This window comes from Bombus terrestris, unplaced genomic scaffold (assembly GCF_910591885.1).
Source record: "Bombus terrestris unplaced genomic scaffold, iyBomTerr1.2, whole genome shotgun sequence".
Lineage (NCBI taxonomy): Eukaryota > Metazoa > Arthropoda > Insecta > Hymenoptera > Apidae > Bombus > Bombus terrestris.
In genome coordinates, this window is record NW_025963548.1 from 6891560 (window position 1) to 7035738 (window position 144179).

Sequence of the window (144179 nt, forward strand, 5' to 3'; positions counted from 1 at the left end):
ATGCGTTACAACGTAATAGTTCATAACGTTGTACGTCATATAGTGATGCAATATACCGTTATACATTATAGCGCAATAGTATATGACGCTATACGTCCTATAGTGATGCAATATAACGTTATACGTTATAACGTAATAGTATATAACGTTATACGTCATATAGTGATGCAATATAATGTTATACGTTATATCGTAATAGTGTATAACGTTATACTTCATATACTGAGGCAATATAATGTTATACGTCCTATAGTGATGCAATATAACGTTATACGTTATAATGTAATAGTTCATAACGTTATACGTCATATACTGATGCAATTAAAGTTATTCGTTATTACGTAGTGGTTCAAAACGCTAAACATCATATAGTGAAGCAATATAACGTTATTCGTTATTACGTAATAGTACGAAACGTTATACGTCATATAGTGATGCAATATGACGTTATACGTCCTATAGTGATGCAATATAACGTTAGGTGTTATAACGTCATAGATCATAACGTTATACGTCATATGGTGAGGCAATATAACGTTATGCGTTATAACGTAATAGTTCATAACGTTAAACGTCATATAGTAATGCAATATAACGTTATACGTTATAACGTATAGCATACTACGTTATACGTCATATAGTGATGCAATATGACGTTTTACGTCCTATTGTGATGCAATATATCGTTATACGTCACATGGTGATGCAATATAACGTTATACGTTATAATGTAATATTTCATAACGGTATACTTCATATAGTGGTGCAATATAACGATATACGTCCTATCGTGATGCAATATAACGTTATGCGTTATAACGTAATAGTTCATAACGTTAAACGTCACATAGTAATGCAATATAACGTTATACGTTATAACGTAATAGCACATAACGTTATACGTCCTATAGTAATGCAATATAACGTTATACTAATTTAGTGATGCAATATAACGTTATGCGTTAGAACGTAATAGTTCATAACGGTATACATCATATAGTGATGCAATGTAACGCTATACGTTATTACGTATTAGTTCAAAACGTTATACGTCACATGGTGATGCAATATAACGTTATACATTATAATGTAATATTTCAAAACGGTATAATTCATATTGTGATGCAATATAACGTTATACGTCATAGAGTGATGCAATATAACGTTATACGTCATAGAGTGATGCAATATAACGTTATACGTCATAGAGTGATGCAATATAACGTTGTACGTTATTGCGTATTTGTTCAAAACGTTATACGTCACATGGTGATGCAATATAGCGTTATACGTCATATAGTGATGCAATATAACTTTATACGTTATTACGTATTAGTACAAATCGTTATACGTCACATGGTGATGCAATATAGCGTTATACGTCATAACGTAATAGTATATAACGTTATACGTCCTATAGTGATGCAACATAATGTTATACGTTATAACGTAATAGTTCATAACGGTATACTTCATATAGTGATGCAATGTAACGCTATACGTTATTACGTATTAGTTCAAAACGTTATACGTCCTATAGTGATGCAATATAACGTTATACGTCCTATAGTGATGCAATAAAACGTTATACGTCCTATGCATGATGCAATATACCGTTATGCGTTATAACGTAACAGTTCATAACGTTATACGTCATATAGTGATGCAATATACCTTTATACATTATAACGCAATAGTATTAGACGCTATACGTCCTATAGTGATGCAATATAACGTTACACGTCCTATAGTGATGCAATATAACGTCATGCGTTACAACGTAATAGTTCATAACGTTGTACGTCATATTGTGATGCAATATACCGTTATACATTATAGCGCAATAGTATATGACGCTATACGTCCTATAGTGATGCAATATAACGTTATACGTAATATAGTGATGCAATATAACGTTATGCGTTTTAACGTAATAGTTCATAACGTTATACGTCACATAGTAATGCAATATAACGTTATACGTCCTATAGTGATGCAATATAACGTTATGCGTTATAACGTAATAGTTCATAACGTTATACGTCATATAGTAATGCAATATAACGTTATACGTTATAACGTATAGCATATAACGTTATACGTCATATAGTGATGCAATATAACGTTATACGTCCTATAGTGATGCAATATAACGTTATATGTTATTGCGTATTAGTTCAAAACGTTATACGTCACATGGTGACGCAATATAGCGTTATACGTCATAACGTAATAGTATATAACGTTATACGTCCTATAGTGATGCAACATAATGTTATACGTTATAACGTAATAGTTCATAACGGTATACTTCATATAGTGATGCAATGTAACGCTATACGTTATTACGTATTAGTTCAAAACGTTATACGTCACATGGTGATGCAATATAACGTTATACGTTATAATGTAATATTTCAAAACGGTATAATTCATATAGTGATGCAATATAACGTTCTACGTCATAGAGTGATGCAATATAACGTTATACGTCATAGAGTGATGCAATATAACGTTATACGTCATAGAGTGATGCAATATAACGTTATGCGCTATAACGTAGTAGCATATAACGTTATACGTCATATAGTGATGCAATATAACGTTATACGTCCTATAGTGATGCGTTATAACGTTATGCGTTATAACGTAGTAGTTCATAACGTCATAGTCATATAGTAATGCAATTTAACGTTATACTCCTTTAGTGATGCAATATAGCGTTATACGTCATAACGTAATATTATATAACGTTATACGTCATATGGTGAGGCAATATAACGTTATGCGTTATAACGTAATAATTCATAACGATATGCGTCATATAGTGATGCAATATACCGTTATACACTATAACGCAATAGTATTAGACGCTATACGTCCTATAGTGATGCAATATAACGATATACGTCCTATAGTGATGCAATATAACGTTATACCTTATTACGTAATAGTACAAAACGTTATACGTCATATAGTGATGCAATATAACGTTATGCGTTTTAACGTAATAGTTCATAACGTTATACGTCATATAGTAATGCAATATAACGTTATACGTTATAACGTATAGCATATAACGTTATACGTCATATAGTTATGCAATATAACGTTATACGTCCTATAGTGGTGCAATATAACGTTATACGTTACGATGTAATAGTACAAAACGTTATACGTCACATGGTGATGCAATATAACGTTATACGGTTTACTGTAATAGTTCATAACGGTATACTTCATGTAGTGATGCAATATAGCGTTATACGTCCTATAGCGATGCAATATTTCGTTATACGATATTACGTAATAGTACAAAACTTTGTACGTCACATGGTGATGCAATATAACGTTATACGTTATAATGTAGTAGCTTATAACGGTATACTTGATATAGTGATGCAATATAACATTATACGTCCTATAGTGATGCAATGTAACGCTATACGTTATTACGTAATAGTACAAAACGTTATACGTCAAATAGTGATGCAATATAACATTACACGTCCTATAGTGATGCAATATAACGTTATACGTCCTATGGTGATGCAATATAACGTTATACGTCCTATAGTGGTGCAATATAACGATATACGTCCTATGCATGATGCAATATACCGTTATGCGTTATAACGTAATAGTTCATAACGTTATACGTCATATAGTAATGCAATATAACATTATGCGTTACAACGTAATAGTTCATAACGTTATACGTCATATAGTGGTGCAATATACCGTTATACATTATAACACAATAGTTTATAACGTCATACGTCATATAGTAATGCAATATAACGTTATACGTCCTATAGTGATGCAATATAACGTTATGCGTTGTAACGTAATGGTTCATAACGTTGTACGTCATATAGTGATGCATTATAAAGTTATTCCTTCATAGCGCAATAATATATAACGTTATACGTCATAAAGTGATGCAATATGACGTTATATGTCCTATAGTGATGCAATATAACGTTAGGTGTTATAACGTCATAGATCATAACGTTATACGTGATATGGTGAGGCAATATAACGTTATGCGTTATAACGTAATAGTTCATAACGTTATACGTCATATAGTAATGCAATATATCGTTATACGTTATAACGTATAGCATATAACGTTATACGTCATATAGTGATGCAATATGACGTTATACGTCCTATTGTGATGCAATATAACGTTATACGTTACTATGTAATAGTACAAAACGTTATACGTCACATGGTGATGCAATAAAACGTTATACGGTATAATGTAATAGTTCATAACGGTATACTTCATGTAGTGATGCAATATAACGTTATACGTCCTATAGTGATGCAATATAACGTTATACGTCCTATAGTGATGCAATGTAACGTTATACGTCCTATGTGTGATGCAATATACCGTTATGCGTTATAACGTAATAGTTCATAACGTTATACGTCATATAGTGATGCAATATACAGTTATACATTATAACGCAATAGTATTAGACGCTATACGTCCTATAGTGCTGCAATATAACGTTATACGTCCTATAGTGATGCAATATAACGTTATGCGTTACAACGTAATAGTTCATAACGTTGTACGCCATATAGTGATGCAATATACCGTTATACATTATAGCGCAATAGTGTATGACGCTATACGTCCTATAGTGATGCAATATAACGTTATACGTCCTATAGTGATGCAATATAACGTTAAACGTCCTATAGTGATGCAATGTAACGTTATACGTCATATAGTAATGCAATATAACGTTATGCGTTACAACGTAATAGTTCATAACGTTATACGTCATATAGTGGTGCAATATACCGTTATACATTATAACACAATAGTTTATAACGTTATACGTGATATAGTAATGCAATATAACGTTATACGTCCTATAGTGATGCAATATAACGTTATGCGTTATAACGTAATGGTTCATAACGTTATGCGTCATATAGTGATGGAATATACCGTTATACATTATAACGCAATAGAATATGACGCTATACGTCCTATAGTGTTGCAACATAACGTTATGCGTTATAACGTAATAGTTCATAACGTTATACGTCATATAGTGATGCAATATAATGTTATACGTCCTATAGTGATGCAATATAACGTTATAGGTTATAATGTAATAGTTCATAACGTTATACGTCATATACTGATGCAATTAAAGTTCAAAACGCTAAACGTCATATAGTGAAGCAATATAACGTTATTCGTTTTTACGTAATAGTACAAAACGTTATACGTCATATAGTGAGGCAATATACCGTTATACATCATATAGTGGTGCAATATACCGTTATACATTATAACACAATAGTTTATAACGTTTACGTCCTATAGTAATGTAATATAACGTTATGCATCATATAGTAATGCAATATAAAGTTATTCCTTCATAGCGCAATAATATATAACGTTATACGTCATAAAGTGATGCAATATGACGTTATACGTCCTATAGTGATGCAATATAACGTTAGGTGTTATAACGTCATAGATCATAACGTTATACGTCATATGGTGAGGCAATATAACGTTATGCGTTATAAGGTAATAGTTCATAACGTTATACGTCATATAGTAATGCAATATAACGTTATACGTTATAACGTATAGCATATAACGTTATACGTCATATAGTGATGCAATATGACGTTATACGTCCTATTGTGATGCAATATAACGTTATACGTTACTATGTAATAGTACAAAACGTTATACGTCACATGGTGATGCAATATAACGTTATACGGTTTACTGTAATAGTTCATAACGGTATACTTCATGTAGTGATGCAATATAACGTTATACGTCCTATAGCGATGCAATATTTCGTTATACGATATTACGTAATAGTACAAAACGTTATACGTCATATAGTGATGCAATATAACGTTATGCGTTTTAACGTAATAGTTCATAACGTTATACGTCATATAGTAATGCAATATAACGTTATACGTCCTATAGTGATGCAATATAACGTTATACCTTATTACGTAATAGTACAAAACGTTATACGTCATATAGTGATGCAATATAACGTTATGCGTTTTAACGTAATAGTTCATAACGTTATACGTCATATAGTAATGCAATATAACGTTATACGTCCTATAGTGGTGCAATATAACGTTATACGTTACGATGTAATAGTACAAAACGTTATACGTCACATGGTGATGCAATATAACGTTATACGGTTTACTGTAATAGTTCATAACGGTATACTTCATGTAGTGATGCAATATAACGTTATACGTCCTATAGCGATGCAATATTTCGTTATACGATATTACGTAATAGTACAAAACTTTATACGTCACATGGTGATGCAATATAACGTTATACGTTATAATGTAGTAGCTTATAACGGTATACTTGATATAGTGATGCAATATAACATTATACGTCCTATAGTGATGCAACGTAACGCTATACGTTATTACGTAATAGTACAAAACGTTATACGTCAAATAGTGATGCAATATAACATTACACGTCCTATAGTGATGCAATATAACGTTATACGTCCTATAGTGATGCAATATAACGTTATACGTCCTATAGTGGTGCAATATAACGATATACGTCCTATGCATGATGCAATATACCGTTATGCGTTATAACGTAATAGTTCTTAACGTTATACGTCATATAGTGATGCAATATACCTTTATACATTATAACGCAATAGTATTAGACGCTATACGTCCTATAGTGATGCAATATAACGTTACACGTCCTATAGTGATGCAATATAACGTCATGCGTTACAACGTAATAGTTCATAACGTTGTACGTCATATAGTGATGCAATATACCGTTATACATTATAGCGCAATAGTATATGACGCTATACGTCCTATAGTGATGCAATATAACGTTATACGTTATAACGTAATAGCATATAACGTTATACGTCCTATAGTGATGCAATATAATGTTATACGTTATATCGTAATAGTGTATAACGTTATACTTCATATACTGAGGCAATATAATGTTATACGTCCTATAGTGATGCAATATAACGTTATACGTTATAATGTAATAGTTCATAACGTTATACGTCATATACTGATGCAATTAAAGTTATTCGTTATTACGTAGTGGTTCAAAACGCTAAACATCATATAGTGAAGCAATATAACGTTATTCGTTATTACGTAATAGTACGAAACGTTATACGTCATATAGTGATGCAATATGACGTTATACGTCCTATAGTGATGCAATATAACGTTAGGTGTTATAACGTCATAGATCATAACGTTATACGTCATATGGTGAGGCAATATAACGTTATGCGTTATAACGTAATAGTTCATAACGTTAAACGTCATATAGTAATGCAATATAACGTTATACGTTATAACGTATAGCATACTACGTTATACGTCATATAGTGATGCAATATGACGTTTTACGTCCTATTGTGATGCAATATATCGTTATACGTCACATGGTGATGCAATATAACGTTATACGTTATAATGTAATATTTCATAACGGTATACTTCATATAGTGGTGCAATATAACGATATACGTCCTATCGTGATGCAATATAACGTTATGCGTTATAACGTAATAGTTCATAACGTTAAACGTCACATAGTAATGCAATATAACGTTATACGTTATAACGTAATAGCACATAACGTTATACGTCCTATAGTAATGCAATATAACGTTATACTAATTTAGTGATGCAATATAACGTTATGCGTTAGAACGTAATAGTTCATAACGGTATACATCATATAGTGATGCAATATAACGCTATACGTTATTACGTATTAGTTCAAAACGTTATACGTCACATGGTGATGCAATATAACGTTATACATTATAATGTAATATTTCAAAACGGTATAATTCATATTGTGATGCAATATAACGTTATACGTCATAGAGTGATGCAATATAACGTTATACGTCATAGAGTGATGCAATATAACGTTATACGTCATAGAGTGATGCAATATAACGTTGTACGTTATTGCGTATTTGTTCAAAACGTTATACGTCACATGGTGATGCAATATAGCGTTATACGTCATATAGTGATGCAATATAACTTTATACGTTATTACGTATTAGTACAAATCGTTATACGTCACATGGTGATGCAATATAGCGTTATACGTCATAACGTAATAGTATATAACGTTATACGTCCTATAGTGATGCAACATAATGTTATACGTTATAACGTAATAGTTCATAACGGTATACTTCATATAGTGATGCAATGTAACGCTATACGTTATTACGTATTAGTTCAAAACGTTATACGTCCTATAGTGATGCAATATAACGTTATACGTCCTATAGTGATGCAATAAAACGTTATACGTCCTATGCATGATGCAATATACCGTTATGCGTTATAACGTAACAGTTCATAACGTTATACGTCATATAGTGATGCAATATACCTTTATACATTATAACGCAATAGTATTAGACGCTATACGTCCTATAGTGATGCAATATAACGTTACACGTCCTATAGTGATGCAATATAACGTCATGCGTTACAACGTAATAGTTCATAACGTTGTACGTCATATTGTGATGCAATATACCGTTATACATTATAGCGCAATAGTATATGACGCTATACGTCCTATAGTGATGCAATATAACGTTATACGTAATATAGTGATGCAATATAACGTTATGCGTTTTAACGTAATAGTTCATAACGTTATGCGTCACATAGTAATGCAATATAACGTTATACGTCCTATAGTGATGCAATATAACGTTATGCGTTATAACGTAATAGTTCATAACGTTATACGTCATATAGTAATGCAATATAACGTTATACGTTATAACGTATAGCATATAACGTTATACGTCATATAGTGATGCAATATAACGTTATACGTCCTATAGTGATGCAATATAACGTTATATGTTATTGCGTATTAGTTCAAAACGTTATACGTCACATGGTGACGCAATATAGCGTTATACGTCATAACGTAATAGTATATAACGTTATACGTCCTATAGTGATGCAACATAATGTTATACGTTATAACGTAATAGTTCATAACGGTATACTTCATATAGTGATGCAATGTAACGCTATACGTTATTACGTATTAGTTCAAAACGTTATACGTCACATGGTGATGCAATATAACGTTATACGTTATAATGTAATATTTCAAAACGGTATAATTCATATAGTGATGCAATATAACGTTATACGTCATAGAGTGATGCAATATAACGTTATACGTCATAGAGTGATGCAATATAACGTTATACGTCATAGAGTGATGCAATATAACGTTATGCGCTATAACGTAGTAGCATATAACGTTATACGTCATATAGTGATGCAATATAACGTTATACGTCCTATAGTGATGCGTTATAACGTTATGCGTTATAACGTAGTAGTTCATAACGTCATAGTCATATAGTAATGCAATTTAACGTTATACTCCTTTAGTGATGCAATATAGCGTTATACGTCATAACGTAATATTATATAACGTTATACGTCATATGGTGAGGCAATATAACGTTATGCGTTATAACGTAATAGTTCATAACGTTATACGTCATATAGTGGTGCAATATACCGTTATACATTATAACACAATAGTTTATAACGTCATACGTCATATAGTAATGCAATATAACGTTATACGTCCTATAGTGATGCAATATAACGTTATGCGTTGTAACGTAATGGTTCATAACGTTGTACGTCATATAGTGATGCATTATAAAGTTATTCCTTCATAGCGCAATAATATATAACGTTATACGTCATAAAGTGATGCAATATGACGTTATATGTCCTATAGTGATGCAATATAACGTTAGGTGTTATAACGTCATAGATCATAACGTTATACGTCATATGGTGAGGCAATATAACGTTATGCGTTATAACGTAATAGTTCATAACGTTATACGTCATATAGTAATGCAATATATCGTTATACGTTATAACGTATAGCATATAACGTTATACGTCATATAGTGATGCAATATGACGTTATACGTCCTATTGTGATGCAATATAACGTTATACGTTACTATGTAATAGTACAAAACGTTATACGTCACATGGTGATGCAATAAAACGTTATACGGTATAATGTAATAGTTCATAACGGTATACTTCATGTAGTGATGCAATATAACGTTATACGTCCTATAGTGATGCAATATAACGTTATACGTCCTATAGTGATGCAATGTAACGTTATACGTCCTATGTGTGATGCAATATACCGTTATGCGTTATAACGTAATAGTTCATAACGTTATACGTCATATAGTGATGCAATATACAGTTATACATTATAACGCAATAGTATTAGACGCTATACGTCCTATAGTGCTGCAATATAACGTTATACGTCCTATAGTGATGCAATATAACGTTATGCGTTACAACGTAATAGTTCATAACGTTGTACGCCATATAGTGATGCAATATACCGTTATACATTATAGCGCAATAGTGTATGACGCTATACGTCCTATAGTGATGCAATATAACGTTATACGTCCTATAGTGATGCAATATAACGTTAAACGTCCTATAGTGATGCAATGTAACGTTATACGTCATATAGTAATGCAATATAACGTTATGCGTTACAACGTAATAGTTCATAACGTTATACGTCATATAGTGGTGCAATATACCGTTATACATTATAACACAATAGTTTATAACGTTATACGTGATATAGTAATGCAATATAACGTTATACGTCCTATAGTGATGCAATATAACGTTATGCGTTATAACGTAATGGTTCATAACGTTATGCGTCATATAGTGATGGAATATACCGTTATACATTATAACGCAATAGAATATGACGCTATACGTCCTATAGTGTTGCAACATAACGTTATGCGTTATAACGTAATAGTTCATAACGTTATACGTCATATAGTGATGCAATATAATGTTATACGTCCTATAGTGATGCAATATAACGTTATAGGTTATAATGTAATAGTTCATAACGTTATACGTCATATACTGATGCAATTAAAGTTCAAAACGCTAAACGTCATATAGTGAAGCAATATAACGTTATTCGTTTTTACGTAATAGTACAAAACGTTATACGTCATATAGTGAGGCAATATACCGTTATACATCATATAGTGGTGCAATATACCGTTATACATTATAACACAATAGTTTATAACGTTTACGTCCTATAGTAATGTAATATAACGTTATGCATCATATAGTAATGCAATATAAAGTTATTCCTTCATAGCGCAATAATATATAACGTTATACGTCATAAAGTGATGCAATATGACGTTATACGTCCTATAGTGATGCAATATAACGTTAGGTGTTATAACGTCATAGATCATAACGTTATACGTCATATGGTGAGGCAATATAACGTTATGCGTTATAAGGTAATAGTTCATAACGTTATACGTCATATAGTAATGCAATATAACGTTATACGTTATAACGTATAGCATATAACGTTATACGTCATATAGTGATGCAATATGACGTTATACGTCCTATTGTGATGCAATATAACGTTATACGTTACTATGTAATAGTACAAAACGTTATACGTCACATGGTGATGCAATATAACGTTATACGTCCTATAGTGATGCAATATAACCTTAAACGTCCTATAGTGATGCAATGTAACGTTATACGTCCTATGCGTGATGCAATATAACGTTGTGCGCTATAACGTAATAGTTCATAACGTTATGCGTCATATAGTGATGGAATATACCGTTATACATTATAACACAATAGTTTATAACGTTATACGTCATATAGTACAGCAATATAACGTTATACGTCCTATAGTGATGCAATATAACGTTATGCGTTATAACGTAATGGTTCATAACGTTATGCGTCATATAGTGATGGAATATACCGTTATACATTATAACGCAATAGTATATGACGCTATACGTCCTTTAGTGTTGCAATATAACGTTATGCGTTATAACGTAATAGTTCATAACGTTATACGTCATATAGTAATGCAATATAACGTTATGCGTTACAACGTAATCGTTCATAACGTTGTACGTCATATAGTGGTGCAATATACCGTTATACATTATAACACAATAGTTTATAACGTTATACGTAATATAGTATTGCATTATAACGTTATACGTCCTATAGTGATGCAATATAACGTTATGCGTTATAACGTAATGGTTCATAACGTTATGCGTCATATAGTGATGGAATATACCGTTATACATTATAACGCAATAGTATATGACGCTATACGTCCTTTAGTGTTGCAATATAACGTTATGCGTTATAACGTAATAGTTCATAACGTTATACGTCATATAGTAATGCAATATAACGTTATGCGTTACAACGTAATAGTTCATAACGTTGTACGTGATATAGTGGTGCAATATACCGTTATACATTATAACACAATAGCTTATAACGTTATACGTCATATAGTAATGCAATATAACGTTATACGTCCTATAGTGATGCAATATAACGTTATGCGTTATAACGTAATGGTTCATAACGTTATGCGTCATATAGTGATGGAATATACCGTTATACATTATAACGCAATAGAATATGACGCTATACGTCCTATAGTGTTGCAACATAACGTTATGCGTTATAACGTAATAGTTCATAACGGTATACGTCATATAGTGATGCAATATAACGTTATACGTCCTATAGTGATGCAATGTAACGCTATACGTTATTACGTAATAGTACAAAACGTTATACGTCAAATAGTGATGCAATATAACATTACACGTCCTATAGTGATGCAATATAACGTTATACGTCCTATAGTGATGCAATATAACGTTATACGTCCTATAGTGATGCAATGTAACGTTATACGTCCTGTGCGTGATGCAATATACCGTTATGCGTTATAACGTAATAGTTCATAACGTCATACGTCATATAGTGATGCAATATACAGTTATACATTATAACGCAATAGTATTAGACGCTATACGTCCTATAGTGATGCAATATAACGTTATACATCCTATAGTGATGCAATATAACGTTATGCGTTACAACGTAATAGTTCATAACGTTGTACGTCATATAGTGATGCAATATACCGTTATACATTATAGCGCAATAGTGTATGACGCTATACGTCCTATAGTGTTGCAACATAACGTTATGCGTTATAACGTAATATTTCATAACGTTATACGTCATATAGTAATGCAATATAACGTTATGCGTTACAACTTAATCGTTCATAACGTTGTACGTCATATAGTGGTGCAATATACCGTTATACATTATAACACAATAGTTTATAACGTTATACGTGATATAGTAATGCAATATAACGTTATACGTCCTATAGTGATGCAATATAACGTTATGCGTTATAACGTAATGGTTCATAACGTTATGCGTCATATAGTGATGGAATATACCGTTATACATTATAACGCAACAGAATATGACGCTATACGTCCTATAGTGTTGCAACATAACGTTATACGTTATAACGTAATAGTTCATAACGGTATACTTCATATAGTGATGCAATGTAACGCTATACGTTATTACGTATTAGTTCAAAACGTTATACGTCACATGGTGATCCAATATAACGTTATACGTTATAATGTAATATTTAAAACGGTATAATTCATATAGTGATGCAATATAACGTTATACGTCATAGAGTGATGCAATATAACGTTATACGTCATATAGTGATGCAATATAACGTTGTACGTCCTATAGTGATGCAATATAACGTTATACGTCACATGGTGATGCAATATAACGTTAGGTGTTATAATGTCATAGATCATAACGTTATACGTCATATAGTAATGCAATATAGCGTTATACGTTGTAACGTAGTAGCATATAACGTTATACGTCATATAGTGATGCAATATAACGTTATACGTCCTATAGTGATGCAATATAACGTTATACGTTACTATGTAATAGTACAAAACGTTATACGTCACATGGTGATGCAACATAACGTTATACGGTATAATGTTATAGTTCATAACGGTATACTTCATGTAGTGATGCAATATAACGTTATACGTCCTATAGTGATGCAATATAACGTTATACGATATTACGTAATAGTACATAACTTTATACGTCACATGGTGATGCAATATAACGTTATACGTTATAATGTAGTAGTTCATAACGGTATACATCATATAGTGATGCAATATAACGTTATACGTCCTATAGTGATGCAATGTAACGCTATACGTTATTACGTAATAGTTCAAAACGTTATACGTCAAATAGTGATGCAATATAACATTACACGTCCTATAGTGATGCTATATAACGTTATACGTCCTATAGTGATGCAATATAACGTTATACGTCCTATAGTGATGCAATATAACGTTATACGTCCTATGCGTGATGCAATATACCGTTATGCGCTATAACGTAATAGTTCATAACGTTATACGTCATATAGTGATGCAATATAACGTTGTACGTCCTATAGTGATGCAATATAACGTTATACGTCACATGGTGATGCAATATAACGTTAGGTGTTATAACGTCATAGATCATAACGTTATACGTCATATAGTAATGCAATATAGCGTTATACGATGTAACGTAGTAGCATATAACGTTATACGTCATATAGTGATGCAATATAACGTTATACGTCCTATAGTGATGCAATATAACGTTATACGTTACTATGTAATAGTACAAAACGTTATACGTCACATGGTGATGCAACATAACGTTATACGGTATAATGTAATAGTTCATAACGGTATACTTCATGTAGTGAAGCAATATAACGTTATACGTCCTATAGTGATGCAATATAACGTTATACGATATTACGTAATAGTACATAACTTTATACGTCACATGGTGATGCAATATAACGTTATACGTTATAATGTAGTAGTTCATAACGGTATACATCATATAGTGATGCAATATAACGTTATACGTCCTATAGTGATGCAATGTAACGCTATACGTTATTACGTAATAGTTCAAAACGTTATACGTCAAATAGTGATGCAATATAACATTACACGTCCTATAGTGATGCTATATAACGTTATACGTCCTATAGTGAAGCAATATAACGTTATACGTCCTATAGTGATGCAATATAACGTTATACGTCCTATGCGTGATGCAATATACCGTTATGCGCTATAACGTAATAGTTCATAACGTTATACGTCATATAGTGATGCAATATACCGTTATACATTATAACGCAATAGTATTAGACGCTATACGTCCTATAGTGATGCAATATAACGTTATACGTCCTATAGTGATGCAATAAAACGTTAAACGTCCTATAATGATGCAATGTAACGTTATACGTCCTATGCGTGATGCCATATACCGTTATGCGTTATAACGTAATAGTTCATAACGTTATACGCCATATAGTAATGCAATATAACGTTATACGTTATAACGTATAGCATATAACGTTATACGTCATATAGTGATGCAATATAACGTTATACGTCCTATAGTGATGCAATATAACGTCATGCGTTACAACGTAATAGTTCATAACGTTGTACGTCATATAGTGATGCAATATACCGTTATACATTATAACGCAATAGTATATGACGCTATACGTCCTTTAGTGTTGCCATATAACGTTATGCGTTATAACGTAATAGTTCATAACGTTATACGTCATATAGTAATGCAATATAACATTATGCGTTACAACGTAATAGTTCATAACGTTATACGTCATATAGTGGTGCAATATACCGTTATACATTATAACACAATAGTTTATAACGTCATACGTCATATAGTAATGCAATATAACGTTATACGTCCTATAGTGATGCAATATAACGTTATGCGTTGTAACGTAATGGTTCATAACGTTGTACGTCATATAGTGATGCATTATAAAGTTATTCCTTCATAGCGCAATAATATATAACGTTATACGTCATAAAGTGATGCAATATGACGTTATACGTCCTATAGTGATGCAATATAACGTTAGGTGTTATAACGTCATAGATCATAACGTTATACGTCATATGGTGAGGCAATATAACGTTATGCGTTATAACGTAATAGTTCATAACGTTATACGTCATATAGTAATGCAATATAACGTTATACGTTATAACGTATAGCATATAACGTTATACGTCATATAGTGATGCAATATGACGTTATACGTCCTATTGTGATGCAATATAACGTTATACGTTACTATGTAATAGTACAAAACGTTATACGTCACATGGTGATGCAATAAAACGTTATACGGTACAGTGTAATAGTTCATAACGGTATACTTCATGTAGTGATGCAATATAACGTTATACGTCCTATAGTGATGCAATATAACGTTATACGATATTACGTAATAGTACAAAACTTTATACGTCACATGGTGATGCAATATAACGTTATACGTTATAATGTAATAGTTCATAACGGTATACTTCATATAGTGATGCAATATAACGTTATACGTCCTATAGTGATGCAATGTAACGCTATACGTTATTACGTATTAGTACAAAACGTTATACTTCAAATAGTGATGCAATATAACATTACACGTCCTATAGTGAGGCAATATAACGTTATACGTCCTATAGTGATGCAATATAACGTTATACGTCCTATAGTGATGCAATGTAACGTTATACGTCCTATGCGTGATGCAATATACCGTTATGCGTTATAACGTAATAGTTCATAACGTTATACGTCATATAGTGATGCAATATACAGTTATACATTATAACGCAATAGTATTAGACGCTATTCGTCCTATAGTGATGCAATATAACGTTATACGTCCTATAGTGATGCAATATAACGTTATGCGTTACAACGTAATAGTTCATAACGTTGTACGTCATATAGTGATGCAATATACCGTTATACATTATAGCGCAATAGTGTATGACGCTATACGTCCTATAGTGATGCAATATAACGTTATACGTCCTATAGTGATGCAATATAACGTTAAACGTCCTATAGTGATGCAATGTAACGTTATACGTCATATAGTAATGCAATATAACGTTATGCGTTACAACGTAATAGTTCATAACGTTATACGTCATATAGTGGTGCAATATACCGTTATACATTATAACACAATAGTTTATAACGTTATACGTGATATAGTAATGCAATATAACGTTATACGTCCTATAGTGATGCAATATAACGTTATGCGTTATAACGTAATGGTTCATAACGTTATGCGTCATATAGTGATGGAATATACCGTTATACATTATAACGCAATAGAATATGACGCTATACGTCCTATAGTGTTGCAACATAACGTTATGCGTTATAACGTAATAGTTCATAACGTTATACGTCATATAGTGATGCAATATAATGTTATACGTCCTATAGTGATGCAATATAACGTTATAGGTTATAATGTAATAGTTCATAACGTTATACGTCATATACTGATGCAATTAAAGTTCAAAACGCTAAACATCATATAGTGAAGCAATATAACGTTATTCGTTTTTACGTAATAGTACAAAACGTTATACGTCATATAGTGACGCAATATACCGTTATACATCATATAGTGGTGCAATATACCGTTATACATTATAACACAATAGTTTATAACGTTTACGTCCTATAGTAATGTAATATAACGTTATGCATCATATAGTAATGCAATATAAAGTTATTCCTTCATAGCGCAATAATATATAACGTTATACGTCATAAAGTGATGCAATATGACGTTATACGTCCTATAGTGATGCAATATAACGTTAGGTGTTATAACGTCATAGATCATAACGTTATACGTCATATGGTGAGGCAATATAACGTTATGCGTTATAACGTAATAGTTCATAACGTTATACGTCATATAGTAATGCAATATAACGTTATACGTTATAACGTATAGCATATAACGTTATACGTCATATAGTGATGCAATATGACGTTATACGTCCTATTGTGATGCAATATAACGTTATACGTTACTATGTAATAGTACAAAACGTTATACGTCACATGGTGATGCAATATAACGTTATACGTCCTATAGTGATGCAATATAACGTTAAACGTCCTATAGTGATGCAATGTAACGTTATACGTCCTATGCGTGATGCAATATAACGTTGTGCGCTATAACGTAATAGTTCATAACGTTATGCGTCATATAGTGATGGAATATACCGTTATACATTATAACACAATAGTTTATAACGTTATACGTCATATAGTATAGCAATATAACGTTATACGTCCTATAGTGATGCAATATAACGTTATGCGTTATAACGTAATGGTACATAACGTTATGCGTCATATAGTGATGGAATATACCGTTATACATTATAACGCAATAGTATATGACGCTATACGTCCTTTAGTGTTGCAATATAACGTTATGCGTTATAACGTAATAGTTCATAACGTTATACGTCATATAGTAATGCAATATAACGTTATGCGTTACAACGTAATAGTTCATAACGTGGTACGTCATATAGTGGTGCAATATACCGTTATACATTATAACACAATAGTTTATAACGTTATACGTAATATTGTATTGCATTATAACGTTATACGTCCTATAGTGATGCAATATAACGTTATGCGTTATAACGTAATGGTTCATAACGTTATGCGTCATATAGTGATGGAATATACCGTTATACATTATAACGCAATAGTATATGACGCTATACGTCCTTTAGTGTTGCAATATAACGTTATGCGTTATAACGTAATAGTTCATAACGTTATACGTCATATAGTAATGCAATATAACGTTATGCGTTACAACGTAATAGTTCATAACGTTGTACGTGATATAGTGGTGCAATATACCGTTATACATTATAACACAATAGCTTATAACGTTATACGTCATATAGTAATGCAATATAACGTTATACGTCCTATAGTGATGCAATATAACGTTATGCGTTATAACGTAATGGTTCATAACGTTATGCGTCATATAGTGATGGAATATACCGTTATACATTATAACGCAATAGTATATGACGCTATACGTCCTTTAGTGTTGCAATATAACGTTATGCGTTATAACGTAATAGTTCATAACGTTATACGTCATATAGTAATGCAATATAACGTTATGCGTTACAACGTAATAGTTCATAACGTTGTACGTCATATAGTGGTGCAATATACCGTTATACATTATAACACAATAGTTTATAACGTTATACGTCATATAGTAATGCAATATAACGTTATACGTCCTATAGTGATGCAATATAACGTTATGCGTTATAACGTAATGGTTCATAACGTTATGCGTCATATAGTGATGGAATATACCGTTATACATTATAACGCAATAGAATATGACGCTATACGTCCTATAGTGTTGCAACATAACGTTATGCGTTATAACGTAATAGTTCATAACGGTATACGTCATATAGTGATGCAATATAACGTTATACGTCCTATAGTGATGCAATGTAACGCTATACGTTATTACGTAATAGTACAAAACGTTATACGTCAAATAGTGATGCAATATAACATTACACGTCCTATAGTGATGCAATATAACGTTATACGTCCTATAGTGATGCAATATAACGTTATACGTCCTATAGTGATGCAATATAACGTTATACTTCCTATGCCTGATGCAATATACCGTTATGCGCTATAACGTAATATTTCATAACGTTATGCGTCATATGGTGATGGAATATACCGTTATACGTTATAACGCAATAGAATATGACGCTATACGTCCTATAGTGTTGCAACATAACGTTATGCGTTATAACGTAATATTTCATAACGTTATACGTCATATAGTAATGCAATATAACGTTATGCGTTACAACGTAATAGTTCATAACGTCGTACGTCATATAGTGGTGCAATATACCGTTATACATTATAACACAATAGTTTATAACGTTATACATCATATAGTATTGCAATATAACGTTATACGTCCTATGGTGATGCAATATAACGTTATGCGTTATAACGTAATGGTTCATAACGTTATGCGTCATATAGTGATGGAATATACCGTTATACATTATAACGCAATAGAATATGACGCTATACGTCCTATAGTGTTGCAACATAACGTTATGCGTTATAACGTAATAGTTCATAACGGTATACGTCATATAGTGATGCAATATAACGTTATACGTCCTATAGTGATGCAATGTAACGCTATACGTTATTACGTAATAGTACGAAACGTTATACGTCAAATAGTGATGCAATATAACATTACACGTCCTATAGTGATGCAATATAACGTTATACGTCCTATAGTGATGCAATATAACGTTATACGTCCTATAGTGATGCAATATAACGTTATACTTCCTATGCGTGATGCAATATACCGTTATGCGCTATAACGTAATATTTCATAACGTTATGCGTCATATGGTGATGGAATATACCGTTATACGTTATAACGCAATAGAATATGACGCTATACGTCCTATAGTGTTGCAACATAACGTTATGCGTTATAACGTAATATTTCATAACGTTATACGTCATATAGTAATGCAATATAACGTTATGCGTTACAACGTAATAGTTCATAACGTTGTACGTCATATAGTGGTGCAATATACCGTTATACATTATAACACAATAGTTTATAACGTTATACATCATATAGTATTGCAATATAACGTTATACGTCCTATGGTGATGCAATATAACGTTATGCGTTATAACGTAATGGTTCATAACGTTATGCGTCATATAGTGATGGAATATACCGTTATACATTATAACGCAATAGTATATGACGCTATACGTCCTTTAGTGTTGCAATATAACGTTATGCGTTATAACGTAATAGTTCATAACGTTATACGTCATATAGTAATGCAATATAACGTTATGCGTTACAACGTAATAGTTCATAACGTTGTACGTCATATAGTGGTGCAATATACCATTATACATTATAACACAATAGTTTATAACGTTATACGTCATATAGTAATGCAATATAACGTTATATGTCCTATAGTGATGCAATATAACGTTATGCGTTATAACGTAATGGTTCATAACGTTATGCGTCATATAGTGATGGAATATACCGTTATACATTATAACGCAATAGAATATGACGCTATACGTCCTATAGTGTTGCAACATAACGTTATGCGTTATAACGTAATAGTTCATAACGTTATACGTCATATAGTGATGCAATATAATGTTATACGTCCTATAGTGATGCAATATAACGTTATAGGTTATAATGTAATAGTTCATAACGTTATACGTCATATACTGATGCAATTAAAGTTCAAAACGCTAAACATCATATAGTGAAGCAATATAACGTTATTCGTTATTACGTAATAGTACAAAACGTTATACGTCATATAGTGACGCAATGTACCGTTATACATCATATAGTGGTGCAATATACCGTTATACATTATAACACAAAATTTTATAACGTTTACGTCCTATAGTAATGTAGTATAACGTTATGCATCATATAGTGATGCAATATAAAGTTATTCCTTCATAGCGCAATAATATATAACGTTATACGTCATAAAGTGATGCAATATGACGTTATACGTCCTATAGTGATGCAATATAACGTTAGGTGTTATAACGTCATAGATCATAACGTTATACGTCATATGGTGAGGCAATATAACGTTATGCGTTATAACGTAATAGTTCATAACGTTATACGTCATATAGTGATGCAATATACCGTTATACATTATAGCGCAATAGTATATGACGCTATACGTCCTATAGTGATGCAATATAACGTTATACGTCCTATAGTGATGCAATATAACGTTAAACGTCCTATAGTGATGCAATGTAACGTTATACGTCCTATGCGTGATGCAATATAACGTTATGCGCTATAACGTAATAGTTCATAACGTTATGCGTCATATAGTGATGGAATATACCGTTATACATTATAACGAAATAGAATATGACGCTATACGTCCTATAGTGTTGCAACATAACGTTATGAGTTATAACGTAATAGTTCATAACGTTATACGTCATATAGTAATGCAATATAACGTTATGCGTTACAACGTAATAGTTCATAACGTTGTACGTGATATAGTGGTGCAATATACCGTTATACATTATAACACAATAGCTTATAACGTTATACGTCATATAGTAATGCAATATAACGTTATACGTCCTATAGTGATGCAATATAACGTTATGCGTTATAACGTAATGGTTCATAACGTTATGCGTCATATAGTGATGGAATATACCGTTATACATTATAACGCAATAGAATATGACGCTATACGTCCTATAGTGTTGCAACATAACGTTATGCGTTATAACGTAATAGTTCATAACGGTATACGTCATATAGTGATGCAATATAACGTTATACGTCCTATAGTGATGCAATGTAACGCTATACGTTATTACGTAATAGTACAAAACGTTATACGTCAAATAGTGATGCAATATAACATTACACGTCCTATAGTGATGCAATATAACGTTATACGTCCTATAGTGATGCAATATAACGTTATACGTCCTATAGTGATGCAATGTAACGTTATACGTCCTATGCGTGATGCGATATACCGTTATGCGTTATAACGGAATAGTTCATAACGTCATACGTCATATAGTGATGCAATATACAGTTATACATTATAACGCAATAGTATTAGACGCTATACGTCCTATAGTGATGCAATATAACGTTATACATCCTATAGTGATGCAATATAACGTTATGCGTTACAACGTAATAGTTCATAACGTTGTACGTCATATAGTGATGCAATATACCGTTATACATTATAGCGCAATAGTGTATGACGCTATACGTCCTATAGTGATGCAATATAACGTTATACGTCCTATAGTGATGCAATATAACGTTAAACGTCCTATAGTGATGCAATGTAACGTTATACGTCCTATGCGTGATGCAATATAACGTTGTGCGCTATAACGTAATAGTTCATAGCGTTATGCGTCATATAGTGATGGAATATACCGTTATACATTATAACACAATAGTTTATAACGTTATACATCATATAGTATTGCAATATAACGTTATACGTCCTATGGTGATGCAATATAACGTTATGCGTTATAACGTAATGGTTCATAACGTTATGCGTCATATAGTGATGGAATATACCGTTATACATTATAACGCAATAGTATATGACGCTATACGTCCTTTAGTGTTGCAATATAACGTTATGCGTTATAACGTAATAGTTCATAACGTTATATGTCATATAGTAATGCAATATAACGTTATGCGTTACAACGTAATAGTTCATAACGTTGTACGTCATATAGTGGTGCAATATACCGTTATACATTATAACACAATAGTTTATAACGTTATACGTCATATAGTAATGCAATATAACGTTATACGTCCTATAGTGATGCAATATAACGTTATGCGTTGTAACGTAATGGTTCATAACGTTATGCGTCATATAGTGATGGAATATACCGTTATACATTATAACGCAATAGAATATGACGCTATACGTCTTATAGTGTTGCAACATAACGTTATGCGTTATAACGTAATAGTTCATAACGGTATACGTCATATAGTGATGCAATATAACGTTATACGTCCTATAGTGATGCAATGTAACGCTATACGTTATTACGTAATAGTACAAAACGTTATACGTCAAATAGTGATGCAATATAACATTACACGTCCTATAGTGATGCAATATAACGTTATACGTCCTATAGTGATGCAATATAACGTTATACGTCCTATAGTGATGCAATATAACGTTATACGTCCTATAGTGATGCAATATAACGTTATACTTCCTATGCGTGATGCAATATACCGTTATGCGTTATAACGTAATAGTTCATAACGTTATACGTCATATAGTGATGCAATATACCGTTATACATTATAACGCAATAGTATTAGACGCTATACGTCCTATAGTGATGCAATATAACGTTATACGTCCTATAGTGATGCAATATAACGTTAAGCGTTACAACGTAATAGTTCATAACGTTGTACGTCATATAGTGATGCAATATACCGTTATACATTATAGCGCAATAGTATATGACGCTATACGTCCTATAGTGATGCAATATAACGTTATACGTCCTATAGTGATGCAATATAACGTTAATCGCCTTATAATGATGCAATGTAACGTTATACGTCCTATGCGTGATGCAATATACCGTTATGCGTTATAACGTAAGTGTTCATAACGTTATGCGTCATATAGTGATGCAATATACCGTTATACATTATAACGCAATAGAATATGACGCTATACGTCCTATAGTGTTGCAACATAACGTTATGCGTTATAACGTAATAGTTCATAACGTTATACGTCATATAGTAATGCAATATAACGTTGTACGTCCTATAGTGATGCATATAACGCTATGCGTTATAATTGTAATAGTTCATAACGGAATACTTCATATAGTGATGCAATATACCGTTATACATTATAACGCAATAGAATATGACGCTATACGTCCTATAGTGTTGCAACATAACGTTATGCGTTATAACGTAATAGTTCATAACGTTATACGTCATATAGTAATGCAATATGACGTTATACGTCCTATAGTGATGCAATATAACGTTAAGCGTTATAACGTAATAGTTCATAACGTTATACGTCATATAGTAATGCAATATGACGTTATACGTCCTATAGTGATGCAATATAACGTTAAGCGTTATAACGTAATAGTTCATAACGTTATACGTCATATAGTAATGCAATATAACGTTGTACGTCCTATAGTGATGCAATATAACGTTATAGGTTATAATGTAATAGTTCATAACGTTATACGTCATATACTGATGCAATTAAAGTTCAAAACGCTAAACATCATATAGTGAAGCAATATAACGTTATTCGTTATTACGTAATAGTACAAAACGTTATACGTCATATAGTGACGCAATATACCGTTATACATCATATAGTGGTGCAATATACCGTTATACATTATAACACAATAGTTTATAACGTTTACGTCCTATAGTAATGTAATATAACGTTATGCATCATATAGTGATGCAATATAAAGTTATTCCTTCATAGCGCAATAATATATAACGTTATACGTCATAAAGTGATGCAATATGACGTTATACGTCCTATAGTGATGCAATATAACGTTAGGTGTTATAACGTCATAGATCATAACGTTATACGTCATATGGTGAGGCAATATAACGTTATGCGTTATAACGTAATAGTTCACAACGTTATACGTCATATAGTAATGCAATATAACGTTATACGTTATAACGTATAGCATATAACGTTATACGTCATATAGTGATGCAATATGACGTTATACGTCCTATTGTGATGCAATATAACGTTATACGTTACTATGTAATAGTACAAAACGTTATACGTCACATGGTGATGCAATAAAACGTTATACGGTATAATGTAATAGTTCATAACGGTATACTTCATGTAGTGATGCAATATAACGTTATACGTCATATAGTGATGCAATATACCGTTATACATTATAGCGCAATAGTGTATGACGCTATACGTCCTATAGTGATGCAATATAACGTTAAACGTCCTATAGTGATGCAATGTAACGTTATACGTCCTATGCGTGATGCAATATAACGTTATGCGCTATAACGTAATAGTTCATAACGTTATGCGTCATATAGTGATGGAATATACCGTTATACATTATAAGACAATAGTTTATAACGTTATACGTCATATAGTATTGCAATATAACGTTATACGTCCTATAGTGATGCAATATAACGTTATGCGTTATAACTTAATGGTTCATAACGTTATGCGTCATATAGTGATGGAATATACCGTTATACATTATAACGCAATAGTATATGACGCTATACGTCCTTTAGTGTTGCAGTATAACGTTATGCGTTATAACGTAATAGTTCATAACGTTATACGTCATATAGTAATGCAATATAACGTTATGCGTTACAACGTAATAGTTCATAACGTTGTACGTCATATAGTGGTGCAATATACCGCTATACATTATAACACAATAGTTTATAACGTTATACGTCATATAGTATTGCAATATAACGTTATGCGTCATATAGTGATGGAATATACCGTTATACATTATAACGCAATAGTATATGGCGCTATACGTCCTTTAGTGTTGCAGTATAACGTTATGCGTTATAACGGAATAGTTCATAACGTTATACGTCATATAGTAATGCAATATAACGTTATGCGTTACAACGTAATAGTTCATAACGTTGTACGTCATATAGTGGTGCAATATACCGTTATACATTATAACACAATAGTTTATAACATTATACGTCATATAGTAATGCAATATAACGTTATACGTCCTATAGTGATGCAATATAACGTTATGCGTTACAACGTAATAGTTCATAACGTTATACGTCATATAGTAATGCAATATAACGTTATGCGTTACAACGTAATAGTTCATAACGTTATACGTCATATAGTAATGCAATATAACGTTATGCGTTACAACGTAATAGTTCATAACGTTGTACGTCATATAGTGGTGCAATATACCGTTATACATTATAACACAATAGTTTATAACGTTATACGTCATATAGTAATGCAATATAACGTTATACGTCCTATAGTGATGCAATATAACGTTATGCGTTATAACGTAATGGTTCATAACGTTATGCGTCATATAGTGATGGAATATACCGTTATACGTCCTACAGTGACGCAATATAACGTTATGCGTTATAACGTAATAGTTCATAACGTTATACGTCATATAGTAATGCAATATAACGTTATGCGTTACAACGTAATAGTTCATAACGTTATACGTCATATAGTAATGCAATATAACGTTATGCGTTACAACGTAATAGTTCATAACGTTGTACGTCATATAGTGGTGCAATATACCGTTATACATTATAACACAATAGTTTATAACGTTATACGTCATATAGTATTGCAATATAACGTTATACGTCCTATAGTGATGCAATATAACGTTATGCGCTATAACGTTATGGTTCATAACGTTATGCGTCATATAGTGATGGAATATACCGTTATACATTATAACGCAATAGTATATGACGCTATACGTCCTTTAGTGTTGCAATATAACGTTATGCGTTATAACGTAATAGTTCATAACGTTATACGTCATATAGTAATGCAATATAACATTATGCGTTACAACGTAATAGTTCATAACGTTATACGTCATATAGTGGTGCAATATACCGTTATACATTATAACACAATAGTTTATAACGTTATACGTCATATAGTAATGCAATATAACGTTATACGTCCTATAGTGATGCAATATAACGTTATGCGTAATAACGTAATGGTTCATAACGTTATGCGTCATATAGTGATGGAATATACCGTTATACATTATAACGCAATAGAATATGACGCTATACGTCCTATAGTGTTGCAACATAACGTTATGCGTTATAACGTAATAGTTCATAACGTTATACGTCATATAGTGATGCAATATAATGTTATACGTCCTATAGTGATGCAATATAACGTTATAGGTTATAATGTAATAGTTCATAACGTTATACGTCATATACTGATGCAATTAAAGTTCAAAACGCTAAACATCATATAGTGAAGCAATATAACGTTATTCGTTATTACGTAATAGTACAAAACGTTATACGTCATATAGTGACGCAATATACCGTTATACATCATATAGTGGTGCAATATACCGTTATACATTATAACACAATAGTTTATAACGTTTACGTCCTATAGTAATGTAATATAACGTTATGCATCATATAGTGATGCAATATAAAGTTATTCCTTCATAGCGCAATAATATATAACGTTATACGTCATAAAGTGATGCAATATGACGTTATACGTCCTATAGTGATGCAATATAACGTTAGGTGTTATAACGTCATAGATCATAACGTTATACGTCATATGGTGAGGAAATATAACGTTATGCGTTATAACGTAATAGTTTATAACGTTATACGTCATATAGTAATGCAATATAACGTTATACGTTATAACGTATAGCATATAACGATATACGTCATATAGTGATGCAATATGACGTTATACGTCCTATTGTGATGCAATATAACGTTATACGTTACTATGTAATAGTACAAAACGTTATACGTCACATGGTGATGCAATAAAACGTTATACGGTATAATGTAATAGTTCATAACGGTATACTTCATGTAGTGATGCAATATAACGTTATACGTCCTATAGTGATGCAATATAACGTTATACGATATTACGTAATAGTACAAAACTTTATACGTCACATGGTGATGCAATATAACGTTATACGTTATAATGTAATAGTTCATAACGGTATACTTCATATAGTGATGCAATATAACGTTATACGTCCTATAGTGATGCAATGTAACGCTATACGTTATTACGTAATAGTACAAAACGTTATACGTCAAATAGTGATGCAATATGACGTTATACGTCATATAGTGATGCAATATAACGTTATACGTCATAACGTAATAGTTCATAACGTTATACGTCATAAAGAGAAGCTATATAACGTTATACGTCATTTAGTAATGCAATATATCGTTATACGTCATATAGTGATGCAATATACAGTTATACATTATAACGCAATAGTACTAGACGCTATACGTCCTATAGTGATGCAATATAACGTTATACGTCCTATAGTGATGCAATATAATGTTATGCGTTACAACGTAATAGTTCATAACGTTGTACGTCATATAGTGATGCAATATACCGTTATACATTATAGCGCAGTAGTGTATGACGCTATACGTCCTATAGTGATGCAATATAACGTTATAGGTTATAATGTAATAGTTCATAACGTTATACGTCATATACTGATGCAATTAAAGTTCAAAACGCTAAACATCATATAGTGAAGCAATATAACGTTATTCGTTATTACGTAATAGTACAAAACGTTATACGTCATATAGTGACGCAATATACCGTTATACATTATAACACAATAGTTTATAACGTTATACGTCATATAGTATAGCAATATAACGTTATACGTCCTATAGTGATGCAATATACCGTTATGCGTTATAACGTAATAGTTCATAACGTTATACGTCATATAGTGATGCAATATACAGTTATACATTATAACGCAATAGTATTAGACGCTATACGTCCTATAGTGATGCAATATAACGTTATACGTCCTATAGTGATGCAATATAACGTTATGCGTTACAACGTAATAGTTCATAACGTTGTACGTCATATAGTGATGCAATATACCGTTATACGTTATAGCGCAATAGTGTATGACGCTATACGTCCTATAGTGATGCAATATAACGTTATACGTCCTATAGTGATGCAATATAACGTTAAACGTGCTATAGTGATGCAATGTAACGTTATACGTCCTATGCGTGATGCAATATAACGTTGTGCGCTATAACGTAATAGTTCATAACGTTATGCGTCATATAGTGATGGAATATACCGTTATACATTATAACACAATAGTTTATAACGTTATACGTCATATAGTATAGCAATATAACGTTATACGTCCTATAGTGATGCAATATAACGTTATGCGTTATAACGTAATGGTTCATAACGTTATGCGTCATATAGTGATGGAATATACCGTTATACATTATAACGCAATAGTATATGACGCTATACGTCCTTTAGTGTTGCAATATAACGTTATGCGTTATAACGTAATAGTTCATAACGTTATACGTCATATAGTGATGCAATATAATGTTATACGTCCTATAGTGATGCAATATAACGTTATAGGTTATAATGTAATAGTTCATAACGTTATACGTCATATACTGATGCAATTAAAGTTCAAAACGCTAAACATCATATAGTGAAGCAATATCTTTTATTCGTTATTACGTAATAGTACAAAACGTTATACGTCATATAGTGACGCAATATACCGTTATACATCATATAGTGGTGCAATATACCGTTATACATTATAACACAATAGTTTATAACGTTATACGTCATATAGTATTGCAATATAACGTTATACGTCCTATAGTGATGCAATATAACGTTATGCGTTATAACGTAATGGTTCATAACGTTATGCGTCATATAGTGATGAAATATACCGTTATACATTATAACGCAATAGTATATGACGCTATACGTCCTTTAGTGTTGCAATATAACGTTATGCGTTATAACGTAATAGTTCATAACGTTATACGTCATATAGTGATGCAATATAATGTTATACGTCCTATAGTGATGCAATATAACGTTATAGGTTATAATGTAATAGTTCATAACGTTATACGTCATATACTGATGCAATTAAAGTTCAAAACGCTAAACATCATATAGTGAAGCAATATAACGTTATTCGTTACTACGTAATAGTACAAAACGTTATACGTCATATAGTGACGCAATATACCGTTATACATCATATAGTGGTGCAATATACCGTTATACATTATAACACAATAGTTTATAACGTTTACGTCCTATAGTAATGTAATATAACGTTAGGTGTTATAACGTCATAGATCATAACGTTATACGTCATATGGTGAGGCAATATAACGTTATGCGTTATAACGTAATAGTTCACAACGTTATACGTCATATAGTAATGCAATATAACGTTATACGTTATAACGTATAGCATATAACGTTATACGTCATATAGTGATGCAATATGACGTTATACGTCCTATTGTGATGCAATATAACGTTATACGTTACTATGTAATAGTACAAAACGTTATACGTCACATGGTGATGCAATAAAACGTTATACGGTATAATGTAATAGTTCATAACGGTATACTTCATGTAGTGATGCAATATAACGTTATACGTCATATAGTGATGCAATATACCGTTATACATTATAGCGCAATAGTGTATGACGGTATACGACCTATAGTGATGCAATATAACGTTAAACGTCCTATAGTGATGCAATGTAACGTTATACGTCCTATGCGTGATGCAATATAACGTTATGCGCTATAACGTAATAGTTCATAACGTTATGCGTCATATAGTGATGGAATATACCGTTATACATTATAACACAATAGTTTATAACGTTATTCGTCATATAGTATTGCAATATAACGTTATACGTCCTATAGTGATGCAATATAACGTTATGCGTTATAACTTAATGGTTCATAACGTTATGCGTCATATAGTGATGGAATATACCGTTATACATTATAACGCAATAGTATATGACGCTATACGTCCTTTAGTGTTGCAGTATAACGTTATGCGTTATAACGTAATAGTTCATAACGTTATACGTCATATAGTAATTCAATATAACGTTATGCGTTACAACGTAATAGTTCATAACGTTGTACGTCATATAGTGGTGCAATATACCGCTATACATTATAACACAATAGTTTATAACGATATACGTCATATAGTATTGCAATATAACGTTATGCGTCATATAGTGATGGAATATACCGTTATACATTATAACGCAATAGTATATGGCGCTATACGTCCTTTAGTGTTGCAGTATAACGTTATGCGTTATAACGGAATAGTTCATAACGTTATACGTCATATAGTAATGCAATATAACGTTATGCGTTACAACGTAATAGCTCATAACGTTGTACGTCATATAGTGGTGCAATATACCGTTATACATTATAACACAATAGTTTATAACGTTATACGTCATATAGTAATGCAATATAACGTTATACGTCCTATAGTGATGCAATATAACGTTATGCGTTATAACGTAATGGTTCATAACGTTATGCGTCATATAGTGATGGAATATACCGTTATACGTCCTATAGTGACGCAATATAACGTTATGCGTTATAACGTAATAGTTCATAACGTTATACGTCATATAGTAATGCAATATAACGTTATGCGTTACAACGTAATAGTTCATAACGTTATACGTCATATAGTAATGCAATATAACGTTATGCGTTACAACGTAATAGTTCATAACGTTGTACGTCATATAGTGGTGCAATATACCGTTATACATTATAACACAATAGTTTATAACGTTATACGACATATAGTATTGCAATATAACGTTATACGTCCTATAGTGATGCAATATAACGTTATGCGTTATAACGTTATGGTTCATAACGTTATGCGTCATATAGTGATGGAATATACCGTTATACATTATAACGCAATAGAATATGACGCTATACGTCCTATAGTGTTGCAACATAACGTTATGCGTTATAACGTAATAGTTCATAACGTTATACGTCATATAGTAATGCAATATGACGTTATACGTCCTATAGTGATGCAATATAACGTTAAGCGTTATAACGTAATAGTTCATAACGTTATACGTCATATAGTAATGCAATATGACGTTATACGTCCTATAGTGATGCAATATAACGTTAAGCGTTATAACGTAATAGTTCATAACGTTATACGTCATATAGTAATGCAATATAACGTTGTACGTCCTATAGTGATGCAATATAACGTTATAGGTTATAATGTAATAGTTCATAACGTTATACGTCATATACTGATGCAATTAAAGTTCAAAACGCTAAACATCATATAGTGAAGCAATATAACGTTATTCGTTATTACGTAATAGTACAAAACGTTATACGTCATATAGTGACGCAATATACCGTTATACATCATATAGTGGTGCAATATACCGTTATACATTATAACACAATAGTTTATAACGTTTACGTCCTATAGTAATGTAATATAACGTTATGCATCATATAGTGGTGCAATATAAAGTTATTCCTTCATAGCGCAATAATATATAACGTTATACGTCATAAAGTGATGCAATATGACGTTATACGTCCTATAGTGATGCAATATAACGTTAGGTGTTATAACGTCATAGATCATAACGTTATACGTCATATGGTGAGGCAATATAACGTTATGCGTTATAACGTAATAGTTCACAACGTTATACGTCATATAGTAATGCAATATAACGTTATACGTTATAACGTATAGCATATAACGTTATACGTCATATAGTGATGCAATATGACGTTATACGTCCTATTGTGATGCAATATAACGTTATACGTTACTATGTAATAGTACAAAACGTTATACGTCACATGGTGATGCAATAAAACGTTATACGGTATAATGTAATAGTTCATAACGGTATACTTCATGTAGTGATGCAATATAACGTTATACGTCATATAGTGATGCAATATACCGTTATACATTATAGCGCAATAGTGTATGACGCTATACGTCCTATAGTGATGCAATATAACGTTAAACGTCCTATAGTGATGCAATGTAACGTTATACGTCCTATGCGTGATGCAATATAACGTTATGCGCTATAACGTAATAGTTCATAACGTTATGCGTCATATAGTGATGGAATATACCGTTATACATTATAAGACAATAGTTTATAACGTTATACGTCATATAGTATTGCAATATAACGTTATACGTCCTATAGTGATGCAATATAACGTTATGCGTTATAACTTAATGGTTCATAACGTTATGCGTCATATAGTGATGGAATATACCGTTATACATTATAACGCAATAGTATATGACGCTATACGTCCTTTAGTGTTGCAGTATAACGTTATGCGTTATAACGTAATAGTTCATAACGTTATACGTCATATAGTAATGCAATATAACGTTATGCGTTACAACGTAATAGTTCATAACGTTGTACGTCATATAGTGGTGCAATATACCGCTATACATTATAACACAATAGTTTATAACGTTATACGTCATATAGTATTGCAATATAACGTTATGCGTCATATAGTGATGGAATATACCGTTATACATTATAACGCAATAGTATATGGCGCTATACGTCCTTTAGTGTTGCAGTATAACGTTATGCGTTATAACGGAATAGTTCATAACGTTATACGTCATATAGTAATGCAATATAACGTTATGCGTTACAACGTAATAGTTCATAACGTTGTACGTCATATAGTGGTGCAATATACCGTTATACATTATAACACAATAGTTTATAACGTTATACGTCATATAGTAATGCAATATAACGTTATACGTCCTATAGTGATGCAATATAACGTTATGCGTTATAACGTAATGGTTCATAACGTTATGCGTCATATAGTGATGGAATATACCGTTATACGTCCTACAGTGACGCAATATAACGTTATGCGTTATAACGTAATAGTTCATAACGTTATACGTCATATAGTAATGCAATATAACGTTATGCGTTACAACGTAATAGTTCATAACGTTATACGTCATATAGTAATGCAATATAACGTTATGCGTTACAACGTAATAGTTCATAACGTTGTACGTCATATAGTGGTGCAATATACCGTTATACATTATAACACAATAGTTTATAACGTTATACGTCATATAGTATTGCAATATAACGTTATACGTCCTATAGTGATGCAATATAACGTTATGCGCTATAACGTTATGGTTCATAACGTTATGCGTCATATAGTGATGGAATATACCGTTATACATTATAACGCAATAGTATATGACGCTATACGTCCTTTAGTGTTGCAATATAACGTTATGCGTTATAACGTAATAGTTCATAACGTTATACGTCATATAGTAATGCAATATAACATTATGCGTTACAACGTAATAGTTCATAACGTTATACGTCATATAGTGGTGCAATATACCGTTATACATTATAACACAATAGTTTATAACGTTATACGTCATATAGTAATGCAATATAACGTTATACGTCCTATAGTGATGCAATATAACGTTATGCGTTATAACGTAATGGTTCATAACGTTATGCGTCATATAGTGATGGAATATACCGTTATACATTATAACGCAATAGAATATGACGCTATACGTCCTATAGTGTTGCAACATAACGTTATGCGTTATAACGTAATAGTTCATAACGTTATACGTCATATAGTGATGCAATATAATGTTATACGTCCTATAGTGATGCAATATAACGTTATAGGTTATAATGTAATAGTTCATAACGTTATACGTCATATACTGATGCAATTAAAGTTCAAAACGCTAAACATCATATAGTGAAGCAATATAACGTTATTCGTTATTACGTAATAGTACAAAACGTTATACGTCATATAGTGACGCAATATACCGTTATACATCATATAGTGGTGCAATATACCGTTATACATTATAACACAATAGTTTATAACGTTTACGTCCTATAGTAATGTAATATAACGTTATGCATCATATAGTGATGCAATATAAAGTTATTCCTTCATAGCGCAATAATATATAACGTTATACGTCATAAAGTGATGCAATATGACGTTATACGTCCTATAGTGATGCAATATAACGTTAGGTGTTATAACGTCATAGATCATAACGTTATACGTCATATGGTGAGGAAATATAACGTTATGCGTTATAACGTAATAGTTTATAACGTTATACGTCATATAGTAATGCAATATAACGTTATACGTTATAACGTATAGCATATAACGTTATACGTCATATAGTGATGCAATATGACGTTATACGTCCTATTGTGATGCAATATAACGTTATACGTTACTATGTAATAGTACAAAACGTTATACGTCACATGGTGATGCAATAAAACGTTATACGGTATAATGTAATAGTTCATAACGGTATACTTCATGTAGTGATGCAATATAACGTTATACGTCATATAGTGATGCAATATACCGTTATACATTATAGCGCAATAGTGTATGACGCTATACGTCCTATAGTGATGCAATATAACGTTAAACGTCCTATAGTGATGCAATGTAACGTTATACGTCCTATGCGTGATGCAATATAACGTTATGCGCTATAACGTAATAGTTCATAACGTTATGCGTCATATAGTGATGGAATATACCGTTATACATTATAACACAATAGTTTATAACGTTATTCGTCATATAGTATTGCAATATAACGTTATACGTCCTATAGTGATGCAATATAACGTTATGCGTTATAACTTAATGGTTCATAACGTTATGCGTCATATAGTGATGGAATATACCGTTATACATTATAACGCAATAGTATATGACGCTATACGTCCTTTAGTGTTGCAGTATAACGTTATGCGTTATAACGTAATAGTTCATAACGTTATACGTCATATAGTAATGCAATATAACGTTATGCGTTACAACGTAATAGTTCATAACGTTGTACGTCATATAGTGGTGCAATATACCGCTATACATTATAACACAATAGTTTATAACGATATACGTCATATAGTATTGCAATATAACGTTATGCGTCATATAGTGATGGAATATACCGTTATACATTATAACGCAATAGTATATGGCGCTATACGTCCTTTAGTGTTGCAGTATAACGTTATGCGTTATAACGGAATAGTTCATAACGTTATACGTCATATAGTAATGCAATATAACGTTATGCGTTACAACGTAATAGCTCATAACGTTGTACGTCATATAGTGGTGCAATATACCGTTATACATTATAACACAATAGTTTATAACGTTATACGTCATATAGTAATGCAATATAACGTTATACGTCCTATAGTGATGCAATATAACGTTATGCGTTATAACGTAATGGTTCATAACGTTATGCGTCATATAGTGATGGAATATACCGTTATACGTCCTATAGTGACGCAATATAACGTTATGCGTTATAACGTAATAGTTCATAACGTTATACGTCATATAGTAATGCAATATAACGTTATGCGTTACAACGTTATAGTTCATAACGTTATACGTCATATAGTAATGCAATATAACGTTATGCGTTACAACGTAATAGTTCATAACGTTGTACGTCATATAGTGGTGCAATATACCGTTATACATTATAACACAATAGTTTATAACGTTATACGACATATAGTATTGCAATATAACGTTATACGTCCTATAGTGATGCAATATAACGTTATGCGTTATAACGTTATGGTTCATAACGTTATGCGTCATATAGTGATGGAATATACCGTTATACATTATAACGCAATAGAATATGACGCTATACGTCCTATAGTGTTGCAACATAACGTTATGCGTTATAACGTAATAGTTCATAACGTTATACGTCATATAGTGATGCAATATAATGTTATACGTCCTATAGTGATGCAATATAACGTTATAGGTTATAATGTAATAGTTCATAACGTTATACGTCATATACTGATGCAATTAAAGTTCAAAACGCTAAACATCATATAGTGAAGCAATATAACGTTATTCGTTATTACGTAATAGTACAAAACGTTATACGTCATATAGTGACGCAATATACCGTTATACATCATATAGTGGTGCAATATACCGTTATACATTATAACACAATAGTTTATAACGTTTACGTCCTATAGTAATGTAATATAACGTTATGCATCATATAGTGATGCAATATAAAGTTATTCCTTCATAGCGCAATAATATATAACGTTATACGTCATAAAGTGATGCAATATGACGTTATACGTCCTATAGTGATGCAATATAACGTTAGGTGTTATAACGTCATAGATCATAACGTTATACGTCATATGGTGAGGAAATATAACGTTATGCGTTATAACGTAATAGTTTATAACGTTATACGTCATATAGTAATGCAATATAACGTTATACGTTATAACGTATAGCATATAACGTTATACGTCATATAGTGATGCAATATGACGTTATACGTCCTATTGTGATGCAATATAACGTTATACGTTACAATGTAATAGTACAAAACGTTATACGTCACATGGTGATGCAATAAAACGTTATACGGTATAATGTAATAGTTCATAACGGTATACTTCATGTAGTGATGCAATATAACGTTATACGTCCTATAGTGATGCAATATAACGTTATACGATATTACGTAATAGTACAAAACTTTATACGTCACATGGTGATGCAATATAACGTTATACGTTATAATGTAATAGTTCATAACGGTATACTTCATATAGTGATGCAATATAACGTTATACGTCCTATAGTGATGCAATGTAACGCTATACGTTATTACGTAATAGTACAAAACGTTATACGTCAAATAGTGATGCAATATAACATTACACGTCCTATAGTGAGGCAATATAACGTTATACGTCCTATAGTGATGCAATATAACGTTATACGTCCTATAGTGATGCAATGTAACGTTATACGTCCTATGCGTGATGCAATATACCGTTATGCGTTATAACGTAATAGTTCATAACGTTATACGTCATATAGTGATGCAATATACAGTTATACATTATAACGCAATAGTACTAGACGCTATACGTCCTATAGTGATGGAATATAACGTTATACGTCCTATAGTGATGCAATATAATGTTATGCGTTACAACGTAATAGTTCATAACGTTGTACGTCATATAGTGATGCAATATACCGTTATACATTATAGCGCAATAGTGTATGACGCTATACGTCCTATAGTGATGCAATATAACGTTATAGGTTATAATGTAATAGTTCATAACGTTATACGTCATATACTGATGCAATTAAAGTTCAAAACGCTAAACATCATATAGTGAAGCAATATAACGTTATTCGTTATTACGTAATAGTACAAAACGTTATACGTCATATAGTGACGCAATATACCGTTATACATTATAACACAATAGTTTATAACGTTATACGTCATATAGTATAGCAATATAACGTTATACGTCCTATAGTGATGCAATATACCGTTATGCGTTATAACGTAATAGTTCATAACGTTATACGTCATATAGTGATGCAATATACAGTTATACATTATAACGCAATAGTATTAGACGCTATACGTCCTATAGTGATGCAAAATAACGTTATACGTCCTATAGTGATGCAATATAACGTTATGCGTTACAACGTAATAGTTCATAACGTTGTACGTCATATAGTGATGCAATATACCATTATACGTTATAGCGCAATAGTGTATGACGCTATACGTCCTATAGTGATGCAATATAACGTTATACGTCCTATAGTGATGCAATATAACGTTAAACGTGCTATAGTGATGCAATGTAACGTTATACGTCCTATGCGTGATGCAATATAACGTTGTGCGCTATAACGTAATAGTTCATAACGTTATGCGTCATATAGTGATGGAATATACCGTTATACATTATAACACAATAGTTTATAACGTTATACGTCATATAGTATAGCAATATAACGTTATACGTCCTATAGTGATGCAATATAACGTTATGCGTTATAACGTAATGGTTCATAACGTTATGCGTCATATAGTGATGGAATATACCGTTATACATTATAACGCAATAGTATATGACGCTATACGTCCTATAGTGATGCAATATAACGTTATACCTTATTACGTAATGGTACAAAACGTTATACGTCACATGGTGATACAATATAACGTTATACGTAATAATGTAGTAGTTCATAACGGTATACCTGATATAGTGATGCAATATAACGTTATACGTCCTATAGTGATGCCATATAGCGTTATACGATATCACGTAATAGTACAAAACTTTATATGTCACATGGTGATGCAATATAACGTTATACGTTATAATGTAGTAGTTCATAACGCTATACGTCATATAGTATAGCAATATAACGTTATACGTCCTATAGTGATGCAATATAACGTTATGCGTTATAACGTAATAGTTCATAACGTTATACGTCATATAGTAATGCAATATAATGTTATGCGTTACAACGTAATAGTTCATAACGTTGTACGTCATATAGTGGTGCAATATACTGTTATACATTATAACACAATAGTTTATAACGTTATACGTCATATAGTATTGCAATATAACGTTATACGTCCTATAGTGATGCAATATAACGTTATGCGTTATAACGTAATGGTTCATAACGTTATGCGTCATATAGTGATGGAATATTCCGTTATACATTATAACGCAATAGTATATGACGCTATACATCCTTTAGTGTTGCAATATAACGTTATGCGTTATAACGTAATGGTTCATAACGTTGTACGTCATATAGTGATGCAATATACCGTTATACATTATAGCGCAATAGTGTATGACGCTATACGTCCTATAGTGATGCAATATAACGTTAAACGTCCTATAGTGATGCAATGTAACGTTATAGGTCCTATGCGTGATGCAATATAACGTTATGCGCTATAACGTAATAGTTCATAACGTTATGCGTCATATAGTGATGGAATATACCGTTATACATTATAACACAATAGTTTATAACGTTATACGTCATATAGTATTGCAATATAACGTTATACGTCCTATAGTGATGCAATATAACGTTATGCGTTATAACTTAATGGTTCATAACGTTATGCGTCATATAGTGATGGAATATACCGTTATACATTATAACGCAATAGTATATGACGCTATACGTCCTTTAGTGTTGCAGTATAACGTTATGCGTTATGACGTAATAGTTCATAACGTTATACGTCATATAGTAATGCAATATAACGTTATGCGTTACAAGGTAATAGTTCATAACGTTGTACGTCATATAGTGGTGCAATATACCGTTATACATTATAACACAATAGTTTATAACGTTATACGTCATATAGTATTGCAATATAACGTTATGCGTCATATAGTGATGGAATATACCGTTATACATTATAACGCAATAGTATATGACGCTATACGTCCTTTAGTGTTGCAGTATAACGTTATGCGTTATAACGGAATAGTTCATAACGTTATACGTCATATAGTAATGCAATATAACGTTATGCGTTACAACGTAATAGTTCATAACGTTGTACGTCATATAGTGGTGCAATATACCGTTATACATTATAACACAATAGTTTATAACGTTATACGTCATATAGTAATGCAATATAACGTTATACGTCCTATAGTGATGCAATATAACGTTATGCGTTATAACGTAATGGTTCATAACGTTATGCGTCATATAGTGATGGAATATACCGTTATACGTCCTATAGTGACGCAATATAACGTTATGCGTTATAACGTAATAGTTCATAACGTTATACGTCATATAGTAATGCAATATAACGTTATGCGTTACAACGTAATAGTTCATAACGTTATACGTCATATAGTAATGCAATATAACGTTATGCGTTACAACGTAATAGTTCATAACGTTGTACGTCATATAGTGGTGCAATATACCGTTATACATTATAACACAATAGTTTATAACGTTATACGTCATATAGTATTGCAATATAACGTTATACGTCCTATAGTGATGCAATATAACGTTATGCGTTATAACGTTATGGTTCATAACGTTATGCGTCATATAGTGATGGAATATACCGTTATACATTATAACGCAATAGTATATGACGCTATACGTCCTTTAGTGTTGCAATATAACGTTATGCGTTATAACGTAATAGTTCATAACGTTATACGTCATATAGTAATGCAATATAACATTATGCGTTACAACGTAATAGTTCATAACGTTATACGTCATATAGTGGTGCAATATACCGTTATACATTATAACACAATAGTTTATAACGTTATACGTCATATAGTAATGCAATATAACGTTTTACGTCCTATAGTGATGCAATATAACGTTATGCGTTATAACGTAATGGTTCATAACGTTATGCGTCATATAGTGATGGAATATACCGTTATACATTATAACGCAATAGAATATGACGCTATACGTCCTATAGTGTTGCAACATAACGTTATGCGTTATAACGTAATAGTTCATAACGTTATACGTCATATAGTGATGCAATATAATGTTATACGTCCTATAGTGATGCAATATAACGTTATAGGTTATAATGTAATAGTTCATAACGTTATACGTCATATACTGATGCAATTAAAGTTCAAAACGCTAAACATCATATAGTGAAGCAATATAACGTTATTCGTTATTACGTAATAGTACAAAACGTTATACGTCATATAGTGACGCAATATACCGTTATACATCATATAGTGGTGCAATATACCGTTATACATTATAACACAATAGTTTATAACGTTTACGTCCTATAGTAATGTAATATAACGTTATGCATCATATAGTGATGCAATATAAAGTTATTCCTTCATAGCGCAATAATATATAACGTTATACGTCATAAAGTGATGCAATATGACGTTATACGTCCTATAGTGATGCAATATAACGTTAGGTGTTATAACGTCATAGATCATAACGTTATACGTCATATGGTAAGGAAATATAACGTTATGCGTTATAACGTAATAGTTCATAACGTTATACGTCATATAGTAATGCAATATAACGTTATACGTTATAACGTATAGCATATAACGTTATACGTCATATAGTGATGCAATATGACGTTATACGTCCTATTGTGATGCAATATAACGTTATACGTTACTATGTAATAGTACAAAACGTTATACGTCACATGGTGATGCAATAAAACGTTATACGGTATAATGTAATAGTTCATAACGGTATACTTCATGTAGTGATGCAATATAACGTTATACGTCCTATAGTGATGCAATATAACGTTATACGATATTACGTAATAGTACAAAACTTTATACGTCACATGGTGATGCAATATAACGTTATACGTTATAATGTAATAGTTCATAACGGTATACTTCATATAGTGATGCAATATAACGTTATACGTCCTATAGTGATGCAATGTAACGCTATACGTTATTACGTAATAGTACAAAACGTTATACGTCAAATAGTGATGCAATATAACATTACACGTCCTATAGTGAGGCAATATAACGTTATACGTCCTATAGTGATGCAATATAACGTTATGCGTTATAACGTAATGGTTCATAACGTTATGCGTCATATAGTGATGGAATATTCCGTTATACATTATAACGCAATAGTATATGACGCTATACATCCTTTAGTGTTGCAATATAACGTTATGCGTTATAACGTAATGGTTCATAACGTTGTACGTCATATAGTGATGCAATATACCGTTATACATTATAGCGCAATAGTGTATGACGCTATACGTCCTATAGTGATGCAATATAACGTTAAACGTCCTATAGTGATGCAATGTAACGTTATAGGTCCTATGCGTGATGCAATATAACGTTATGCGCTATAACGTAATAGTTCATAACGTTATGCGTCATATAGTGATGGAATATACCGTTATACATTATAACACAATAGTTTATAACGTTATACGTCATATAGTATTGCAATATAACGTTATACGTCCTATAGTGATGCAATATAACGTTATGCGTTATAACTTAATGGTTCATAACGTTATGCGTCATATAGTGATGGAATATACCGTTATACATTATAACGCAATAGTATATGACGCTATACGTCCTTTAGTGTTGCAGTATAACGTTATGCGTTATGACGTAATAGTTCATAACGTTATACGTCATATAGTAATGCAATATAACGTTATGCGTTACAAGGTAATAGTTCATAACGTTGTACGTCATATAGTGGTGCAATATACCGTTATACATTATAACACAATAGTTTATAACGTTATACGTCATATAGTATTGCAATATAACGTTATGCGTCATATAGTGATGGAATATACCGTTATACATTATAACGCAATAGTATATGACGCTATACGTCCTTTAGTGTTGCAGTATAACGTTATGCGTTATAACGGAATAGTTCATAACGTTATACGTCATATAGTAATGCAATATAACGTTATGCGTTACAACGTAATAGTTCATAACGTTGTACGTCATATAGTGGTGCAATATACCGTTATACATTATAACACAATAGTTTATAACGTTATACGTCATATAGTAATGCAATATAACGTTATACGTCCTATAGTGATGCAATATAACGTTATGCGTTATAACGTAATGGTTCATAACGTTATGCGTCATATAGTGATGGAATATACCGTTATACGTCCTATAGTGACGCAATATAACGTTATGCGTTATAACGTAATAGTTCATAACGTTATACGTCATATAGCAATGCAATATAACGTTATGCGTTACAACGTAATAGTTCATAACGTTATACGTCATATAGTAATGCAATATAACGTTATGCGTTACAACGTAATAGTTCATAACGTTGTACGTCATATAGTGGTGCAATATACCGTTATACATTATAACACAATAGTTTATAACGTTATACGTCATATAGTATTGCAATATAACGTTATACGTCCTATAGTGATGCAATATAACGTTATGCGTTATAACGTTATGGTTCATAACGTTATGCGTCATATAGTGATGGAATATACCGTTATACATTATAACGCAATAGTATATGACGCTATACGTCCTTTAGTGTTGCAATATAACGTTATGCGTTATAACGTAATAGTTCATAACGTTATACGTCATATAGTAATGCAATATAACGTTATGCGCTATAACGTAATAGTTCATAACGTTATGCGTCATATAGTGATGGAATATACCGTTATACATTATAACACAATAGTTTATAACGTTATACGTCATATAGTAATGCAATATAACGTTATACGTCCTATAGTGATGCAATATAACGTTATGCGTTATAACGTAATGGTTCATAACGTTATGCGTCATATAGTGATGGAATATACCGTTATACATTATAACGCAATAGAATATGACGCTATACGTCCTATAGTGTTGCAACATAACGTTATGCGTTATAACGTAATAGTTCATAACGTTATACGTCATATAGTGATGCAATATAATGTTATACGTCCTATAGTGATGCAATATAACGTTATAGGTTATAATGTAATAGTTCATAACGTTATACGTCATATACTGATGCAATTAAAGTTCAAAACGCTAAACATCATATAGTGAAGCAATATAACGTTATTCGTTATTACGTAATAGTACAAAACGTTATACGTCATATAGTGACGCAATATACCGTTATGCATCATATAGTGGTGCAATATACCGTTATACATTATAACACAATAGTTTATAACGTTTACGTCCTATAGTAATGTAATATAACGTTATGCATCATATAGTGATGCAATATAAAGTTATTCCTTCATAGCGCAATAATATATAACGTTATACGTCATAAAGTGATGCAATATGACGTTATACGTCCTATAGTGATGCAATATAACGTTACGTGTTATAACGTCATAGATCATAACGTTATACGTCATATGGTAAGGAAATATAACGTTATGCGTTATAACGTAATAGTTCATAACGTTATACGTCATATAGTAATGCAATATAACGTTATACGTTATAACGTATAGCATATAACGTTATACGTCATATAGTGATGCAATATGACGTTATACGTCCTATTGTGATGCAATATAACGTTATACGTTACTATGTAATAGTACAAAACGTTATACGTCACATGGTGATGCAATAAAACGTTATACGGTATAATGTAATAGTTCATAACGGTATACTTCATGTAGTGATGCAATATAACGTTATACGTCCTATAGTGATGCAATATAACGTTATACGATATTACGTAATAGTACAAAACTTTATACGTCACATGGTGATGCAATATAACGTTATACGTTATAATGTAATAGTTCATAACGGTATACTTCATATAGTGATGCAATATAACGTTATACGTCCTATAGTGATGCAATGTAACGCTATACGTTATTACGTAATAGTACAAAACGTTATACGTCAAATAGTGATGCAATATAACATTACACGTCCTATAGTGAGGCAATATAACGTTATACGTCCTATAGTGATGCAATATAACGTTATACGTTACAACGTAATACTTCATAACGTTGTACGTCATATAGTGATGCAATATACCGTTATACATTATAGCGCAATAGTGTATGACGCTGTACGTCCTATAGTGATGCAATATAACGTTATACGTCCTATAGTGATGCAATATAACGTTAAACGTCCTATAGTGATGCAATGTAACGTTATACGTCCTATGCGTGATGCAATATAACGTTGTGCGCTATAACGTAATAGTTCATAACGTTATGCGTCATATAGTGATGGAATATACCGTTATACATTATAACACAATAGTTTATAACGTTATACGTCATATAGTATAGCAATATAACGTTATACGTCCTATAGTGATGCAATATAACGTTATGCGTTATAACGTAATGGTTCATAACGTTATGCGTCATATAGTGATGGAATATACCGTTATACATTATAACGCAATAGTATATGACGCTATACGTCCTTTAGTGTTGCAATATAACGTTATGCGTTATAACGTAAGAGTTCATAACGTTATACGTCATATAGTAATGCAATATAACGTTATGCGTTACAACGTAATAGTTCATAACGTTGTACGTCATATAGTGATGCAACATACCGTTATACATTATAACACAATAGTTTATAACGTTACACGTCATATAGTATTGCAATAAAACGTTATACGTCCTATAGTGATGCAATATAACGTTATGCGTTATAACGTAATGGTTCATAACGTTATGCGTCATATAGTGATGGAATATACCGTTATACATTATAACGCAATAGTATATGACGCTATACATCCTTTAGTGTTGCAATATAACGTTATGCGTTATAACGTAATAGTTCATAACGTTATACGTCATATAGTAATGCAATATAACGTTATGCGTTACAACGTAATAGTTCATAACGTTCTACGTCATATAGTGGTGCAATATACCGTTATACATTATAACACAATAGTTTATAACGTTATACGTCATATAGTAATGCAATATAACGTTATACGTCCTATAGTGATGCAATATAACGTTATGCGTTATAACGTAATAGTTCATAACGTTATACGTCATATAGTAATGCAATATAATGTTATGCGTTACAACGTAATAGTTCATAACGTTGTACGTCATATAGTGGTGCAATATACCGTTATACATTATAACACAATAGTTTATAACGTTATACGTCATATAGTATTGCAATATAACGTTATACGTCATATAGTGATGCAATATGACGTTATACGTCCTATTGTGATGCAATATAACGTTATACGTTACGATGTAATACTACAAAACGTTATACGTCACATGGTGATGCAATAAAACGTTATACGGTATAATGTAATAGTTCATAACGGTATACTTCATGTAGTGATGCAATATAACGTTATACGTCCTATAGTGATGCAATATAACGTTATACGGTATTACGTAATAGTACAAAACTTTATACGTCACATGGTGATGCAATATAACGTTATACGCTATAATGTAATAGTTCATAACGGTATACTTCATATAGTGATGCAATATAACGTTATACGTCCTATAGTGATGCAATTTAAGGCTATACGTTATTACGTAATAGTACAAAACGTTATACGTCAAATAGTGATGCAATATAACATTACACGTCCTATAGTGATGCAATATAACGTTATACGTCCTATAGTGATGCAATATAACGTTATACGTCCTATAGTGATGCAATGTAACGTTATACGTCCTATGCGTGATGCAATATACCGTTATGCGTTATAACGTAATAGTTCATAACGTTATACGTCATATAGTGATGCAATATACCGTTATACATTATAACGCAATAGTATTAGACGCTATACGTCCTATAGTGATGCAATATAACGTTATACGTCCTATAGTGATGCAATATAACGTTATGCGTTACAACGTAATAGTTCATAACTTTGTATGTCATATAGTGATGCAATATACCGTTATACATTATAGCGCAATAGTATATGACGCTATACGTCCTATAGTGATGCAATATAACGTTATACGTCCTATAGTGATGCAATATACCGTTATACATTATAACGAAATAGAATATGACGCTATACGTCCTATAGTGTTGCAACATAACGTTATGCGTTATAACGTAATAGTTCATAACGTTATACGTCATATAGTAATGCAATATAACGTTATGCGTTACAACGTAATAGTTCATAACGTTGTACGTCATATAGTGGTGCAATATACCGTTATACATTATAACACAATAGTTTATAACGTTATACGTCATATAGTAATGCGATATAACGTTATACGTCCTATAGTGATGCAATATAACGTTATGCGTTGTAACGTAATAGTTCCTAACGGTATACGTCATATAGTGATGCAATATAACGTTATACGTCCTATAGTGATGCAATGTAACGCTATACGTTATTACGTAATAGTACAAAACGTTACACTTCAAATAGTGATGCAATATAACATTACACGTCCTATAGTGATGCAATATAACGTTATACGTCCTATAGTGATGCAATATAACGTTATACGTCCTATAGTGATGCAATATAACGTTATACTTCCTATGCGTGATGCAATATACCGTTATGCGTTATAACGTAATAGTTCATAACGTTATACGTCATATAGTGATGCAATATACCGTTATACATTATAACGCAATAGTATTAGACACTATACGTCCTATAGTGATGCAATATAACGTTATACGTCCTATAGTGATGCAATATAACGTTATGCGTTACAACGTAATAGTTCATAACGTTGTACGTCATATAGTGATGCAATATACCGTTATACATTATAGCGCAATAGTATATGACGCTATACGTCCTATAGTGATGCAATATAACGTTATACGTCCTATAGTGATGCAATATAACGTTAATCGCCTTATAATGATGCAATGTAACGTTATACGTCCTATGCGTGATGCAATATACCGTTATGCGTTATAACGTAACTGTTCATAACGTTATGCGTCATATAGTGATGCAATATACCGTTATACATTATAACGCAATAGAATATGACGCTATACGTCCTATAGTGTTGCAACATAACGTTATGCGTTATAACGTAATAGTTCATAACGTTATACGTCATATAGTAATGCAATATAACGTTGTACGTCCTATAGTGATGCATATAACGTTATGCGTTATAATTGTAATAGTTCATAACGGAATACTTCATATAGTGGTGCAATATAACGTTATACGTTATAACGTAATAGTTCATAACGGTATACTTCATATAGTGATGCAATATACCGCTATACGTCCTATAGTGATGCAATATAACGTTATGCGTTATAACGTAATAGTTCATAACGTTATACGTCATATAGTAATGCAATATGACGTTATACGTCCTATAGTGATGCAATATAACGTTAAGCGTTATAACGTAATAGTTCATAACGTTATACGTCATATAGTAATGCAATATAACGTTATGCGTTACAACGTAATAGTTCATAACGTTATACGTCATATAGTAATGCAATATAACGTTATACGTCCTATAGTGATGCAATATAACGTTATGCGTTATAACGTAATGTTTCATAACGTTATGCGTCATATAGTGATGGAATATACCGTTATACATTATAACGCAATAGTATATGACGCTATACGTCCTTTAGTGTTGCAATATAACGTTATGCGTTATAACGTAATAGTTCACAACGTTATACGTCCTATAGTGTTGCAACATAACGTTATGCGTTATAACGTAATAGTTCATAACCGTATACGTCATATAGTGATGCAATATAACGTTATACGTCCTATAGTGATGCAATGTAACGCTATACGTTATTACGTAATAGTATAAAGCGTTATACGTCAAATAGTGATGCAATATAACATTACACGTCCTATAGTGATGCAATATAACGTTATACGCCCTATATTGATGCAATATAATGTTATACGTCCTATAGTGATGCAATATAACGTTATACTTCCTATGCGTGATGCAATATACCGTTATGCGTTATAACGTAATAGTTCATAACGTTATACGTCATATAGTGATGCAATATACCGTTATACATTATAACGCAATAGTATTAGATGCTATACGTCCTATAGTGATGCAATATAACGTTATACGTCCTATAGTGATGCAATATAACGTTATGCGTTACAACGTAATAGTTCATAACGTTGTACGTCATATAGTGATGCAATATACCGTTATACATTATAGCGCAATAGTATATGACGCTATACGCCCTATAGTGATGCAATATATCGTTATACGTCCTATAGTGATGCAATATAACGTTAATCGTCCTATAATGATGCAATGTAACGTTATACGTCCTATGCGTGATGCAATATACCGTTATGCGTTATAACGTAACAGTTCATAACGTTATGCGTCATATAGTGATGCAATATACCGTTATACATTATAACGCAATAGAATATGACGCTATACGTCCTATAGTGTTGCAACATAACGTTACGCGTTATAACGTAATATTTCATAACGTTATACGTCATATAGTAATGCAATATAACGTTGTACGTCCTATAGTGATGCAATATAACGTTATGCGTTATAATTGTAATAGTTCATAACGGAATACTTCATATAGTGGTGCAATATAACGTTATACGTTATAACGTAATAGTTCATAACGGAATACTTCATATAGTGATGCAATATACCGCTATACGTCCTATAGTGATGCAATATAACGTTATGCGTTATAACGTAATAGTTCATAACGTTATACGTCATATAGTAATGCAATATGACGTTATACGTCCTATAGTGATGCAATATAACGTTATGCGTTATAATGTAATTGTTCATAACGGTATACGTCATATAGTAATGCAATATAACGTTATCCGTTATAACGTAATAGTTCATAACGTTATACGTCATATAGTAATGCAATATAACGTTATGCGTTACAACGTAATAGTTCATAACGTTGTACGTCATATAGTGGTGCAATATACCGTTATACATTATAACACAATAGTTTATAACGTTATACGTCATATAGTATTGCAATATAACGTTATACGTCCTATAGTGATGCAATATAACGTTATGCGTTATAACGTAATGGTTCATAACGTTATGCGTCATATAGTGATGGAATATACCGTTATACATTATAACGCAATAGTATATGACGCTATACGTCCTTTAGTGTTGCAATATAACGTTATGCCTTATAACGTAATAGTTCATAACGTTATACGTCATATAGTAATGCAATATAACGTTATGCGTTACAACGTAATAGTTCATAACGTTATACGTCATATAGTAATGCAATATATCGTTATACGTCATATAGTGATGCAATATGACGTTATACGTCCTATAGTGATGCAATATAACGTTAGGTGTTATAACGTCATAGATCATAACGTTATACGTCATATGGTGAGGCAATATAACGTTATGCGTTATAACGTAATAGTTCATAACGTTATACGTCATATAGTAATGCAATATAACGTTATACGTCATATAGTGATGCAATATGACGTTATACGTCCTATTGTGATGCAATATAACGTTATACGTTACGATGTAATACTACAAAACGTTATACGTCACATGGTGATGCAATAAAACGTTATACGGTATAATGTAATAGTTCATAACGGTATACTTCATGTAGTGATGCAATATAACGTTATACGTCCTATAGTGATGCAATATAACGTTATACGGTATTACGTAACAGTACAAAACTTTATACGTCACATGGTGATGCAATATAACGTTATACGCTATAATGTAATAGTTCATAACGGTATACTTCATATAGTGATGCAATATAACGTTATACGTCCTATAGTGATGCAATGTAAGGCTATACGTTATTACGTAATAGTACAAAACGTTATACGTCAAATAGTGATGCAATATAACATTACACGTCCTATAGTGATGCAATATAACGTTATACGTCCTATAGTGATGCAATATAACGTTATACGTCCATATAGTGATGCAATGTAACGTTATACGTCCTATGCGTGATGCAATATACCGTTATGCGTTATAACGTAATAGTTCATAACGTTATACGTCATATAGTGATGCAATATACCGTTATACATTATAACGCAATAGTATTAGACGCTATACGTCCTATAGTGATGCAATATAACGTTATACGTCCTATAGTGATGCAATATAACGTTATGCGTTACAACGTAATAGTTCATAACTTTGTATGTCATATAGTGATGCAATATACCGTTATACATTATAGCGCAATAGTATATGACGCTATACGTCCTATAGTGATGCAATATAACGTTATACGTCCTATAGTGATGCAATATAACGTTAATCGCCTTATAATGATGCAATGTAACGTTATACGTCCTATGCGTGATGCAATATACCGTTATGCGTTATAACGTAACTGTTCATAACGTTATGCGTCATATAGTGATGCAATATACCGTTATACATTATAACGAAATAGAATATGACGCTATACGTCCTATAGTGTTGCAACATAACGTTATGCGTTATAACGTAATAGTTCATAACGTTATACGTCATATAGTAATGCAATATAACGTTATGCGTTACAACGTAATAGTTCATAACGTTGTACGTCATATAGTGGTGCAATATACCGTTATACATTATAACACAATAGTTTATAACGTTATACGTCATATAGTAATGCAATATAACGTTATACGTCCTATAGTGATGCAATATAACGTTATGCGTTGTAACGTAATAGTTCATAACGGTATACGTCATATAGTGATGCAATATAACGTTATACGTCCTATAGTGATGCAATGTAATGCTATACGTTATTACGTAATAGTACAAAACGTTACACGTCAAATAGTGATGCAATATAACATTACACGTCCTATAGTGATGCAATATAACGTTATACGTCCTATAGTGATGCAATATAACGTTATACGTCCTATAGTGATGCAATATAACGTTATACTTCCTATGCGTGATGCAATATACCGTTATGCGTTATAACGTAATAGTTCATAACGTTATACGTCATATAGTGATGCAATATACCGTTATACATTATAACGCAATAGTATTAGACACTATACGTCCTATAGTGATGCAATATAACGTTATACGTCCTATAGTGATGCAATATAACGTTATGCGTTACAACGTAATAGTTCATAACGTTGTACGTCATATAGTGATGCAATATACCGTTATACATTATAGCGCAATAGTATATGACGCTATACGTCCTATAGTGATGCAATATAACGTTATACGTCCTATAGTGATGCAATATAACGTTAATCGCCTTATAATGATGCAATGTAACGTTATACGTCCTATGCGTGATGCAATATACCGTTATGCGTTATAACGTAACTGTTCATAACGTTATGCGTCATATAGTGATGCAATATACCGTTATACATTATAACGCAATAGAATATGACGCTATACGTCCTATAGAGTTGCAACATAACGTTATGCGTTATAACGTAATAGTTCATAACGTTATACGTCATATAGTAATGCAATATAACGTTGTACGTCCTATAGTGATGCATATAACGTTATGCGTTATAATTGTAATAGTTCATAACGGAATACTTCATATAGTGGTGCAATATAACGTTATACGTTATAACGTAATAGTTCATAACGGTATACTTCATATAGTGATGCAATATAACGTTATGCGTTACAACGTAATAGTTCATAACGTTGTACGTCATATAGTGATGCAATATACCGTTATACATTATAGAGCAATAGTATATGACGCTATACGTCCTATAGTGATGCAATATGACGTTATACGTCCTATAGTGATGCAATATAACGTTAAGCGTTATAACGTAATAGTTCATAACGTTATACGTCATATAGTAATGCAATATAACGTTATGCGTTACAACGTAATAGTTCATAACGTTATACGTCATATAGTAATGCAATATAACGTTATGCGTTACAACGTAATAGTTCATAACGTTGTACGTCATATAGTGGTGCAATATACCGTTATACATTATAACACAATAGTTTATAACGTTATACGTCATATAGTATTGCAATATAACGTTATACGTCCTATAGTGATGCAATATAACGTTATGCGTTATAACGTAATGGTTCATAACGTTATGCGTCATATAGTGATGGAATATACCGTTATACATTATAACGCAATAGTATATGACGCTATACGTCCTTTAGTGTTGCAATATAACGTTATGCGTTATAACGTAATAGTTCACAACGTTATACGTCCTATAGTGATGCAATATAACGTTATGCGTTATAACGTAATGTTTCATAACGTTATGCGTCATATAGTGATGGAATATACCGTTATACATTATAACGCAATAGAATATGACGCTATACGTCCTATAGTGTTGCAACATAACGTTATGCGTTATAACGTAATAGTTCATAACGTTATACGTCATATACTGATGCAATTAAAGTTCAAAACGCTAAACATCATATAGTGAAGCAATATAACGTTATTCGTTATTACGTAATAGTACAAAACGTTATACGTCATATAGTGACGCAATATACCGTTATACATCATATAGTGGTGCAATATACCGTTATACATTATAACACAATAGTTTATAACGTTTACGTCCTATAGTAATGTAATATAACGTTATGCATCATATAGTGATGCAATATAAAGTTATTCCTTCATAGCGCGATAATATATAACGTTATACGTCATAAAGTGATGCAATATGACGTTATACGTCCTATAGTGATGCAATATAACGTTAGGTGTTATAACGTCATAGATCATAACGTTATACGTCATATGGTGAGGCAATATAACGTTATGCGTTATAACGTAATAGTTCATAACGTTATACGTCATATAGTAATGCAATATAACGTTATACGTTATAACGTATAGCATATAACGTTATACGTCATATAGTGATGCAATATGACGTTATACGTCCTATTGTGATGCAATATAACGTTATACGTTACTATGTAATAGTACAAAACGTTATACGTCACATGGTGATGCAATAAAACGTTATACGGTATAATGTAATAGTTCATAACGGTATACTTCATGTAGTGATGCAATATGACGTTATACGTCCTATTGTGATGCAATATAACGTTATACGTTACTATGTAATAGTACAAAACGTTATACGTCACATGGTGATGCAATAAAACGTTATACGGTATAATGTAATAGTTCATAACGGTATACTTCATGTAGTGATGCAATATAACGTTATACGACCTATAGTGATGCAATATAACGTTATACTTCCTATGCGTGATGCAATATACCGTTATGCGTTATAACGTAATAGTTCATAACGTTATACGTCATATAGTGATGCAATATAACATTATACATTATAACGCAATAGTATTAGATGCTATACGTCCTATAGTGATGCAATATAACGTTATACGTCCTATAGTGATGCAATATAACGTTATGCGTTACAACGTAATAGTTCATAACGTTGTACGTCATATAGTGATGCAATATACCGTTATACATTATAGCGCAATAGTATATGACGCTATACGCCCTATAGTGATGCAATATATCGTTATACGTCCTATAGTGATGCAATATAACGTTAATCGTCCTATAATGATGCAATGTAACGTTATACGTCCTATGCGTGATGCAATATACCGTTATGCGTTATAACGTAACAGTTCATAACGTTATGCGTCATATAGTGATGCAATATACCGTTATACATTATAACGCAATAGAATATGAAGCTATACGTCCTATAGTGTTGCAACATAACGTTACGCGTTATAACGTAATATTTCATAACGTTATACGTCATATAGTAATGCAATATAACGTTGTACGTCCTATAGTGATGCAATATAACGTTATGCGTTATAATTGTAATAGTTCATAACGGAATACTTCATATAGTGGTGCAATATAACGTTATACGTTATAACGTAATAGTTCATAACGGAATACTTCATATAGTGATGCAATATACCGCTATACGTCCTATAGTGATGCAATATAACGTTATGCGTTATAACGTAATAGTTCATAACGTTATACGTCATATAGTAATGCAATATGACGTTATACGTCCTATAGTGATGCAATATAACGTTATGCGTTATAACGTAATAGTTCATAACGTTATACGTCATATAGTAATGCAATATAACGTTATGCGTTACAACGTAATAGTTCATAACGTTATACGTCATATAGTAATGCAATATAACGTTATGCGTTACAACGTAATAGTTCATAACGTTGTACGTCATATAGTGGTGCAATATACCGTTATACATTATAACACAATAGTTTATAACGTTATACGTCATATAGTATTGCAATATAACGTTATACGTCCTATAGTGATGCAATATAACGTTATGCGTTATAACGTAATGGTTCATAACGTTATGCGTCATATAGTGATGGAATATACCGTTATACATTATAACGCAATAGTATATGACGCTATACGTCCTTTAGTGTTGCAATATAACGTTATGCCTTATAACGTAATAGTTCATAACGTTATACGTCATATAGTAATGCAATATAACGTTATGCGTTACAACGTAATAGTTCATAACGTTATACGTCATATAGTAATGCAATATATCGTTATACGTCATATAGTGATGCAATATGACGTTATACGTCCTATAGTGATGCAATATAACGTTAGGTGTTATAACGTCATAGATCATAACGTTATACGTCATATGGTGAGGCAATATAACGTTATGCGTTATAACGTAATAGTTCATAACGTTATACGTCATATAGTAATGCAATATAACGTTATACGTCATATAGTGATGCAATATGACGTTATACGTCCTATTGTGATGCAATATAACGTTATACGTTACGATGTAATACTACAAAACGTTATACGTCACATGGTGATGCAATAAAACGTTATACGGTATAATGTAATAGTTCATAACGGTATACTTCATGTAGTGATGCAATATAACGTTATACGGTATTACGTAATAGTACAAAACTTTATACGTCACATGGTGATGCAATATAACGTTATACGCTATAATGTAATAGTTCATAACGGTATACTTCATATAGTGATGCAATATAACGTTATACGTCCTATAGTGATGCAATGTAAGGCTATACGTTATTACGTAATAGTACAAAACGTTATACGTCAAATAGTGATGCAATATAACATTACACGTCCTATAGTGATGCAATATAACGTTATACGTCCTATAGTGATGCAATATAACGTTATACGTCCTATAGTGATGCAATGTAACGTTATACGTCCTATGCGTGATGCAATATACCGTTATGCGTTATAACGTAATAGTTCATAACGTTATACGTCATATAGTGATGCAATATACCGTTATACATTATAACGCAATAGTATTAGACGCTATACGTCCTATAGTGATGCAATATAACGTTATACGTCCTATAGTGATGCAATATAACGTTATGCGTTACAACGTAATAGTTCATAACTTTGTATGTCATATAGTGATGCAATATACCGTTATACATTATAGCGCAATAGTATATGACGCTATACGTCCTATAGTGATGCAATATAACGTTATACGTCCTATAGTGATGCAATATAACGTTCATCGCCTTATAATGATGCAATGTAACGTTATACGTCCTATGCGTGATGCAATATACCGTTATGCGTTATAACGTAACTGTTCATAACGTTATGCGTCATATAGTGATGCAATATACCGTTATACATTATAACGAAATAGAATATGACGCTATACGTCCTATAGTGTTGCAACATAACGTTATGCGTTATAACGTAATAGTTCATAACGTTATACGTCATATAGTAATGCAATATAACGTTATGCGTTACAACGTAATAGTTCATAACGTTGTACGTCATATAGTGGTGCAATATACCGTTATACATTATAACAGAATAGTTTATAACGTTATACGTCATATAGTAATGCAATATAACGTTATACGTCCTATAGTGATGCAATATAACGTTATGCGTTGTAACGTAATAGTTCATAACGGTATACGTCATATAGTGATGCAATATAACGTTATACGTCCTATAGTGATGCAATGTAACGCTATACGTTATTACGTAATAGTACAAAACGTTACACGTCAAATAGTGATGCAATATAACATTACACGTCCTATAGTGATGCAATATAACGTTATACGTCCTATAGTGATGCAATATAACGTTATACGTCCTATAGTGATGCAATATAACGTTATACTTCCTATGCGTGATGCAATATACCGTTATGCGTTATAACGTAATAGTTCATAACGTTATACGTCATATAGTGATGCAATATACCGTTATACATTATAACGCAATAGTATTAGACACTCTACGTCCTATAGTGATGCAATATAACGTTATACGTCCTATAGTGATGCAATATAACGTTATGCGTTACAACGTAATAGTTCATAACGTTGTACGTCATATAGTGATGCAATATACCGTTATACATTATAGCGCAATAGTATATGACGCTATACGCCCTATAGTGATGCAATATATCGTTATACGTCCTATAGTGATGCAATATAACGTTAATCGTCCTATAATGATGCAATGTAACGTTATACGTCCTATGCGTGATGCAATATACCGTTATGCGTTATAACGTAACAGTTCATAACGTTATGCGTCATATAGTGATGCAATATACCGTTATACATTATAACGCAATAGAATATGACGCTATACGTCCTATAGTGTTGCAACATAACGTTACGCGTTATAACGTAATATTTCATAACGTTATACATCATATAGTAATGCAATATAACGTTGTACGTCCTATAGTGATGCAATATAACGTTATGCGTTATAATTGTAATAGTTCATAACGGAATACTTCATATAGTGGTGCAATATAACGTTATACGTTATAACGTAATAGTTCATAACGGAATACTTCATATAGTGATGCAATATACCGCTATACGTCCTATAGTGATGCAATATAACGTTATGCGTTATAACGTAATAGTTCATAACGTTATACGTCATATAGTAATGCAATATGACGCTATACGTCCTATAGTGATGCAATATAACGTTATGCGTTATAACGTAATAGTTCATAACGTTATACGTCATATAGTAATGCAATATAACGTTATGCGTTACAACGTAATAGTTCATAACGTTATACGTCATATAGTAATGCAATATAACGTTATGCGTTACAACGTAATAGTTCATAACGTTGTACGTCATATAGTGGTGCAATATACCGTTATACATTATAACACAATAGTTTATAACGTTATACGTCATATAGTATTGCAATATAACGTTATACGTCCTATAGTGATGCAATATAACGTTATGCGTTATAACGTAATGGTTCATAACGTTATGCGTCATATAGTGATGGAATATACCGTTATACATTATAACGCAATAGTATATGACGCTATACGTCCTTTAGTGTTGCAATATAACGTTATGCCTTATAACGTAATAGTTCATAACGTTATACGTCATATAGTAATGCAATATAACGTTATGCGTTACAACGTAATAGTTCATAACGTTATACGTCATATAGTAATGCAATATATCGTTATACGTCATATAGTGATGCAATATGATGTTATACGTCCTATAGTGATGCAATATAACGTTAGGTGTTATAACGTCATAGATCATAACGTTATACGTCATATGGTGAGGCAATATAACGTTATGCGTTATAACGTAATAGTTCATAACGTTATACGTCATATAGTAATGCAATATAACGTTATACGTCATATAGTGATGCAATATGACGTTATACGTCCTATTGTGATGCTATATAACGTTATACGTTACGATGTAATACTACAAAACGTTATACGTCACATGGTGATGCAATAAAACGTTATACGGTATAATGTAATAGTTCATAACGGTATACTTCATGTAGTGATGCAATATAACGTTATACGTCCTATAGCGATGCAATATAACGTTATACGGTATTACGTAATAGTACAAAACTTTATACGTCACATGGTGATGCAATATAACGTTATACGCTATAATGTAATAGTTCATAACGGTATACTTCATATAGTGATGCAATATAACGTTATACGTCCTATAGTGATGCAATGTAAGGCTATACGTTATTACGTAATAGTACAAAACGTTATACGTCAAATAGTGATGCAATATAACATTACACGTCCTATAGTGATGCAATATAACGTTATACGTCCTATAGTGATGCAATATAACGTTATACGTCCATATAGTGATGCAATGTAACGTTATACGTCCTATGCGTGATGCAATATACCGTTATGCGTTATAACGTAATAGTTCATAACGTTATACGTCATATAGTGATGCAATATACCGTTATACATTATAACGCAATAGTATTAGACGCTATACGTCCTATAGTGATGCAATATAACGTTATACGTCCTATAGTGATGCAATATAACGTTAATCGCCTTATAATGATGCAATGTAACGTTATACGTCCTATGCGTGATGCAATATACCGTTATGCGTTATAACGTAACTGTTCATAACGTTATGCGTCATATAGTGATGCAATATACCGTTATACATTATAACGAAATAGAATATGACGCTATACGTCCTATAGTGTTGCAACATAACGTTATGCGTTATAACGTAATAGTTCATAACGTTATACGTCATATAGTAATGCAATATAACGTTATGCGTTACAACGTAATAGTTCATAACGTTGTACGTCATATAGTGGTGCAATATACCGTTATACATTATAACACAATAGTTTATAACGTTATACGTCATATAGTAATGCAATATAACGTTATACGTCCTATAGTGATGCAATATAACGTTATGCGTTGTAACGTAATAGTTCATAACGGTATACGTCATATAGTGATGCAATATAACGTTATACGTCCTATAGTGATGCAATGTAACGCTATACGTTATTACGTAATAGTACAAAACGTTACACGTCAAATAGTGATGCAATATAACATTACACGTCCTATAGTGATGCAATATAACGTTATACGTCCTATAGTGATGCAATATAACGTTATACGTCCTATAGTGATGCAATATAACGTTATACTTCCTATGCGTGATGCAATATACCGTTATGCGTTATAACGTAATAGTTCATAACGTTATACGTCATATAGTGATGCAATATACCGTTATACATTATAACGCAATAGTATTAGACACTATACGTCCTATAGTGATGCAATATAACGTTATACGTCCTATAGTGATGCAATATAACGTTATGCGTTACAACGTAATAGTTCATAACGTTGTACGTCATATAGTGATGCAATATACCGTTATACATTATAGCGCAATAGTATATGACGCTATACGTCCTATAGTGATGCAATATAACGTTATACGTCCTATAGTGATGCAATATAACGTTAATCGCCTTATAATGATGCAATGTAACGTTATACGTCCTATGCGTGATGCAATATACCGTTATGCGTTATAACGTAACTGTTCATAACGTTATGCGTCATATAGTGATGCAATATACCGTTATACATTATAACGCAATAGAATATGACGCTATACGTCCTATAGTGATGCAACATAACGTTATGCGTTATAACGTAATAGTTCATAACGTTATACGTCATATAGTAATGCAATATAACGTTGTACGTCCTATAGTGATGCATATAACGTTATGCGTTATAATTGTAATAGTTCATAACGGAATACTTCATATAGTGGTGCAATATAACGTTATACGTTATAACGTAATAGTTCATAACGGTATACTTCATATAGTGATGCAATATACCGCTATACGTCCTATAGTGATGCAATATAACGTTATGCGTTATAACGTAATAGTTCATAACGTTATACGTCATATAGTAATGCAATATGACGTTATACGTCCTATAGTGATGCAATATAACGTTAAGCGTTATAACGTAATAGTTCATAACGTTATACGTCATATAGTAATGCAATATAACGTTATGCGTTACAACGTAATAGTTCATAACGTTATACGTCACATAGTAATGCAATATAACGTTATGCGTTACAACGTAATAGTTCATAACGTTGTACGTCATATAGTGGTGCAATATACCGTTATACATTATAACACAATAGTTTATAACGTTATACGTCATATAGTATTGCAATATAACGTTATACGTCCTATAGTGATGCAATATAACGTTATGCGTTATAACGTAATGGTTCATAACGTTATGCGTCATATAGTGATGGAATATACCGTTATACATTATAACGCAATAGTATATGACGCTATACGTCCTTTAGTGTTGCAATATAACGTTATGCGTTATAACGTAATAGTTCACAACGTTATACGTCATATAGTAATGCAATATAACGTTATGCGTTACAACGTAATAGTTCATAACGTAATACGTCATATAGTGGTGCAATATGCCGTTATACATTATAACACAATAGTTTATAACGTTATACGTCATATAGTAATGCAATATAACGTTATACGTCCTATAGTGATGCAATATAACGTTATGCGTTATAACGTAATGTTTCATAACGTTATGCGTCATATAGTGATGGAATATACCGTTATACATTATAACGCAATAGAATATGACGCTATACGTCCTATAGTGTTGCAACATAACGTTATGCGTTATAACGTAATAGTTCATAACGTTATACGTCATATACTGATGCAATTAAAGTTCAAAACGCTAAACATCATATAGTGAAGCAATATAACGTTATTCGTTATTACGTAATAGTACAAAACGTTATACGTCATATAGTGACGCAATATACCGTTATACATCATATAGTGGTGCAATATACCGTTATACATTATAACACAATAGTTTATAACGTTTACGTCCTATAGTAATGTAATATAACGTTATGCATCATATAGTGATGCAATATAAAGTTATTCCTTCATAGCGCGATAATATATAACGTTATACGTCATAAAGTGATGCAATATGACGTTATACGTCCTATAGTGATGCAATATAACGTTAGGTGTTATAACGTCATAGATCATAACGTTATACGTCATATGGTGAGGCAATATAACGTTATGCGTTATAACGTAATAGTTCATAACGTTATACGTCATATAGTAATGCAATATAACGTTATACGTTATAACGTATAGCATATAACGTTATACGTCATATAGTGATGCAATATGACGTTATACGTCCTATTGTGATGCAATATAACGTTATACGTTACTATGTAATAGTACAAAACGTTATACGTCACATGGTGATGCAATAAAACGTTATACGGTATAATGTAATAGTTCATAACAGTATACTTCATGTAGTGATGCAATATAACGTTATACGTCCTATAGTGATGCAATATAACGTTATACGATATTACGTAATAGTACAAAACTTTATACGTCACATGGTGATGCAATATAACGTTATACGTTATAATGTAATAGTTCATAACGGTATACTTCATATAGTGATGCAATATAACGTTATACGTCCTATAGTGATGCAATGTAACGCTATACGTTATTACGTAATAGTACAAAACGTTATACGTCAAATAGTGATGCAATATAACATTACACGTCCTATAGTGATGCAATATAACGTTATGCGTTACAACGTAATAGTTCATAACTTTGTATGTCATATAGTGATGCAATATACCGTTATACATTATAGCGCAATAGTATATGACGCTATACGTCCTATAGTGATGCAATATAACGTTATACGTCCTATAGTGATGCAATATAACGTTAATCGCCTTATAATGATGCAATGTAACGTTATACGTCCTATGCGTGATGCAATATACCGTTATGCGTTATAACGTAACTGTTCATAACGTTATGCGTCATATAGTGATGCAATATACCGTTATACATTATAACGAAATAGAATATGACGCTATACGTCCTATAGTGTTGCAACATAACGTTATGCGTTATAACGTAATAGTTCATAACGTTATACGTCATATAGTAATGCAATATAACGTTATGCGTTACAACGTAATAGTTCATAACGTTGTACGTCATATAGTGGTGCAATATACCGTTATACATTATAACACAATAGTTTATAACGTTATACGTCATATAGTAATGCAATATAACGTTATACGTCCTATAGTGATGCAATATAACGTTATGCGTTGTAACGTAATAGTTCATAACGGTATACGTCATATAGTGATGCAATATAACGTTATACGTCCTATAGTGATGCAATGTAACGCTATACGTTATTACGTAATAGTACAAAACGTTACACGTCAAATAGTGATGCAATATAACGTTATACGTCCTATAGTGATGCAATATAACGTTATACGTCCTATAGTGATGCAATATAACGTTATACGTCCTATAGTGATGCAATATAACGTTATACTTCCTATGCGTGATGCAATATACCGTTATGCGTTATAACGTAATAGTTCATAACGTTATACGTCATATAGTGATGCAATATACCGTTATACATTATAACGCAATAGTATTAGACACTATACGTCCTATAGTGATGCAATATAACGTTATACGTCCTATAGTGATGCAATATAACGTTATGCGTTACAACGTAATAGTTCATAACGTTGTACGTCATATAGTGATGCAATATACCGTTATACATTATAGCGCAATAGTATATGACGCTATACGTCCTATAGTGATGCAATATAACGTTATACGTCCTATAGTGATGCAATATAACGTTAATCGCCTTATAATGATGCAATGTAACGTTATACGTCCTATGCGTGATGCAATATACCGTTATGCGTTATAACGTAACTGTTCATAACGTTATGCGTCATATAGTGATGCAATATACCGTTATACATTATAACGCAATAGAATATGACGCTATACGTCCTATAGTGTTGCAACATAACGTTATGCGTTATAACGTAATAGTTCATAACGTTATACGTCATATAGTAATGCAATATAACGTTGTACGTCCTATAGTGATGCATATAACGTTATGCGTTATAATTGTAATAGTTCATAACGGAATACGTCACATAGTAATGCAATATAACGTTATGCGTTACAACGTAATAGTTCATAACGTTGTACGTCATATAGTGGTGCAATATACCGTTATACATTATAACACAATAGTTTATAACGTTATACGTCATATAGTATTGCAATATAACGTTATACGTCCTATAGTGATGCAATATAACGTTATGCGTTATAACGTAATGGTTCATAACGTTACGCGTCATATAGTGATGGAATATACCGTTATACATTATAACGCAATAGTATATGACGCTATACGTCCTTTAGTGTTGCAATATAACGTTATGCGTTATAACGTAATAGTTCACAACGTTATACGTCATATAGTAATGCAATATAACGTTATGCGTCACAACGTAATAGTTCATAACGTAATACGTCATATAGTGGTGCAATATACCGTTATACATTATAACACAATAGTTTATAACGTTATACGTCATATAGTAATGCAATATAACGTTATACGTCCTATAGTGATGCAATATAACGTTATGCGTTATAACGTAATGTTTCATAACGTTATGCGTCATATAGTGATGGAATATACCGTTATACATTATAACGCAATAGAATATGACGCTATACGTCCTATAGTGTTGCAACATAACGTTATGCGTTATAACGTAATAGTTCATAACGTTATACGTCATATACTGATGCAATTAAAGTTCAAAACGCTAAACATCATATAGTGAAGCAATATAACGTTATTCGTTATTACGTAATAGTACAAAACGTTATACGTCATATAGTGACGCAATATACCGTTATACATCATATAGTGGTGCAATATACCGTTATACATTATAACACAATAGTTTATAACGTTTACGTCCTATAGTAATGTAATATAACGTTATGCATCATATAGTGATGCAATATAAAGTTATTCCTTCATAGCGCGATAATATATAACGTTATACGTCATAAAGTGATGCAATATGACGTTATACGTCCTATAGTGATGCAATATAACGTTAGGTGTTATAACGTCATAGATCATAACGTTATACGTCATATGGTGAGGCAATATAACGTTATGCGTTATAACGTAATAGTTCATAACGTTATACGTCATATAGTAATGCAATATAACGTTATACGTTATAACGTATAGCATATAACGTTATACGTCATATAGTGATGCAATATGACGTTATACGTCCTATTGTGATGCAATATAACGTTATACGTTACTATGTAATAGTACAAAACGTTATACGTCACATGGTGATGCAATAAAACGTTATACGGTATAATGTAATAGTTCATAACAGTATACTTCATGTAGTGATGCAATATAACGTTATACGTCCTATAGTGATGCAATATAACGTTATACGATATTACGTAATAGTACAAAACTTTATACGTCACATGGTGATGCAATATAACGTTATACGTTATAATGTAATAGTTCATAACGGTATACTTCATATAGTGATGCAATATAACGTTATACGTCCTATAGTGATGCAATGTAACGCTATACGTTATTACGTAATAGTACAAAACGTTATACGTCAAATAGTGATGCAATATAACATTACACGTCCTATAGTGATGCAATATAACGTTATACGTCCTATAGTGATGCAATATAACGTTATACGTCCTATAGTGATGCAATGTAACGTTATACGTCCTATGCGTGATGCAATATACCGTTATGCGTTATAACGTAATAGTTCATAACGTTATACGTCATATAGTGATGCAATATACAGTTATACATTATAACGCAATAGTATTAGACGCTATACGTCCTATAGTGATGCAATATAACGTTATACGTCCTATAGTGATGCAATATATCGTTATGCGTTACAACGTAATAGTTCATAACGTTGTACGCCATATAGTGATGCAATATACCGTTATACATTATAGCGCAATAGTGTATGACGCTATACGTCCTATAGTGATGCAATATAACGTTATACGTCCTATAGTGATGCAATATAACGTTATGCGTTACAACGTAATAGTTCATAACGTTGTACGTCATATAGTGATGCAATATACCGTTATACGTTATAGCGCAATAGTGTATGACGCTATACATCCTATAGTGATGCAATATAACGTTATACGTCCTATAGTGATGCAATATAACGTTATGCGTTACAACGTAATAGTTCATAACGTTGTACGTCATATAGTGATGCAATGTAACGTTATACGTCCTATGCGTGATGCAATATAACGTTATGCGCTATAACGTAATAGTTCATAAGGCTATGCGTCATATAGTGATGCAATGTAACGCTATACGTTATTACGTAATAGTACAAAACGTTATACGTCAAATAGTGATGCAATATAACATTACACGTCCTATAGTGAGGCAATATAACGTTATACGTCCTATAGTGATGCAATATAACGTTATACGTCCTATAGTGATGCAATGTAACGTTATACGTCCTATGCGTGATGCAATATACCGTTATGCGTTATAACGTAATAGTTCATAACGTTATACGTCATATAGTGATGCAATATACAGTTATACATTATAACGCAATAGTACTAGACGCTATACGTCCTATAGTGATGGAATATAACGTTATACGTCCTATAGTGATGCAATATAATGTTATGCGTTACAACGTAATAGTTCATAACGTTGTACGTCATATAGTGATGCAATATACCGTTATACATTATAGCGCAATAGTGTATGACGCTATACGTCCTATAGTGATGCAATATAACGTTATAGGTCATAATGTAATAGTTCATAACGTTATACGTCATATACTGATGCAATTAAAGTTCAAAACGCTAAACATCATATAGTGAAGCAATATAACGTTATTCGTTATTACGTAATAGTACAAAACGTTATACGTCATATAGTGACGCAATATACCGTTATACATTATAACACAATAGTTTATAACGTTATACGTCATATAGTATAGCAATATAACGTTATACGTCCTATAGTGATGCAATATACCGTTATGCGTTATAACGTAATAGTTCATAACGTTATACGTCATATAGTGATGCAATATACAGTTATACATTATAACGCAATAGTATTAGACGCTATACGTCCTATAGTGATGCAATATAACGTTATACGTCCTATAGTGATGCAATATAACGTTATGCGTTACAACGTAATAGTTCATAACGTTGTACGTCATATAGTGATGCAATATACCGTTATACGTTATAGCGCAATAGTGTATGACGCTATACATCCTATAGTGATGCAATATTACGTTATACGTCCTATAGTGATGCAATATAACGTTAAGCGTGCTATAGTGATGCAATGTAACGTTATACGTCCTATGCGTGATGCAATATAACGTTGTGCGCTATAACGTAATAGTTCATAACGTTATGCGTCATATAGTGATGGAATATACCGTTATACATTATAACACAATAGTTTATAACGTTATACGTCATATAGTATAGCAATATAACGTTATACGTCCTATAGTGATGCAATATAACGTTATGCGTTATAACGTAATGGTTCATAACGTTATGCGTCATATAGTGATGGAATATACCGTTATACATTATAACGCAATAGTATATGACGCTATACATCCTTTAGTGTTGCAATATAACGTTATGCGTTATAACGTAATGGTTCATAACGTTGTACGTCATATAGTGGTGCAATATACCGTTATACATTATAACACAATAGTTTATAACGTTATACGTCATATAGTAATGCAATATAACGTTATACGTCCTATAGTGATGCAATATAACGTTATGCGTTATAACGTAATGGTTCATAACGTTATGCGTCATATAGTGATGGAATATACCGTTAAACGTCCTATAGTGATGCAATGTAACGTTATACGTCCTATGCGTGATGCAATATAACGTTATGCGCTATAACGTAATAGTTCATAACGTTATGCGTCATATAGTGATGGAATATACCGTTATACATTATAACACAATAGTTTATAACGTTATACGTCATATAGTATTGCAATATAACGTTATACGTCCTATAGTGATGCAATATAACGTTATGCGTTATAACTTAATGGTTCATAACGTTATGCGTCATATAGTGATGGAATATACCGTTATACATTATAACGCAATAGTATATGACGCTATACGTCCTTTAGTGTTGCAGTATAACGTTATGCGTTATAACGGAATAGTTCATAACGTTATACGTCATATAGTAATGCAATATAACGTTATGCGTTACAACGTAATAGTTCATAACGTTGTACGTCATATAGTGGTGCAATATACCGTTATACATTATAACACAATAGTTTATAACGTTATACGTCATATAGTAATGCAATATAACGTTATACGTCCTATAGTGATGCAATATAACGTTATGCGTTATAACGTAATGGTTCATAACGTTATGCGTCATATAGTGATGGAATATACCGTTATACGTCCTATAGTGACGCAATATAACGTTATGCGTTATAACGTAATAGTTCATAACGTTATACGTCATATAGTAATGCAATATAACGTTATGCGTTACAACGTAATAGTTCATAACGTTATACGTCATATAGTAATGCAATATAACGTTATGCGTTACAACGTAATAGTTCATAACGTTGTACGTCATATAGTGGTGCAATATACCGTTATACATTATAACACAATAGTTTATAACGTTATACGTCATATAGTATTGCAATATAACGTTATACGTCCTATAGTGATGCAATATAACGTTATGCGTTATAACGTTATGGTTCATAACGTTATGCGTCATATAGTGATGGAATATACCGTTATACATTATAACGCAATAGTATATGACGCTATACGTCCTTTAGTGTTGCAATATAACGTTATGCGTTATAACGTAATAGTTCATAACGTTATACGTCATATAGTAATGCAATATAACATTATGCGTTACAACGTAATAGTTCATAACGTTATACGTCATATAGTGGTGCAATATACCGTTATACATTATAACACAATAGTTTATAACGTTATACGTCATATAGTAATGCAATATAACGTTATACGTCCTATAGTGATGCAATATAACGTTATGAGTTATAACGTAATGGTTCATAACGTTATGCGTCATATAGTGATGGAATATACCGTTATACATTATAACGCAATAGAATATGACGCTATACGTCCTATAGTGTTGCAACATAACGTTATGCGTTATAACGTAATAGTTCATAACGTTATACGTCATATAGTGATGCAATATAATGTTATACGTCCTATAGTGATGCAATATAACGTTATAGGTTATAATGTAATAGTTCATAACGTTATACGTCATATACTGATGCAATTAAAGTTCAAAACGCTAAACATCATATAGTGAAGCAATATAACGTTATTCGTTATTACGTAATAGTACAAAACGTTATACGTCATATAGTGACGCAATATACCGTTATACATCATATAGTGGTGCAATATACCGTTATACATTATAACACAATAGTTTATAACGTTTACGTCCTATAGTAATGTAATATAACGTTATGCATCATATAGTGATGCAATATAAAGTTATTCCTTCATAGCGCAATAATATATAACGTTATACGTCATAAAGTGATGCAATATGACGTTATACGTCCTATAGTGATGCAATATAACGTTAGGTGTTATAACGTCATAGATCATAACGTTATACGTCATATGGTAAGGAAATATAACGTTATGCGTTATAACGTAATAGTTCATAACGTTATACGTCATATAGTAATGCAATATAACGTTATACGTTATAACGTATAGCATATAACGTTATACGTCATATAGTGATGCAATATGACGTTATACGTCCTATTGTGATGCAATATAACGTTATACGTTACTATGTAATAGTACAAAACGTTATACGTCACATGGTGATGCAATAAAACGTTATACGGTATAATGTAATAGTTCATAACGGTATACTTCATGTAGTGATGCAATATAACGTTATACGTCCTATAGTGATGCAATATAACGTTATACGAAATTACGTAATAGTACAAAACTTTATACGTCACATGGTGATGCAATATAACGTTATACGTTATAATGTAATAGTTCATAACGGTATACTTCATATAGTGATGCAATATAACGTTATACGTCCTATAGTGATGCAATGTAACGCTATACGTTATTACGTAATAGTACAAAACGTTATACGTCAAATAGTGATGCAATATAACATTACACGTCCTATAGTGAGGCAATATAACGTTATACGTCCTATAGTGATGCAATATAACGTTATACGTTACAACGTAATACTTCATAACGTTGTACGTCATATAGTGATGCAATATACCGTTATACATTATAGCGCAATAGTGTATGACGCTGTACGTCCTATAGTGATGCAATATAACGTTATACGTCCTATAGTGATGCAATATAACGTTAAACGTCCTATAGTGATGCAATGTAACGTTATACGTCCTATGCGTGATGCAATATAACGTTGTGCGCTATAACGTAATAGTTCATAACGTTATGCGTCATATAGTGATGGAATATACCGTTATACATTATAACACAATAGTTTATAACGTTATACGTCATATAGTATAGCAATATAACGTTATACGTCCTATAGTGATGCAATATAACGTTATGCGTTATAACGTAATGGTTCATAACGTTATGCGTCATATAGTGATGGAATATACCGTTATACATTATAACGCAATAGTATATGACGCTATACGTCCTTTAGTGTTGCAATATAACGTTATGCGTTATAACGTAAGAGTTCATAACGTTATACGTCATATAGTAATGCAATATAACGTTATGCGTTACAACGTAATAGTTCATAACGTTGTACGTCATATAGTGATGCAACATACCGTTATACATTATAACACAATAGTTTATAACGTTACACGTCATATAGTATTGCAATAAAACGTTATACGTCCTATAGTGATGCAATATAACGTTATGCGTTATAACGTAATGGTTCATAACGTTATGCGTCATATAGTGATGGAATATACCGTTATACATTATAACGCAATAGTATATGACGCTATACATCCTTTAGTGTTGCAATATAACGTTATGCGTTATAACGTAATAGTTCATAACGTTATACGTCATATAGTAATGCAATATAACGTTATGCGTTACAACGTAATAGTTCATAACGTTGTACGTCATATAGTGGTGCAATATACGGTTATACATTATAACACAATAGTTTATAACGTTATACGTCATATAGTAATGCAATATAACGTTATACGTCCTATAGTGATGCAATATAACGTTATGCGTTATAACGTAATGGTTCATAACGTTGTGCGTCATATAGTGATGGAATATACCGTTATACATTATAACGCAATAGAATATGACGCTATACGTTCTATAGTGTTGCAACATAACGTTATGCGTTATAACGTAATAGTTCATAACGGTATACGTCATATAGTGATGCAATATAACGTTATACGTCCTATAGTGATGCAATGTAACGCTATACGTTATTACGTAATAGTACAAAACGTTATACGTCAAATAGTGATGCAATATAACATTACACGTCCTATAGTGATGCAATATAACGTTATGCGTTACAACGTAATAGTTCATAACGTTGTACGTCATATAGTGATGCAATATAACGTTATACATTATAGCGCAATAGTATATGACGCTATACGTCCTATAGTGATGCAATATAACGTTATACGTCCTATAGTGATGCAATATAACGTTATGCGTTATAACGTAATAGTTCATAACGTTATACGTCATATAGTAATGCAATATAATGTTATGCGTTACAACGTAATAGTTCATAACGTTGTACGTCATATAGTGGTGCAATATACCGTTATACATTATAACACAATAGTTTATAACGTTATACGTCATATAGTATTGCAATATAACGTTATACGTCCTATAGTGATGCAATATAACGTTATGCGTTATAACGTAATGGTTCATAACGTTATGCGTCATATAGTGATGGAATATACCGTTATACATTATAACGCAATAGTATATGACGCTATACGTCCTTTAGTGTTGCAATATAACGTTATGCGTTATAACGTAATAGTTCATAACGTTATACGTCATATAGTAATGCAATATAACGTTATGCGTTACAACGTAATAGTTCATAACGTTGTACGTCATATAGTGGTGCAATATACCGTTATACATTATAACACAATAGTTTATAACGTTATACGTCATATAGTAATGCAATATAACGTTATACGTCCTATAGTGATGCAATATAACGTTATGCGTTATAACGTAATGGTTCATAACCGTATACGTCATATAGTGATGCAATATAACGTTATACGTCCTATAGTGATGGAATGTAACGCTATACGATATTACGTAATAGTATAAAACGTTATACGTCAAATAGTGATGCAATATAACATTACACGTCCTATAGTGATGCAATATAACGTTATACGTCCTATATTGATGCAATATAACGTTATACGACCTATAGTGATGCAATATAACGTTATACTTCCTATGCGTGATGCAATATACCGTTATGCGTTATAACGTAATAGTTCATAACGTTATACGTCATATAGTGATGCAATATGACGTTATACGTCCTATTGTGATGCAATATAACGTTATACGTTACTATGTAATAGTACAAAACGTTATACGTCACATGGTGATGCAATATAACGTTATACGTCCTCTAGTGATGCAATATAACGTTAAACGTCCTATAGTGATGCAATGTAACGTTATACGTCCTATGCGTGATGCAATATAACGTTGTGCGCTATAACGTAATAGTTCATAACGTTATGCGTCATATAGTGATGGAATATACCGTTATACATTATAACACAATAGTTTATAACGTTATACGTTATATAGTATAGCAATATAACGTTATACGTCCTATAGTGATGCAATATAACGTTATGCGTTATAACGTAATGGTTCATAACCGTATACGTCATATAGTGATGCAATATAACGTTATACGTCCTATAGTGATGGAATGTAACGCTATACGATATTACGTAATAGTATAAAACGTTATACGTCAAATAGTGATGCAATATAACATTACACGTCCTATAGTGATGCAATATAACGTTATACGTCCTATATTGATGCAATATAACGTTATACGACCTATAGTGATGCAATATAACGTTATACTTCCTATGCGTGATGCAATATACCGTTATGCGTTATAACGTAATAGTTCATAACGTTATACGTCATATAGTGATGCAATATACCATTATACATTATAACGCAATAGTATTAGATGCTATACGTCCTATAGTGATGCAATATAATGTTATACGTCCTATAGTGATGCAATATAACGTTATGCGTTACAACGTTATAGTTCATAACGTTGTACGTCATATAGTGATGCAATATACCGTTATACATTATAGCGCAATAGTATATGACGCTATACGCCCTATAGTGATGCAATATATCGTTATACGTCCTATAGTGATGCAATATAACGTTAATCGTCCTATAATGATGCAATGTAACGTTATACGTCCTATGCGTGATGCAATATACCGTTATGCGTTATAACGTAACAGTTCATAACGTTATGCGTCATATAGTGATGCAATATACCGTTATACATTATAACGCAATAGAATATGACGCTATACGTCCTATAGTGTTGCAACATAACGTTACGCGTTATAACGTAATATTTCATAACGTTATACGTCATATAGTAATGCAATATAACGTTGTACGTCCTATAGTGATGCAATATAACGTTATGCGTTATAATTGTAATAGTTCATAACGGAATACTTCATATAGTGGTGCAATATAACGTTATACGTTATAACGTAATAGTTCATAACGGAATACTTCATATAGTGATGCAATATACCGCTATACGTCCTATAGTGATGCAATATAACGTTATGCGTTATAACGTAATAGTTCATAACGTTATACGTCATATAGTAATGCAATATGACGTTATACGTCCTATAGTGATGCAATATAACGTTATGCGTTATAACGTAATAGTTCATAACGTTATACGTCATATAGTAATGCAATATAACGTTATGCGTTACAACGTAATAGTTCATAACGTTATACGTCATATAGTAATGCAATATAACGTTATGCGTTACAACGTAATAGTTCATAACGTTGTACGTCATATAGTGGTGCAATATACCGTTATACATTATAACACAATAGTTTATAACGTTATACGTCATATAGTATTGCAATATAACGTTATACGTCCTATAGTGATGCAATATAACGTTATGCGTTATAACGTAATGGTTCATAACGTTATGCGTCATATAGTGATGGAATATACCGTTATACATTATAACGCAATAGTATATGACGCTATAAGTCCTTTAGTGTTGCAATATAACGTTATGCCTTATAACGTAATAGTTCATAACGTTATACGTCATATAGTAATGCAATATAACGTTATGCGTTACAACGTAATAGTTCATAACGTTATACGTCATATAGTAATGCAATATATCGTTATACGTCATATAGTGATGCAATATGACGTTATACGTCCTATAGTGATGCAATATAACGTTAGGTGTTATAACGTCATAGATCATAACGTTATACGTCATATGGTGAGGCAATATAACGTTATGCGTTATAACGTAATAGTTCATAACGTTATACGTCATATAGTAATGCAATATAACGTTATACGTCATATAGTGATGCAATATGACGTTATACGTCCTATTGTGATGCAATATAACGTTATACGTTACGATGTAATACTACAAAACGTTATACGTCACATGGTGATGCAATAAAACGTTATACGGTATAATGTAATAGTTCATAACGGTATACTTCATGTAGTGATGCAATATAACGTTATACGTCCTATAGTGATGCAATATAACGTTATACGCTATAATGTAATAGTTCATAACGGTATACTTCATATAGTGATGCAATATAACGTTATACGTCCTATAGTGATGCAATGTAAGGCTATACGTTATTACGTAATAGTACAAAACGTTATACGTCAAATAGTGATGCAATATAACATTACACGTCCTATAGTGATGCAATATAACGTTATACGTCCTATAGTGATGCAATATAACGTTATACGTCCTATAGTGATGCAATGTAACGTTATACGTCCTATGCGTGATGCAATATACCGTTATGCGTTATAACGTAATAGTTCATAACGTTATACGTCATATAGTGATGCAATATACCGTTATACATTATAACGCAATAGTATTAGACGCTATACGTCCTATAGTGATGCAATATAACGTTATACGTCCTATAGTGATGCAATATAACGTTATGCGTTACAACGTAATAGTTCATAACTTTGTATGTCATATAGTGATGCAATATACCGTTATACATTATAACGCAATAGTATATGACGCTATACGTCCTATAGTGATGCAATATAACGTTATACGTCCTATAGTGATGCAATATAACGTTAATCGCCTTATAATGATGCAATGTAACGTTATACGTCCTATGCGTGATGCAATATACCGTTATGCGTTATAACGTAACTGTTCATAACGTTATGCGTCATATAGTGATGCAATATACCGTTATACATTATAACGAAATAGAATATGACGCTATACGTCCTATAGTGATGCAATATAACGTTATGCGTTGTAACGTAATAGTTCATAACGGTATACGTCATATAGTGATGCAATATAACGTTATACGTCCTATAGTGATGCAATGTAACGCTATACGTTATTACGTAATAGTACAAAACGTTACACGTCAAATAGTGATGCAATATAACATTACACGTCCTATAGTGATGCAATATAACGTTATACGTCCTATAGTGATGCAATATAACGTTATACGTCCTATAGTGATGCAATATAACGTTATACTTCCTATGCGTGATGCAATATACCGTTATGCGTTATAACGTAATAGTTCATAACGTTATACGTCATATAGTGATGCAATATACCGATATACATTATAACGCAATAGTATTAGACACTATACGTCCTATAGTGATGCAATATAACGTTATACGTCCTATAGTGATGCAATATAACGTTATGCGTTACAACGTAATAGTTCATAACGTTGTACGTCATATAGTGATGCAATATACCGTTATACATTATAGCGCAATAGTATATGACGCTATACGTCCTATAGTGATGCAATATAACGTTATACGTCCTATAGTGATGCAATATAACGTTAATCGCCTTATAATGATGCAATGTAACGTTATACGTCCTATGCGTGATGCAATATACCGTTATGCGTTATAACGTAATAGTTCATAACGTTATACGTCATATAGTGATGCAATATACAGTTATACATTATAACGCAATAGTATTAGACGCTATACGTCCTATAGTGATGCAATATAACGTTATACGTCCTATAGTGATGCAATATAACGTTATGCGTTACAACGTAATAGTTCATAACGTTGTACGTCATATAGTGATGCAATATACCGTTATACATTATAGCGCAATAGTGTATGACGCTATACGTCCTATAGTGATGCAATATAACGTTATACGTCCTATAGTGATGCAATATAACGTTAAACGTCCTATAGTGATGCAATGTAACGTTATACGTCCTATGCGTGATGCAATATAACGTTGTGCGCTATAACGTAATAGCTCATAACGTTATGCGTCATATAGTGATGGAATATACCGTTATACATTATAGCACAATAGTTTATAACGTTAAACGTCATATAGTATAGCAATATAACGTTATACGTCCTATAGTGATGCAATATAACGTTATGCGTTATAACGTAATGGTTCATAACGTTATGCGTCATATTGTGATGGAATATACCGTTATACATTATAACGCAATAGTATATGACGCTATACGTCCTTTAGTGTTGCAATATAACGTTATGCGTTATAACGTAATAGTTCATAACGTTATACGTCATATAGTAATGCAATATAACGTTATGCATTACAACGTAATAGTTCATAACGTTGTACGTCATATAGTGGTGCAACATACCGTTATACATTATAACACAATAGTTTATAACGTTATACGTCATATAGTATTGCAATAAAACGTTATACGTCCTATAGTGATGCAATATAACGTTATGCGTTATAACGTAATGGTTCATAACGTTATGCGTCATATAGTGATGGAATATACCGTTATACATTATAACGCAATAGTATATGACGCTATACATCCTTTAGTGTTGCAATATAACGTTATGCGTTATAACGTAATAGTTCACAACGTTATACGTCATATAGTAATGCAATATAACGTTATGCGTTACAACGTAATAGTTCATAACGTAATACGTCATATAGTGGTGCAATATACCGTTATACATTATAACACAATAGTTTATAACGTTATACGTCATATAGTAATGCAATATAACGTTATACGTCCTATAGTGATGCAATATAACGTTATGCGTTATAACGTAATGTTTCATAACGTTATGCGTCATATAGTGATGGAATATACCGTTATACATTATAACGCAATAGAATATGACGCTATACGTCCTATAGTGGTGCAACATAACGTTATGCGTTATAACGTAATAGTTCATAACGTTATACGTCATATACTGATGCAATTAAAGTTCAAAACGCTAAACATCATATAGTGAAGCAATATAACGTTATTCGTTATTACGTAATAGTACAAAACGTTATACGTCATATAGTGACGCAATATACCGTTATACATCATATAGTGGTGCAATATACCGTTATACATTATAACACAATAGTTTATAACGTTTACGTCCTATAGTAATGTAATATAACGTTATGCATCATATAGTGATGCAATATAAAGTTATTCCTTCATAGCGCGATAATATATAACGTTATACGTCATAAAGTGATGCAATATGACGTTATACGTCCTATAGTGATGCAATATAACGTTAGGTGTTATAACGTCATAGATCATAACGTTATACGTCATATGGTGAGGCAATATAACGTTATGCGTTATAACGTAATAGTTCATAACGTTATACGTCATATAGTAATGCAATATAACGTTATACGTTATAACGTATAGCATATAACGTTATACGTCATATAGTGATGCAATATGACGTTATACGTCCTATTGTGATGCAATATAACGTTATACGTTACTATGTAATAGTACAAAACGTTATACGTCACATGGTGATGCAATAAAACGTTATACGGTATAATGTAATAGTTCATAACGGTATACTTCATGTAGTGATGCAATATAACGTTATACGTCCTATAGTGATGCAATATAACGTTATACGATATTACGTAATAGTACAAAACTTTATACGTCACATGGTGATGCAATATAACGTTATACGTTATAATGTAATAGTTCATAACGGTATACTTCATATAGTGATGCAATATAACGTTATACGTCCTATAGTGATGCAATGTAACGCTATACGTTATTACGTAATAGTACAAAACGTTATACGTCAAATAGTGATGCAATATAACATTACACGTCCTATAGTGATGCAATATAACGTTATACGTCCTATAGTGATGCAATATAACGTTATACGTCCTATAGTGATGCAATGTAACGTTATACGTCCTATGCGTGATGCAATATACCGTTATGCGTTATAACGTAATAGTTCATAACGTTATACGTCATATAGTGATGCAATATACAGTTATACATTATAACGCAATAGTATTAGACGCTATACGTCCTATAGTGATGCAATATAACGTTATACGTCCTATAGTGATGCAATATATCGTTATGCGTTACAACGTAATAGTTCATAACGTTGTACGTCATATAGTGATGCAATATACCGTTATACATTATAGCGCAATAGTGTATGACGCTATACGTCCTATAGTGATGCAATATAACGTTATACGTCCTATAGTGATGCAATATAACGTTAAACGTCCTATAGTGATGCAATGTAACGTTATACGTCCTATGCGTGATGCAATATAACGTTATGCGCTATAACGTAATAGTTCATAAGGTTATGCGTCATATAGTGATGGAATATACCGTTATACATTATAACACAATAGTTTATAACGTTATACGTCATATAGTATTGCAATATAACGTTATACGTCCTATAGTGATGCAATATAACGTTATGCGTTATAGCGTAATGGTTCATAACGTTATGCGTCATATAGTGATGGAATATACCGTTATACATTATAACGCAATAGTATATGACGCTACACGTCCTTTAGTGTTGCAATATAACGTTATGCGTTATAACGTAATAGTTCATAACGTTATACGTCATATAGTAATGCAATATAACGTTATGCGTTACAACGTAATAGTTCATAACGTTGTACGTCATATAGTGGTGCAATATACCGTTATACATTATAACACAATAGTTTATAACGTTATACGTCATATAGTATTGCAATATAACGTTATACGTCCTATAGTGATGCAATATAACGTTATGCGTTATAACGTAATGGTTCATAACGTTATGCGTCATATAGTGATGGAATATACCGTTATACATTATAACGCAATAGTATATGACGCTATACGTCCTTTAGTGTTGCAGTATAACGTTATGCGTTATAACGTAATAGTTCATAACGTTATACGTCATATAGTGATGCAATATAATGTTATACGTCCTATAGTGATGCAATATAACGTTATAGGTTATAGTGTAATAGTTCATAACGTTACGCGTCATATACTGATGCAATTAAAGTTCAAAACGCTAAACATCATATAGTGAAGCAATATAACGTTATTCGTTATTACGTAATAGTACAAAACCTTATACGTCATATAGTGACGCAATATACCGTTATACATCATATAGTGGTGCAATATACCGTTATACATTATAACACAATAGTTTATAACGTTATACGTCATATAGTATTGCAATATAACGTTATACGTCCTATAGTGATGCAATATAACGTTATGCGTTATAACGTAATGGTTCATAACGTTATGCGTCATATAGTGATGGAATATACCGTTATACATTATAACGCAATAGTATATGACGCTATACGTCCTTTAGTGTTGCAATATAACGTTATGCGTTATAACGTAATAGTTCATAACGTTATACGTCATATAGTGATGCAATATAATGTTATACGTCCTATAGTGATGCAATATAACGTTATAGGTTATAATGTAATAGTTCATAACGTTATACGTCATATACTGATGCAATTAAAGTTCAAAACGCTAAACATCATATAGTGAAGCAATATAACGTTATTCGTTATTACGTAATAGTACAAAACGTTATACGTCATATAGTGACGCAATATACCGTTATACATCATATAGTGGTGCAATATACCGTTATACATTATAACACAATAGTTTATAACGTTTACGTCCTATAGTAATGTAATATAACGTTATGCATCATATAGTGATGCAATATAAAGTTATTCCTTCATAGCGCGATAATATATAACGTTATACGTCATAAAGTGATGCAATATGACGTTATACGTCCTATAGTGATGCAATATAACGTTAGGTGTTATAACGTCATAGATCATAACGTTATACGTCATATGGTGAGGCAATATAACGTTATGCGTTATAACGTAATAGTTCATAACGTTATACGTCATATAGTAATGCAATATAACGTTATACGTTATAACGTATAGCATATAACGTTATACGTCATATAGTGATGCAATATGACGTTATACGTCCTATTGTGATGCAATATAACGTTATACGTTACTATGTAATAGTACAAAACGTTATACGTCACATGGTGATGCAATAAAACGTTATACGGTATAATGTAATAGTTCATAACGGTATACTTCATGTAGTGATGCAATATAACGTTATACGTCCTATAGTGATGCAATATAACGTTATACGATATTACGTAATAGTACAAAACTTTATACGTCACATGGTGATGCAATATAACGTTATACGTTATAATGTAATAGTTCATAACGGTATACTTCATATAGTGATGCAATATAACGTTATACGTCCTATAGTGATGCAATGTAACGCTATACGTTATTACGTAATAGTACAAAACGTTATACGTCAAATAGTGATGCAATATAACATTACACGTCCTATAGTGATGCAATATAACGTTATACGTCCTATAGTGATGCAATATAACGTTATACGTCCTATAGTGATGCAATGTAACGTTATACGTCCTATGCGTGATGCAATATACCGTTATGCGTTATAACGTAATAGTTCATAACGTTATACGTCATATAGTGATGCAATATACAGTTATACATTATAACGCAATAGTATTAGACGCTATACGTCCTATAGTGATGCAATATAACGTTATACGTCCTATAGTGATGCAATATATCGTTATGCGTTACAACGTAATAGTTCATAACGTTGTACGTCATATAGTGATGCAATATACCGTTATACATTATAGCGCAATAGTGTATGACGCTATACGTCCTATAGTGATGCAATATAACGTTATACGTCCTATAGTGATGCAATATAACGTTAAACGTCCTATAGTGATGCAATGTAACGTTATACGTCCTAAGCGTGATGCAATATAACGTTATGCGCTATAACGTAATAGTTCATAAGGTTATGCGTCATATAGTGATGGAATATACCGTTATACATTATAACACAATAGTTTATAACGTTATACGTCATATAGTATTGCAATATAACGTTATACGTCCTATAGTGATGCAATATAACGTTATGCGTTATAGCGTAATGGTTCATAACGTTATGCGTCATATAGTGATGGAATATACCGTTATACATTATAACGCAATAGTATATGACGCTACACGTCCTTTAGTGTTGCAATATAACGTTATGCGTTATAACGTAATAGTTCATAACGTTATACGTCATATAGTAATGCAATATAACGTTATGCGTTACAACGTAATAGTTCATAACGTTGTACGTCATATAGTGGTGCAATATACCGTTATACATTATAACACAATAGTTTATAACGTTATACGTCATATAGTATTGCAATATAACGTTATACGTCCTATAGTGATGCAATATAACGTTATGCGTTATAACGTAATGGTTCATAACGTTATGCGTCATATAGTGATGGAATATACCGTTATACATTATAACGCAATAGTATATGACGCTATACGTCCTTTAGTGTTGCAGTATAACGTTATGCGTTATAACGTAATAGTTCATAACGTTATACGTCATATAGTGATGCAATATAATGTTATACGTCCTATAGTGATGCAATATAACGTTATAGGTTATAGTGTAAGAGTTCATAACGTTACGCGTCATATACTGATGCAATTAAAGTTCAAAACGCTAAACATCATATAGTGAAGCAATATAACGTTATTCGTTATTACGTAATAGTACAAAACCTTATACGTCATATAGTGACGCAATATACCGTTATACATCATATAGTGGTGCAATATACCGTTATACATTATAACACAATAGTTTATAACGTTATACGTCATATAATATTGCAATATAACGTTATACGTCCTATAGTGATGCAATATAACGTTATGCGTTATAACGTAATGGTTCATAACGTTATGCGTCATATAGTGATGGAATATACCGCTATACATTATAACGCAATAGTATATGACGCTATACGTCCTTTAGTGTTGCAATATAACGTTATGCGTTATAACGTAATAGTTCATAACGTTATACGTCATATAGTGATGCAATATAATGTTATACGTCCTATAGTGATGCAATATAACGTTATAGGTTATAATGTAATAGTTCATAACGTTATACGTCATATACTGATGCAATTAAAGTTCAAAACGCTAAACATCATATAGTGAAGCAATATAACGTTATTCGTTATTACGTAATAGTACAAAACGTTATACGTCATATAGTGACGCAATATACCGTTATACATCATATAGTGGTGCAATATACCGTTATACATTATAACACAATAGTTTATAACGTTTACGTCCTATAGTAATGTAATATAACGTTATGCATCATATAGTGATGCAATATAAAGTTATTCCTTCATAGCGCAATAATATATAACGTTATACGTCATAAAGTGATGCAATATGACGTTATACGTCCTATAGTGATGCAATATAACGTTAGGTGTTATAACGTCATAGATCATAACGTTATACGTCATATGGTGAGACAATATAACGTTATGCGTTATAACGTAATAGTTCACAACGTTATACGTCATATAGTAATGCAATATAACGTTATACGTTATAACGTATAGCATATAACGTTATACGTCATATAGTGATGCAATATGACGTTATACGTCCTATTGTGATGCAATATAACGTTATACGTTACTATGTAATAGTACAAAACGTTATACGTCACATGGTGATGCAATATAACATTACACGACCTATAGTGATGCAATATAACGTTATACGTCCTATAGAGATGCAATATAACGTTATACGTCCTATAGTGATGCAATGTAACGTTATACGTCCTATGCGTGATGCAATATACCGTTATGCGTTATAACGTAATAGTTCATAACGTTATACGTCATATAGTGATGCAATATACAGTTATACATTATAACGCAATAGTATTAGACGCTATACGTCCTATAGTGATGCAATATAACGTTATACGTCCTATAGTGATGCAATATAACGTTATGCGTTACAACGTAATAGTTCATAACGTTGTACGTCATATAGTGATGGAATATACCGTTATACATTATAACGCAATAGTATATGACGCTATACGTCCTTTAGTGTTGCAGTATAACGTTATGCGTTATAACGTAATAGTTCATAACGTTATACGTCATATAGTAATGCAATATAACGTTATGCGTTACAACGTAATTGTTCATAACGTTGTACGTCATATAGTGGTGCAATATACCGTTATACATTATAACACAATAGTTTATAACGTTATACGTCATATAGTAATGCAATATAACGTTATACGTCCTATAGTGATGCAATATAACGTTATGCGTTATAACGTAATGGTTCATAACGTTATGCGTCATATAGTGATGGAATATACCGTTATACGTCCTATAGTGACGCAATATAACGTTATGCGTTATAACGTAATAGTTCATAACGTTATACGTCATATAGTAATGCAATATAACGTTATGCGTTACAACGTAATAGTTCATAACGTTATACGTCATATAGTAATGCAATATAACGTTATGCGTTACAACGTAATAGTTCATAACGTTGTACGTCATATAGTGGTGCAATATACCGTTATACATTATAACACAATAGTTTATAACGTTATACGTCATATAGTATTGCAATATAACGTTATACGTCCTATAGTGATGCAATATAACGTTATGCGTTATAACGTTATGGTTCATAACGTTATGCGTCATATAGTGATGGAATATACCGTTATACATTATAACGCAATAGTATATGACGCTATACGTCCTTTAGTGTTGCAATATAACGTTATGCGTTATAACGTAATAGTTCATAACGTTATACGTCATATAGTAATGCAATATAACATTATGCGTTACAACGTAATAGTTCATAACGTTATACGTCATATAGTGGTGCAATATACCGTTATACATTATAACACAATAGTTTATAACGTTATACGTCATATAGTAATGCAATATTACGTTATACGTCCTATAGTGATGCAATATAACGTTATGCGTTATAACGTAATGGTTCATAACGTTATGCGTCATATAGTGATGGAATATACCGTTATACATTATAACGCAATGGAATATGACGCTATACGTCCTATAGTGTTGCAACATAACGTTATGCGTTATAACGTAATAGTTCATAACGTTATACGTCATATAGTGATGCAATATAATGTTATACGTCCTATAGTGATGCAATATAACGTTATAGGTTATAATGTAATAGTTCATAACGTTATACGTCATATACTGATGCAATTAAAGTTCAAAACGCTAAACATCATATAGTGAAGCAATATAACGTTATTCGTTATTACGTAATAGTACAAAACGTTATACGTCATATAGTGACGCAATATACCGTTATACATCATATAGTGGTGCAATATACCGTTATACATTATAACACAATAGTTTATAACGTTTACGTCCTATAGTAATGTAATATAACGTTATGCATCATATAGTGATGCAATATAAAGTTATTCCTTCATAGCGCAATAATATATAACGTTATACGTCATAAAGTGATGCAATATGACGTTATACGTCCTATAGTGATGCAATATAACGTTAGGTGTTATAACGTCATAGATCATAACGTTATACGTCATATGGTGAGGAAATATAACGTTATGCGTTATAACGTAATAGTTCATAACGTTATACGTCATATAGTAATGCAATATAACGTTATACGTTATAACGTATAGCATATAACGTTATACGTCATATAGTGATGCAATATGACGTTATACGTCCTATTGTGATGCAATATAACGTTATACGTTACTATGTAATAGTACAAAACGTTATACGTCACATGGTGATGCAATAAAACGTTATACGGTATAATGTAATAGTTCATAACGGTATACTTCATGTAGTGATGCAATATAACGTTATACGTCCTATAGTGTTGCAATATAACGTTATACGATATTACGTAATAGTACAAAACTTTATACGTCACATGGTGATGCAATATAACGTTATACGTTATAATGTAATAGTTCATAACGGTATACTTCATACAGTGATGCAATATAACGTTATACGTCCTATAGTGATGCAATGTAACGCTATACGTTATTACGTAATAGTACAAAACGTTATACGTCAAATAGTGATGCAATATAACATTACACGTCCTATAGTGAGGCAATATAACGTTATACGTCCTATAGTGATGCAATATAACGTTATACGTCCTATAGTGATGCAATGTAACGTTATACGTCCTATGCGTGATGCAATATACCGTTATGCGTTATAACGTAATAGTTCATAACGTTATACGTCATATAGTGATGCAATGTACAGTTATACATTATAACGCAATAGTACTAGACGCTATACGTCCTATAGTGATGCAATATAACGTTATACGTCCTATAGTGATGCAATATAACGTTATGCGTTACAACGTAATAGTTCATAACGTTGTACGTCATATAGTGATGCAATATACCGTTATACATTATAGCGCAATAGTGTATGACGCTATACGTCCTATAGTGATGCAATATAACGTTATAGGTTATAATGTAATAGTTCATAACGTTATACGTCATATACTGATGCAATTAAAGTTCAAAACGCTAAACATCATATAGTGAAGCATTATAACATTATTCGTTATTACGTAATAGTACAAAACGTTATACGTCATATAGTGACGCAATATACCGTTATACATTATAACACAATAGTTTATAACGTTATACGTCATATAGTATAGCAATATAACGTTATACGTCCTATAGTGATGCAATATACCGTTATACATTATAGCGCAATAGTGTATGACGCTATACGTCCTATAGTGATGCAATATAACGTTATACGTCCTATAGTGATGCAATATAACGTTAAACGTCCTATAGTGATGCAATGTAACGTTATACGTCCTATGCGTGATGCAATATAACGTTATGCGCTATAACGTAATAGTTCATAACGTTATGCGTCATATATTGATGGAATATACCGTTATACATTATAACGAAATAGAATATGACGCTATACGTCCTATAGTGTTGCAACATAACGTTATGCGTTATAACGTAATAGTTCATAACGTTATACGTCATATAGTAATGCAATATAACGTTATACGTCCTATAGTGATGCAATATAACGTTATACCTTATTACGTAATGGTACAAAACGTTATACGTCACATGGTGATGCAATATAACGTTATACGTTATAATGTAGTAGTTCATAACGGTATACTTGATATAGTGATGCAATATAACGTTATATGTCGATAGTGATGCAATATAACGTTATACGTTATTACGTAATAGAACAACACGTTATACGTCATATAGTGAGGCAATATAACGTTATGCGTTATAACGTAATAGTTCATAACGTTATACGTCATATAGTAATGCAATATAACGTTATACGTTATAATGTAATAGAACAACACGTTATACGTCATATAGTGGTGCAATATACCGTTATACATTATAACACAATAGTTTATAACGTTATACGTCATATAGTAATGCAATATAACGTTATACGTCCTATAGTGATGCAATATAACGTTATGCGTTATAACGTAATAGTTCATAACGGTATACTTCATATAGTGATGCAATATAACGTTATACGTCCTATAGTGATGCAATGTAACGCTATACGTTATTACGTAATAGTACAAAACGTTATACGTCAAATAGTGATGCAATATAACATTACACGTCCTATAGTGATGCAATGTAACGTTATACCTTATTACGTAATGGTACAAAACGTCATACGTCACATGGTGATGCAATATAACGTTATACGTTATAATGTAGTAGTTCATAACGGTATACTTGATATAGTGATGCAATATAACGTTATATGTCGATAGTGATGCAATATAACGTTATACGTTATTACGTAATAGTACAAAACGTTATACGTCACATGCTGATGCAATATAACGTTATACGGTATACTGTAATAGTTCATAACGGTATAGTTCATGAAGTGATGCAATATAACGTTATACGGTATAATGTAATAGTTCATAACGGTATACTTCATGTAGTGATGCAATATAACGTTATACGTCCTATAGTGATGCAATATAACGTTATACGATATTACGTAATAGTACAAAACTTTATACGTCACATGGTGATGCAATATAACGTTATACGTTATAATGTAATAGTTCATAACGGTATACTTCATACAGTGATGCAATATAACGTTATACGTCCTATAGTGATGCAATGTAACGCTATACGTTATTACGTAATAGTACAAAACGTTATACGTCAAATAGTGATGCAATATAACATTACACGTCCTATAGTGAGGCAATATAACGTTATACGTCCTATAGTGATGCAATATAACGTTATACGTCCTATAGTGATGCAATGTAACGTTATACGTCCTATGCGTGATGCAATATACCGTTATGCGTTATAACGTAATAGTTCATAACGCTATACGTCATATAGTGATGCAATATACAGTTATACATTATAACGCAATAGTACTAGACGCTATACGTCCTATAGTGATGCAATATAACGTTTACGTCCTATAGTAATGTAATATAACGTTATGCATCATATAGTGATGCAATATAAAGTTATTCCTTCATAGCGCAATAATATATAACGTTATACGTCATAAAGTGATGCAATATGACGTTATACGTCCTATAGTGATGCAATATAACGTTAGGTGTTATAACGTCATAGATCATAACGTTATACGTCATATGGTGAGACAATATAACGTTATGCGTTATAACGTAATAGTTCACAACGTTATACGTCATATAGTAATGCAATATAACGTTATACGTTATAACGTATAGCATATAACGTTATACGTCATATAGTGATGCAATATGACGTTATACGTCCTATTGTGATGCAATATAACGTTATACGTTACTATGTAATAGTACAAAACGTTATACGTCACATGGTGATGCAATATAACATTACACGTCCTATAGTGATGCAATATAACGTTATACGTCCTATAGAGATGCAATATAACGTTATACGTCCTATAGTGATGCAATGTAACGTTATACGTCCTATGCGTGATGCAATATACCGTTATGCGTTATAACGTAATAGTTCATAACGTTATACGTCATATAGTGATGCAATATACAGTTATACATTATAACGCAATAGTATTAGACGCTATACGTCCTATAGTGATGCAATATAACGTTATACGTCCTATAGTGATGCAATATAACGTTATGCGTTACAACGTAATAGTTCATAACGTTGTACGTCATATAGTGATGGAATATACCGTTATACATTATAACGCAATAGTATATGACGCTATACGTCCTTTAGTGTTGCAGTATAACGTTATGCGTTATAACGTAATAGTTCATAACGTTATACGTCATATAGTAATGCAATATAACGTTATGCGTTACAACGTAATAGTTCATAACGTTGTACGTCATATAGTGGTGCAATATACCGTTATACATTATAACACAATAGTTTATAACGTTATACGTCATATAGTAATGCAATATAACGTTATACGTCCTATAGTGATGCAATATAACGTTATGCGTTATAACGTAATGGTTCATAACGTTATGCGTCATATAGTGATGGAATATACCGTTATACGTCCTATAGTGACGCAATATAACGTTATGCGTTATAACGTAATAGTTCATAACGTTATACGTCATATAGTAATGCAATATAACGTTATGCGTTACAACGTAATAGTTCATAACGTTATACGTCATATAGTAATGCAATATAACGTTATGCGTTACAACGTAATAGTTCATAACGTTGTACGTCATATAGTGGTGCAATATACCGTTATACATTATAACACAATAGTTTATAACGTTATACGTCATATAGTATTGCAATATAACGTTATACGTCCTATAGTGATGCAATATAACGTTATGCGTTATAACGTTATGGTTCATAACGTTATGCGTCATATAGTGATGGAATATACCGTTATACATTATAACGCAATAGTATATGACGCTATACGTCCTTTAGTGTTGCAATATAACGTTATGCGTTATAACGTAATAGTTCATAACGTTATACGTCATATAGTAATGCAATATAACATTATGCGTTACAACGTAATAGTTCATAACGTTATACGTCATATAGTGGTGCAATATACCGTTATACATTATAACACAATAGTTTATAACGTTATACGTCATATAGTAATGCAATATTACGTTATACGTCCTATAGTGATGCAATATAACGTTATGCGTTATAACGTAATGGTTCATAACGTTATGCGTCATATAGTGATGGAATATACCGTTATACATTATAACGCAATAGAATATGACGCTATACGTCCTATAGTGTTGCAACATAACGTTATGCGTTATAACGTAATAGTTCATAACGTTATACGTCATATAGTGATGCAATATAATGTTACACGTCCTATAGTGATGCAATATAACGTTATAGGTTATAATGTAATAGTTCATAACGTTATACGCGATACTGATGCAATTAAAGTTCAAAACGCTAAACATCATATAGTGAAGCAATATAACGTTATTCGTTATTACGTAATAGTACAAAACGTTATACGTCATATAGTGACGCAATATACCGTTATACATCATATAGTGGTGCAATATACCGTTATACATTATAACACAATAGTTTATAACGTTTACGTCCTATAGTAATGTAATATAACGTTATGCATCATATAGTGATGCAATATAAAGTTATTCCTTCATAGCGCAATAATATATAACGTTATACGTCATAAAGTGATGCAATATGACGTTATACGTCCTATAGTGATGCAATATAACGTTAGGTGTTATAACGTCATAGATCATAACGTTATACGTCATATGGTGAGGAAATATAACGTTATGCGTTCTAACGTAATAGTTCATAACGTTATACGTCATATAGTAATGCAATATAACGTTATACGTTATAACGTATAGCATATAACGTTATACGTCATATAGTGATGCAATATGACGTTATACGTCCTATTGTGATGCAATATAACGTTATACGTTACTATGTAATAGTACAAAACGTTATACGTCACATGGTGATGCAATAAAACGTTATACGGTATAATGTAATAGTTCATAACGGTATACTTCATGTAGTGATGCAATATAACGTTATACGTCCTATAGTGATGCAATATAACGTTATACGATATTACGTAATAGTACAAAACTTTATACGTCACATGGTGATGCAATATAACGTTATACGTTATAATGTAATAGTTCATAACGGTATACTTCATACAGTGATGCAATATAACGTTATACGTCCTATAGTGATGCAATGTAACGCTATACGTTATTACGTAATAGTACAAAACGTTATACGTCAAATAGTGATGCAATATAACATTACACGTCCTATAGTGAGGCAATATAACGTTATACGTCCTATAGTGATGCAATATAACGTTATACGTCCTATAGTGATGCAATGTAACGTTATACGTCCTATGCGTGATGCAATATACCGTTATGCGTTATAACGTAATAGTTCCTAACGTTATACGTCATATAGTGATGCAATATACAGTTATACATTATAACGCAATAGTACTAGACGCTATACGTCCTATAGTGATGCAATATAACGTTATACGTCCTATAGTGATGCAATATAACGTTATGCGTTACAACGTAATAGTTCATAACGTTGTACGTCATATAGTGATGCAATATACCGTTATACATTATAGCGCAATAGTGTATGACGCTATACGTCCTATAGTGATGCAATATAACGTTATAGGTTATAATGTAATAGTTCATAACGTTATACGTCATATACTGATGCAATTAAAGTTCAAAACGCTAAACATCATATAGTGAAGCATTATAACATTATTCGTTATTACGTAATAGTACAAAACGTTATACGTCATATAGTGACGCAATATACCGTTATACATTATAGCACAATAGTTTATAACGTTATACGTCATATAGTATAGCAATATAACGTTATACGTCCTATAGTGATGCAATATACCGTTATGCGTTATAACGTAATAGTTCATAACGTTGTACGTCATATAGTGATGCAATATACCGTTATACATTATAGCGCAATAGTGTATGACGCTATACGTCCTATAGTGATGCAATATAACGTTATACGTCCTATAGTGATGCAATATAACGTTAAACGTCCTATAGTGATGCAATGTAACGTTATACGTCCTATGCGTGATGCAATATAACGTTATGCGCTATAACGTAATAGTTCATAACGTTATGCGTCATATATTGATGGAATATACCGTTATACATTATAACGAAATAGAATATGACGCTATACGTCCTATAGTGTTGCAACATAACGTTATGCGTTATAACGTAATAGTTCATAACGTTATACGTCATATAGTAATGCAATATAACGTTATACGTCCTATAGTGATGCAATATAACGTTATACCTTATTACGTAATGGTACAAAACGTTATACGTCACATGGTGATGCAATATAACGTTATACGTTATAATGTAGTAGTTCATAACGGTATACTTGATATAGTGATGCAATATAACGTTATATGTCGATAGTGATGCAATATAACGTTATACGTTATTACGTAATAGAACAACACGTTATACGTCATATAGTGAGGCAATATAACGTTATGCGTTATAACGTAATAGTTCATAACGTTATACGTCATATAGTAATGCAATATAACGTTATACGTTATAATGTAATAGAACAACACGTTATACGTCATATAGTGGTGCAATATACCGTTATACATTATAACACAATAGTTTATAACGTTATACGTCATATAGTAATGCAATATAACGTTATACGTCACATGGTGATGCAATATAACGTTATACGTTATAATGTAGTAGTTCATAACGGTATACTTGATATAGTGATGCAATATAACGTTATATGTCGATAGTGATGCAATATAACGTTATACGTTATTACGTAATAGTACAAAACGTTATACGTCACATGCTGATGCAATATAACGTTATACGGTATACTGTAATAGTTCATAACGGTATAGTTCATGAAGTGATGCAATATAACGTTATACGTCCTATAGTGATGCCATATAGCGTTATACGATATCACGTAATAGTACAAAACTTTATACGTCACATGGTGATGCAATATAACGTTATACGGTATAATGTAATAGTTCATAACGGTATACTTCATGTAGTGATGCAATATAACGTTATACGTCCTATAGTGATGCAATATAACGTTATACGATATTACGTAATAGTACAAAACTTTATACGTCACATGGTGATGCAATATAACGTTAAACGTTATAATGTAATAGTTCATAACGGTATACTTCATATAGTGATGCAATATAACGTTATACGTCCTATAGTGATGCAATGTAACGCTATACGTTATTACGTAATAGTACAAAACGTTATACGTCAAATAGTGATGCAATATAACATTACACGTCCTATAGTGATGCAATGTAACGTTATACGTCCTACAGTGATGCAATATAACGTTATACCTTATTACGTAATGGTACAAAACGTTACACGTCATATAGTTATGCAATATACCGTTATACATTATAACGCGATAGTATTAGACGCTATACGTCCTATAGTGATGCAATATAACGATACACGTCCTATAGTGATGCAATATAACGTTATACCTTATTACGTAATAGTGCAAAACGTTATACGTCATATAGTGATGCAATATAACGTTATGCGTTTTAACGTAATAGTTCATAACGTTATACGTCATATAGTAATGCAATATAACGTTATACGTCCTATAGTGATGCAATATACCGTTATGCGTTATAACGTAATAGTTCATAACGTTATGCGTCATATGATGATGGAATATACCGTTATACGTTATAACGCAATAGAATATGACGCTATACGTCCTATAGTGTTGCAATATAACGTTATGCGTTATAACGTAATAGTTCATAACGTTATACGTCATATAGTAATGCAATATAACGTTATACGTCCTATAGTGATGCAGTATAACGTTATGCGTTACAACTTAATATTTCATAACGTTGTACGTCATATAGTGATGCAACATACCGTTATGCGTTATAACGTAATAGTTCATAACGTGATGCGTCATATGGTGATGGAATGTACCGTTATACGTTATAACGCAATAGAATATGACGCTATACGTCCTATAGTGTTGCAACATAACGTTATGCGTTATAACGTAATAGTTCATAACGTTATACGTCATATAGTAATGCAATATAACGTTATACGTCCTACAGTGATGCAATATAAAGTTATACCTTATTACGTAATGGTACAAAACGTTATACGTCATATAGTTATGTAATATACCGTTATACATTATAACGCAATAGTATTAGACGCTATACGTCCTATAGTGATGCAATATAACGATATACGTCCTATAGTGATGCAATATAACGTTATACCTTATTACGTAATAGTACAAAACGTGATACGTCATATAGTGATGCAATATAACGTTATGCGTTTTAACGTAATAGTTCATAACGTTATACGTCATATAGTAATGTAATATAACGTTATACGTCATATAGTGATGCAATATAACGTTATACGTCCTATAGTGATGCAATATAACGTTATACGTTATTACGTAATAGAACAACACGTTATACGTCATATAGTGTTGCAACATAACGTTATGCGTTATAACGTAATAGTTCATAACGGTATACGTCATATAGTGATGCAATATAACGTTATACGTCCTATAGTGATGCAATGTAACGCTATACGTTATTACGTAATAGTACAAAACGTTATACGTCAAATAGTGATGCAATATAACATTACACGTCCTACAGTGATGCAATATAACGTTATGCGTTACAACGTAATAGTTCATAACGTTGTACGTCATATAGTGATGCAATATAACGTTATACATTATAGCGCAATAGTATATGACGCTATACGTCCTATAGTGATGCAATATAACGTTATACGTCCTATAGTGATGCAATATAACGTTATGCGTTATAACGTAATAGTTCATAACGTTATACGTCATATAGTAATGTAATATAACGTTATACGTCAAATAGTGATGCAATATAACATTACACGTCCTATAGTGATGCAATGTAACGTTATACCTTATTACGTAATGGTACAAAACGTTATACGTCACATGGTGATGCAATATAACGTTATACGTTATAATGTAGTAGTTCATAACGGTATACTTGATATAGTGATGCAATATAACGTTATATGTCGATAGTGATGCAATATAACGTTATACGTTATTACGTAATAGTACAAAACGTTATACGTCACATGCTGATGCAATATAACGTTATACGGTATACTGTAATAGTTCATAACGGTATAGTTCATGAAGTGATGCAATATAACGTTATACGTCCTATAGTGATGCCATATAGCGTTATACGATATCACGTAATAGTACAAAACTTTATACGTCACATGGTGATGCAATATAACGTTATACGGTATAATGTAATAGTTCATAACGGTATACTTCATGTAGTGATGCAATATAACGTTATACGTCCTATAGTGATGCAATATAACGTTATACGATATTACGTAATAGTACAAAACTTTATACGTCACATGGTGATGCAATATAACGTTATACGTTATAATGTAATAGTTCATAACGGTATACTTCATATAGTGATGCAATATAACGTTATACGTCCTATAGTGATGCAATGTAACGCTATACGTTATTACGTAATAGTACAAAACGTTATACGTCAAATAGTGATGCAATATAACATTACACGTCCTATAGTGATGCAATGTAACGTTATACGTCCTACAGTGATGCAATATAACGTTATACCTTATTACGTAATGGTACAAAACGTTACACGTCATATAGTTATGCAATATACCGTTATACATTATAACGCAATAGTATTAGACGCTATACGTCCTATAGTGATGCAATATAACGATACACGTCCTATAGTGATGCAATATAACGTTATACCTTATTACGTAATAGTGCAAAACGTTATAAGTCATATAGTGATGCAATATAACGTTATGCGTTTTAACGTAATAGTTCATAACGTTATACGTCATATAGTAATGCAATATAACGTTATACGTCCTATAGTGATGCAATATACCGTTATGCGTTATAACGTAATAGTTCATAACGTTATGCGTCATATGATGATGGAATATACCGTTATACGTTATAACGCAATAGAATATGACGCTATACGTCCTATAGTGTTGCAATATAACGTTATGCGTTATAACGTAATAGTTCATAACGTTATACGTCATATAGTAATGCAATATAACGTTATACGTCCTATAGTGATGCAGTATAACGTTATGCGTTACAACTTAATATTTCATAACGTTGTACGTCATATAGTGATGCAACATACCGTTATGCGTTATAACGTAATAGTTCATAACGTGATGCGTCATATGGTGATGGAATGTACCGTTATACGTTATAACGCAATAGAATATGACGCTATACGTCCTATAGTGTTGCAACATAACGTTATGCGTTATAACGTAATAGTTCATAACGTTATACGTCATATAGTAATGCAATATAACGTTATACCTCCTACAGTGATGCAATATAAAGTTATACCTTATTACGTAATGGTACAAAACGTTATACGTCATATAGTTATGCAATATACCGTTATACATTATAACGCAATAGTATTAGACGCTATACGTCCTATAGTGATGCAATATAACGATATACGTCCTATAGTGATGCAATATAACGTTATACCTTATTACGTAATAGTACAAAACGTGATACGTCATATAGTGATGCAATATAACGTTATGCGTTTTAACGTAATAGTTCATAACGTTATACGTCATATAGTAATGTAATATAACGTTATACGTCATATAGTGATGCAATATAACGTTATACGTCCTATAGTGATGCAATATAACGTTATACGTCCTATAGTGATGCAATGTAACGTTATACGTCCTATGCGTGATGCAATATACCGTTATGCGTTATAACGTAATAGTTCATAACGTTATACGTCATATAGTGATGCAATATACAGTTATACATTATAACGCAATAGTATTAGACGCTATACGTCCTATAGTGATGCAATATAACGTTATACGTCCTATAGTGATGCAATATATCGTTATGCGTTACAACGTAATAGTTCATAACGTTGTACGTCATATAGTGATGCAATATACCGTTATACATTATAGCGCAATAGTGTATGACGCTATACGTCCTATAGTGATGCAATATAACGTTATACGTCCTATAGTGATGCAATATAACGTTAAACGTCCTATAGTGATGCAATGTAACGTTATACGTCCTATGCGTGATGCAATATAACGTTATGCGCTATAACGTAATAGTTCATAAGGTTATGCGTCATATAGTGATGGAATATACCGTTATACATTATAACACAATAGTTTATAACGTTATACGTCATATAGTATTGCAATATAACGTTATACGTCCTATAGTGATGCAATATAACGTTATGCGTTATAGCGTAATGGTTCATATCGTTATGCGTCATATAGTGATGGAATATACCGTTATACAATATAACGCAATAGTATATGACGCTACACGTCCTTTAGTGTTGCAATATAACGTTATGCGTTATAACGTAATAGTTCATAACGTTATACGTCATATAGTAATGCAATATAACGTTATGCGTTACAACGTAATAGTTCATAACGTTGTACGTCATATAGTGGTGCAATATACCGTTATACATTATAACACAATAGTTTATAACGTTATACGTCATATAGTATTGCAATATAACGTTATACGTCCTATAGTGATGCAATATAACGTTATGCGTTATAACGTAATGGTTCATAACGTTATGCGTCATATAGTGATGGAATATACCGTTATACATTATAACGCAATAGTATATGACGCTATACGTCCTTTAGTGTTGCAGTATAACGTTATGCGTTATAACGTAATAGTTCATAACGTTATACGTCATATAGTGATGCAATATAATGTTATACGTCCTATAGTGATGCAATATAACGTTATAGGTTATAATGTAATAGTTCATAACGTTACGCGTCATATACTGATGCAATTAAAGTTCAAAACGCTAAACATCATATAGTGAAGCAATATAACGTTATTCGTTATTACGTAATAGTACAAAACGTTATACGTCATATAGTGACGCAATATACCGTTATACATCATATAGTGGTGCAATATACCGTTATACATTATAACACAATAGTTTATAACGTTATACGTCATATAGTATTGCAATATAACGTTATACGTCCTATAGTGATGCAATATAACGTTATGCGTTATAACGTAATGGTTCATAACGTTATGCGTCATATAGTGATGGAATATACCGTTATACATTATAACGCAATAGTATATGACGCTATACGTCCTTTAGTGTTGCAATATAACGTTATGCGTTATAACGTAATAGTTCATAACGTTATACGTCATATAGTGATGCAATATAATGTTATACGTCCTATAGTGATGCAATATAACGTTATAGGTTATAATGTAATAGTTCATAACGTTATACGTCATATACTGATGCAATTAAAGTTCAAAACGCTAAACATCATATAGTGAAGCAATATAACGTTATTCGTTATTACGTAATAGTACAAAACGTTATACGTCATATAGTGACGCAATATACCGTTATACATCATATAGTGGTGCAATATACCGTTATACATTATAACACAATAGTTTATAACGTTTACGTCCTATAGTAATGTAATATAACGTTATGCATCATATAGTGATGCAATATAAAGTTATTCCTTCATAGCGCAATAATATATAACGTTATACGTCATAAAGTGATGCAATATGACGTTATACATCCTATAGTGATGCAATATAACGTTAGGTGTTATAACGTCATAGATCATAACGTTATACGTCATATGGTGAGACAATATAACGTTATGCGTTATAAAGTAATAGTTCACAACGTTATACGTCATATAGTAATGCAATATAACGTTATACGTTATAACGTATAGCATATAACGTTATACGTCATATAGTGATGCAATATGACGTTATACGTCCTATTGTGATGCAATATAACGTTATACGTTACTATGTAATAGTACAAAACGTTATACGTCACATGGTGATGCAATATAACATTACACGTCCTATAGTGATGCAATATAACGTTATACGTCCTATAGAGATGCAATATAACGTTATACGTCCTATAGTGATGCAATGTAACGTTATACGTCCTATGCGTGATGCAATATACCGTTATGCGTTATAACGTAATAGTTCATAACGTTATACGTCATATAGTGATGCAATATACAGTTATACATTATAACGCAATAGTATTAGACGCTATACGTCCTATAGTGATGCAATATAACGTTATACGTCCTATAGTGATGCAATATAACGTTATGCGTTACAACGTAATAGTTCATAACGTTGTACGTCATATAGTGATGGAATATACCGTTATACATTATAACGCAATAGTATATGACGCTATAGGTCCTTTAGTGTTGCAGTATAACGTTATGCGTTATAACGTAATAGTTCATAACGTTATACGTCATATAGTAATGCAATATAACGTTATGCGTTACAACGTAATAGTTCATAACGTTGTACGTCATATAGTGGTGCAATATACCGTTATACATTATAACACAATAGTTTATAACGTTATACGTCATATAGTAATGCAATATAACGTTATACGTCCTATAGTGATGCAATATAACGTTATGCGTTATAACGTAATGGTTCATAACGTTATGCGTCATATAGTGATGGAATATACCGTTATACGTCCTATAGTGACGCAATATAACGTTATGCGTTATAACGTAATAGTTCATAACGTTATACGTCATATAGTAATGCAATATAACGTTATGCGTTACAACGTAATAGTTCATAACGTTATACGTCATATAGTAATGCAATATAACGTTATGCGTTACAACGTAATAGTTCATAACGTTGTACGTCATATAGTGGTGCAATATACCGTTATACATTATAACACAATAGTTTATAACGTTATACGTCATATAGTATTGCAATATAACGTTATACGTCCTATAGTGATGCAATATAACGTTATGCGTTATAACGTTATGGTTCATAACGTTATGCGTCATATAGTGATGGAATATACCGTTATACATTATAACGCAATAGTATATGACGCTATACGTCCTTTAGTGTTGCAATATAACGTTATGCGTTATAACGTAATAGTTCATAACGTTATACGTCATATAGTAATGCAATATAACATTATGCGTTACAACGTAATAGTTCATAACGTTATACGTCATATAGTGGTGCAATATACCGTTATACATTATAACACAATAGTTTATAACGTTATACGTCATATAGTAATGCAATATTACGTTATACGTCCTATAGTGATGCAATATAACGTTATGCGTTATAACGTAATGGTTCATAACGTTATGCGTCATATAGTGATGGAATATACCGTTATACATTATAACGCAATAGAATATGACGCTATACGTCCTATAGTGTTGCAACATAACGTTATGCGTTATAACGTAATAGTTCATAACGTTATACGTCATATAGTGATGCAATATAATGTTATACGTCCTATAGTGATGCAATATAACGTTATAGGTTATAATGTAATAGTTCATAACGTTATACGTCATATACTGATGCAATTAAAGTTCAAAAGGCTAAACATCATATAGTGAAGCAATATAACGTTATTCGTTATTACGTAATAGTACAAAACGTTTTTTTTTTTTTTTTTTTTTTATCTCTGTTTATTTGTTCCAGGATATTTACATATTTTTTTACATCATTTTTTTCCAGAATAAACGCTGAATTCTAATTGTAGGGTGGTACAGGCAAGAGTACCGATACGCGGCGGTACGACGTAGCCATGCATTATTACATTCTTTTCTCTTTTTTTTTTTAAGATTATTATTGTTAAATAAAATAAAATTAAGCCGCTGTTGCGCTGTGACTATGTACGATATTTTAATTTATGTCCTGAAAGCCTGGACGCAAAAACAGGACAGTTCGCTAGCCTATTAGGGAGTAGTACAAAACGTTATACGTCATATAGTGACGCAATATACCGTTATACATCATATAGTGGTGCAATATACCGTTATACATTATAACACAATAGTTTATAACGTTTACGTCCTATAGTAATGTAATATAACGTTATGCATCATATAGTGATGCAATATAAAGTTATTCCTTCATAGCGCAATAATATATAACGTTATACGTCATAAAGTGATGCAATATGACGTTATACGTCCTATAGTGATGCAATATAACGTTAGGTGTTATAACGTCATAGATCATAACGTTATACGTCATATGGTGAGGAAATATAACGTTATGCGTTATAACGTAATAGTTCATAACGTTATACGTCATATAGTAACGCAATATAACGTTATACGTTATAGCGTATAGCATATAACGTTATACGTCATATAGTGATGCAATATGACGTTATACGTCCTATTGTGATGCAATATAACGTTATACGTTACTATGTAATAGTACAAAACGTTATACGTCACATGGTGATGCAATAAAACGTTATACGGTATAATGTAATAGTTCATAACGGTATACTTCATGTAGTGATGCAATATAACGTTATACGTCCTATAGTGATGCAATATAACGTTATACGATATTACGTAATAGTACAAAACTTTATACGTCACATGGTGATGCAATATAACGTTATACGTTATAATGTAATAGTTCATAACGGTATACTTCATACAGTGATGCAATATAACGTTATACGTCCTATAGTGATGCAATGTAACGCTATACGTTATTACGTAATAGTACAAAACGTTATACGTCAAATAGTGATGCAATATAACATTACACGTCCTATAGTGAGGCAATATAACGTTATACGTCCTATAGTGATGCAATATAACGTTATACGTCCTATAGTGATGCAATGTAACGTTATACGTCCTATGCGTGATGCAATATACCGTTATGCGTTATAACGTAATAGTTCATAACGTTATACGTCATATAGTGATGCAATATACAGTTATACATTATAACGCAATAGTACTAGACGCTATACGTCCTATAGTGATGCAATATAACGTTATACGTCCTATAGTGATGCAATATAACGTTATGCGTTACAACGTAATAGTTCATAACGTTGTACGTCATATAGTGATGCAATATACCGTTATACATTATAGCGCAATAGTGTATGACGCTATACGTCCTATAGTGATGCAATATAACGTTATACGTCCTATAGTGATGCAATATAACGTTAAACGTCCTATAGTGATGCAATGTAACGTTATACGTCCTATGCGTGATGCAATATAACGTTGTGCGCTTTAACGTAATAGTTCATAACGTTATGCGTCATATAGTGATGGAATATACCGTTATACATTATAACACAATAGTTTATAACGTTATACGTCATATAGTATAGCAATATAACGTTATACGTCCTATAGTGATGCAATATAACGTTATGCGTTATAACGTAATGGTTCATAACGTTATGCGTCATATTGTGATGGAATATACCGTTATACATTATAACGCAATAGTATATGACGCTATACGTCCTTTAGTGTTGCAATATAACGTTATGCGTTATAACGTAATAGTTCATAACGTTATACGTCATATAGTAATGCAATATAACGTTATGCGTTACAACGTAATAGTTCATAACGTTGTACGTCATATAGTGGTGCAACATAACGTTATACATTATAACACAATAGTTTATAACGTTATACGTCATATAGTATTGCAATAAAACGTTATACGTCCTATAGTGATGCAATATAACGTTATGCGTTATAACGTAATGGTTCATAACGTTATGCGTCATATAGTGATGGAATATACCGTTATACATTATAACGCAATAGTATATGACGCTATACATCCTTTAGTGTTGCAATATAACGTTATGCGTTATAACGTAATAGTTCATAACGTTATACGTCATATAGTAATGCAATATAACGTTATGCGTTACAACGTAATAGTTCATAACGTTGTACGTCATATAGTGGTGCAATATACCGTTATACATTATAACACAATAGTTTATAACGTTATACGTCATATAGTAATGCAATATAACGTTATACGTCCTATAGTGATGCAATATAACGTTATGCGTTATAACGTAATGGTTCATAACGTTATGCGTCATATAGTGATGGAATATACCGTTATACATTATAACGCAATAGAATATGACGCTATACGTCCTATAGTGTTGCAACATAACGTTATGCGTTATAACGTAATAGTTCATAACGGTATACGTCATATAGTGATGCAATATAACGTTATACGTCCTATAGTGATGCAATGTAACGCTATACGTTATTACGTAATAGTACAAAACGTTATACGTCAAATAGTGATGCAATATAACATTACACGTCCCATAGTGATGCAATATAACGTTATACGTCCTATAGTGATGGAATGTAACGCTATACGTTATTACGTAATAGTATAAAACGTTATACGTCAAATAGTGATGCAATATAACATTACACGTCCTATAGTGATGCAATATAACGTTATACGTCCTATATTGATGCAATATAACGTTATACGACCTATAGTGATGCAATATAACGTTATACTTCCTATGCGTGATGCAATATACCGTCATGCGTTATAACGTAATAGTTCATAACGTTATACGTCATATAGTGATGCAATATAACGTTATGCGTTATAACGTAATAGTTCATAACGTTATACGTCATATAGTAATGCAATATAATGTTATGCGTTACAACGTAATAGTTCATAACGTTGTACGTCATATAGTGGTGCAATATACCGTTATACATTATAACACAATAGTTTATAACGTTATACGTCATATAGTATTGCAATATAACGTTATACGTCCTATAGTGATGCAATATAACGTTATGCGTTATAACGTAATGGTTCATAACGTTGTACGTCATATAGTGATGCAATATACCGTTATACATTATAGCGCAATAGTGTATGACGCTATACGTCCTATAGTGATGCAATATAACATTACACGTCCTATAGTGATGCAATATAACGTTATACGTCAAATAGTGATGCAATATAACATTACACGTCCTATAGTGATGCAATATAACGTTATACGTCCTATATTGATGCAATATAACGTTATACGACCTATAGTGATGCAATATAACGTTATACTTCCTATGCGTGATGCAATATACCGTTATGCGTTATAACGCAATAGTTCATAACGTTATACGTCATATAGTGATGCAATATACCATTATACATTATAACGCAATAGTATTAGATGCTATACGTCCTATAGTGATGCAATATAACGTTATACGTCCTATAGTGATGCAATATAACGTTATGCGTTACAACGTAATAGTTCATAACGTTGTACGTCATATAGTGATGCAATATACCGTTATACATTATAGCGCAATAGTATATGACGCTATACGCCCTATAGTGATGCAATATAACGTTATACGTCCTATAGTAATGCAATATAACGTTAATCGTCCTATAATGATGCAATGTAACGTTATACGTCCTATGCGTGATGCAATATACCGTTATGCGTTATAACGTAACAGTTCATAACGTTATGCGTCATATAGTGATGCAATATACCGTTATACATTATAACGCAATAGAATATGACGCTATACGTCCTATAGTGTTGCAACATAACGTTACGCGTTATAACGTAACATTTCATAACGTTGTACGTCATATAGTAATGCAATATAACGTTGTACGTCCTATAGTGATGCAATATAACGTTATGCGTTATAATTGTAATAGTTCATAACGGAATACTTCATATAGTGGTGCAATATAACGTTATACGTTATAACGTAATAGTTCATAACGGAATACTTCATATAGTGATGCAATATACCGCTATACGTCCTATAGTGATGCAATATAACGTTATGCGTTATAACGTAATAGTTCATAACGTTATACGTCATATAGTAATGCAATATGACGTTATACGTCCTATAGTGATGCAATATAACGTTATGCGTTATAACGTAATAGTTCATAACGTTATACGTCATATAGTAATGCAATATAACGTTATGCGTTACAACGTAATAGTTCATAACGTTGTATGTCATATAGTGGTGCAGTATACCGTTATACATTATAACACAATAGTTTATAACGTTATACGTCATATAGTATTGCAATATAACGTTATACGTCCTATAGTGATGCAATATAACGTTATGCGTTATAACGTAATGGTTCATAACGTTATGCGTCATATAGTAATGCAATATAACGTTATGCGTTACAACGTAATAGTTCATAACGTTATACGTCATATAGTAATGCAATATAACGTTATACGTCATATAGTGATGCAATATGACGTTATACGTCCTATAGTGATGCAATATAACGTTAGGTGTTATAACGTCATAGATCATAACGTTATACGTCATATGGTGAGGCAATATAACGTTATGCGTTATAACGTAATAGTTCATAACGTTATACGTCATATAGTAATGCAATATAACGTTATACGTCATATAGTGATGCAATATGACGTTATACGTCCTATTGTGATGCAATATAACGTTATATGTTACTATGTAATAGTACAAAACGTTATACGTCACATGGTGATGCAATAAAACGTTATACGGTATAATGTAATAGTTCATAACGATATACTTCATGTAGTGATGCAATATAACGTTATACGTCCTATAGTGATGCAATATAACGTTATACGGTATTACGTAATAGTACAAAACTTTATACGTCACATGGTGATGCAATATAACGTTATACGCTATAATGTAATAGTTCATAACGGTATACTTCATATAGTGATGCAATATAACGTTATACGTCCTATAGTGATGCAATGTAACGCTATACGTTATTACGTAATAGTACAAAACGTTATACGTCAAATAGTGATGCAATATAACATTACACGTCCTATAGTGATGCAATATAACGTTATACGTCCTATAGTGATGCAATATAACGTTATACGTCCTATAGTGATGCAATGTAACGTTATACGTCCTATGCGTGATGCAATATACCGTTATGCGTTATAACGTAATAGTTCATAACGTTATACGTCATATAGTGATGCAATATACCGTTATACATTATAACGCAATAGTATTAGACGCTATACGTCCTATAGTGATGCAATATAACGTTATACGTCCTATAGTGATGCAATATAACGTTATGCGTTACAACGTAATAGTTCATAACGTTGTACGTCATATAGTGATGCAATATACCGTTATACATTATAGCGAAATAGTGTATGACGCTATACGTCCTATAGTGATGCAATATAACGTTATACGTCCTATAGTGATGCAATATAACGTTAAACGTCCTATAGTGATGCAATGTAACGTTATACGTCCTATGCGTGATGCAATATAACGTTATGCGCTATAACGTAATAGGTCATAACGTTATGCGTCATATATTGATGGAATATACCGTTATACATTATAACGAAATAGAATATGACGCTATACGTCCTATAGTGTTGCAACATAACGTTATGCGTTATAACGTAATAGTTCATAACGTTATACGTCATATAGTAATGCAATATAACGTTATACGTCCTATAGTGATGCAATATAACGTTATACCTTATTACGTAATGGTACAAAACGTTATACGTCACATGGTGATGCAATATAACGTTATACGTTATAATGTAGTAGTTCATAACGGTATACTTGATATAGTGATGCAATATAACGTTATATGTCGATAGTGATGCAATATAACGTTATACGTTATTACGTAATAGAACAACACGTTATACGTCATATAGTGAGGCAATATAACGTTATGCGTTATAACGTAATAGTTCATAACGTTATACGTCATATAGTAATGCAATATAACGTTATACGTTATAATGTAATAGTTCATAACGGTATACTTCATATAGTGATGCAATATAACGTTATACGTCCTATAGTGATGCAATGTAACGCTATACGTTATTACGTAATAGTACAAAACGTTATACGTCAAATAGTGATGCAATATAACATTACACGTCCTATAGTGATGCAATGTAACGTTATACCTTATTACGTAATGGTACAAAACGTTATACGTCATATGGTGATGCAATATAACGTTATACGTTATAATGTAGTAGTTCATAACGGTATACTTGATATAGTGATGCAATATAACGTTATATGTCGATAGTGATGCAATATAACGTTATACGTTATTACGTAATAGTACAAAACGTTATACGTCACATGCTGATGCAATATAACGTTATACGGTATACTGTAATAGTTCATAACGGTATAGTTCATGAAGTGATGCAATATAACGTTATACGTCCTATAGTGATGCCATATAGCGTTATACGATATCACGTAATAGTACAAAACTTTATACGTCACATGGTGATGCAATATAACGTTATACGGTATAATGTAATAGTTCATAACGGTATACTTCATGTAGTGATGCAATATAACGTTATACGTCCTATAGTGATGCAATATAACGTTATACGATATTACGTAATAGTACAAAACTTTATACGTCACATGGTGATGCAATATAACGTTATACGTTATAATGTAATAGTTCATAACGGTATACTTCATATAGTGATGCAATATAACGTTATACGTCCTATAGTGATGCAATGTAACGCTATACGTTATTACGTAATAGTACAAAACGTTATACGTCAAATAGTGATGCAATATAACATTACACGTCCTATAGTGATGCAATGTAACGTTATACGTCCTACAGTGATGCAATATAACGTTATACCTTATTACGTAATGGTACAAAACGTTACACGTCATATAGTTATGCAATATACCGTTATACATTATAACGCAATAGTATTAGACGCTATACGTCCTATAGTGATGCAATATAACGATACACGTCCTATAGTGATGCAATATAACGTTATACCTTATTACGTAATAGTGCAAAACGTTATACGTCATATAGTGATGCAATATAACGTTATGCGTTTTAACGTAATAGTTCATAACGTTATACGTCATATAGTAATGCAATATAACGTTATACGTCCTATAGTGATGCAATATACCGTTATGCGTTATAACGTAATAGTTCATAACGTTATGCGTCATATGATGATGGAATATACCGTTATACGTTATAACGCAATAGAATATGACGCTATACGTCCTATAGTGCTGCAATATAACGTTATACGTTATAATGTAGTAGTTCATAACGGTATACTTGATATAGTGATTCAATATAACGTTATACGTCCTATAGTGATGCAGTATAACGTTATGCGTTACAACTTAATATTTCATAACGTTGTACGTCATATAGTGATGCAACATACCGTTATGCGTTATAACGTAATAGTTCATAACGTGATGCGTCATATGGTGATGGAATGTACCGTTATACGTTATAACGCAATAGAATATGACGCTATACGTCCTATAGTGTTGCAACATAACGTTATGCGTTATAACGTAATAGTTCATAACGTTATACGTCATATAGTAATGCAATATAACGTTATACGTCCTACAGTGATGCAATATAAAGTTATACCTTATTACGTAATGGTACAAAACGTTATACGTCATATAGTTATGCAATATACCGTTATACATTATAACGCAATAGTATTAGACGCTATACGTCCTATAGTGATGCAATATAACGATATACGTCCTATAGTGATGCAATATAACGTTATACCTTATTACGTAATAGTACAAAACGTGATACGTCATATAGTGATGCAATATAACGTTATGCGTTTTAACGTAATAGTTCATAACGTTATACGTCATATAGTAATGTAATATAACGTTATACGTCATATAGTGATGCAATATAACGTTATACGTCCTATAGTGATGCAATATAACGTTATACGTTATTACGTAATAGAACAACACGTTATACGTCATATAGTGTTGCAACATAACGTTATGCGTTATAACGTAATAGTTCATAACGGTATACGTCATATAGTGATGCAATATAACGTTATACGTCCTATAGTGATGCAATGTAACGCTATACGTTATTACGTAATAGTACAAAACGTTATACGTCAAATAGTGATGCAATATAACATTACACGTCCTATAGTGATGCAATACAACGTTATGCGTTACAACGTAATAGTTCATAACGTTGTACGTCATATAGTGATGCAATATAACGTTATACATTATAGCGCAATAGTATATGACGCTATACGTCCTATAGTGATGCAATATAACGTTATACGTCCTATAGTGATGCAATATAACGTTATGCGTTATAACGTAATAGTTCATAACGTTATACGTCACATAGTAATGCAATATAATGTTATGCGTTACAACGTAATAGTTCATAACGTTGTACGTCATATAGTGGTGCAATATACCGTTATACATTATAACACAATAGTTTATAACGTTATACGTCATATAGTATTGCAATATAACGTTATACGTCCTATAGTGATGCAATATAACGTTATGCGTTATAACGTAATGGTTCATAACGTTATGCGTCATATAGTGATGGAATATACCGTTATACATTATAACGCAATAGTATATGACGCTATACGTCCTTTAGTGTTGCAATATAACGTTATGCGTTATAACGTAATAGTTCATAACGTTATACGTCATATAGTAATGCAATATAACGTTATGCGTTACAACGTAATAGTTCATAACGTTGTACGTCATATGGTGGTGCAATATACCGTTATACATTATAACACAATAGTTTATAACGTTATACGTCATATAGTAATGCAATATAACGTTATACGTCCTATAGTGATGCAATATAACGTTATGCGTTATAACGTAATGGTTCATAACCGTATACGTCATATAGTGATGCAATATAACGTTATACGTCCTATAGTGATGGAATGTAACGCTATACGTTATTACGTAATAGTATAAAACGTTATACGTCAAATAGTGATGCAATATAACATTACACGTCCTATAGTGATGCAATATAACGTTATACGTCCTATATTGATGCAATATAACGTTATACGACCTATAGTGATGCAATATAACGTTATACTTCCTATGCGTGATGCAATATACCGTTATGCGTTATAACGTAATAGTTCATAACGTTATACGACATATAGTGATGCAATATATCGTTATGCGTTATAACGTAATAGTTCATAACGTTATACGTCATATAGTAATGCAATATAATGTTATGCGTTACAACGTAATAGTTCATAACGTTGTACGTCATATAGTGGTGCAATATACCGTTATACATTATAACACAATAGTTTATAACGTTATACGTCATATAGTATTGCAATATAACGTTATACGTCCTATAGTGATGCAATATAACGTTATGCGTTATAACGTAATGGTTCATAACGTTATGCGTCATATAGTGATGGAATATACCGTTATACATTATAACGCAATAGAATATGACGCTATACGTCCTATAGTGTTGCAACATAACGTTATGCGTTATAACGTAATAGTTCATAACCGTATACGTCATATAGTGATGCAATATAACGTTATACGTCCTATAGTGATGCAATGTAACGCTATACGTTATTACGTAATAGTATAAAACGTTATACGTCAAATAGTGATGCAATATAACATTACACGTCCTATAGTGATGCAATATAACGTTATACGTCCTATATTGATGCAATATAACGTTATACGACCTATGGTGATGCAATATAACGTTATACTTCCTATGCGTGATGCAATATACCGTTATGCGTTATAACGTAATAGTTCATAACGTTATACGTCATATAGTGATGCAATATACCATTATACATTATAACGCAATAGTATTAGATGCTATACGTCCTATAGTGATGCAATATAACGTTATACTTCCTATAGTGATGCAATATAACGTTATGCGTTACAACGTAATAGTTCATAACGTTGTACGTCATATAGTGATGCAATATACCGTTATACATTATAGCGCAATAGTATATGACGCTATACGCCCTATAGTGATGCAATATAACGTTATACGTCCTATAGTGATGCAATATAACGTTAATCGTCCTATAATGATGCAATGTAACGTTATACGTCCTATGCGTGATGCAATATACCGTTATGCGTTATAACGTAACAGTTCATAACGTTATGCGTCATATAGTGATGCAATATACCGTTATACATTATAACGCAATAGAATATGACGCTATACGTCCTATAGTGTTGCAACATAACGTTATGCGTTATAACGTAATAGTTCATAACGTTATACGTCATATAGTAATGCAATATAACGTTATACGTCCTACAGTGATGCAATATAACGTTATACCTTATTACGTAATGGTACAAAACGTTATACGTCATATAGTAATGAAATATAACGTTATACGTCCTACAGTGATGCAATATAACGTTATACCTTATTACGTAATGGTACAAAACGTTATACGTCATATAGTGATGCAATATACCGTTATACATTATAACGCAATAGTATTAGACGCTATACGTCCTATAGTGATGCAATATAACGATATACGTCCTATATTGATGCAATATAACGTTATACGACCTATAGTGATGCAATATAACGTTATACTTCCTATGCGTGATGCAATATACCGTTATGCGTTAGAACGTAATAGTTCATAACGTTATACGTCATATAGTGATGCAATATAACGATATACGTCCTATAGTGATGCAATATAACGTTATACCTTATTACGTAATAGTACAAAACGTTATACGTCATATAGTGATGCAATATAACGTTATGCGTTTTAACGTAATAGTTCATAACGTTATACGTCATATAGTAATGTAATATAACGTTATACGTCATATAGTGATGCAATATAACGTTATACGTCCTATAGTGATGCAATATAATGTTATACGTTATTACGTAATAGAACAACACGTTATACGTCATATAGTGTTGCAACATAACGTTATGCGTTATAACGTAATAGTTCATAACGGTATACGTCATATAGTGATGCAATATAACGTTATACGTCCTATAGTGATGCAATGTAACGCTATACGTTATTACGTAATAGTACAAAACGTTATACGTCAAATAGTGATGCAATATAACATTACACGTCCTATAGTGATGCAATATAACGTTATACGTCCTATAGTGATGCAATATAACGTTATACGTTATAACGTAATAGTTCATAACGTTATACGTCATATAGTAATGCAATATAATGTTATGCGTTACAACGTAATAGTTCATAACGTTGTACGTCATATAGTGGTGCAATATACCGTTATACATTATAACACAATAGTTTATAACGTTATACGTCATATAGTATTGCAATATAACGTTATACGTCCTATAGTGATGCAATATAACGTTATGCGTTATAACGTAATGGTTCATAACGTTATGCGTCATATAGTGATGGAATATACCGTTATACATTATAACGCAATAGTATATGACGCTATACGTCCTTTAGTGTTGCAATATAACGTTATGCGTTATAACGTAATAGTTCATAACGTTATACGTCATATAGTAATGCAATATAACGTTATGCGTTACAACGTAATAGTTCATAACGTTGTACGTCATATAGTGGTGCAATATACCGTTATACATTATAACACAATAGTTTATAACGTTATACGTCATATAGTAATGCAATATAACGTTATACGTCCTATAGTGATGCAATATAACGTTATGCGTTATAACGTAATGGTTCATAACCGTATACGTCATATAGTGATGCAATATAACATTATACGTCCTATAGTGATGGAATGTAACGCTATACGTTATTACGTAATAGTATAAAACGTTATACGTCAAATAGTGATGCAATATAACATTACACGTCCTATAGTGATGCAATATAACGTTATACGTCCTATATTGATGCAATATAACGTTATACGACCTATAGTGATGCAATATAACGTTATACTTCCTATGCGTGATGCAATATACCGTTATGCGTTATAACGTAATAGTTCATAACGTTATACGTCATATAGTGATGCAATATAACGTTATACATTATAGCGCAATAGTATATGACGCTATACGTCCTATAGTGATGCAATATAACGTTATACGTCCTATAGTGATGCAATATAACGTTATGCGTTATAACGTAATAGTTCATAACGTTATACGTCACATAGTAATGCAATATAATGTTATGCGTTACAACGTAATAGTTCATAACGTTGTACGTCATATAGTGGTGCAATATACCGTTATACATTATAACACAATAGTTTATAACGTTATACGTCATATAGTATTGCAATATAACGTTATACGTCCTATAGTGATGCAATATAACGTTATGCGTTATAACGTAATGGTTCATAACGTTATGCGTCATATAGTGATGGAATATACCGTTATACATTATAACGCAATAGTATATGACGCTATACGTCCTTTAGTGTTGCAATATAACGTTATGCGTTATAACGTAATAGTTCATAACGTTATACGTCATATAGTAATGCAATATAACGTTATGCGTTACAACGTAATAGTTCATATCGTTGTACGTCATATGGTGGTGCAATATACCGTTATACATTATAACACAATAGTTTATAACGTTATACGTCATATAGTAATGCAATATAACGTTATACGTCCTATAGTGATGCAATATAACGTTATGCGTTATAACGTAATGGTTCATAACCGTATACGTCATATAGTGATGCAATATAACGTTATACGTCCTATAGTGATGGAATGTAACGCTATACGTTATTACGTAATAGTATAAAACGTTATACGTCAAATAGTGATGCAATATAACATTACACGTCCTATAGTGATGCAATATAACGTTATACGTCCTATATTGATGCAATATAACGTTATACGACCTATAGTGATGCAATATAACGTTATACTTCCTATGCGTGATGCAATATACCGTTATGCGTTATAACGTAATAGTTCATAACGTTATACGACATATAGTGATGCAATATATCGTTATGCGTTATAACGTAATAGTTCATAACGTTATACGTCATATAGTAATGCAATATAATGTTATGCGTTACAACGTAATAGTTCATAACGTTGTACGTCATATAGTGGTGCAATATACCGTTATACATTATAACACAATAGTTTATAACGTTATACGTCATATAGTATTGCAATATAACGTTATACGTCCTATAGTGATGCAATATAACGTTATGCGTTATAACGTAATGGTTCATAACGTTATGCGTCATATAGTGATGGAATATACCGTTATACATTATAACGCAATAGAATATGACGCTATACGTCCTATAGTGTTGCAACATAACGTTATGCGTTATAACGTAATAGTTCATAACCGTATACGTCATATAGTGATGCAATATAACGTTATACGTCCTATAGTGATGCAATGTAACGCTATACGTTATTACGTAATAGTATAAAACGTTATACGTCAAATAGTGATGCAATATAACATTACACGTCCTATAGTGATGCAATATAACGTTATACGTCCTATATTGATGCAATATAACGTTATACGACCTATGGTGATGCAATATAACGTTATACTTCCTATGCGTGATGCAATATACCGTTATGCGTTATAACGTAATAGTTCATAACGTTATACGTCATATAGTGATGCAATATACCATTATACATTATAACGCAATAGTATTAGATGCTATACGTCCTATAGTGATGCAATATAACGTTATACTTCCTATAGTGATGCAATATAACGTTATGCGTTACAACGTAATAGTTCATAACGTTATGCGTCATATAGTGATGCAATATACCGTTATACATTATAACGCAATAGAATATGACGCTATACGTCCTATAGTGTTGCAACATAACGTTATGCGTTATAACGTAATAGTTCATAACGTTATACGTCATATAGTAATGCAATATAACGTTATACGTCCTACAGTGATGCAATATAACGTTATACCTTATTACGTAATGGTACAAAACGTTATACGTCATATAGTAATGAAATATAACGTTATACGTCCTACAGTGATGCAATATAACGTTATACCTTATTACGTAATGGTACAAAACGTTATACGTCATATAGTGATGCAATATACCGTTATACATTATAACGCAATAGTATTAGACGCTATACGTCCTATAGTGATGCAATATAACGATATACGTCCTATATTGATGCAATATAACGTTATACGACCTATAGTGATGCAATATAACGTTATACTTCCTATGCGTGATGCAATATACCGTTATGCGTTAGAACGTAATAGTTCATAACGTTATACGTCATATAGTGATGCAATATAACGATATACGTCCTATAGTGATGCAATATAACGTTATACCTTATTACGTAATAGTACAAAACGTTATACGTCATATAGTGATGCAATATAACGTTATGCGTTTTAACGTAATAGTTCATAACGTTATACGTCATATAGTAATGTAATATAACGTTATACGTCATATAGTGATGCAATATAACGTTATACGTCCTATAGTGATGCAATATAATGTTATACGTTATTACGTAATAGAACAACACGTTATACGTCATATAGTGTTGCAACATAACGTTATGCGTTATAACGTAATAGTTCATAACGGTATACGTCATATAGTGATGCAATATAACGTTATACGTCCTATAGTGATGCAATGTAACGCTATACGTTATTACGTAATAGTACAAAACGTTATACGTCAAATAGTGATGCAATATAACATTACACGTCCTATAGTGATGCAATATAACGTTATACGTCCTATAGTGATGCAATATAACGTTATGCGTTATAACGTAATAGTTCATAACGTTATACGTCATATAGTAATGCAATATAATGTTATGCGTTACAACGTAATAGTTCATAACGTTGTACGTCATATAGTGGTGCAATATACCGTTATACATTATAACACAATAGTTTATAACGTTATACGTCATATAGTATTGCAATATAACGTTATACGTCCTATAGTGATGCAATATAACGTTATGCGTTATAACGTAATGGTTCATAACGTTATGCGTCATATAGTGATGGAATATACCGTTATACATTATAACGCAATAGTATATGACGCTATACGTCCTTTAGTGTTGCAATATAACGTTATGCGTTATAACGTAATAGTTCATAACGTTATACGTCATATAGTAATGCAATATAACGTTATGCGTTACAACGTAATAGTTCATAACGTTATACGTCATATAGTGGTGCAATATACCGTTATACATTATAACACAATAGTTTATAACGTTATACGTCATATAGTAATGCAATATAACGTTATACGTCCTATAGTGATGCAATATAACGTTATGCGTTATAACGTAATGGTTCATAACCGTATACGTCATATAGTGATGCAATATAACATTATACGTCCTATAGTGATGGAATGTAACGCTATACGTTATTACGTAATAGTATAAAACGTTATACGTTAAATAGTGATGCAATATAACATTACACGTCCTATAGTGATGCAATATAACGTTATACGTCCTATATTGATGCAATATAACGTTATACGACCTATAGTGATGCAATATAACGTTATACTTCCTATGCGTGATGCAATATACCGCTATGCGTTATAACGTAATAGTTCATAACGTTATACGTCATATAGTGATGCAATATACCATTATACATTATAACGCAATAGTATTAGATGCTATACGTCCTATAGTGATGCAATATAACGTTATACGTCCTATAGTGATGCAATATAACGTTATGCGTTACAACGTAATAGTTCATAACGTTGTACGTCATATAGTGATGCAATATACCGTTATACATTATAGCGCAATAGTATATGACGCTATACGCCCTATAGTGATGCAATATAACGTTATACGTCCTATAGTGATGCAATATAACGTTAATCGTCCTATAATGATGCAATGTAACGTTATACGTCCTATGCGTGATGCAATATACCGTTATGCGTTATAACGTAACAGTTCATAACGTTATGCGTCATATAGTGATGCACTATACCGTTATACATTATAACGCAATAGAATATGACGCTATACGTCCTATAGTGTTGCAACATAACGTTACGCGTTATAACGTAATATTTCATAACGTTATACGTCATATAGTAATGCAATATAACGTTGTACGTCCTATAGTGATGCAATATAACGTTATGCGTTATAATTGTAATAGTTCATAACGGAATACTTCATATAGTGGTGCAATATAACGTTATACGTTATAACGTAATAGTTCATAACGGAATACTTCATATAGTGATGCAATATACCGCTATACGTCCTATAGTGATGCAATATAACGTTATGCGTTATAACGTAATAGTTCATATCGTTATACGTCATATAGTAATGCAATATGACGTTATACGTCCTATAGTGATGCAATATAACGTTATGCGTTATAACGTAATAGTTCATAACGTTATACGTCATATAGTAATGCAATATAACGTTATGCGTTACAACGCAATAGTTCATAACGTTATACGTCATATAGTAATGCAATATAACGTTATGCTTTACAACGTAATAGTTCATAACGTTGTACGTCATATAGTGGTGCAATATACCGTTATACATTATAACGCAATAGTATATGACGCTATACGTCCTTTAGTGTTGCAATATAACGTTATGCGTTATAACGTAATAGTTCATAACGTTATACGTCACATAGTAATGCAATATAACGTTATGCGTTACAACGTAATAGTTCATAACGTTATACGTCATATAGTAATGCAATATAACGTTATACGTCATATAGTGATGCAATATGACGTTATACGTCCTATAGTGATGCAATATAACGTTAGGTGTTATAACGTCATAGATCATAACGTTATACGTCATATGGTGAGGCAATATAACGTTATGCGTTATAACGTAATGGTTCATAACGTTATGCGTCATATAGTGATGGAATATACCGTTATACATTATAACGCAATAGTATATGACGCTATACGTCCTTTAGTGTTGCAATATAACGTTATGCGTTATAACGTAATAGTTCATAACGTTATACGTCACATAGTAATGCAATATAACGTTATGCGTTACAACGTAATAGTTCATAACGTTATACGTCATATAGTAATGCAATATAACGTTATACGTCATATAGTGATGCAATATGACGTTATACGTCCTATAGTGATGCAATATAACGTTAGGTGTTATAACGTCATAGATCATAACGTTATACGTCATATGGTGAGGCAATATAACGTTATGCGTTATAACGTAATAGTTCATAACGTTATACGTCATATAGTAATGCAATATAACGTTATACGTCATATAGTGATGCAATATGACGTTATACGTCCTATTGTCATGCAATATAACGTTATACGTTACTATGTAATAGTACAAAACGTTATACGTCACATGGTGATGCAATAAAACGTTATACGGTATAATGTAATAGTTCATAACGGTATACTTCATGTAGTGATGCAATATAACGTTATACGTCCTATAGTGATGCAATATAACGTTATACGGTATTACGTAATAGTACAAAACTTTATACGTCACATGGTGATGCAATATAACGTTATACGCTATAATGTAATAGTTCATAACGGTATACTTCATATAGTGATGCAATATAACGTTATACGTCCTATAGTGATGCAATGTAACGCTATACGTTATTACGTAATAGTACAAAACGTTACACGTCAAATAGTGATGCAATATAACATTACACGTCCTATAGTAATGCAATATAACGTTATACGTCCTATAGTGATGCAATATAACGTTATACGTCCTATAGTGATGCAATGTAACGTTATACGTCCTATGCGTGATGCAATATACCGTTATGCGTTATAACGTAATAGTTCATAACGTTATACGTCATATAGTGATGGAATATACCGTTATACATTATAACGAAATAGAATATGACGCTATACGTCCTATAGTGTTGCAACATAACGTTATGCGTTATAACGTAATAGTTCATAACGTTATACGTCATATAGTAATGCAATATAACGTTATACGTCCTATAGTGATGCAATATAACGTTATACCTTATTACGTAATGGTACAAAACGTTATACGTCACATGGTGATGCAATATAACGTTATACGTTATAATGTAGTAGTTCATAACGGTATACTTGATACAGTGATGCAATATAACGTTATATGTCGATAGTGATGCAATATAACATTATACGTTATTACGTAATAGAACAACACGTTATACGTCACATGCTGATGCAATATAACGTTATACGGTATACTGTAATAGTTCATAACGGTATAGTTCATGAAGTGATGCAATATAACGTTATACGTCCTATAGAGATGCCATATAGCGTTATACGATATCACGTAATAGTACAAAACTTTATACGTCACAAGGTGATGCAATATAACGTTATACGGTATAATGTAATATTTCATAACGGTATACTTCATGTAGTGATGCAATATAACGTTATACGTCCTATAGTGATGCAATATAACGTTATACGTCCTATAGTGATGCAGTATAACGTTATGCGTTACAACGTAATATTTCATAACGTTGTACGTCATATAGTGATGCAATATACCGTTATGCGTTATAACGTAATAGTTCATAACGTTATACGTCCTATAGTGATGCAATATAACGTTATACGATATTACGTAATAGTATTAGACGCTATACGTCCTATAGTGATGCAATATAACGATACACGTCCTATAGTGATGCAATATAACGTTATACCTTATTACGTAATAGTGCAAAACGTTATACGTCATATAGTGATGCAATATAACGTTATGCGTTTTAACGTAATAGTTCATAACGTTATACGTCATATAGTAATGCAATATAACGTTATACGTCCTATAGTGATGCAATATACCGTTATGCGTTATAACGTAATAGTTCATAACGTTATGCGTCATATGATGATGGAATATACCGTTATACGTTCTAACGCAATAGAATATGACGCTATACGTCCTATAGTGTTGCAATATAACGTTATACGTTATAATGTAGTAGTTCATAACGGTATACTTGATATAGTGATGCAATATAACGTTATACGTCCTATAGTGATGCAGTATAACGTTATGCGTTACAACTTAATATTTCATAACGTTGTACGTCATATAGTGATGCAACATACCGTTATGCGTTATAACGTAATAGTTCATAACGTGATGCGTCATATGGTGATGGAATATACCGTTATACGTTATAACGCAATAGAATATGACGCTATACGTCCTATAGTGTTGCAACATAACGTTATGCGTTATAACGTAATAGTTCATAACGTTATACGTCATATAGTGAGGCAATATAACGTTATGCGTTATAACGTAATAGTTCATAACGGTATACTTCATTTAGTGATGCAATATACCGCTATACGTCCTATAGTGATGCAATATAACGTTATGCGTTATAACGTAATAGTTCATAGCGTTGTACGTCATATAGTAATGCAATATGACGTTATACGTCCTATAGTGATGCAATATAACGTTATGCGTTATAACGTAATAGTTCATAACGTTATACGTCATATAGTAATGCAATATAACGTTATGCGTTACAACGTAATAGTTCATAACGTTATACGTCATATAGTAATGCAATATAACGTTATGCGTTACAACGTAATAGTTCATAACGTTGTACGTCATATACTGGTGCAATATACCGTTATACATTATAACACAATAGTTTATAACGTTATACGTCATATAGTAATGCAATATAACGTTATACGTCCTATATTGATGCAATATAACGTTATGCGTTATAACGTAATGGTTCATAACGTTATGCGTCATATAGTGATGGAATATACCGTTATACATTATAACGCAATAGAATATGACGCTATACGTCCTATAGTGTTGCAACATAACGTTATGCGTTATAACGTAATAGTTCATAACGTTATACGTCATATAGTGATGCAATATAATGTTATACGTCCTATAGTGATGCAATATAACGTTATAGGTTATAATGTAATAGTTCATAACGTTATACGTCATATACTGATGCAATTAAAGTTCAAAACGCTAAACATCATATAGTGAAGCAATATAACGTTATTCGTTATTACGTAATAGTACAAAACGTTATACGTCATATAGTGACGCAATATACCGTTATACATCATATAGTGGTGCAATATACCGTTATACATTATAACACAATAGTTTATAACGTTTACGTCCTATAGTAATGTAATATAACGTTATGCATCATATAGTGATGCAATATAAAGTTATTCCTTCATAGCGCAATAATATATAACGTTATACGTCATAAAGTGATGCAATATGACGTTATACGTCCTATAGTGATGCAATATAACGTTAGGTGTTATAACGTCATAGATCATAACGTTATACGTCATATGGTGAGGCAATATAACGTTATGCGTTATAACGTAATAGTTCATAACGTTATACGTCATATAGTAATGCAATATAACGTTATAAGTTATAACGTGTAGCATATAACGTTATACGTCATATAGTGATGCAATATGACGTTATACGTCCTATTGTGATGCAATATAACGTTATACGTTACTATGTAATAGTACAAAACGTTATACGTCATATAGTAATGCAATATAACGTTAGGTGTTATAACGTCATAGATCATAACGTTATACGTCATATGGTGAGGCAATATAACGTTATGCGTTATAACGTAATAGTTCATAACGTTATACGTCATATAGTAATGCAATATAACGTTATACGTCATATAGTGATGCAATATGACGTTATACGTCCTATTGTCATGCAATATAACGTTATACGTTACTATGTAATAGTACAAAACGTTATACGTCACATGGTGATGCAATAAAACGTTATACGGTATAATGTAATAGTTCATAACGGTATACTTCATGTAGTGATGCAATATAACGTTATACGTCCTATAGTGATGCAATATAACGTTATACGGTATTACGTAATAGTACAAAACTTTATACGTCACATGGTGATGCAATATAACGTTATACGCTATAATGTAATAGTTCATAACGGTATACTTCATATAGTGATGCAATATAACGTTATACGTCCTATAGTGATGCAATGTAACGCTATACGTTATTACGTAATAGTACAAAACGTTACACGTCAAATAGTGATGCAATATAACATTACACGTCCTATAGTAATGCAATATAACGTTATACGTCCTATAGTGATGCAATATAACGTTATACGTCCTATAGTGATGCAATGTAACGTTATACGTCCTATGCGTGATGCAATATACCGTTATGCGTTATAACGTAATAGTTCATAACGTTATACGTCATATAGTGATGGAATATACCGTTATACATTATAACGAAATAGAATATGACGCTATACGTCCTATAGTGTTGCAACATAACGTTATGCGTTATAACGTAATAGTTCATAACGTTATACGTCATATAGTAATGCAATATAACGTTATACGTCCTATAGTGATGCAATATAACGTTATACCTTATTACGTAATGGTACAAAACGTTATACGTCACATGGTGATGCAATATAACGTTATACGTTATAATGTAGTAGTTCATAACGGTATACTTGATACAGTGATGCAATATAACGTTATATGTCGATAGTGATGCAATATAACATTATACGTTATTACGTAATAGAACAACACGTTATACGTCACATGCTGATGCAATATAACGTTATACGGTATACTGTAATAGTTCATAACGGTATAGTTCATGAAGTGATGCAATATAACGTTATACGTCCTATAGAGATGCCATATAGCGTTATACGATATCACGTAATAGTACAAAACTTTATACGTCACAAGGTGATGCAATATAACGTTATACGGTATAATGTAATATTTCATAACGGTATACTTCATGTAGTGATGCAATATAACGTTATACGTCCTATAGTGATGCAATATAACGTTATACGTCCTATAGTGATGCAGTATAACGTTATGCGTTACAACGTAATATTTCATAACGTTGTACGTCATATAGTGATGCAATATACCGTTATGCGTTATAACGTAATAGTTCATAACGTTATACGTCCTATAGTGATGCAATATAACGTTATACGATAGTACGTAATAGTATTAGACGCTATACGTCCTATAGTGATGCAATATAACGATACACGTCCTATAGTGATGCAATATAACGTTATACCTTATTACGTAATAGTGCAAAACGTTATACGTCATATAGTGATGCAATATAACGTTATGCGTTTTAACGTAATAGTTCATAACGTTATACGTCATATAGTAATGCAATATAACGTTATACGTCCTATAGTGATGCAATATACCGTTATGCGTTATAACGTAATAGTTCATAACGTTATGCGTCATATGATGATGGAATATACCGTTATACGTTCTAACGCAATAGAATATGACGCTATACGTCCTATAGTGTTGCAATATAACGTTATACGTTATAATGTAGTAGTTCATAACGGTATACTTGATATAGTGATGCAATATAACGTTATACGTCCTATAGTGATGCAGTATAACGTTATGCGTTACAACTTAATATTTCATAACGTTGTACGTCATATAGTGATGCAACATACCGTTATGCGTTATAACGTAATAGTTCATAACGTGATGCGTCATATGGTGATGGAATATACCGTTATACGTTATAACGCAATAGAATATGACGCTATACGTCCTATAGTGTTGCAACATAACGTTATGCGTTATAACGTAATAGTTCATAACGTTATACGTCATATAGTAATGCAATATAACGTTATACGTCCTACAGTGATGCAATATAACGTTATACCTTATTACGTAATGGTACAAAACGTTATACGTCATATAGTGAGGCAATATAACGTTATGCGTTATAACGTAATAGTTCATAACGGTATACTTCATTTAGTGATGCAATATACCGCTATACGTCCTATAGTGATGCAATATAACGTTATGCGTTATAACGTAATAGTTCATAGCGTTGTACGTCATATAGTAATGCAATATGACGTTATACGTCCTATAGTGATGCAATATAACGTTATGCGTTATAACGTAATAGTTCATAACGTTATACGTCATATAGTAATGCAATATAACGTTATGCGTTACAACGTAATAGTTCATAACGTTATACGTCATATAGTAATGCAATATAACGTTATGCGTTACAACGTAATAGTTCATAACGTTGTACGTCATATACTGGTGCAATATACCGTTATACATTATAACACAATAGTTTATAACGTTATACGTCATATAGTAATGCAATATAACGTTATACGTCCTATATTGATGCAATATAACGTTATGCGTTATAACGTAATGGTTCATAACGTTATGCGTCATATAGTGATGGAATATACCGTTATACATTATAACGCAATAGAATATGACGCTATACGTCCTATAGTGTTGCAACATAACGTTATGCGTTATAACGTAATAGTTCATAACGTTATACGTCATATAGTGATGCAATATAATGTTATACGTCCTATAGTGATGCAATATAACGTTATAGGTTATAATGTAATAGTTCATAACGTTATACGTCATATACTGATGCAATTAAAGTTCAAAACGCTAAACATCATATAGTGAAGCAATATAACGTTATTCGTTATTACGTAATAGTACAAAACGTTATACGTCATATAGTGACGCAATATACCGTTATACATCATATAGTGGTGCAATATACCGTTATACATTATAACACAATAGTTTATAACGTTTACGTCCTATAGTAATGTAATATAACGTTATGCATCATATAGTGATGCAATATAAAGTTATTCCTTCATAGCGCAATAATATATAACGTTATACGTCATAAAGTGATGCAATATGACGTTATACGTCCTATAGTGATGCAATATAACGTTAGGTGTTATAACGTTATAGATCATAACGTTATACGTCATATGGTGAGGCAATATAACGTTATGCGTTATAACGTAATAGTTCATAACGTTATACGTCATATAGTAATGCAATATAACGTTATAAGTTATAACGTGTAGCATATAACGTTATACGTCATATAGTGATGCAATATGACGTTATACGTCCTATTGTGATGCAATATAACGTTATACGTTACTATGTAATAGTACAAAACGTTATACGTCATATAGTAATGCAATATAACGTTATACGTCCTATAGTGATGCAATATAACGTTATACCTTATTACGTAATGGTACAAAACGTTATACGTCACATGGTGATGCAATATAACGTTATACGTTATAATGTAGTAGTTCATAACGGTATACTTGATACAGTGATGCAATATAACGTTATATGTCGATAGTGATGCAATATAACATTATACGTTATTACGTAATAGAACAACACGTTATACGTCACATGCTGATGCAATATAACGTTATACGGTATACTGTAATAGTTCATAACGGTATAGTTCATGAAGTGATGCAATATAACGTTATACGTCCTATAGAGATGCCATATAGCGTTATACGATATCACGTAATAGTACAAAACTTTATACGTCACATGGTGATGCAATATAACGTTATACGTCTTATAGTGATGCAATATAACGTTACACGTTACTACGTAATAGTACAAAACGTTATACGTCACATGCTGATGCAATATAACGTTATACGGTATACTGTAATAGTTCATAACGGTATAGTTCATGAAGTGATGCAATATAACGTTATACGTCCTATAGAGATGCCATATAGCGTTATACGATATCACGTAATAGTACAAAACTTTATACGTCACATGGTGATGCAATATAACGTTATACGGTATAATGTAATAGTTCATAACGGTATACTTCATGTAGTGATGCAATATAACGATATACGTCCTATAGTGATGCAATATAACATTATACGATATTACATAATAGTACAAAACTTTATACGTCACGTGGTGATGCAATATAACGTTATACGTTATAATGTAATAGTTCATAACGGTATACTTCATATAGTGATGTAATATAACGTTATACGTCCCATAGTGATGCAATGTAACGCTATACGTTATTACGTAATAGTGCAAAACGTTATACGTCAAATAGTGATGCAATATAACATTACACGTCCTATAGTGATGCAATGTAACGTTATACGTTCTATGCGTGATGCAATATACCGTTATGCGTTATAACGTAATAGTTCATAACGTTATACGTCATATAGTGATGCAATATACCGTTATACATTATAACGCAATAGTATTAGACGCTATACGGCCTATAGTGATGCAATATAACGTTATACGTCCTATAGTGATGCAGTATAACGTTATGCGTTACAACGTAATATTTCATAACGTTGTACGTCATATAGTGATGCAATATACCGTTATGCGTTATAACGTAATAGTTCATAACGTGATGCGTCATATGGTGATGGAATATACCGTTATACGTTATAACGCAATAGAATATGACGCTATACGTCCTATGGTGTTGCAACATAACGTTATGCGTTATAACGTAATAGTTCATAACGTTATACGTCCTATAGTGATGCAATATAACGTTAGACGTCCTACAGAGATGCAATATAACGTTATACCTTATTACGTAATGGTACAAAACGTTATACGTCATATAGTGATGCAATATAGCGTTATACATTATAACGCAATAGTATTAGACGCCATACGTCCTATAGTGATGCAAAATAACGATATACGTCCTATAGTGATGCAATATAACGTTATACCTTATTACGTAATAGTACAAAACGTTATACGTCATATAGTGATGCAATATAACGTTATGCGTTTTAACGTAATAGTTCATAACGTTATACGTCATATAGTAATGCAATATAACGTTATACGTCCTATAGTGATGCAATATAACGTTATGCGTTATAACGTAATAGTTCATAACGTTATACGTCATATAGTGATGCAATATAACGGTATACATTATAACGCAATAGTATTAGACGCTATACGTCCTATAGTGATGCAATATAACGTTATACGTCCTATAGTGATGCAATATAACGTTATGCTTTATAACGTAATAGTTCATAACGTTATGCGTCATATAGTGATGGAATATACCGTTATACATTATAACGCAATAGAATATGACGCTATACGTCCATTAGTGTTGCAACATAACGTTATGCGTTATAACGTAATAGTTCATAACGTTATGCGTCATATAGTAATGCAATATAACGTTATACGTCCTATGGCGATGCAATATAACGTTATGCGTTACAACGTAATAGTTCATATCATTGTACGTCATATAGTGATGCAATATAACGTTATACATTATAACGCAATAGTATATGACGCTATACGTCCTATAGTGAGGCAATATAACGTTATACGTTATTATTGTAATAGTTCATAACGGAATACTTCATATAGTGGTGCAATATAACGTTATACGTTATAACGTAATAGTTCATAACGGAATACTTCATATAGTGATGCAATATAACGTTATACGTCCTATAGTGATGCAACATAACGTTATACGATATTACGTAATAGTACAAAACGTTATACGTCACATGGTGATGCAATATAACGTTATACGTCACGCTGGTGATGCAATATAACGTTGTACGTTATAATGTAATATTTCATAACGGTATACTTCATGTAGTGGTGCAATATAACGATATACGTCCTATAGTGATGCAATTGAACGTTATGCGTTATAACGTAATAGTTCATAACGTTAAACGTCAAATAGTAATGCAATATAACGTTATACGTTATAACGTAGTAGCATATAACGTTATACGTCATATAGTGATGCAATATAACGTGGTACGTCCTATAGTGATGCAATATAACGTTATACGTCACATGGTGATGCAATATAACGTTAGGTGTTATAACGTCATAGATCATAACGTTATACGTCATATAGTAATGCAATATAACGTTAAACGTTATAACGTAGTAGCATATAACGTTATACGTCATATACTGATGCAATCTAACGTTATACGTCCTATAGTGATGCAATATATCGTTATACGTCACGTGGTGATGCAATATAACGTTATACGTCATAATGTAATGTTTCATAACGGTATACTTCATATAGTGGTGCAATATAACGATATACGCCCTATAGTGATGCAATATAACGTTATGCGTTATAATGTAATAGTTCATATCATTAAACGTCATATAGTAATGCAATATAACGTTATACCTTATTACGTAATAGTACAAAACGTTATACGTCATATAGTGATGCAATATAACGTTATGCGTTATAACGTAATAATTCATAACGTTATACGCCATATGGTAATGCAATATAACGTTATGCGTTACAATGTAATAGTTCATAACGTTGTATGTCATATAGTGGTGCACTATACCGTTATACATTATAACACAATAGTTTATAACGTTATACGTCATATAGTAATGCAATATAACGTTATACGTCCTATAGTGATGCAATATAACGTTATGCGTCCTATAGTGATGCAATATAACGTTATATTTCCTATGCGTGATGCAATATACCGTTATGCGTTATAACGTAATAGTTCATAACGTTATGCGTCATATACTGATGGAATATACCGTTATACATTATAACGCAATAGAATATGACGCTATACGTCCTATAGTGATGCAATATAACGTTATACCTTATTACGTAATGGTACAAAACGTTATACGTCACATGGTGATACAATATAACGTTATACGTTATAATGTAGTAGTTCATAATGGTATACTTGATATAGTGATGCAATATAACGTTATACGTCCTATAGTGATGCCATATAGCGTTATACGATATCACGTAATAGTACAAAACTTTATATGTCACATGGTGATGCAATATAACGTTATACGTTATAATGTAGTAGTTCATAACGCTATACGTCATATAGTGATGCAATATAACGTTATACGTCCTATAGTGATGCAATGTAACGCTATACGTTATTACGTAATAGTACAAGACGTTAAACGTCAAATTGTGATGCAATATAACATTACACGTCCTATAGTGATGCAATATAACGTTATACGTCCTATAGTGATGCAATATAACGTTAAACGTCCTATAGTGATGCAATGTAACGTTATACGTCCTATGCGTGATGCAATATACCGTTATGCGCTATAACGTAATAGTTCATAACGTTATGCGTCATATAGTGATGGAATATACCGTTATACATTATAACGAAATAGAATATGACGCTATACGTCCTATAGTGTTGCAACATAACGTTATGCGTTATAACGTAATAGTTCATAACGTTATACGTCATATAGTAATGCAATATAACGTTATACGTCCTATAGTGATGCAATATAACGTTATACCTTATTACGTAATGGTACAAAACGTTATACGTCACATGGTGATGCAATATAACGTTATACGTTATAATGTAGTAGTTCATAACGGTATACTTGATATAGTGATGCAATATAACGTTATATGTCGATAGTGATGCAATATAACGTTATACGTTATTACGTAATAGAACAACACGTTATACGTCATATAGTGAGGCAATATAACGTTATGCGTTATAACGTAATAGTTCATAACGTTATACGTCCTATAGTGATGCAATATAACGTTATACGATATTACGTAATAGTACAAAACTTTATACGTCACGTGGTGATGCAATATAACGTTATACGTCCTATAGTGATGCAATATAACGTTATGCGTTATAACGTAATAGTTCATAGCGTTATACGTCATATAGTAATGCAATATGACGTTATACGTCCTATAGTGATGCAATATAACGTTATGCGTTATAACGTAATAGTTCATAACGTTATACGTCATATAGTAATGCAATATAACGTTATGCGTCACAACGTAATAGTTCTTAACGTTATACGTCATATAGTAATGCAATATAACGTTATGCGTTACAACGTAATAGTTCATAACGTTGTACGTCATATAGTGGTGCAATATACCGTTATACATTATAACACAATAGTTTATAACGTTATACGTCATATAGTAATGCAATATAACGTTATACGTCCTATAGTGATGCAATATAACGTTATGCGTTATAACGTAATGGTTCATAACGTTATGCGTCATATAGTGATGGAATATACCGTTATACATTATAACGCAATAGAATATGACGCTATACGTCCTATAGTGTTGCAACATAACGTTATGCGTTATAACGTAATAGTTCATAACGTTATACGTCATATAGTGATGCAATATAATGTTATACGTCCTATAGTGATGCAATATAACGTTATAGGTTATAATGTAATAGTTCATACCGTTATACGTCATATACTGATGCAATTAAAGTTCAAAACGCTAAACATCATATAGTGAAGCAATATAACGTTATTCGTTATTACGTAATAGTACAAAACGTTATACGTCATATAGTGACGCAATATACCGTTATACATCATATAGTGGTGCAATATACCGTTATACATTATAACACAATAGTTTATAACGTTTACGTCCTATAGTAATGTAATATAACGTTATGCATCATATAGTGATGCAATATAAAGTTATTCCCTCATAGCGCAATAATATATAACGTTATACGTCATAAAGTGATGCAATATGACGTTATACGTCCTATAGTGATGCAATATAACGTTAGGTGTTATAACATCATAGATCATAACGTTATACGTCATATGGTGAGGCAATATAACGTTATGCGTTATAACGTAATAGTTCATAACGTTATACGTCATATAGTAATGCAATATAACGTTATACGTTATAACGTATAGCATATAACGTTATACGTCATATAGTGATGCAATATGACGTTATACGTCCTATTGTGATGCAATATAACGTTATACGTTACTATGTAATAGTACAAAACTTTATATGTCACATGGTGATGCAATATAACGTTATACGTTATAATGTAGTAGTTCATAATGCTATACGTCATATAGTGATGCAATATACCGTTATGCGTTATAACCTAATAGTTCATAACGTGATGCGTCATATGGTGATGGAATATACCGTTATACGTTATAACGCAATAGAATATGACGCTATACGTCCTATGGTGTTGCAACATAACGTTATGCGTTATAACGTAATAGTTCATAACGTTATACGTCCTATAGTGATGCAATATAACGTTATACGTCCTACAGTGATGCTATATAACGTTATACCTTATTACGTAATGGTACAAAACGTTATACGTCATATAGTGATGCAATATACCGTTATACATTATAACGCAATAGTATTAGACGCTATACGTCCTATAGTGATGCAATATAACGTTATACCTTATTACGTAATAGTACAAAACGTTATACGTCATATAGTGATGCAATATAACGTTATGCGTTTTAACGTAATAGTTCATAACGTTATACGTCATATAGTAATGCAATATAACGTTATACGTCCTATAGTGATGCAATATAACGTTATGCGTTATAACGTAATAGTTCATAACGTTATACGTCATATAGTGATGCAATATAACGGTATACATTATAACGCAATAGTATTAGACGCTATACGTCCTATAGTGATGCAATATAACGTTATGCGTTATAACGTAATAGTTCATAACGTTATGCGTCATATAGTAATGCAATATAACGTTATACGTCCTATAGTGATGCAATATAACGTTATACGTTATTATTGTAATAGTTCATAACGGAATACTTCATATATTGGTGCAATATAACGTTATACGTTATAACGTAATAGTTCATAACGGTATACTTCATATAGTGATGCAATATACCGCTATACGTCCTATAGTGATGCAATATGACGTTATACGTTATTACGTAATAGTGCAAAACGTTATACGACATATAGTGATGCAATATGACGTTATGCGTTATAACACTAATAGTTCATAATGTTATACGGCATATAGTAATGCAATATAACGTTATGCGTTATAACGTAATATTTCATGACGTCATACGTCATATAGTAATGCAATATAACGTTATACGTTATAACGTAGTAGCACATAACGTTATACGTCGTATAGTGATGCAATATAACGTTATACGTCCTATAGTGATGCAACATAACATTATACGATATTACGTAATAGTTCATAACGTTATACGTCATATAGTGATGCAATATAACGGTATACATTATAACGCAATAGTATTAGACGCTATACGTCCTATAGTGATGCAATATAACGTTATACGTCCTATAGTGATGCAATATAACGTTATGCTTTATAACGTAATAGTTCATAACGTTATGCGTCATCTAGTGATGGAATATACCGTTATACATTATGACGCAATAGAATATGACGCTATACGTCCATTAGTGTTGCAACATAACGTTATGCGTTATAACGTAATAGTTCATAACGTTATGCGCCATATAGTAATGCAATATAACGTTATACGTCCTATATTGATGCAATATAACGTTATGCGTTACAACGTAATAGTTCATAACATTGTACGTCATATAGTGATGCAATATAACGTTATACATTATAACGCAATAGTATATGACGCTATACGTCCTATAGTGAGGCAATATAACGTTATACGTTATTATTGTAATAGTTCATAACGGAATACTTCATATAGTGGTGCAATATAACGTTATACGTTATAACGTAATAGTTCATAACGGTATACTTCATATAGTGATGCAATATAACGTTATACGTCCTATAGTGATGCAACATAACGTTATACGATATTACGTAATAGCACAAAACGTTATACGTCACATGGTGATGCAATATAACGTTATACGTCACGCTGGTGATGCAATATAACGTTATACGTTATAATGTAATATTTCATAACGGTATACTTCATATAGTGGTGCAATATAACGATATACGTCCTATAGTGATGCAATTGAACGTTATGCGTTATAACGTAATAGTTCATAACGTTAAACGTCAAATAGTAATGCAATAAAACGTTATACGTTATAACGTAGTAGCATATAACGTTATACGTCATATAGTGATGCAATATAACGTGGTACGTCCTATAGTGATGCAATATAACGTTATACGTCACATGGTGATGCAATATAACGTTAGGTGTTATAACGTCATAGATCATAACGTTATACGTCATATAGTAATGCAATATAACGTTAAACGTTATAACGTAGTAGCATATAACGTTATACGTCATATACTGATGCAATCTAACGTTATACGTCCTATAGTGATGCAATATATCGTTATACGTCACGTGTTGATGCAATATAACGTTATACGTCATAATGTAATATTTCATAACGGTATACTTCATATAGTGGTGCAATATAACGATATACGCCCTATAGTGATGCAATATAACGTTATGCGTTATAATGTAATAGTTCATAACGTTAAACGTCATATAGTAATGCAATATAACGTTATACCTTATTACGTAATAGTATAAAACGTTATACGTCATATAGTGATGCAATATAACGTTATGCGTTATAACGTAATAATTCATAACGTTATACGTCATATGGTAATGCAATATAGCGTTATGCGTTACAATGTAATAGTTCATAACGTTGTATGTCATATAGTGGTGCTCTATACCGTTATACATTATAACACAATAGTTTATAACGTTATACGTCATATAGTAATGCAATATAACGTTATACGTCCTATAGTGATGCAATATATGTTATGCGTCCTATAGTGATGCAATATAACGTTATACCTTATTACGTAATGGTACAAATCGTTATACGTCACATGGTGATACAATATAACGTTATACGTAATAATGTAGTAGTTCATAACGGTATACCTGATATAGTGATGCAATATAACGTTATACGTCCTATAGTGATGCCATATAGCGTTATACGATATCACGTAATAGTACAAAACTTTATATGTCACATGGTGATGCAATATAACGTTATACGTTATAATGTAGTAGTTCATAACGCTATACGTCATATAGTGATGCAATATAACATTATACGTCCTATAGTGATGCAATGTAACGCTATTCGTTATTACGTAATAGTACAAGACGTTAAACGTCAAATAGTGATGCAATATAACATTACACGTCCTATAGTGATGCAATATAACGTTATACGTCCTATAGTGATGCAATATAACGTTAAACGTCCTATAGTGATGCAATGTAACGTTATACGTCCTATGCGTGATGCAATATACCGTTATGCGCTATAACGTAATAGTTCATAACGTTATGCGTCATATAGTGATGGAATATACCGTTATACATTATAACGAAATAGAATATGACGCTATACGTCCTATAGTGTTGCAACATAACGTTATGCGTTATACCGTAATAGTTCATAACGTTATACGTCATATAGTAATGCAATATAACGTTATACGTCCTATAGTGATGCAATATAACGTTATACCTTATTACGTAATGGTACAAAACGTTATACGTCACATGGTGATGCAATATAACGTTATACGTTATAATGTAGTAGTTCATAACGGTATACTTGATATAGTGATGCAATATAACGTTATATGTCGATAGTGATGCAATATAACGTTATACGTTATTACGTAATAGAACAACACGTTATACGTCATATAGTGAGGCAATATAACGTTATGCGTTATAACGTAATAGTTCATAACGTTATACGTCATATAGTAATGCAATATAACGTTATGCGTTATAACGTAGTAGCATATAACGTTATACGTCATATAGTGTTGCAATATAACGTTATACGTCTTATAGTGATGCAATATAAGGTTATACGTTACTACGTAATAGTACAAAACGTTATACGTCACATGCTGATGCAATATAACGTTATACGGTATACTGTAATAGTTCATAACGGTATAGTTCATGAAGTGATGCAATATAACGTTATACGTCCTATAGAGATGCCATATAGCGTTATACGATATCACGTAATAGTACAAAACTTTATACGTCACATGGTGATGCAATATAACGTTATACGGTATAATGTAATATTTCATAACGGTATACTTCATGTAGTGATGCAATATAACGTTATACGTCCTATAGTGATGCAATATAACGTTATACGATATTACGTAATAGTACAAAACTTTATACGTCACGTGGTGATGCAATATAACGTTATACGTTATAATGTAATAGTTCATAACGGTATACTTCATATAGTGATGCAATATAACGTTATACGTCCTATAGTGATGCAATGTAACGCTATACGTTCTATGCGTGATGCAATATACCGTTATGCGTTATAACGTAATAGTTCATAACGTTATACGTCATATAGTGATGCAATATACCGTTATACATTATAACGCAATAGTATTAGACGCTATACGTCCTATAGTGATGCAATATAACGTTATACGTCCTATAGTGATGCAGTATAACGTTATGCGTTACAACGTAATATTTCATAACGTTGTACGTCATATAGTGATGCAATATACCGTTATGCGTTATAACGTAATAGTTCAGAACGTGATGCGTCATATGGTGATGGAATATACCGTTATACGTTATAACGCAATAGAATATGACGCTATACGTCCTATGGTGTTGCAACATAACGTTATGCGTTATAACGTAATAGTTCATAACGTTATACGTCCTATAGTGATGCAATATAACGATATACGTCCTATAGTGATGCAATATAACGTTATACCTTATTAGGTAATAGTACAAAACGTTATACGTCATATAGTGATGCAATATAACGTTATGCGTTTTAACGTAATAGTTCATAACGTTATACGTCATATAGTAATGCAATATAACGTTATACGTCCTATAGTGATGCAATATAACGTTATGCGTTAGAACGTAATAGTTCATAACGTTGCACGTCATATAGTGATGCAATATACCGTTATTCATTATAACGCAATAGTATATGACGCTATACATCCTATAGCGATGCAATATAACGTTATACGTCCTATAGTGATGCAATATAACGTTATACGTCCTATGCGTGATGCAATATACCGTTATGCGTCCTATGCGTGATGCAATATACCCTTATGCGTTATAACGTAATAGTTCATAACGTTATGCGTCATATAGTGATGCAATATACCGTTATACATTATAACGCAATAGTATTAGACGCTATACGTCCTATAGTGATTCAATATAACGTTATACGTCCTATAGTAATGTAATATAACGTTATACTTTATTACGTAATAGTACAAAACGTTATACGTCATATAGTGATGCAATATAACGTTATGCGTTATAACGTAATAGTTCATAACGTTATACGTCATATAGTAATGTAATATAACGTTATACGTCATATAGTGATGCAATATAACGTTATGCGTTATAACGTAATAGTTCATAACGTTATGCGTCATATAGTGATGGAATACACCGTTATACATTATAACGCAATAGTGTATGACGCTATACGTCCTATAGTGTTGCAATATAACGTTATACGTCATATAGTAATGCAATATAACGTTATACGTCATATAGTGATGCAATATAACGTTATGCGTTATAACGTAATAGTTCATAACGTTATGCGTCATATAGTGATGGAATATACCGTTATACATTATAACGCAATAGTGTATGACGCTATACGTCCTATAGTGTTGCAATATAACGTTATGCGTTATAACGTAATAGTTCATAACGTTATACGTCATATAGTAATGTAATATAACGTTATTCGTCCTATAGTGATGCAATATAACGATATGCGTTAGAACGTAATAGTTCATAACGTTGCACGTCATATATCGATGCAATATAACGTTATACGTCCTATAGTGATGCAATATAGCGTTATACGTCCTATAGTGATGCAATATAACATTATACGATATTACGTAATATTACAAAACGTTATACGTCACATGGTGATGCAATATAGCGTTACATACATTATAACATGTATATAACGGTATATTATATAACATTATAACGCAATTGTATATGACGCTATACGTCCTATAGTGATGCAATATAACGTTATACGTCCTATAGTGATGCAATATAACGTTATACGATATTACGTAATAGTACAAAACGTTACACGTCACATGGAGATGCTATATAGCGTTATACGTCATAACGTAATAGTATATAACGTTATACGTCCTATAGTGATGCAACATAATGTTATACGTTATAACGTAATATTGTATAACGTTATACGTCATATAGTGATGCAATATAACGTTATAAGTCCTATAGCGATACAATATAACGTTATACGTTATAATTGTAATAGTTCATAACGGAATACTTCATATAGTGATGCAATATAACGTTATACGTTATTACGTATTAGTTCAAAACGTTATACGTCGCATGGTGATGCAATATAACGATATATGTTACAATGTAATAGTTCATAACGGTATACTTCATATAGTGATGCAATATAACGTTATACGTCATATAGTGATGCACTATAACGTTATGCGTTATAACGTAATAGTTCATAACGATATACGTCATATAGTAATGCAATATAACGTTATACGTCCTATAGTGATGCGATATAACGTTATACGTCCTATAGTGGTGCAGCATAACGTTATACGATATTACGTAATAGTACAAAACGTTATACGTCACATGGTGATGCAATATAACGTTATACGTCCTATAGTGATGCAATATAACGTTATACGATATTACGTAATAGTACAAAACGTTACACGTCACATGGAGATGCTATATAGCGTTATACGTCATAACGTAATAGTATATAACGTTATACGTCCTATAGTGATGCAACATAATGTTAAACGTTATAACGTAATTGTTCATGATGGTATACGTCCTATAGTGATGCAATATAACGTTATACGTCCTATAGTGATGCGATATAACGTTATACGTCCTATAGTGGTGCAGCATAACGTTATACGATATTACGTAATAGTACAAAACGTTATACGTCACATGGTGATGCAATATAACGTTATACGTCCTATAGTGATGCAATATAACGTTATGCGTTAGAACGTAATAGTTCATAACGTTGTACGTCATATAGTGATGCAATATACCGTTATACATTATAACGTAATAGTATATGACGCTATACGTCCTATAGTGATGCAATATAACGTTATACGTCCTATAGTGATGCAATATAACGTTATACGTCCTATAGTGATGCAGTATAACGCTATACGTCCTATAGTAATGCAATATAACGTTATACGTTATTACGTATTAGTTCAAAACGTTATACGTCGCATGGTGATGCAATATAACGTTACACGTTATACCGTAATTGTTCATAATGGTATATTTCATATAGTGATGCAATATAACGCTATGCGTGCTATAGTGATGCAATATAACGTTATACGTTATTACGTAATAGTACAAAACGTTATACGTCATATAGTAATGCAATATAACGTTATACGTCTTATAGTGATGCAATATAACGTTATACGTCCTATTGTGATGCAATGTAACGTTATACGTCATATAGTGTTGCAATATAACGTTATCCGTTATAACGTAATAGTTCATAACGTTATACGTCATATAGTAATGCAATATAACGTTATACGTCCTATAGTGATGCAATATAACGTTATGCGTTACAACGTAATAGTTCATAACGTTGTACGTCATATAGTGATGCAATATAACGTTATACAATATTACGTAATATTACAAAACGTTATACGTCACATGGTGATGCAATATAACGTTATACGTCCTATAGTGATGCAATATAACGTTATACGATATTACGCAATAGTACAAAACGTTATACGTCACATGGTGATACAACATAGCGTTATACGTCATAACGTAATAGTATATAGCGTTATACGTCATATAGTAATGCAATATAACATTATACGTCCTATAGTGATGCAATATAACGTTATACGTCCTATGCGTGATGCAATATACCGTTATGCGTTATAACGTAATAGTTCATAACGTTATGCGTCATATAGTGATGCAATATAACGTTATGCGTTATAACGTAATAGTTCATAACGTTATACGTCATATAGTAATGCAATATAACGTTATACGTCCTATAGTGATGCAATATAACGTTATGCTTTACAACGTAATAGTTCATAACGTTGTACGTCATATAGTGATGCAATATAACGTTATACAATATTACGTAATATTACAAAACGTTATACGTCACATGGTGATGCAATATAACGTTATACGTCCTATAGTGATGCAATATAACGTTATACGATATTACGTAATAGTACAAAACGTTATACGTCGCATGGTGATGCAATATAACGTTACACGTTATAACGTAATTGTTCATAATGGTATATTTCATATAGTGATGCAATATAACGCTATACGTGCTATAGTGATGCAATATAACGTTATACGTTATTACGTAATAGTACAAAACGTTATACGTCCTATAGTGATGCAATATAACGTTATACGTCCTATATTGATGCAGTATAACGTTATACGATATTACGTAATAGTACAAAACGTTATACGTCACATGGTGATGCAATATAGCGTTATATACATTATAACATGTATATAACGGTATATTATATAACATTATAACGCAATAGTATATGACGCTATACGTCCTATAGTGATGCAATATAACGTTATACGTCCTATAGTGATGCAGTATAACGTTATACGATATTACGTAATAGTACAAAACGTTATACGTCACATGGTGATGCAATATAACGTTATACGTTACAATGTAGTAGTTCATAACGGTATACTTCATATAGTGATGCAATATAACGTTATACGTCCTATAGTGATGCAATGTAACGCTATACGTTATTACGTATTATTTCAAAACGTTATACGTCGCATGGTGATACAACATAGCGTTATACGTCATAACGTAATAGTATAAAACTTATACGTGCTATAGTGATGCAATCTAACGTTATACGTTATTACGTAATAGTACAAAACGTTATACGTCATATAGTGATGCAATATAACGTTATACGTCCTATAGTGATGCAATATAACGTTATGCGTTAGAACGTAATAGTTCATAACGTTGTACGTCATATAGTGATGCAATATACCGTTATACATTATAACGCAATAGTATATGACGCTATACGTCCTATAGTGATGCAATTTAACGTTATACGTCCTATAGTGATGCAATATAACGTTATACGTCCTATAGTGATGCAGTATAACGTTATACGATATTACGTAATAGTACAAAACGTTATACGTCACATGGTGATGCAAGGTAGCGTTATATACATTATAACATGTATATAACGGTATATTATGTAACATTATAACGCAATAGTATATGACGCTATACGTCCTATAGTGATGCAATATAACGTTATACGTCCTATAGTGATGCAATATAACGTTATGCGTTATAACGTAACAGTTCATAACGTTATACGTCATATAGTAATGCAATATAACGTTATACGTCCTATAGTGATGCAATATAACGTTATGCGTTACAACGTAATAGTTCATAACGTTGTACGTCATATAGTGATGCAATATAACGTTATACGATATTACGTAATATTACAAAACGTTATACGTCACATGGTGATGCAATGTAGCTTTGTACGTCATAACGTAATAGTATATAACGTTATACGTCCTATAGTGATGCAACATAATGTTATACGTTATAACGTAATAGTTCATAACGGTATACTTCATATAGTGATGCAATATAACGTTATACGTCCTATAGTGATGCAATATAACGTTATACGTCCTACAGTGATGCAATATAACGTTATACGTCCTAGAGTGATGCAATATAACGTTATACGATATTACGTAATATTACAAAACGCTATACGTCACATGGTGATGCAATATAGCGTTATATACATTATATCATGTATATAACGGTATATTATATAACATTATAACGCAACAGTATATGACGCTATACGTCCTATAGTGATGCAATATAACGTTATACGTTCTATAGTGATGCAATATAACGTTATGCGTTATAACGTAATAGTTCATAACGTTATACGTCATATAGTAATGCAATATAACGTTATACGTCCTATAGTGATGCAATATAACGTTATGCGTTACAACGTAATAGTTCATAACGTTGTACGTCATATAGTGATGCAATATAACGTTATACGATATTACGTAATATTACAAAACGTTATACGTCACATGGTGATGCAATATAGCTTTATACGTCATAACGTAATAGTATATAACGTTATACGTCCTATAGTGATGCAACATAATGTTCTACGTTATAACGTAATAGTTCATAACGGTATACTTCATATAGTGATGCTATATAACGCTATACGTGCTATAGTGATGCAATATAACGTTATACGTTATTACGTAATAGTACAAAACGTTATACGTCATATAGTAATGCAATATAACGTTATACGTCCTATAGTGATGCAATATAACGTTATGCGTTAGAACGTAATAGTTCATAACGTTGCACGTCATATAGTGATGCACTATAACGTTATGCGTTATAACGTAATAGTTCATAACGTTATACGTCATATAGTAATGCAATATAACGTTATACGTCCTATAGTGATGCAATATAACGTTATACGTCCTATAGTGATGCAATATAACGTTATGCGTTAGAACGTAATAGTTCATAACGTTGTACGTCATATAGTGATGCAATATACCGTTATACATTATAACGCAATAGTATATGACGCTATACGTCCTATAGTGATGCAATTTAACGTTATACGTCCTATAGTGATGCAATATAACGTTATACGTCCTATAGTGATGCAGTATAACGTTATACGATATTACGTAATAGTACAAAACGTTATACGTCACATGGTGATGCAAGGTAGCGTTATATACATTATAACATGTATATAACGGTATATTATGTAACATTATAACGCAATAGTATATGACGCTATACGTCCTATAGTGATGCAATATAACGTTATACGTCCTATAGTGATGCAATATAACGTTATGCGTTATAACGTAACAGTTCATAACGTTATACGTCATATAGTAATGCAATATAACGTTATACGTCCTATAGTGATGCAATATAACGTTATGCGTTACAACGTAATAGTTCATAACGTTGTACGTCATATAGTGATGCAATATAACGTTATACGATATTACGTAATATTACAAAACGTTATACGTCACATGGTGATGCAATGTAGCTTTGTACGTCATAACGTAATAGTATATAACGTTATACGTCCTATAGTGATGCAACATAATGTTATACGTTATAACGTAATAGTTCATAACGGTATACTTCATATAGTGATGCAATATAACGTTATACGTCCTATAGTGATGCAATATAACGTTATACGTCCTACAGTGATGCAATATAACGTTATACGTCCTAGAGTGATGCAATATAACGTTATACGATATTACGTAATATTACAAAACGCTATACGTCACATGGTGATGCAATATAGCGTTATATACATTATATCATGTATATAACGGTATATTATATAACATTATAACGCAACAGTATATGACGCTATACGTCCTATAGTGATGCAATATAACGTTATACGTTCTATAGTGATGCAATATAACGTTATGCGTTATAACGTAATAGTTCATAACGTTATACGTCATATAGTAATGCAATATAACGTTATACGTCCTATAGTGATGCAATATAACGTTATGCGTTACAACGTAATAGTTCATAACGTTGTACGTCATATAGTGATGCAATATAACGTTATACGATATTACGTAATATTACAAAACGTTATACGTCACATGGTGATGCAATATAGCTTTATACGTCATAACGTAATAGTATATAACGTTATACGTCCTATAGTGATGCAACATAATGTTCTACGTTATAACGTAATAGTTCATAACGGTATACTTCATATAGTGATGCTATATAACGCTATACGTGCTATAGTGATGCAATATAACGTTATACGTTATTACGTAATAGTACAAAACGTTATACGTCATATAGTAATGCAATATAACGTTATACGTCCTATAGTGATGCAATATAACGTTATGCGTTAGAACGTAATAGTTCATAACGTTGCACGTCATATAGTGATGCACTATAACGTTATGCGTTATAACGTAATAGTTCATAACGTTATACGTCATATAGTAATGCAATATAACGTTATACGTCCTATAGTGATGCAATATAACGTTATACGTCCTATGCGTGATGCAATATAACGTTATACGTCCTATGCGTGATGCAATATACCGTCATGCGTCCTATGCGTGA